Raw genomic sequence first — 126,747 nt, 5'->3', positions numbered from 1 at the left:
CCTAGAAGATGAAGAAGACTAGTAGTGTAATACAAGTCTGTTTTGGAACCATTACTGCTGTTTAATTCATATGTTAATGATATGGGGACAGATTCAGCTGTTTCACTGCCAGCCTGGTTGAGTAGCATATCAGTTCTACCAACCAACAGGTTGTGGATTCAAATTCCTCCAAAGCCATGAATGTTTATGAAAGTCTTTAGGTGGTAGAAATTCCATTTCCAGGGTTGAGACCACTGTCCTGTTTATTGAAGGCAGAAGTGACTTGAAAATTTTCCCATATTTGGTCTCTAGAAAACTTATAGATTATCGAATCCTTAGCAGAAACGATGATACTAATACTGACAGTCTTTTGTGAGGAGATTCCTTTAATAATAATAATAATAAAAGCCTAAGAATGTGAGCTTTCATATGATGCAAAGTTGGGGAGAACTTGAGAAGTAGATCAAATTGTGGCCTTACAGAAGAATCTGAATAGGCTGTGTGAGTGAAGATATTAATTTGATGTTGAGAAGCATAAGATTTGAAATTTGCAGGAGTGAGGATGGGATTGTGCAATACAATATAGTTGGTTGGGAAATTTTGAAAGAGGCAGTGGAGTTGCAAATTTGGGAGTGGTGGACAGAGACCAAGGTTAAATTATTAGAACTTCCTATTAATAAATTTCTTCCAAATTGTTTTCTTATGTGTCAGGTCTACAGTACAGTCAACTGTCACTACCCCACCACCACAAGTTTAGAAAGCTTGTTTACAACCATAAGTACACCTTGACACTCTTGGATTCCCAGCACTCAGACTCAGGACTTACGGATCACCCTGAAATTTCTGAATATATCACACTGGATTATGACAGTGATGAAAAGAATTTTGCCATATAGAGATAAAAAGGCTATGGTTCCATAGTATGAGTGGAGCTATTAGCTTGATGTTGAGAAAAATAAGGTTTGAAATTTGGTCGGAGCAAGGATGGTGTGTACATTATAATACAGTTGGTTGGGAAGTTTTGAAAAAGATAAAGGCGTGCAGATCTGGGAGTGGTGGACAGGGATGTGAAGTTCATCATCATCAAATTCCTGCCATGTATCCTCAAGGGGTGTACAGGATATGATAGTACTACATGAAAAATTTACATCATTACTAACTTCCTGTCTACAATTTCCCTCCAAATCAGTCTGTTACTTGTCAAGACTCCAACATTACCAGATCTTATATTTCTATCGTCTAAGCGCACTTTGTACCGTATCAATCTACCTATATCTTGGTCTTCCTCTGGATCGTTTTCCTGCCAACTTGGCAGAGAACACTTGTTTTGCTAATCTTTCCTTGCCCATTATGTTTAAGTGACCATACCACCTGAGATTAGCTCTGCTAACGCATTCCTGGATGTTGACAATGTCAAGTTCTTTCCTAATATCCTCGTTTTTAATATGATATTGCCATTGATGCCATCTGTTCACGCCTCTAATCTTTCACAGGACTCTCATATCTGCGGTCTCTAGTCTTTGGTCAAGTGTTTTACTTCTGACCCAGCTCTCAGATCCATAAGCTAAAACTGGTTTGAACACTGTCTTATATACAGCTAATTTAGTGTTCCGATTAATTTCTCTTTTATTCCATATGAATTTATTCAATTGACTTCCTACCATACCAGCTTTGTTGATTCTGTTGTCTATTTCCATATTTAATTTACCATCTTCAGTAAAAATCGTGTCTAAGTAGCTGAAATGTTTTACTTGTTCCACAGGTTCTCCATTCACAACACAGTTGACATTTTCAGTGATTCTGCCTATTTTCATTATCTTTGTCTTTTTATTGCTGACCTTCATACCATATCTCTTACAACAGTTATTCAATTTAGTCAAAGAATCTTGCAGACTTGTAGCGGATTTATTTAGAAGTATAACATCATCCGCATAAAGCAAAGAGCTGACATTAACATCTCAAATTTTGATATCATGTTTAATACCACTTTCCTTCATAATGTGATCCATATAGATAATGAATAACAGAGGGGATAATGTACACCCTTGTCTCATACCATATTTAACATTAAACCATCTTCCTGTACTTCCTTCAATTCTAACTGCTGACTTACAACTCAAATAAATACTAAGTATTGCTTGATATAATGCCCCATTGACACCATATAACTGTAGCATATTGAATAGCTTTCTCTTGGCACCTTGTCATATGCCTTTTCCAAATCGACAAAACTTAAATACAGATCTTTGTTATATTCCCATGCTTTCTCAACTATTTGTCGTAAAGTGAAGATCTGATCCTGACAGCCTCTATTGCCTCTATTTGGCCCGAATCCAGCTTGTTCTTCACCAAGCTTTTCTTCCACAATTCTTCTCAACTGTTTCTCAAGTATACTTGCATATATCTTGCCAGGAACACTCAATAAGGATATACCTCTGTAATTCTCACATTCAGTTTTATTTCCTTTTTTATATATAGGTACTATGAGAGCTCTACTCCAATCATTGGGAATTTGTCCCTTTGTCCAGGCCTTCTGAACTATGCAGTGCAGCCACTGTAAGACTTTTATACCACCATACTTCAGCATTTCTGTTCGAATATCATCTACTCCTGCTGCCTTTCCACATTTCAAGCTTGTGATGGCTTTTTCTACTTCAAGTATGGATATGTATTCCTGACTGCATGCCTGGTCAGTGTTTTTTATCACTGTGCTGTCATCACTGTTTGTTTCATTTAGCAAATTTTCAAAGTAATTACTCCATACTTCAAGGATATCTTTTTTTCTTCCGTTTTCATGTCCCCTTTATCATCTCTAACTCCTTTTACAGCACTCTTTTCTCCATTCCTAAGCTTCTTCAATAACCTCCAGAATATTTTGCCACCTTCTTGGTATTTATTTTCCATGTTCTTGCCACAGTCATCCCATGACTTGTTTAGCTAGTTTTACACGGTGTTTTGCTTTCTTACATTTGTCTCTCTGTATTCTCTAAGAGCACAAGCTGACTTATTTGCCAAGAACTTTTCATATGCTTTCTTCTTTTCCTTCACTGCGTCTTTAACTTCCTGTATCCACCATGGAGTTCTGATTTTTCTATCCTTGCAGACAACCTCACCACATGCCTCTCTGGCTGAATCAATCAGTGTTTTCTTTAAGGCTTGCCACTGAATCTCCAAGGTTTGGTTCCTGTTCTCAAACTGTTTCATTTTTTTTTTTTTTCAATAATCTTTGTGTATGTTGGTCTACAGTTCACATCTGCGAGCTGCTTATACATGTGAAGTTAGGAGTCGCAATTTGTGAATACACCACAATGGATTATGGCAGTGATGAAAGGAACTTTGACATGTAGAAGTAAAATGGTTGTGGTTCCATTGTATAAGTCTTATCAGGACTGCATACCAATTGTTCTATGCAGATTTGTTCACCTGGTTTTCATGAGAATGAAGATATAATGGAGAGGGTTTAGTGAAAATTGCCTAAGTCAGTTGCATATCTGGAATGTTGAACATGTAGACATTGAAAAGATGTCATTTGCTGCAGCCCTATAAATAAGAGGAGGGGGTTTATGATTAAGATATATATAAGTTGGTAAGGGATTGTTACCATTTAAATATGGAAGACATTTTTCACATAATGGAGACAGACAGGTAGAACAAGATGCTATCCTTAAAAAAAGCATAAGAAGGATGAGATTAATAGAGTGAAGAGCAATCTTTGTGTAGAGAGAGAGGGGAGGGAGTGAAATGTATTACCTGAGAGAGTAGTGAGTGAAGAAACAGTGAATGAGTTTAAGCACAGTTTGATGAAATTTGCTTGTGATGCACCTAAACTCTTCCTCTGGGTCTTTTCCTGCAATTCTGGGAAAAAGCTCTTACTTTGCTGACCATTCCTTTCCCATTTTGTTTAAGTGACCATACCATTTGAGGTTAGCTCTGCTCACAAACTCCTAAATACTAACAATATCAGGTTCCTTCCTAATATCCTCATTTTTAATGTAAAATTGTGATTGATGCTTTCCTCATTTTTTCTCAGTCACAATTTTATATCTCTGGAGTCCAGTTTTGATCAGGTGTTTTATTTCTAACCCAGCTCTCAGATCTGTAAGTTAAATTGGTTTGAACATTATCTTGTATACAGGTAGTTTAGTGTTTTCACTAATACATCTCTTATTCCATATAAATTTATTTGCTCGAGTTCCTACCATACCAAGCTTGTCATTTCTGTTGTATATTTCCATGTTTAATTTGCCAACTTCATTAAAAATTGTGCCTAAATAGCTGAAATGCTATATTTGTTCTATAGGTTTCCATTCAAGATGCAGTTGATGTTTTCAGTGTCCTTGCCTATTTTCATAGTATTTATCTTTTTTATTACTGATTTTCATACCTGGAGAGATATCAGAGAGTAGTTTATTCAGGAGTAGAGTCCAGAAGATGGCCTGTGACTAGTGGTGTGCCGCAGGGTTCTGTTCTTGGACCACTGCTGTTTAATTTGTTCATTAACGATATAGGGAAGGATCTGAGAACAACAGTTCATTTGTTCACTGATGATGCAAAGTTGGGTAGGGCGATAGTGAATGCAGAAGATGTCAAAATCTTGCAGGACAACTTGGATAGATTGGAGTTCTGGGCTAAGGAGAATGGATGTCAATTTAATGTGACAAAATGTAAGGTTATGCATTTTGGGGTGAAAAGATTAGCAGCAGTATACCACATTGGTGGAACTGTACTCCAGGAGATTGATGAGGCCAGGGACTTGGGAGTGTTGGTGGATAGGGAGATGAAGTTTAAGGGGCACATTGCAAAAGTAGCTAAATCAGCTCATCAACTCACTTGGTTGTTGAAAAATACCTTGATGAGCAGAGACAAGCAAGTTATTGTACCCCTGTACCGAGCCTTGATAAGACCTCATCTCGACTACTGTACCCAGATTTGGTCACCTCGGTTCCTTCTTGATGGGGAGGAGGTGGAGAGGATCCAGAGGCGAGTGACTAAGATGATAGCGGGTCTATGGAATGAACCATATGAGAACAGGTTGAAGATATGTGGGTTGCAGAAATTAGTTGATAGGCAGAAAAGGGGAGATATGATTGATACATTCAAATTGCTAAAGGGTTTCTATAGGATTAATTCAGAGGATATTTTTGAGATCAGGACTGGTGGTGGTGGGAGAACTAGGGGACACCTATGGAAGCTGGGCAAGAGTGTGGTTAGCAAGGATGTTAGAGCTGGGTTCTTTACTTTTAGAGTGGTAAATGAGTGGAATAAGCTGCCAGAGTCTGTTGTGGGTACTATGACGGTGAGTGAGTCCAAGGCAAGGTATGATAGATACTGTGAGAATGTCATATAGTTGTGTGGAAATGATGTTTAGGGCCTCCCTCGATGAGTCTAAGGACTCCCTGGAGTCACCCGTAATAATCATAATAAAGTAAAGAGCTGAGATTAGCATCTCCAATTTTGATATCAAGCATAATGCCATTTTCTTTCATAATGTGATCAATATAAATAATGAATAATAGTGGGGGTAATATGTACCCTTTGTCTCACACATAATTTTACATCAAACCTTCATTCTTGAATTCTGTCTGCTGACTTACAACTCATTATGCAGTGTAGTCACTGTAAAACTTATATCTCTATATTTGAGTATTGCTTGTCAAATATCATCTACCCCAGCTGCCTTCCATATTTCAGGTGTTTGCTGACTTTTTGTAGCTGAGGTATATTGATAGGTACTCCTGATTGTATTCCTCTTCTACGTCTTCCAACACTGTGATGTTACTGCATTGTTTATTTAGCAGTCTTTCAAAGTAATTACTCCGAGCATCTTGGATATGTCTTCAGTTTTTATGTCACATTTAACATCTTTGATTTCTTTTACAGTACTCTTTCCTCCATTTCTAAGCTTTTTCACTAGACAGTAAACAGGTAGTTTAGTGTTAAAGAAGTGAAATATTCTGGAGAATATTTCGCTTCTTTCCTAATAATTATTTTCTATGTTCTTAAAGTCTGTCTTTTGTTAAGCTAGTTTTACACAGTGCTTTGCTGGACTTACTTGCATGGAACCTTTGATGTGTCTTCTTCTTTTCCATGACTGCATCTTTAGCTTCCTTAGTCCATCATGAAAATCTGATTTTTCTATCCTTGCAAAAAACTCCATCACATGTCTCTGTGGCTGAATCAGTCAACATATTCTTCAGGGTCTGCCACTGAATCTCTAAGGTTTGATTCTTGTTTTCACTCTTTCATTTTTTCTTGGATGATATCTATGTATTTAAGTCTACTGTTCACCTCTGAAAGGTGATGAACTTTTATTATTTTTAAAACTTTCTTACACTTTTCTTTTCAATACAATATTATTATCATCAGAAACCTCCAGGGAGTTAAGGACTCATTGCTGGATGCCACAGATCTCCTACACCAGACGTCATGCCTTCTCTTCAATTTATTCACATCTAACTCTCACCCCTTTCATAGATCCACCAATTCCATATAATGAAAAATTTCATCATTTGATACAGTTGATAACCTGATTTAATTCTGACATTCTTTCAGAAGCTTATACACCTCTATTATATACCCCTCTTTCTCCTGTTCACCAGTGTCCACATCTACCTCAATCTGTCTTCATAATCTACATTCCATAAACTTCATATCATTTGGTCCCAGGGGATGGCCAGATATCTGCACATAGTAGTCCAGCTGTGATCATATTGAAGTCTTATAAAGAGGGACTTTCTTATCATTATATGTGAATGCTTCTTTCAACATGAACATCCTCTGAGCTGTATCTGCAATTTTTGCAATGTGACCTTTAAACTTCAGTTTCCTGTCCACCCAAGATCCCTAGCATAATCCCACCAATATAATATTCAATTGGAAATCTTGTCAATGCCAAAGTGCATAACTTTACACTTACTGACATTGAATTGACAGCCATAAATTAAACCATCCTTGGGGGTACACCAACTGCTCACCTTAAATAAAGCAGATTCATCCCTTATATACCACTTCATCCATCGGCCACCCATTTATTCAAGCCAATGTCCTTATATTCTTCTTCTCTTCAAGGATTAGGCATTTGCCTGTTCCAGCTTTACTGGTCTTTCTCTCTCTCTCTCTCTCTCTTTCTTTCTTTCCTTTTTGTCTATACTATCTACCTCTTTTGGTAGCCAATATCTTTCTATCCTAGGATGTTCTTTCATTTCTCTCTATATTCCTTGATCTTTTCATTTATGTTATAAATATCTAGTTCTTTTTTGATGTCTTAATTTCTTATATGGTCCAGTTTTGTGCATCCTTTCATTGTTCTTAAAAATCTCATCTCTGCAGCTTGTATTTTACTTTCATCTTCCTTTTTAATCATCCATGTTTCTGAACCATATAACAAAGTGGGAGTGACCATTACTTTATAAAATTTTAGCTGAGTTTCTCATCTTGTTTTTTTATTCAGTGTCCTTTTTATTGTTCTACAGATTTTCTAAAATTTCTTTATTTTTTAGATATGCTATTATGCAGCTTATATAATTAAACTGTGTCATCTGTTCTATTATTGATCTAACATGATCCCGACATTTAAATGCCATGACTTTTGTTTTCTTTTGTGACATTTTTAAATTGTATTGTTGGCTTATTTTGTTTCATTTGTAAACTGATTTTTGAAGCTCATCTTCATTGCCTTGTAATATCATCTGTTCATCTGCATACAGCATTGTATTGATAACAGTTCTTCTGGTTAACTAGATACATTGTTTTATTGTTGTTTATCATATTTTAATAATGTGATCAATATATATATATATATGTGTTACCAGCAAAGTGTGAAAAACAGGCATTCTATAGAATGCCTAGGCGTTTTTTGGCAAAGTATGAAATGTCTGTTTTTTTTTAATATTTTACATAATTTCCCTAGGCATTGTATAGAATACCTAGGCATTATATAGAATGACAAATACTATTTTGGCTATATTTTCATTTTGTTTTCAATTTTGCTGCCATGGGGAGGTTAGGTTAGGTACTGGTGGTTGTTATGAGTGTGACAGATGATGGTTTTTATCGACTTGGAACTGCTGAAGGAATTTTAAACCAATTCTATGCCATATCATAATTCACTTTATGTCTCAAGGACTTACTGAGAGTTGGAGACATTCTGGAATGGCATTTTGAATTGCACCTAACAGCCTTTTTCATACAAAAGCACTTCAAATTTTGGCACTTGGTCTTGCAAGTACACCTCACGAACCCTTGGCCACTACCCATGGACTGAGCTGAAGCGGCTGATGGGTAAAAACCATCATCTGTCACACTCATAACAACCGCCAGCACCTAACCTAACCTAACCTCCCCATGGCAGCAAAATTTAAAACTTCAAAATGAAAATATAGCCGAAATAGTATGTAAAATATTAAAAAAAAAAAAAAAAGAAAAGAAAACGACATTTCATACTTTGCATCTGGCATAGAATTGGTTTAAAATTCCTTGAGCAGTTCCAAGTCGGTAAAAACCATCGTCTGTCACACTCATAACAACCGCCAGCACCTAACCTAACCTCCCCATGGCAGCAAAATTGAAAACTTCAAAATGAAAATATAGCTGAAATAGTATTTGTCATTCTATACAATGTCTAGGGAAAATATGTAAAATATTAAAAAAAAAAAAAAAACAGACATTTCATACTTTGCCAAAAAATGCCTGCTTTTCACACTCTGACTGTAACATATATATATATATATATTGTATACAGTTGGAGCTACATCCCTGACACCCTGATTTATTTCAATCTCTGATGTTAATTTATAACTTAACTGTAACTGTATTTTGTATCTTTATATAAACTGTGTATAGCTTGTACCAAATGTAATGGATATCCTTGTGTTTTCATTATATTCCATAGTTTTTCTGTGTGTGTGTTTTATCAAGCTTTCTTGTAATATATAAAGGCCATGTGAGTCTCTAAATTAGATTCTTGTCTTTTTTCAATAATTTGTTTTACCACATAAATATTGTCTTTACATGATCTTCCATGTTTGAAACCATTTTGTTCTTCTGAGAGTAGATTGTTTGCAATATTTCTAAGTCTTTTATTCAGGATTTTACTGTAAATTTTGTAACCTGTATTTAATAAACTTATTTCTGTGGAATTTCCACAATCATCCATCTCCTTTCTTAAATATAGATATAACCTTAGCTTTTAACCAGTCTGATAGAACCCCACATTTCCTTCAACAGTTATTTATTAATTTTAAGAATCTGTGATGTAAATATTCTTCACCATATTTCCAAAGATCTGTATTTATGCCATTTAATCCAGTTGATTTTCTAATTTTTGATACTTTTAGTTCTTCCAATTTTATTGGTTCTATATCAGTGTTTATTTCTTCATTATTATTTGCTGTTATTAAATTTGGATCGTACCATAAATTCTTATAACATTCTACTTATTGTTTCTCTTGTGTTATGTTGATTTGTGCTATATCTCTTTGTTTGTTGTTGAATTTCCTTAATATTTTGTAGTCTATATCTTGTTTTCCATGCATGTCTTTTTCTATTTTATTAATAAATCTGTCCCAAGAATCTTGGTGAGCTTTTTGTACTATGGTTTTAACTATTATTTTGTTTTTGTGTATTTCTTCTGTTTCCTTTATATGTTTTTGAAGGAGTGTTTTGTATGCCATTTGTTTTTCTTTTATTGCAGTTTCTGAAATAAAAAAAAAATAAAAAAAATCTGTGTTCCAGATTTTTAATGTTTGTCTTTTTAATATTTTTTTTTTCTTTCCAAGCACTTCAGAGGCTGCTTTATGGATTATCTTTATTAAAGTTTTCCATGCGTCTTCTGTATCTTCACTGATTTGGATTTGGGCTTATTTTAGGTAATCTCTTAATCATGATTGATATAGCATTGTAATGCTTTCTTTTTGTAACAGATATACTTTGTATATTTGTTCTATTTCTTATTTACTTCCTTTCTCCATTTTGCTAGTATTTCTATTTCAGAGACTACTAAATAATGATATGAAAAAATTTCACTTCCTCTATAAACACATGGAGCTGGTTTCTTATTAGTAATGATATAATCAATTATAAATCTTGTTCCAATGCCATTGCCATTCCATGTATATTTATTTACATTCTTTTCTTGAAAAAAGTATTGGTTATTTTAAAATTATTGAAAGTACAGAAGTCTAATAGTTCTTGATCGTTATTCATTCAAATTTCTCCATATTCTCCTAAGACATCTGGGATTGGATTATTTCAAACTCTAGCATTAAGATCTCCTGCTATTAATATATAGTCATTTCTATTACATTTATTTAACTGTTTTTGTAGTTCCTCATAAAATTGTATGGAACTCTTTCCTACTTTCTTCAGGGGCATATACACCTATGAGCTTTGATATACTCCTATGATTATGACCATATACTCCTATGAGTCTTATATTCCAATCTGATAGGATACTGCATTAAAGCCTTTAATGCAGTATCCTATCAGATGACTTAGCCAAGTCCAACAGTGTCATAGTGTATGCATTCTCATTATCCAACTCAGCCATAACATTAATATAAAATAAGAGTAAATTGCTCAGACATGACCTCCCTTTAGAAAACCCATGCTGTTCCTTGCAGAATATAGCTTGTCTAAAAATCCATTTCTATATGCGAGTTCTTACCAACTGACCACCACCCTTGTGCAGTGGAACTATCATACATTCTTTCCATTCCTGTGGAATCTTTCCTGATCTGAGATTTAATTTATACAAACATGTCAAGTGCCAAGCCATTTCTGTTTAACATTCCTTGAACAAATGTGTGCTGATATCCCATCTGGCTCTGTTGCTGAATTAATATCTAGGTTATCAATAACCTAAATATTGTTATGCAACAGTTGTTGAACCTCATTGTTATGCACCTCTGTCTCTTTGTTCAGTGTAGTGGTAGTACAGCACACCATGTTACATACACCTGGTTGATAGATCCTAACAAAGTGAGCATTCATTGTTTGAACTATCTCATCTGCTTGTAGCATAACAACAAAATTCTTTTGGATTGCCTTTAGCCTGCACAGTCCATTTCTTTTCATACTCCTATTTAGCTTTCTGTACAATACTCATAACTGTTATAGTCTGCAGTTTATTATATATTTCATAACTCCTCACAATCTTATTCTAAAAATATTCCTTCTACATCATCTGTTTATAAGGTTGCACATCCATTTCACTCCCATCCTATTTGTTCTTTGAACTCTATGAATGCATTCAGATACTACCTCACTTCAGCACCTTTACAAAGCTCCCTTGATTGCCAATATCCTTCTCATTCAGTAACTGATAACATTGGACTAAAGATAGTATTCTCCTGAAGTAGTCATAATTTCCAGCTTTGTAGTTTATCATGTAACCTGTCCTAATTGGAACATTGATATAGTTAGCTACTTCCCAGCACAACACAGTACAGCATGATCACTATCACCAACTGTTGGCAAAACATCTTAACTGAGATCCCTTCTGACTCTATGATCAAATAACCCCTTATAGTCTTATTCTCACAATATTCTTTCTACATCATCTTCTTATGGATCTCTTGCTTAATAAGGTTGCACACTCATTTCACTCCTACCCCATTTCTGAAATCTCATGAGAAGAATGATCTTATCATGAGATTTCTCTTCTATGTACTCAATGTTTGGATAACACTGGCCAACAAAAAAAAAATTTTTTTTCTGCTGACTATGATCTGACACTTGTTTTTTACTAATTTGGGTGCGCTGATTTCAAATATCAAACCCATTTTTCTCTATCACATCAGGTTTTTCCTCTATGGCATTTTCTTTTTGCTAATTTGTAAGTTTTTGATAGTTTTAAGGAGGCAGTACTATTTAGAGGATCAAAAAAATCGATTTTTTAATATTATTTTCTAAAAGTATGTACTTTTAAAAATCTGTTCCTAACTTTTTATCAAGACATTCGAAAAATTCCCGAAGATATAGCCTATTATTCAAAGTGGTGCACAGATCAGAATCGGAGTGCTCACCGCTCTCGCTTGTTAGTATACGAATAAATACATAAGAACCTGCAACGACATGTACTGGCACTTTGAATGCGAGAGAGGCCGATAACTGACCTAATACATTTAGGTGATGAAAAGTAGGCGATGACAACTGCCTAAAACAAATGAATGCTATATGCGTCATAGCAGACAAAGAACAATCGAAATCAGTCAATCGTGAAAGTATGATGAGCGTTTATAACGTTTCAATAAAGTCTCTGGTTTTTTTTGTCTTGTTAATTGCATGTTAGTCGGCAGTGAAGAAAATATATCATGTCTACTACTCGAAAATGTGTCAATAGTGTAGATTCCTTCTGTACATTTGTGGCAGCTTTACTGTTCCCAGTCAAAGGACAAATATCACTGATTTCGTTAAGAAAGTGTACTTTGCATACTTTGACGTAAAACTTGCAGAGATCGGGACAATTCATGGGCTCCAAATAAAGTGTGTAAGTCATGTGTACAAAATTTACGACAGTGGAACAAGGGAAAACGCCAAAAATTAGCTTTTGGCATTCCAATGATTTGGCGTGAACCGAAAAATCACGTAGATGATTGCTATTTTATGTTTAGTTCAGACTTCTGGTTATAATAAGAAGAATAAGAAAAAAATTGTATATCCAAATCTCGACTCAGCAATTCGGCCAGTTGCTCATTCCAATGAAATAGCCGTGCCAATTTATAAAGGACTTCCTTTACTTGAGAACGAGCATGATCAGGATATGCCAGATGTTCTTGAGGAGCAAGACCTGGATGTTGATTTAGACAATGAAAATTTAATTTCTAGTTCTGGAACGCAACGTTTTACTCAAGCGGAATTGAATGACTTAGTAAGAGATCTGGGCCTATCAAAGGAATCATCGGAATTGTTAGCTTCAAGATTAAATGAAAAAACTTACTGGAGCAAGATACGAAGATAACTTTTTATCGTAGCAGGGAAAGTAATCTTGTACAATATTTTAAACACGAGTGTGGGTTTGTTTACTGTAACAATGTGTCAGGTTTACTAACTGAAATGAGTGTTGTACAATATCATCCAAATGAGTGGCGTTTATTTATCGACAGTTCAAGCAGAAGTCTCAAGTGTGTCTTACTACACAATGGGAATGTATATGGCTCAATTCCTATTGGCTATTCAGTCCACTTAAAGGAAACATATGAGGACATTAAAAAGGTTCTGAAGTTATTAAAATATACAGACCATAACTGGATCATCTGTGTGGATCTTAAAATGGTGAACTTTTTACTTGGCTTTCAAAGAGGATATACAAAGTTTCCGTGTTTTCTATGCTTCTAGGATAGTCGAGCTAGAAACCAACACTGGAGTCAGAAACATTGGCCTCTTAGAATATCCTTAAATGTTGGAGAAACAGGATATTATAAATCAACCTTTAATCAACAGAGAAGAAATCATTTTTCCACCTCTACACATCAAACTAGGTCTTATGAAGCAGTATGTTAAAGCTTTAGATTTACAGGGTGACTGTTTCTAATACATATGTGAAAAATTTCCACGACTTTGATGGACTGCAAATTAGAACTTTAATGAGAGACCCAAATTTCATCAACTCTAGGAATGAAATTGAGAAAGAGGCCTGGACTTCATTTACGATGTTTGCGAATAATTTTCTTGGAAACAAAAAAGCGTGCAATTACAAAGATCTAATGGAAACAATGCTTGAAAATTTCCAGCGCCTAGGTTGCAACATGAGCATAAAGCTTCATTTCCTATACAGTCATCTTGATAGATTTCCCGAGAATTTAGGTGCTGTAAGCGATGAACAAGGAAAAAGATTTCATCAAGACTTAAAAACTATGGAAGATCGGTACCAAGGAAGATGGGATTCTCACATGATGGCCGACTACTGCTGGAGTATTCAAAGGGATTGCCAAAACAGAACACACAGCAGAAATTGCTACAAACAAAAATTTATTCCCTGAAACTCACGTGTAAGTAAAATTGTTATTTTTTTATAAAATATTCTTGTAATTTTTAATGAATATTGTTAAGTAGTTATGTATCTAATTATTGGCCTCTCTCGCATTCAAAGCGCCAGTACGTGCTGTTACAGGTTCTTATGCATTTATTCGTTTACTAACAAGCGAGAGCGGTGAGTGCTCCGATTCTGATCTGCGCACCGCTTTGAATAATAGGCTATATCTTCGGGAATTTTTCGAATTTCTTGATAAAAAGTTAGGAACAGATTTTTAAAAGTACATACTTTTAGAAAATAATATTAAAAAATCGATTTTTTTGATCCTCTAAATAGTACTGCCTCCTTAAAACTATCAAAAACTTACAAATTAGCAAAAAGAAAATGCCATAGAGGAAAAACCTGATGTGATAGAGAAAAATGGGTTTGATATTTGAAATCAGCGCACCCAAATTAGTAAAAAATAAGTCTCATATAAAAGTCAGCAAAAATTGCGTTGGACTGTGTAATTTAATTCACTCGTAATTACTTGCTTCCTCCCCCTGTATCTGAACCATTTCTATACTCTTGTGTCCTGAACCAGCATGACGATATCACTATCAACAATAACATGAGATTCTTATTTCTTTTGTCTTCTCTCTATGTGAATTTATGTGCATCTTTATAATGGAACATGGAATTAATCACGATTAGTCCATGTTTGGAACAGAAATCCAGCAGGTAATTTCCATTCTTATTAGCTTTTCCCCTTTAAATTTTCTCAAAACATTTCTATATGTCTGGTAATCGTTTCTTCCTCTATTGTTTAGACCTCCAACAATTACTAACTTTTCCTTTTGCTTTGTATCAGTTGCCTGCTCTAATGCCTTAAAAATTTCTCCACTTCTTCCTCAATTGAACATTCTGTGAGACTTCAGACTACTTGTACCAAAATAAAAGGATGGTACAAGTAGCTCGATTTTAAAATATATTTGATTTTTTTTTAATCACAATTTTTTTTAAGGAAATTAAACCAATGAAATGTTATAAACCTATTATCCATCAAAATGCTATGGGTGTGATATGGGTTAGCTAATCCATGCCACTGATATACTGGACTACATCCAAGGATATCATAATTGATAAATCAGTAGTAGTCTTATTTATGAATTTAGGGACACAAATTCGTGTTCCTAAATTCATAAATATGAATGCTGATCACTGTGTAACCTTAAAAGAAAAAATCAGTAGTAGAGACCAAACATGGAATTACTTCAGTGAGTAGAGTATTGGTCATCTTAAATTCATTTGCCATCCATATGTGGTGGGATCTAATTTGTATAGCATCTTGTTACAGTGAAGATGATATCCACTATATCAACCATACCAGAGTAATGATTCTTTGTTACAGAGGTGGAGGAGGGCGTTGCTAATGAGTCTATACGTAGGTTGTACAGAAGGAAGGATGTAGGATTTGTGGATCTGTGTTTCACGGAAAGAAGGATTTGTACAATGCTGATGGACTACATCTGAATGATTTTGGTGTTAGGTGTCTAGAGAGAGCTGTGTTCACTGAGCACAAATTCAGAGAAACTTAGGGTGGAATTAGTGAAACAGTTGAGTGTGAAGGCACCCATGAGGCGAGTAAGTGTGAGAATGACTGAGTACAGAATCTAATCTCTCAAGCAAAAATTTGAATAGGGTAGTCTATTCAGGAAGTAAAGGGAGGGACTTAAAGGTATGCTGCAGTCTCTATATACTAATACCAAAAGTATCAGGAACAAAAGAGAGAGGAGTTTTGGGCACTGGTTAGTGTAACCTTGCCAAAAGTTATTGGCATTGGTGAGATGTGGCTAACTGCAGATGGTTTAGTTACAGGGATAAAATGTGAAGGGTTTAGTATTTTCAGGGAAGATAGAGAAGATAGGATGGGGGAAAGGGGTTTTGCTGATGATAGCAAATGAATTGCAGCCAAAAAGAATAGGAGATAGGCAGGAGGATGGCTGCTCATTTGAAGCAGTCTGGTGTGAGATTAAGACCAGTAAAACAAATATACAGTTGGTTGTTGCTATAGGACAAGGAGTTCCACAGATGGCCTGGAAGACATGCATCACCAAATTAGTACATTGAGTACAGGTTAAATGATTATTATGGGGGGACCTCAACTGGAGATATAGACTGGAAGGTAGAAAGATACATGGTTTTGGATTCATCAAAGGTGGCATTGAAGAAAGGGACAGGATAATGCTGAAAATGTTTTGTGATATCATGCATTAGATTTTCTTACCTAGAATCTATTAAAATAAATGTCGCATTTTATTATTTCTAAAAGGGAATAGATGGAACTCCTACTTAGCCATAACTTTTGGAAGTCAGTTGATGACTGAACTTCTTTGTTGTTATCAGTAGTTGACTTTATTTCTGACAGCGATCTGCGGATGAGCATGGCAAATGACGATATAAAAAGCTGCTACCATTTGCTGTTCCTAATCCTAACTAACATTATGTTTTCTGAGTTATGGCTATAACCCCATAGCTCATGAAACTAATGTTTCATGAACAGGCCAAAAACGCCTGGATAAACTTCCTCTAGTAGCTGACTGTAATCGAATGTATATTTTATATAATGATAGGTTACGGAGGTTATCTGAGTGGTTATGCGCTCCGCAACCATATGCCTGGGAAAGGAGTGTCCTGCGTTCGATTCTCATCGCCAACGTGAAGAGCTAAGGATCTTTCTCAGATATAGCCAAGTTAGCCAGTGGTGGCGTGGACTGTAGGGTTTTTCTTCCTGCAAAGCAGGCAAACCGGTCTTAAGATAACAACACTTCACAGACAATTACACATGGAGCGTGGGGGTAATGACCCCACCTCATAGTGAGTTATGAAACCCAAAAGCAGGAGGTCAAGGCCCAGGTAGGACCTTGACCATCCGTTTCTATTGGCTGTAGTGCCAATAGAAGAAGGTTAAGCAGATATCCAATAAATTATTATTAAAATTGCCAATTTTTATGAATCAGAGATGCAAAAATATTCTTGAAAAGGTCATAAAACTCAAAGCCATTACTAATCAAAAGCTCTCAGAAGATTTAAATAGGCTTCCATAGTGACTATTTCAGACATTAAAATTATTGTATTAGGTTTAGAGAGACCATGAGATGGCTGCACTTGTTAGCCATCTCTTCACTGTGGGCCACTTAAATCAGTGATAGCCTTGGGCCGTCTGTCTCTGATTGGCTACCAGTGGAGATTGAACTGCCTACTCAATCTCCAAAAGTTAGAGCTAAAATGGTTTCGCTTGATTTGATTTGATAGTGAAAGCAAAGGACTTAACTATTTCAAAAAAAAAAAAAAAACAGAGTAGAAGATGGCAGCATGTATCTAAAAATAAAAAAGAGAATTGACCATCAAGCAGCTCACAATAGGGCTGCTTGTTGATTAAACACCAAAATATTGTAGTTTTCATATTCTTGTAAGCAATCCACTGACTGAGTGAAGGAACTCTGTTCTACACTAATTGGAAGCATTCAGAAACACACATTGGTTTATGGTACATGCTTATCTGGAACTGCTACTACTACTACTAATAATAATAATAAACAAATGTGGGGCTAAGTATAACAAATATTGCATAAACAAAGATCTCTGAAATGCTTAAAAACACGGATTTCTTAAAGAATTTTACATTTGCAACAATGTAACCATCATACATCATAGATATTCTTTCTGAAACTATACTCCTGGAGCTAAATAAATGTAAAGGAAAGACAGTCACATTAGAAAGAAAAAAATAAAGCAAACACAGAATGTATAACAACACCTGAATACAGCATTTGTCATATCTTGGACATGCTCATTGCAAAGAAGAAAGAATGGTGAAATCTTATCTAAAGTAGCAATGGATGTTGATATCCAATGGACACTGATCCATTGCTACCTAATTCCATATTCCTGAAAACGAATCTGATCCATGTGTTCTTACTCAGTTCATCCCACAGCAGATGTGTGAAAGATGACAAGAGGACTTTTTTCTGTGGACTCAACGTCTATATCATAGAAACCAATTAAAATTTATCTACTCCCTTCTCTTTGTTTCAAAGGTGGCATTATGAATGTCAACGCCTTTCTTGAAAGAGCTACACCTTATCTATCTTTAACAAAATATTCGAGAAATCTCATTAATTTATTCACTAGTGTGTTTATACATGCTCTAAAAGCCCTACACCTGAAGTATCTTTGGTGTTCCTAACCATAATTCTAGTAGAATAAGGTTATTATTCTTATTGGCATAAACTGCTGGGAAAGAAGTCAAAAGACAACCTCATGAGCAAGGTGTCGTGCCATGTAATGAGTCACGTGTTTGTAGCTGGTATAAATTGGAGGAATATGATGCTGCCAAGTTAGTGCAACTGTGTCCGGCCGAAATAGCTGCAAGAAGGGAACTGACAGTGTTTGAAAGAGGCAATGTGATAGGATACCAAGGTATAAGGCCTATCTGTTCAGCAAATTGGACCATCCCAAGTCAACAATCAATGATACCAATGAGATGGAAGTGCAGGGAGTCATCTGCATGTGCTACCTGCAGATGACACCTCACCGAATGTGACCTTAAGGTGTTATGAAGGATAATATGTAAAAACCACCATTCGTCGGCCGACGAGCTAAATGCAGACTTCCGGGCATCGACTGGAATACGAATCTGCAGAAAGACATTCAGAACTGAGACAAACAGCATAGGTTTCCATGGTAGGACTGTAATATGCAAGCACCACATTACTAGGGATCCCAGACGTCCCGTAAAATACAGGATCGTCCTGTTTCATTCTTCAGAAAAGTATTGCAAGAGTGAGCGAGACTGATTGATTAATAAGAATATTGTCAGGTGAGAAGAGCATTACTGTATTAACAATCTATTTTGTATCTATAATAGTAAGCAAAAAACCACTTGAAGGCAACTTAAAGTGGCTTAATGAAAATATGCAGCCTAACACCTGGATTTACTATTTGTTTACTTATACATGGTATAGTGTGTGCATAGTAAACCTTACCACGCACATACTTGAAAAGTGAGAATCATTTTGTGAGACTGGCATATGTGATGGATGCGCATACTAAACTTTCATCCTCAGTCATAAGTGTCCCATATTTTTTTCCAATGTATCTGGGATCTCTACATATTACCGAAATCAATATGCAGTGTCATCTTCAGTGGTGCAGAGAGCATGTGCAGTTCAACATGAAAGCTTGGAAAGCTGTGTTATGGAGCAACGAATCATGCTAAACCTTCTGCTGAGAAGATGTACGGGTGTAGGTGTGACGGATGCCAGTGAACATTTTTTTACCAGAGTATGTAACCCCAACTATGAAATTCAGAGGTGGTGGCATGATTATATGGTTCTGGTTTGGATTCGGACCTCTATGTCATCACAAACATTGCACTCTAAGAGGTATCTGGGCAATGCAGTGCTTCCTATTTTGTGCCATTTCTACAGAACTGTCCATTGTCTCTTTCAGCAAGACAATCCACTGTTTCATGAGGCTGCTTGTGTTATGTGTGGTTTATGTGGACTTTAACATCACAACACTTCACTGGTCTCCACAGTGCCCTGATCTCAACCCTATTCAGCATCTGTCGGGTGAGGTCAAGGGATGTCAGCCCTGGAACAGTCCAGCACCTCATTACATGCTTACAAGAAGAATGATCCAAAATTCCCATTGATTGTTATTGTGCGCTTGTGGAAAATATGCCCTATAGGATTGTGGCAGTCATTGCAGCGAAAGGAGGTCCTACATATTATTAAAGTGGGTGCCAACCTGTTTTTTTCCCTCAGACTGATATCTGTTGACTTCTTTCCAAGAAGTGTACGTTTATGTGTAAAATGTGTTCTGGCATTTTGCCAGATTCTGAAAAGAAAACCCAAGTTTCTAAAAAAAAAAAAAAACTTGCCACCACTATATGAGACCTACTAATTCACATTCAGTTGAAAAGTCACTATAAAAATACTTAAGTCCTAGATAGGTTTCAAATCCCATCTAGGACGCAAAGTATCTTTTCAACCAAGTAGCTCAGTCGGTATAGACGAAGCTCTTTGGTCGGAAAGAGATTCCCATCCAATACTTGATAGAGACCTTTACCTGGTCTCTATCTACTAAAGATGAGTTAGCCAGTCAGAAGTTTTTTCACCCAGAAACTCATATAGTGGCAAACCGTCTCCGTGAACAAATACGGATCTACAGTCATAAAATACATACTTAATCTCTCATTTGGAGGACCCTAATGAGAGAACTGTCTTAAGGGATGGGGGAAAAGGGGGGAACCCCATACTAAATAAATAAAACCAAAAGGCATTGTCATATGGAGACTGTTTGAGGTAAATATAAATATACACCTAGAAAAAAAAAGTTCAAATTAACATCAGATTGCTATTCCATATGTCATAAGTAGGCCTGTGGAAGTGGAGCTTGCATCTAGAGTGCCCAAGAAAGCTTCCAAAAGAATAGAATCTAGACTAGAGTAGGAAAGTATAGAATCTAGTTGACTTCTAGATGAACTTTTCTATTCCTTTCTTCAACTGATCACCAACTTAGTCAGTCCCTGGCATGGGCAAACGTTTTGTTTCCAGTAAAATTCAAGAGAATCGACCGTCGAACCAACACTATTTCAGAAAATAAATATTGTGTTAGGGTCCATGGAATTGCATCACTTGTCTATCATCTCTTCACTGGATGCTGTTTATATTTAGTGATGGTCCTGGGTCTGCTATCTCTCTCTGATGGTGGAGATTGATGTCCCTCAGTCTCCAATCAAATTAGAGGTAAAAATAGGCTACTTTTATACAGGAATAAAAGGTATTAGCAGATTTATATATTTTTTTATTTTATTCATATCATAAATATATTTTAAACAATTACTAGTATCATTAAAATACAATACTAGCAATAAATATGATATAATAATAATTCAATTGTCTTGCTATGGATAAAATCTGAAGTGAGAGGTGAAGAACTCGCTGATTACATTCATTTTCAATGGCATAGAATGCTAGGATTAGATAACCTTTGCTTAACTAGTAACAAGCTTTTTAAATTGCAGAAAATCATACTTTCTCGGCAAATTTTTCATAAAGTTGCAAGAGGTTATTTAAAGAATTTTGCGAGGTCTTTTTACACAGTGACTTGAACGATTCCTTCTTGATTTAAGTGCTGTTCACATACACTTTCTACTCCCTGTGTGTGCTCACTTCCAACAGATGAGTGACAAGAAAATATCCACCTTTATTATCCCAAATGTTCTGTGTACATACACTAATTTCCATAAATTAAAGAACAAAGAAAATAATGTGATAACTCGCAGAGGAGGGGGGGGGGGCACATATGACAATCAAGTACATTATGTAAAACATGATGCTGTCTAGTTATCGTACACAAGTGAGTAGCAGGGTCAGTGGTACATGAAATGCGTCGCATAAAAGCATGCATTTTTGAGTGGTTTTCCACTGATGAATTCAGGTGGTGAGCCATTGTAAGACTAGAGACCGACAAGTCAAGTGGAGGGAGCCACATGGTTGCATGTGAGTCGTTCTGTGGTTCATAGACTGGAAATGATTCCAGCAGCCACAAACATCGTCTCAGAGGTAAGTTACAGTGTAGGAAGGCCATGGGGGTACAATGGCAGTGAGTGACCGTAATCTCCGATTCTGCTCACCGAAACAGAAGTGCTACCTCGAAACAGCTGCAATCTGACTTTTTTTTTTTTCGGTTACAGAAGCATTGCTCATACACGGCATTTATTTATTTACTATAAACTCTTTTGCCTTTCTTGTGTAGAGTAATATAAAAATAAAGTTTCATCAAGGTGGTCTGTATGCTGGACGACCAGTCTCCTCTATCTCCATGTGACAGGAGAGAATGTTTGAAATGGGCCAGGCTTCATGTCAGCTGAACCTAAGATTAATGGCGGGGGGGGACAGTATTGTTTGATTTGCTCTACAGAGCAATACTAAGCGTGCTCTGATCTGGAGAACCATGGACACTTGGTTCTCCAGAACCGTGAAAAGGACACTTATGGTGGGGAGTGTGATGAATTGGGGAGGCATCTTGTTGGGTGGATGCACAGACCTGCATGTGCTTCCTAGCAGAACCTCAAATGCTGCGACTTATAAAAACGAGGTCCTGAATCCCTATGTTCGTCCGAATGTGGGTATGATAGGGGAGACATTTTACCTACAAGATAATTCTCTTCCTCATCAAGCAAAGCCAGTGAGCTCTATGGTCGTTTTTAACTATTGTGTTTACATACCCATTTATTACACGAAGTAAACAATTCGTTTTTACGTACCAATTTATTAAGCGAATTAAATAATTTATTTGCAATTTTTGTGGATGTTTCATTGTTTTCTCTTTGTTCCTTAATTTATGGAAACCAGTCTTTTTATATGTGTAATTTTATGAATCATATTCATTAAAAAAGAATCATGCACAGATAATTGTGAATACACTGTATATGACAGCAAATAATAACAATCAATACTCATTGGATAATGCAAAAGTAATTTTAGATATAAAAAGAATGGAATGAATATGCTGCAGAAATAAGCGATACTCGAATGATAACAGTTCTTTAGGATGATAAACTGTATTTCAGATGCTAAATACAAAAGAAGAAATGCACCTTACGATATAACTCTAGAGAATCAAATTGATCTCTACTTAGACTGATGTAAAACAAAACTTGGCCTTTGATTAATGACTCGCGCTGATTAAAATTCTCGATATATTTGGTCTGGGTAATTAGTAGTTTTCATATGCTCGATAAAGTATATAATCACTAAGTTAAAGGGAGATGGTAAATCCCGTTTTATTTTATAATCGGATACAAAACTCTGATCGAAATTCATCGAATCCATAGAGTTTCATGCTGAAAAAACTATCGGCGAGTCCAAGTGTAAGTGATCACTTGGGTAGTACAACACCAGGGCAACTCCAAGCAAAGGTGGAGCAAGATCCGTCACACAGCTCCTAAGAGATGTATATATACTGTTTTACATTATGAGAAGAGGTAACTACCCAGACCGGTTTCAACCTTTTTTTGAAGTCTCATCAGTGAGTAGGTAGACCTGGAATATCCAAGTTTTAAGTGAACCAAACTTAATATACCTCTACTATAGAATTGCTGAACTGGTGTACTCCTATATTGTTATTACTACTATAATAAGCCAAAAGGCTATTTTACCAGTGACATAAGTTAAGTTAAAGGGAGATGGTAAATCCCATTTTATTTTATAGCTGGGTACGAAACTCGGATCGAAATCCATCAAATCCATAGAGTTTCATGCCGAAAAAACTATCGGCGAGCCCAAGTGTAAGTGATCATTTGGGTAGTACAACACCAGGGCAACTCCAAGCAAAGGTGGAGCAAGCTCCGTCACTAACCTTAATATTCTCTCATAATGTAAAACACAGCAGCTCCTAAGAGTAGAGGTACATGTAAGTTCAGTTCACTTAAAACTTTGATATTCCAGGTCTACCTACTCACTGATGACACCTCAAAAAAGGTTGAAACCGGCCTGGGTAGTGACCTCTTCTCAGTATATATACATCTCTTAGGAGCTGTGTTTTACATTATGAGAGAATATTAAGGTTAGTGACGAAGCTTGCTCCACCTTTGCTTGGTGTTGTACTACCCAAGTGATCACTTACACTTGGGCTCGCCGATAGTTTTTTCGGCATGAAACTCTATGGATTCGATGGATTTCGATCCAAGTTTCGTACCCGGCTATAAAATAAAACAGGATTTACCATCTCCCTTTAACTTAACTTATGTCGCTGGTAAAATAGCCTTTTGGCTTATTATATAATCATTATGTTTGGATGCAGAAAATCAAACGGTAATATAGCTGTATATGAAGAGTCCTTAAATCCAATGAATCCTGTCGCTTCCCTGTTCAAAAAGTTAATAATAATAAATAATCAGGTAACGCCTTTTATTCCCTTATAGGGAATAGGCAAGGCCGTTTATCCCTGTCTAGCTTTGGGAGACTGAGTGGGACAGTTCAATTTCCACCGGTAGCCAATCAGAGATAGCTGGCCCATGGCCATCACTAATTATAAGCGGCAACTGATGAAGAGACAGGCAAACAAGCTGCCATCTCTTAGTACCTAACCACCCTAACATGATGTGTTACTGTCTGAAATAATGCGAGTTCTATGGTCAATTTTCTTGAGTTTACAGCACAAAAAAATCTGAGTTTCTGGGAGAAAAAACATCCACTTGCTTGTGCCAGAGATCAAAGGCCTATAAAAAGTTCCTCTAGTCGGCATCTAGAATTGAACTTGTCTATCTTCGGGCAGCCTAGCACAGAGGATGCAAGCACCACTTTCACTGAGCTACACAGACCTGTTGAAAAAGTTGGATTTAGATTACATGTCATTAAAAACTGATATTCACTCAGAAAACACGGTGAGTCATCGTCATAGTGAAAATAATTAAATAAAATCGCTTCTCCAACTCCTGTTATTTCCTGTTATAGATGGGGGTACCTTCAGCCTTGACTAACCTTTGATGATTGGTCAGCTGCTGACCTCCACCTCTCATCCAACACTGACCACTAGCCCAAAGCTATCAAATTTTCGGGTATATGGCAGACAGCACCATAATTTTGTGGTTCTAAACCCAAAGAGGTATATGTTATGTCTGAAACAGTGAGTTCTATGGTCGAGTGAAGAAAAATCTACTTTATGCCAAAGATCCACTAACTGAGGAAGTAGCTAAAGAACGGCTTTAAAAAGTTCCTTAAAATATGGTAACTATAATCGATACGAACCCATAATGGTCTCTCTTCTGGCAGCCTAATGCTAGGGAATAAATATTATTTCAGTATGAAAGTCTATGGAGATGATAAGAAGTAGTGTTGTTCCAAAGCACAACTTTTGAGTACATTTGGATGTATTGCATAAGAAATAGATGTTTTAGTCTCTAAGTTATTGGGAATTTTTCTTCTGATGACTCTAATGGAAAATTACAGGAGCCAGTGCAATGTTTCCACTATAGTAAGAGGTTTTTTCTTTTTCTTCCTTTTTTTCAGGACTCGCATTCACAAATGGTTGGGAACCTATACTATATTAGTACAGTGGGTGGGTTAAGGATTTTTTTCTTATGTATTTATTTACAGTTTTTATTTATTGATTTTTACATAGTCAAAACTTTGCTTTAGAGACCAAACAAAACATTTTTAAAGTCCATTTTAGGACTTCACTAAATGGGGTGAATTACACTGGGTGATGCAATTTATTTTCCACTTAAAGACAATCACAAACATTCATATGGATGATGGGATTCAGACTCACAACCTGTTTGTTAGACTGTAGGTCCATTAACTGCTCAAGACAGCAATTAAACTTTGGTCATCTTTTCAGAAGGTGGAGAGAAAAGAAAGATTTTAACAAATTTTGTACCTCGATCAATTTTTATATTTTAGTAACAAATGGTAAATAAAAACCTTGTTATCAGCTAGCTGAGTCCCAACCTGGGCAAAGGCCATTCCCAATTTTCACCAATCTTCCCTCTCTCACAGACCATCCATAATCCAGTTTTTATCCTGCTATTTTTATGATCTCGTTGCTTCATGTCATTCCCTAGATTTCTTGCTCTCTAGAAATCCAAATTACATTTTTCCTTATGGCTACATAGCTAGCCCATTTCCATCAGCTTCCTTTTAAGATAGACATCCACTGGCCCAGTCTTACAGAAAAAAAACATTTGCTTTATAATTATTACTTTAAATGTTCTTCATATATTCCTATATTAATTTTTATTTTACTGATTCTCACCATTAATCTCCTGTTAATATTACATTATCATTTTAATGTTTTGTAATTGTTCAGAATCATACTATTGTCTTATTTTTCTTCTTCTGGAACATATACTCCCATTATGTTAATAATTAAGTAGCCTCTATTTTAAATCTAACTTATTCTTTCATTTCAGTATTATAGTAATTTATTGGCTTTGAAATAGGTTTCTGAATCCTAATCATAATGCTTGCATGTACTCTCACTCTCGTCTCCACTGGCTCCATTGTGTGTGTGTGTGTGTATCAGTGGTATTGTGTGCCCATTTAGGTTGGGTGGCTTAAACCCGCACTACAAAATTCACGTCCATTATGATTCCATTTTTATTGAAGTATGCAAGTTTTAAGAGTGCGTAGAGCATCAGCCCTCATCTTAATTGGTCCAATACAATTAATTGTAGGATAACTTTGAATATTTTATGAATTAATAAAATTAATAAATATGAAAAGCGTAAAGGTCAAATAAACAATGGCTATGCTTCAACGTGCACTGTTTATGTGAGAAGCACAAAGGGCTTACGCTTCATGGTGAGATTAGATTATCATTGTCAAATACTAGAGTGAGATATGGATAATTTGAATTTTGACAGGATTTTTAAATACAGCCATATAATACACACAGAAATCGGAAAAAGTAATCGTTTGGGAAATTATTATTTTTCCGAATTAAACCAAAGAAAGGCTGAAATAACTCATTTTACTTATGCAGAAGTTCCAACCTCCTTTGACTAAAATCAATTATACAATCGGCAAAAGGGCTGGCAGAAAATGGGAGATTCAGTAGTTCATCAATACTGTTTCCCATTGTAAATATAGGCAAAAGAGTTACAAATTATTTATAGAAAATTCTTGTCTATATCGGCATCTATATACATCAGTTCACATGCAAAACAGATGAAACTCAGAAAACAAAAACAGCAACTTGCGACAACGTTCAATTAGATTGGTTGACACAATAACCAGTCACAGACACTGATTTATGGGCTATTGTCTCGGTGCACACCCTGCCTCTTCTGGGTTGTTTAAAACCACTGGATGCTAAGAATTTGACCAGCTGCATCATCTGTATGTTTTAAAGGGGCTCAAAAGTGTCTGTATTTGTAAGGGCATACATGGGCTATAACGCAAATATGATGCAAAGTTTATGCATTGAAAAGTGTCCTCTTCATGAAACATTAGTGTATTGTATACTGTTGTTCTGTGAGTGTGCACCACACCCTGAATATAAGCCCTATATATATATATATATATCACAGCTCTCTGTTTCCATTACTCGTTTTAATTTTCTTCATTTCTGTATTACAACTTTAAATCATGATGAATATAATATTACATCAAATTAATTTGTTAATAAACTATTCCTTTTATGTTTCAGATTGCAATATTCATCATTTTTTTTTTCACCTGATATGTAACTATCAAGCTGAATGATGTTTACTTATTCTTCTTTCATTTCAGTCTTTATAGTAATTTATTGGCTTTGAAATGGACTTCTGAATCCTAATCATAATGCCTGCCTGTACTCTTCTTTCTATTTTGGTTCCATTTTGTGCATGTGTGTGTATCACAGCTCTCTGTTTCCATGATTCCTTTTAATTTTCTGCATTACAAATTTAAAGCATGATGTACAGTATTTGATAAGCTATTCCTTTTGTTTCAGATTGCAATATTCATCTTTTTTTTTTCATCTGATAAGTAACTATCAAACTGAATAATGTTTTTTTTTTTTTACTCTGCTTTACCATCTTTGAAAATGCCTGAAAAAAAAAAAAAAAAAAAAAAAAGAGGAAACTACAGCACTAATAAAAAATTGAAAAGACTGAAAATAATCATCCCCATTGCATCATAGAGATTTATTTCATTACGAATCTCACTTCACATATTCAAGTATATGCACTAGTGCAGGAAGCATTCATAATGAGTTGATATCATATCATGATATTAACTTATTATGGGAAAAAGGTAATTAAAAAAATACATAACTTGCATAGTTTGTGTATGTGTGTGTATGCAATAAATTATTCTGACGTTAATAAATCTTGTCAAAAATTAAAAGAATGAGAAAAAAAATTGCCAAATAAATGAAATCTTTGCTAGTAATTTTTTTAATCAGGCAACTGAAATATGTCACGCACTTAAACATATTTTACTAAACTTTGTACAGATAAATTCATAACCTTTGGATTAAGTTATCTTTAAAAACAGGCAACACTAAAAATAAACAGATATTGTATCACATGGTCATACACAACACATATTGCATTATCTGTTAGTAATGCTTCAAGAGGAATAGTGATATTCAGATAAATATATAGGGGGAGGAAAGATTATGTTTGTTCTGATTATTGTGTCAGTTTACTCAGCTTTCAGAGCATTTGATAATTTATATGGTAGACCTTCAAAAAAACTAAAATAAACAGAATGAAATAAATTATAAGATGCACAAAATACTTCAACAAAATTAAGTGACTGTAAATGCTTTTATTACAGTTAACAGAAAAAGCACTGTATCTCATTTAACAAACATTTTTGACCTTTTTATATTTTGATGTAAATTATAAACATTTCTTGCAAATATCAACGTATTTAAAACAACTCCAAAATTGCTATCACAAATAGAAAGCTCATATGAAACTTGACTACAGAATAATGAGCATATTCTATTGTATATAATATACTAACTAATGAATAAACTACAATATAGGAATGATATTAGGAAATAAGTTAATAAATATCTGCTGATTTTGAAATAAACAATTTATACTTGGCAAAAATGCACACATTTCTAATAAAACACTGTAATAAAACATCTATCTTTAGTTGTTGTTTTTTTTCTGTCTCTCTTCAAATTGTGCAATTTGATTACAGCTGATTATAATATAACAACTAACCAATATCACAGGAAAATAATGAAAAATAATTTTATCAGTTTAATGACTAGTTTTGTCATGGAATTATCACACTAACATAAAATGTTGTAGTGATATTGTGCTATATCACTATTTGCTATATCTTTAACTAGTTTGTAATATTTAAAGAGAATGATCAATCACCACTCATTCATTTTATAATGGTTGCAATTACTAAAGTGTTTTTTTTTGTAAATCCCATCCCTGAAGAGTGATAAATTTAGAGTGCATTAGTATCAGTACTATTTGTTAACCAAGACATCACTTAAAAGCCCTGCTCTAAAAACTTTTTTCAGGCCTCAATAAGTAGGGTGGTGGTCTTATTCACCTACCACTTCAACATATTCACAAACATCCATCTATTGTTTGGATAGCAGACATGGTATCCACTCAGCTAACCAAACTGGCTAATTTAAATAACTATAAGAACCTATTTTGATGTTTAATTTCTGCTAGATTTAAACAAAAATGTTTGCAGAAAATGGACACATATGATGTGACATATTTTGTACCTGTAAGCACAAGCTCCCTCTGGTGCAATTGGATAAAAAATTTCTAAGTTAGTGACTATTATGTCTTGTTGATAGGTCTTCCTCTCTCTCCTCTTACATTCATCCACTCCCATATACAAACTATCTATGGAATTTACTTGACATGTGGAATCTGACCTAAAAAAATTTCTATAGCTTCTGTGAGAAAATCTTCTTCTTTCACCACCTCACTCATTGCCTGAGAATTTACTGCTTCTGATTTTAGAGTGGATGCAAGGTCCAAAACGCCCAGCTTAATACCAACATCTAAAACAGTGGCAGGATCACTTTTTGTTGAACTAAGAGAAAAGCATAAATTATTCAGTGCAGCATCACAAAGTGGTTTTGGTACTTTCCCTGTTGCTTCTTCACATAGGGAACTATACAACTCTTTAACTTCTTTGACAAACTCTTTCAAAAGTGTGCAAGTCAGCACACCAGCTCTAAACACTGAAAAGGAGATATATTCTGTGCTGTGGCATTGCAGCTTTTGTATTACCTTATCTTTTTGATGAGCTGGTAAGCAACTAATTAACTGGGACAATAAATCTGTGTAAATGTCACCAGTAAGGCCATGAACTTCTTGCTGAACTTTATATTGACTGATTGTACTATATGCTTTCAGTAATCTTTCTTCCATTGCGGGATGCTGAATGGTCATATTTTCAAGCAAATAAGCTGCCTGAGCTACCCGATTACTTTTTTCACATTCCCGTTGAAAATAGGTGGCTAAAAAATGTATTGGATCCGGAGGCTTGATATCTAGCAATGCCAAAAGCGCTTGTTGCAAAACAGTGTCAATTTGATCTTCTTCCATTAGATCGCATCTACAAATTACAGATCACAATAAATAATACCTATTTGCGAGATATATTTCCACTTAATATTATTCTGTACACAAAATTTTCATTTTTTTAGTAAAAAGAGACTGTACGTATTTCTTTTTTTGAAATCAATAACATCTTGGTTCTTTCAACATGAAAAAGAAAAATAAATATATATAAAAATACACACTTCTTTTTCTTCACATAACCAACTACTTTCTACTAGCGTTCGTTCAGCACGAACGTCGCCTACAAGATAGAATTAACATAACATTTTTTTAAACAATGAACACATTTTTCTTTTTCTCCCAGTCCCATCTGCCGTCTCAACGAGATGAGAGTGAATGGGTGATGTTGACCAGCGCTTCACAAACTGTGGGCCGCAGCCCCCTTGGGGACTGTGAAATAATGAAAACAAATTTGAAATGTTTTAAGACTAAATAGATTTTTTTATCTTAAAAGAAACATTTAATTTTTATTTAATATTTCTTTTTATTTTTTTTTTAATGGAAAAAAAATCACATTGATGCGGGTTCACAAATTTTGCTTCCTGCATTTTTGGGCGCATAATAAATATTAGTGATTTTTGATGAATATTAATAAATATATGCTTATTGATATAAGTTTCATTTCAAAGCAGAAATCTAACAATTGCAGTTTCAACTATTTCACCTGATATTGACTTTTTGTGTAGCAGTATTGGAACACATCCATCCCATTAAATTGTTATTAAACTTCTTTTATGTTTTTAATTCTTTCTTTATTACTAATCGTTTTATGTTTCATGTGCATGTACTGCAAATGTACAATAACAATAAAAAATAAATAAAAAAATCAGCTAACGCCTTTTTATTCCCGTATACGGGGAGTAGGCGAGGCCATTTAGCCCTATCTAACTTTTGGAGACTGAGTGGGCAGTTCAATCTCCACTGGTACCAATCAGAGATAGATGGCCCAAGGCTATCACTAATTAAGCGGTACTCAGTGAAGAGAGACGGTTCAAATGTGCCGCCATCTCGTGGTCCCTAACCCTAACAATATATTTAATGTCTGAAATAATGTGGGTTCTACGGTCGATTTTCTTCAGTTTACAGGACGAAAAACCCGAGTTTCCGGGAGGAAAACCTGCTTGCCCGTGCCAGAGATCGACTAACTCGGGAACCGGTCGAAAAAAGCCTTAGAAAAATTTCCTCTAGTCGCCGACTAGACTCGAAACCAAGTCTTCCTTCGTGCGGCAAGCGCCGTGGTTGGCAAACGCCACATCCACTGAGCTACACAGGCTCACAATAACAATATATCTATCTATATAAAAATATGAGATGGTGCCATGTCAAACGTGTATGTAAGATGCTAAAAATTTAATATTTGCATTCGGTTTTTGCAATATTCGCTGAGTATTTTTTGTACTGAACATAAATATATTATTATTATATGTCTCTATTACGATTTTTTTTTCGAGGGGCCGTGAAATATTTACATTTTTCCAAAGGGGCCCTGGCATCCAGAAGTTTGGGAAGTACTGATGTTGACGATGTATGCCATTAGTGTAAACTACTAGAAGGGTGACCCTAGGTATTAAAGCCATAACCCGCTCATATTAAAATTAATGCTTAAAAAAATACAGGACTTGAAGTATCCAGATTCCAGTGCCTTGGTCGAAAGGCACTGGAAAAGGAAATATATTCAGGATTAAAAATAGAGAATTTCTTTTCTTAAGGCAAAAAGAACTAACTGGATTTAAGAATATTAAGAATTTAAGAACATTGTAAGTTCAAAGACCTATTCCCAAAGTTCATTGGTTTTAAAGGCGCCATAAAGCTGAAAGCACAAAGAGTATTTATTATAAAGCTAAACGAGAGCTTCTCCAAGAACGAATTCTTGACACTCAAGGTTTATAATACAACCAAATTCCCATAAGACATATTTATCCGCCTCTTTAGAACAAATTGTAGAAAATAACATGGCTACGTAGGCATGGAGAATGCTTTGAAAGTGGAACAAGAAAATGTATATAAACCAAAGGATCACCTTCCTCAACAAGATCATAATCAGTGAAGCTGGTTCCCATCTTTCAAACAAAAACAGATATCCTCAGCAAGCGTTTTAACTTTGCAATTTCCCCTCATAGTACCTAAAGAACTTTTACTACCTAAAACTGAAAAGGCTGGGCCGCATCTTTCCTTCCACCTGAGAAAGTAAATTAATGCGAATTAGAATCTATTTTCCCTGCTAACCAAGCAAAACCACCAAAAAGTAATGTTACGAAAGCAGAACTCCAAGCATTGCAAAACTTAAAAGGAAATGATAATGTTATAATCCTTCCTACTGACAACGGAAATGCTACAGTTATATTAGATACCGAAGAATATTACAAAATGGCAGAGATGCCACATACAGATACTTACTCCATTCTTGTTATTGATCCAACGAATGTATTAAATAACCGGACTAATAACCTCCTCAATACTACTTTGCAGAATTAAGATTAATAATTGAATTTAATTAAACTTATCTCTAAGTTTAATTAAGAATTAAGATTATCTATCTGGTCCCTGCATACCCTCATTCCTCGCATGTATGTGGTTACAAAAATACACAAAGAAAATATCAGGCAAAATTATTAAAAGCGTTTAGGAGTTCTAATTCTTACAATAAGAATTCCGAACACTTTATTTCCATGAATAAAGATACAATCTACAAAATGATGAAATCTTAAACAGCATTGATTTCACTTCTTTATTTACTAATGTAACCCTACAGAAATATTAGTTCTTTTACAAGATAAATTATATAAAAATTCATGACACACTTAAGTCATTGTATAAATTCAGGCTACTAAATTTTTGAAAATACGTACTAGAAGCAAAATGTCGGCTTAGCCGTGGGAAAACCTCTGTCATCAGCCATTGTCAGTCCACTGCTGAATGAAGGCCTTTCCAAGATTAATCTTGGAAAGGCATCTGAGGGTTTCAGCCTTTTTTGAGGCTTCATCAGTGAGTAGCTAGATCAAATTAATACCAAATCAATTAAGGCGATATTAAATCCCACATTGTTTTAAAACTGAATAAGAAACTCAGAGATTGGAATCAGAGTTTCATGACGTATATAGTAAACTATAAAAATATCGGCGATTAATTTGGTCTAGCTACTCACTGATGAAGCCTCAAAAAAGGCTGAAACCGGTCTGGGTAGTGACCTCCTACCATAATGTAATAACAGCATACATTTCCTAGGAAGTGTGTTTTTACATTATGGAAAATACCAAACAATAGCGATCAGAACTTTACTCACCTTTGCAACGATTACCCGGTATTGTACTATGTACTAGGACTACTTGCATTAGCTCACGCTAGTCTGCGCCGATATTTTTATCGTTTACTATATTCGGCATGAAACTCTCTGATTCCAATCTCTGAGTTTCTTATTCGGTTTTAAAACAATGTGGGATTTAATATCCCCTTAATTGAAATAAATTATTTTCTGTTTTATCATTCGGTTATATAGTCATACCAGGGGGGGAGAGGTCTAAAAAGTCTGATAAACACCTAGAACAAACTGATAATTAACAACTGATATAACCACAAGAAAGAACATACTATTAGCAGAGTTATCAAGGTAACTTCATAACTATATATATACAGAGTGTAGTCCTAAAAGAATTAGTGCCAGGCTCTACCTTGGAAACAAAAATGAAGCGCATCAAGTGAGGCGTTATTATTATTATTTATTATTATTATTGCGACGGATATGGCAGAGAGAGAGAGATCGCCTTGTTTTCTGAAGCGAAAATCAGAAGCTGCAAGCTGCTATTTTTTGACCAAAATCTGGAAATGCATTATAACTCTCATTATTATAATTTATCATAATGAATTTAAAAAATTTGATAGTTTTAAAAAAGTACGATGGTTGTCTGGTACTTTTTTAAAACTATCAAATTTTTTAAATTCATTATGATAAAAAGTATCATGGTCGCCAGGAAGCCTGTGTAGCTCAGTGGATGTGGCGTTTGCCAACCACGGCGCTTGGTCGCACGAAGGAAGACTTGGTTTCGAGTCTAGTCGGCGACTAGAGGAAATTTTTTTCGGTTCCCGAGTTAGTCGATCTCTGGCACGGGCAAGCAGGTTTTTCCTCCCGGAAACTCGGGTTTTTCGTCCTGTAAACTCAAGAAAATCGACCGTAGAACCCACATTATTTCAGACATTAAATATATTGTGTTAGAGTTAGGGACCACGAGATGGCGGCATATTTGAGCCGTCTCTCTTCACTGAGTACCGCTTAATTAGTGATAGCCTTGGACCATCTATCTCTGATTGGTACCAGTGGAGATTGAACTTCCCACTCAGTCTCCAAAAGTTAGATAGGGCTAAATGGCCTCGCCTACTCCCCGTATACGGGAATAAAAAGGCGTTAGCTGATTTTTTTTTTTTTTATATATATATATATAGCAACAATTGTTTAAATTGAAAACACTAAGTTTCATCCTAATTACATAGAATCTCTTCAGGTGTAAACGCACAAACTAGTAGACAAGCAGTAAAGCCTAACAAAAGTAAAAACCACTATGCAGGTATAAAAGAGACTATTTATTTATTATTTAAATTTATGCGTCACATAAACAAAAACTAAAGTCCTATTTTAGGACTTTAGTTTTATAGACATACAAATAATGACACTATGTCAGAAAATAATATATACTTTAGGGACCATGAGATAGCAGAAATTGTCTACAGTATTCTCTTTTCCAAATATTAATGATAAATCATTCATATTCCAGTGTCTGCTGTCTGTAATTGACCAATGGTGGATTGAGCCGCCTTCCAGTTTTTAAAAGTTATTTTGAGCTAAATGGTTCCATTTATTCTCTTTGGAGAGTGAAAGGCATTATCCGATTTTTTTTAATTGCCAGCTTACTACACGCTGCATTTTTAAAGATTATTTAGGTAGTTTTCGGGAGTCTGAATGCTAATCTAGACTCGATTAGCACAGCATCTTCTGCAAAAACAAAAATGTTTATGTGACTTTGGCTTGCCTAATGTTTTACCTGTGTGGCCATTTGGGTGGTTAACCTTTAGAGACACTCCAATATGATAATTTCTAGCAAATATGTATCAATAAACATCTGTCGATTTGGAACTCTGCAAATCATCATCATGTGTATGAAGATGGATTATATATATTGCAATGCGGTTGGAGAACTGGAGACTGAGCAGGTATATGTATGGTAAGCGGTGATAAAGGTGATTTGGTAAGTGTACTGGGGAAATCACAACCAACATATGGATATGGATTAGATAGGACTGGCTATGGACCTAAAAATGAATTGTTGCGTTTTTTTTACAAATGCCAGAAGTATTCAGAAATAAAGGGGATGAAATAGTTTCAGTGATTGAGTTTATTCGTTCCCAAACCATTGGAATAAGTGAAACATGGTTGAATGAAGATGATATCGTAAGGGGAATAGAAATGGAAGAGTATAGTATTTTTCCTGAGGATAGAAAGGCAGGAAGGGAGGGAGAATACTGCTGATGATAGCAGGGGAATTAAGTCCACATAAGGTAGACGTGAAAGGGGAAAATAGTGTCTATGGTTATGAGGTAGTGTGGTGTAACGTGATGGTTGAGAGGAAGAAATATATAGTTAGTTGTTGCTATAGCCTTGGGATATGGTGATGAAGAAATGCATAAACAACTTGGATTAGTGAACAAAGGAACGGTAATTATTATGGGTGATTTTAATTATGGCGGTATAGATTGAAATGAAGAGATAGTATTTGTGAATAAGGAAAGTGAATTTCTAGAGTTCTTGAGAGATATCTCAGGCAACACGTAAAGGAAGGCATGCGAAGATCAAGAGTTCTAGATCTGATCATCAGAGGATGTAATTGTTAGAGGGTTTTCACATTTTCCTCCAGTTGGTGAAAGTGATAATGAAATAATCACCTGTGTTGTGATTAGTCATATGCAGGCTTTTGTGAGGAAAGGATATTTGTGGAATTATAAGGCCGGTGATTATGACAAGCTTAGAAGACAACTCTGAGCTATAACATGGAACGAGGAGTTGAGAGGTAAGGAAATAAATGTTGAATGGGAACTTACAAAGAAATACATAATAGCAATAATGTTCGAATCTATCCCAAAGGCCAAAAGACTGAATAAGGTAGATGTAAAATGGATATGAATTTGGAGCTTAAGCATGAAATCTGGAAAAAGAAAGTACTTTAGAGGAAGTACAAGATGAATAATGGTAATCAGTCACATGAAGAATATAAAGAACAAGCCAGGAGAGTGCCTCAGTTAGTAAAGAAAACAATAGTAGAGTATGAGAAGAAATTGGAAAATCAGGCTAAGAAAACCTAGGAGTATTTTTAGATATGTGGCAAGTAGAAGGAAGAATGATCACGGAAAGATGAAGTTAAGGGATGAAAGTAGAATGTTACTTGCTGCAGAAGACATTGTTGTGGTATTCAGTGATAAATTTATAAGTGTGCTTCATCCTGATCAGTGTGGAATCATGAGGAACTTAAGTGTAGAGGGATAGCTTAATACATAGGAGGAGTAGCTTAACTGTGAGTGAGCAGGAGGTATTTGAGGAAATAAATCTTAAGGGAATGTTCCAGAGAACTGGCTGTAGCATTGGAATGCCTGTATAATAAGAGTTTTGCAATAGCACAGGTTCCAAGGAAGCAGAAGGAGGGTAAAACTTTTTCACTGCATAAAGGCAGTGATAAGGCATTCCAATGCTACAGCCAGTTCTCTATCCTACTAGAAGTAGGATACATTTCGGTATCCTACTTCTCATCAATCTCTGCCGGACCTTCACCACATCTGTATATCTGTATATCTGCATTAATCCCGGCAGAGATTAATGAGAAATAGGATACAGAAATGGGTTGATAACAGCAGTATTCTCTGTGGTTATCAGCATGGGTTTCTTAAGGGGAGATCACGTTTCACTAACTTACTTATGTATTATAACAAGGTGACAAATACCCAGGACAGAGGAGATGCAATACAGTGGTGTACTTGGATTTTGCAAAGGCTTTTGATAGACTGCCACGCCACATGACAAGCTCTTAAATAAATTGAAACAGATGGGATTGGATAACAGAATTCTGTGTTGGATTAGTGACTGGCTGTCAGATAGGTATCAGAAAGTTGTATATGGGGGTGCAGTATCTCGAAAGAGAAAGGTCACCATTGGTGTGCTGCAGGGGTTAGTTTTAGGACCATTGTTGTCCAATTTGTATGTTAATGATATTGGGTCGGGTTTACCTAGTGATATCCAGCTATTTGCGGATGATGCAAAACTGATGAGAGAGCAATGCAAAATCAGGCTGATGCTAATGCCTTACTAGAGGACTTGAATTGGTTCAATGAAAGGGCAGTTAAGGGGAACTGTCAGTTCAATGTTGCGAAGTGTAAGGTTTTGAGATTTGCTAGGGAACGATGGGATACAAAGTATACACTAGGTTGGGAAACTTGAACAGAAGTAGAAGAGATGAGTGATCCAGGAGTAATAGTGGACAAGTAGAGAAATTCCGGGGCCACATTGCACAAGTTATGAAGACATCACATCGAATAATGGCAACGATGCAGAGAATCCTGACATGCAGAAATAGAGAGGTTATCATTCCATTATATAAGGCTTTGATCAGGCCTCATATTGTGTGCAGATTTGGTCGTCGGGCTTTCATGGTTACGAGGATGTGTTCGAAAGGGTACAGAGAAGATTCACAAAAGTAGTCTGCGGTCTTTGGAATGTGGAGTATGAAGACAGATTGAGAGAATGTAAGTTGCAGAGCCTCATGAATAGGAGGGATATGATTGAGGTATATAAGCTGGTCAGGGGTTTTTATCAGGTAGATATGGAAGGGATTTTTCATAGAATGGGAGAGGGGAGTAGAACAAGAGGCCATTGCTGGAAACTGTATAAGGAAGGTGTGAGCAAAGGAGTGAGAAGCATGTTCTTTGCATGGAGGGCGGTTGGTTAGTGGAATGCATTGCGTTAGTTGTGTTATGGATCTGGACACTTCGAATCAATTTAAGACGCGGCTGTATGAGCATTGTATGCAATATTCTGTACTCCCCCACGATGAGTGTCTGACTCCATGAAGGTCAAATGTTGATAATAATAATAATAATAATAATCATTCCTCAAGAGTAGCTCCTGCATTTTAAAGAATCCGTGAATAACATGGATGTGAGGCTATTCCTGTTTTGAAAAATTAATCAGCACTCCTGTATTAAAACATAATTGAAAACTTGGAATAGAATAACTAAAAAGGAAACATTGTTTACAAAAAAAATCAGCTAACGCCTTTTGTTCCCCTATAGGGAGTATGTAAGACGGTTTTAGCTCTGTCTTTGGAGACTGAATGGGCAGTTCATTCTGCAATGGTAGGGTAGCCAATCAGAGATAGGTGGCCCAAGACTATCACTAATTTAAACAGCCAGCAGTAAAGAGACGGCTCACAGGAGGGTGATCTGATTCTCTTGACAGTAGCTTTCTGTAGACAGCATAAGATTAGGTATTAGAATCAGGAGGGAGATTTTTTAGCTCAATTGAAGTGCTAGAGGAGGGAAAATTCGATTCGGAAGCTAGCAGAATTGAAGAAAGATTAGAGGGATAAGGTTAAGTGAGAGTTATTTGAGAACATTTTATTAATATAACAATAAGAAATATATATTGCAGATGCCAAAATTTCAGGTAAGTAGGTAAGGTAAGGTAAAGGTAAAGATTGAGACAGGTGATCACAAAGTATAGTGATTCTGAATATTGTACAGCAAACTGCAAACTAGTCTTAATCATCATGAACAGTCCGTACGATGAACTAGACTTTAAGCAGCTGCTTGCAATTTTCCGACATGTAGGAGACCTACTACATACAAAATGGCCGGGTAAAGTAGAGATTCATCAAATCGCAGAAGTCGAATCTGAGGGCTATCAACCTTCAGAACCTCTCCCCACCACTTCTCAAGATGACACAAGAGACTACAACCCAGCCCGAAGGGACATCAGACTATCGTCGGCTAACAAAGTTAATGGACGAGCTAAAGACCCGGTACCACACTTTCAAACTGAAAAGCGAAAAAAACCTAAAAGTTGTCATCAGAGGACTGATAAAAGAAATCACGTCCGAAGAAATACCCATCGACCTTAGATCTCAAGGACTGGAGCCCATAAAAATATCAAGAATATACCGGGCAGACAAACGTCCCATGCCGCTGGTTCTCGTGGAAATTAATAAGGAGGAACAAAGAGAGATTTACGATCTCAAAACAGTTTGCAATCTCAGGATTAAAACAGAACCACTCAGAAAGAAAGCAACAGCAGGACAATTCCATCGCTGCCAGAGATATGGGCACGCACAGAAACTGTGCAAAGCGCAGTACAAATGTGTGAAGTGCGGGACAGTCACCCTACTCACACATGCTCCAAACCACACACAACTCCAGCCACATGTGCAAACTGCGGCAGCCCACACCCAGCCAACTATAGAGGCTGCACGCTCCACCCAGAAAACCTGGTAAGAAACAGAAAAGCAGGCACTCCACCGGCTCAAAAACGTGTAACACCCCTTGAAGAAGGAATCTATCAGCGAACATCACACAGCTCATATGCTGCAGCAGTCACCTCAAAGGCTAAATCAGCAGAACCTATGCCCAACAGTCAGAACACAGCTGCTATCCTAGCTGACACCCTAGGGGAGATGCTAACGGCTTTCAGCAAGACAAACCCCAATCAGTGTGATACAAACAAGTTCTTAAAAAACACTCAAGTCATCTTCACAATGATAAACAATGAATAATACACTTGGTTCGAACAACTTCATACATATTACATTTTGGAATGCCAACGGCCTAAACAACAAACTCCTGGAACTACAAGAATTTACAGCAAGACATAGAATAGACATCCTCTTAATCAACGAGACGCACCTTCGGCCCTGCGACAACCCCAAACTAAGGAACCACGCACTACTTAGGAATGACAGACTTAATGCCAGAGGAGGTGGAACGGCTATCTTTGTCAAAAAAGACATAAGATACAACGAGATCAAGAAGACAATGACTACACACCTGGAAGAAACTGGAAATGAGATACACACTAACAATGCAAATAACCTAAAGCTATATTTAGTCTACAACCCTCCAGGCAAACCACTACTAGCCTCGGATGTCTCCCAGCTCCTCGACACAAACGAAGAAACAATTGTGGCGAGAGACCTAAACGCAAAACATCGTGCATGGAACAGTAGGAACTCCAACAACAACGGGAAGAGCCTACACACGTTCGCTCTGACAAGAAACATCATCATAGCAGGTCCCGCCGAACCAACACACTACGGACCGCTGGGAAGACCTAATGTCCGGATATAGCCATTTTTAGGAACACCTCCCACCAATTCCAGTTACAGGTAGTCAATGATCTTAGCTCCGACCACAATCTGGTACTACTAAGCCTAGGCGGGAAATAGAAATCATCCCAGGCAGTCCTCTACAAATTTCAAAAAGCTGAACGCCTCTCTCTGCAACCTCACAGGACCCGTCCCAACCATCTCCTCACCTAAAGAAATAGATACAGCGATCAGAAAACTGGAAAGCACAATCCAAGCTGGACTAGCAGCAGCTTCAACCATTACCACTCCAGCTCAAGCCAACCTGCTCCCAGAAGAGATTCTAAAGCTCATCCGCAGCAAAAACAGGATCAGACGCCGATACAATACAACACTATCCCCTCAGGATAGACAAGAACTAAACAGGGCAACAAACCTAGTCCGATATGCGATCAAAGATCACAAGAACCAGCTGTGGGAGAAGAAGCCAAGCTCCTTAAACACCAAAGACAACTCATTGTGGAAAATGACTAAAGCCTTTCGCAGCGACCTCCCCAACATTCAGCCAATCCAGGGAGAAAGGGGCATGGCCTACCGAGACGACGAGAAAGCAGAAGCCTTCGCAGACGCCTTGGAACTGCAATTCAGCCCAAACTATGTGCATGCGGACTTGCACTTTATTGAAAAAATATACAGGCATGTTCGCAGTGCACCCCATCAAACCAGCAGCCAAGAAAACACAAGCTACGCTACACCAAAGGAAGTACACAAAATCATCAAGAGCATCAACAACAGAAAGGCCCCAGGTCCTGACGAGATTTCAAACCAAACCATAAAAGCACTCCCCCATAAAACAGTTATGCATCTTGTGGCGATCATCAACGCGATGCTAAGACTCAACTACTTCCCCACTCGCTGGAAACGGGCAGATGTAATCCTCATCCACGGTTTCCGACTATCTTGGAAACCGGTCCCTTAGTCGGCAACTATTTTCCACGGTGGAGGCCGGTGAAAATTTTAAGTGGGGATGTGCATATTTAAAAAAAAAAAAATTCTAATCAGTAACGAATTTATTAATAAATAAATTTATATATTAAAAATTGCTTCATTAAAAATATTTCATCTTCACCACGAACAAACACTAACGAACAAAAGTTTCGTATCAATAAAAACGAAATAAAAGTTTCGTATCAATAGCAATGACAAGTGCAAACGAATATCGGCGTTAGATAGCAGTGCATTTGTTTCGTGTAACGATAATTGGAAAAATATAATTCTTTTCATGTTTTCAACAGTGACACTTGTCATAATTCAGCTTTGTATCTATAATAACTAAATAATTATATTTATTTATTATAGATACTTATGTTATTTTAACAAAATAAAATAACATTTACAAAAAATAGTTCACCACGCACACGCACCAATAATAAACGTTTCATATCTTACAGAAATAACGTGCGTAAGGATACTAAAATACACTTCCGTTTGGGCAGTGTCTGAATGACGTAATGCAATGACAAGCGCAAACGAATATCGGCGTTAGATCGCAGTGTATCTGTTTCGTAATCTAAACCGTTAATCGAACAATTCCAATTATTAACTATTCAATCAATGTCAAAAACATAAGCTGTAACCTTTAACATGTTGTATTGCATTTATATAATGTTGTAAGCATTCTTATTATTTATAAACACAAACAAGATTTAAATTTATTTTAAATATAAAGAGCTAATAAGCTTCATTTCGGCGATATAAACAATATCCCCTTAATTTAAAATTATAATTTTTTCCTTGCGGGTGCTGCAGTGTGCAGTGCTTAGGTACTGGCCGCCACTGATCTTCCAGTAGTTTAGCACTGAGGAGTGCAAACACCATGTCCACTGAGCTACACTGGCTCCTACACATGCAAACTGCAAGAATATTTTGAAACATTTGAAATATTTTGAAACAAAAAAAAATCCAAACCCATATATCACAGTTCAGTGCTGTAGTTGCAGCGCTTAAATATACTAAAAAAAATCAAAATTTTAAATATATATAACTCATTGTTAAATTACTAAATGATGTATTATTATTATTATTATTATTATTATTATTATCATCATTATTATTAATACATTATACATTATACAGGGGAAAAAAATAAAAGAAAGAAAAAAAAATCTGTACGAATTTCATTGTAACAACAACAAAAAAAAAACAGAACCTGTTGTAAATAGGTAATCTTATGTGTTGTAAATGTGTAATCACAATATTAATCATAATTTTAATAATAAAAAAGGATTGAATTTTTTTTAAAAAAAATATGTAATCAAGTATGTATCATATGTAATGAAATGCATGTAATGTATGTATCATATGTAAACAAATGTATGTAATGTATATATCATATGTAAACAAATGTACTTAATGTTGTATCATATGTAATCAAATGTATGCAATGTATGTATCTTATGTAATAAAATAAAAATAATAATAATTAATATTATTATTATCATTATTATTGATTGTAAAGATGGTGACGTCCTTGATATCGCCATCTTGACAATTACACTACAGTTGCTCAAAGGAAGAAACGTGAGTCATGAAGTACATCAAAAGCCTGAAGAATTTATCATCTAAAGGAAATCATATAACCTGTAGGAAATGCAATAGGAGGTTACACTTTACATGTGCTGGCCTTGCAGAAACAACCTGGCAATGTAAATCCAATGCAACACGCGGGGAATGGAAGTGCCTACTCTTCAGGAAGAACAAAGAAACGCAACTACGGTGCAGCCGATTATACTGGAAGCAATATCAGATGACGAACTGAACAGACAAAAAAAATACAGCTGAGTCCTATAATTTGAACTCCTTAAATATACTAATAGAAAACGGTATAGAGACTATAAAAGCCAGCTTAGTAAATCTTGTGCAAGAACTCTTTGATAAACAGAACAAACAAACAAATCTAGCAAATACGAGGATTTGGTCTAACATAATAATTTAGCAGTGAAAGAAGACTTGCAAACAGTAAAAGACATTAAAATCGGCATTAACGCACTAACTGACAGGCAACACAATTGGTTAAAGAGATATCCGAACTCTGTCAAGAACTTAAATCCCTAAAACTACAATACGAACGTTTAAATCAGCAACAATATAAAGATCTCATTATAAACAGTCTTCCTGAAACTGCACCTACACAAAATCTCAGAGACTTAATTTTAAAATTAGACCATGCGGTCGACATCCCTCTACATAATAACGACATTCAGACTGTAAATAGGATTCCCTGGAAGAGCAAAAAAGGCTTGACACGAGCCACACCAGTCATAGTTCGTCTTACAAGCCAGTCCACAAGAGACAATCTCATAAAAGCCAGCAGACAGAAATAACCAGCTGCCAAGGACTTGATCTTGCTATCCGAATATTTAACACCATTCAAGCAGAATCTGTTGTACCAAGCAAGGAAAGCAAAAACAGAAAAAAAATTACCAATTTTTGTTGATCAGAGATGTCAAGATATTCTTGAGGAACTCACTAACTTCAAAGCTGACACAAACCAAAAGCTCAGAAGGCTGTGAAAAAAAGGCTCCTAATTAGTTCAAAAACGAGACCACAAGAAAAATGAATGTGAAGCATCAAGACAGATGCAATAACACCAGGATATATCGGCAATTTCACTTTGATCAGACCTTTCAGATAATTCATTTGACCTCTCAAACATCAGTCTACTTCCAACACAGCAATCAAATTAATAAAAGATATCTATTTAACCGGTGTCATCCTCAGATAAGTTGCCAAAAAGGTTCTACGATGCAAGCTGAGACATTACATCTCAACCGAGATCAACAGAAAGAAAAAAAAATCCATTTATTACATTGAAGTGCTACAGCGTTTAAATAAATTAAAAGTAAAAATTGTAAAAGATATATAACTTATTGTTATACTATAAATACTGTTTAAAAATGTAATCTTATTCAACCGTAACGATAAATTACCATCAGCAGTAACTATTATTAAAATATTATTCAAAAAAAAATAAAATTTTCTATGAAATTCATTGTTACAAAAAAAAAAAAAAAAAACTAGAACATGTTTTGTAAATGTATAATATAGTAATAAAAAATATCATTGAATTTTTAAAAAAATACTATTATTATTACTATATGTATGTACTTTTTATAATTTTGTAATTTCTACAATTTTATAATGTAATTATTATATGTATGCAAGACATAATGAAGTGTTAAAAAATTATTATTTAAAAAAATTATATGACACACCTGCAGGGAGTCCGAAGACTCATCGAGGAGGAATGTGCCAACAGCATCGAACGATTAATCCCCTTTTTTATACTATCCCTTTTATTATCCCCGTTATTAACAGCCGAATTAGCAAATAACTGCATTTACACACCAAGCCAGAATCGGACCCATGTAAATATAAATTTAATTGCCAAGAAACTATATTCTTCTTTAATTCTTTACCCAAGCATAAGCAAATTTTGCACATAAAAGCATCTTCACGACTTGGTCTCACTATCCTATAATGCAAATCTACCAGCCTGGTTGGCCCAGTAGGTTAGCGTATCCGCTCTCCAACCTAAACGCTCCAGGTTCGAATTCTGCCGTGGGCAAGTATGTCTGTGATTGTCTGTGAAACTACTAGTGGTGGTGATCGGCAGTAGATGGCGTTGTTCATGATTGATGATGATGGTAGTGGTGTTTTGGTGCAGTTATTATTATTATTATTATTATTATTATTATTACGGGCAACTCCAAAGAGTCCTTAGACTCCTCGAGGGAGGCCCTAAACATCATATCAAGAACAACTATTCGGCATTCGCACAGAATCTATCATACTTTGCTTTGAATTCATTTACAGTCATGACCACAACAATCTCTGGCAGCTTATTTCACTCATTCACCACTCTCCAAGTAAAAACCTAGTTCTAACACCCTTGCTAACTACACTCTTGCTCAGTTTCCATGGATGGCTCCTGGTTCTCCAGTCACCAGACCTGTGCTGAAAAATTTCCTCTGAATTAATCTTGTAAAAACCCTTCAGTAATTTGAATACTTCAATCATATTACCCCTTTTCCACCTATCAATCAATTTCTGTAACCTACAGATCTTACTGTTCTCGTAAGGTTCATTCCATAGACCAGCTATTATCTTGGTCACTGGCTTCTGGATCCTCTATACCTCCTCCCCATCAAAGAAACTCAGGTGCCCAGATCTGGGGTATTATCAAGGCTCTATAAAAAGGAACAATAACTTGCTTATCTCTGCTCTTCAAAGTATTCTTTAGTACCCAAGTGATCTGATGAGCTGATTTAGCCACTTTTGCTATGTTCCCCCTAAACTTCAACTCCCTATCCATTAACACACCCAAATCTCTGGTTTTGTCAACCTCCTGAAGTACAGTTCCGCCAATGTGATATACTGTTGCTAATTTTTTCACCTCAAAATGCATAACCATACACTTTGCTACATTAAACTGGCATCCATTTTCATTAGCCCAGACTGCCAATCTATCCAATTCATCCTGCAAAATTTTGACATCATGTGCATTCACTATTGCTCTATCCAACTTTGTATCATCAGCAAATAAATGAACAGTTCCGCTCAGATCCTTTCCTTATATCATTAATGAACAAATTAAATAGCAGTGGTCCAAGAACAGAGCCCTGGGCCACACCACTAGTAACAGGCCTCTTTTTGGACTAAGCTCCTAAATTCACTACTCTCTGATATCTCTCCATCAACCACCCTCCTATCCATTCCCATGTGCTGCAGTTTACTGATTAGAATTCAATGTGGTATTCTTGTCAAAGGCCTTATCAAAGTCCAGCAGTATCACCGTAAATCCATTACCCTTATCCAGTTCAGCTGACACGGTATTATAAAAAGTGAGCAAGTTACTCAGGCATGTTCTACCCTTCACAAAATCATGCTGTCCTACATACGGCATCCCATTTTCATCTATCTATTCCTGTATTATGCTCTTGACTAATATCTCGAAAACCTTGACAACAATTCCTGATATGCTGATCGGTTGGTAATTTGCAACAGCAGTCTTGGAACCTCCTTTATGCAATGGAACTATTTTCCCCACTTTCCATCCCCTCTTGGGACTAACCCAGAGCTGAGACTTAAATTAAACAATATGGTCAAGGGAACTGACAATCAGTGCCGTAATGAGGGTGTGGTGAAAGAGGTGCCCTCCACGGGCGCAACTAGTTTGGGGGCACAATACGTAAAAATTTAAAACTTTAGACACACGAATTCAGCAACACACTGCTACTCATTTTGATGGGGTTAATAGTAAGTATTTAACATATTGCATGTAATAAAATTTAACTTGTTATATTTAAATATTTCATAGTTTTTGTCATTTTTTGTTGGGGGGTACAAGTTAGACTCTTTTGGGTTAGGGGAGCAGGTTAGACACTTGCCACATTCGCTTCATGCCCTTGTTACTGTACTGCTGACAATTCCTTTGCCGCTTCACGTAAGACTCGATCTAGTATACCTTCCAATCCCACAGATGTATTTACGTTAAGGTTCTGTAAGATACTATTCACCTCCATTTCATTCACTTCAATTTCTGTATCAGCCATTCGTTCTCTCATTCCTGCAATATCACAGCCCTAGATGATATACTCTTGCAAGTGTTTGCTTAGTAATTCTACTATTTCAGCTGATTCAGTTACCTCCCTGCCATCGGCATTCCTTAGAATCATTTTGCCATATACATTTTTTCTTTTACTTGCAGCATATCGAAAGAACTGTTTGGAATTCACTTTAGCTTGAATTGCTAATTTTCTTTCATAATCTGCTTTTGCTTTTCTTATCACACTAGTTACCCTTCTTGCCTGCGCTTTGAACTGTTCGTGTGCCTGCAGGTCACGTTTCACCTTAAATTTCATCTACAATTGTTTCTTTTTTTGCAGCTCAATGATAATGGTGTTATTATTCACCATTTAACTCCCACTTGAGTTACTCTCCAGACTCTAGGTATGCAGTCAGCCATTACCTCCCTCAAACGCTTCTCCACTTCCCATGTACTATCAACATCCAGCGCTTGCAGTTTAACATACCATGGCACTGATCCAAGCAATCTTCTAAGCTTGTCATACTTACCATATCCCCTGTCTTAATTGAAAATTCCACACATTTAGCCACTTAACTCTCACCAATTGGTTGCAATATGGTCATATTCATAATAGTCAATTTCTTTGATGCAATTACTAGCTCAAGCAGTCTCTCGAACCCCTAGTATATTCCATTACATGCTGTCTCAGGTAGTTACACCTTAGTAACTGCATAAAATTTATTTTCTTCCTCCCATTTGTCCTCTCCTCCCTCCAATCAATGTTATCATAGTTGAAATTCCCCATAATAATTACCTATCTTCCACTCATTGAGTCTATTTGTCTATGCATACTGTCTCCATCATCTATTCCATCGCCTGGTCTATAGCAGCACCTAACTGTAAATTTTGTTCTGCTGACCTCTATCTCACACCAGATAGCTTCAAATATGCTATTTTCACTATGCTGAAGTTGAACTTCTATTCTCTTTGGTTGCAGTTCATCAGCTATCATCAATAACACTCCTCACCTCCAATTGTTTTCTCTTTGTCTTCCCTGAACACACTATACCCCTCACATTGTATCCCACTAACTATATCATCGTCTGTTAGTCATGTCTCACTAATGCCAATAACCTGTGGCCAGGAAGAACTAAAAATTCCTCCTTCTTATTCCGAATACTCCTGGCATTAGTGTACATAAAGTGCAGAAGTCCCCTAGCCCCACCCCTATTTTCACACCTTATACTAACTAACTTATACTCCTATTTTGGTCTGTTATCCTTTGTCCTAACTCAGGCATATTATACACATTTTTACACTCAACTGCCTCACTGATGTCTGCATGTCAACTTAACAGCATTCCCACCCTCCCTGAAAGCTCTAGTTTCCCCTGATTCTGCACATCCACTTTCACTCCATTCAGCAACAATTTTTCCAATCTCCACACACCAAATCCATTCAGAAGCAAACCATCCTTCTTGTATAAGTCCTTTCGCCTGTCACACTCCACACATCCACAAACTCCACACCACTTCTCCTGCATAACCTACCCACAGAGTCATTCGTAATTATGGCCCTCATTCTCAACTCTACTCTGTCATACCGCGGCAACAGACTATCTTAACTCTCTCACTCTTTCCTTTTGCTACCGCTAGTTTGCAAGCGCTGGATGTTGATAGTGCATGGGAAGTGGTTATGGAGCGTTTGAGGGAGGTATGGCTGACTGCATACCTGGAGTCCGGAGAGTAAATCAAGTGGGAGTTAAATGGATGAATAGCACCATTAATAACACTATAGTTGGTTGATTAAGTGGTGAGACGGAGAGTTGTAGAGTAGTGTCCTCCCTCATTGAGTCATTTGACTCCTTGGAGGTGTCACGTAATAATAATAATAATAATAATAATAATAATAATAATAATAATAATAATAATAATAATAATAATAATAATAATAATAATAAAATCTCACTTTCTTTCGGTCGTGTGTATTATTATGGGAAGGGCATGTACAGTTTAATTAATGCATAATATATATTTTCCATATGGAGGTAAATAAAAGGTATATATTAAAATATTTCGGATCAGATGAAGTTTTAAAAAGAGTCCTGATTTGGTTTCTTCATATAATTTACTTTGTTTGAATAGGCTGTTGTTATAACGGTTGTTCTTGTGTTAACTGTATACAGGTTTATCCCACCAAAGTGCATCGTCTCTACGACTGAGCTTACTAATTCACGCTTTGTTTTTGTATTATTTTATTTCGGTTAAAAGAAATCGATTGAAAAATTGTGTTGTATTTGTACATGTATACGTTTTTATACAGTATTGCTAAATTTTACCTACAATTCATCTTTTTATGGTAGATGGCGCTTCTTGGCATCCTTCCAGTTATATTATGTATTTAGGATAGATGTTATTCAGTGGTGTGTTACGAGACTGTTGTAACTTACTTTGATTGCGGTAGTGTGGTGCAACGTTTATTTTTGTTGCGTTTGTGTTATGCAACTGGGCTCTTGGCTTACAAAAGGGGCTGCAATTGTTGTTAGATCTCTTATTAGTTTTTTTACGCGTACCTCTGCATATGAGCACAGTTCCTCTTAACTGCCCACAAGAAGCGTGTAGTGTTGACGAAAAGTTCATTTTCCCAGACCACCCAGTTCCTATAGAAATAGCAACCACGTCATCAAGAGAAGCAACAAAGATACATCAAGATGGAAGCTTAAGTAAAAAGCGTTTAGATTTATCCACCAGAGAAGTAGAGTCGGAAGAAATTGCGAATACGTTAACAGTTGGTAGAAAAAACTTCAAAGATGAAAAATTAAGTGAATCGCCTTCATCGTCCAACAAATTAGAAATTCAGTCAAATTTGAAAGATTGTGAGCATCAAGATGATATCGTTCCTGTAAGAAATATCTACTGCCCTCATACCAGTGATTTTAAATATAATCAAGAATTTCTTGAAAATAACAGAAATGAAACAATAATTGTATCTGGATCGGAACGAAAATTTAAAAATGAAACATTGATATTGAAAGGGAACAGTAAAGAACCACCTGAACTTTGTAAGTTTTATATAAAACATGGTTTTTGTCGTTTTGGGCTGTCATGCAAATTTCGACATATAAACGGAAAAGTAACCAAGAGAGAAAAATCGTGCGAAGGCTCAGTACATATTTCAGATGATTCCAACAGTGATTCGACCGTAAGTCTCGCAAGAGAACATACAGCTGAGTTGGTGCAAGATGCCGTTTGCAGAGATTTCGCAAGTGGTCGATTTTTGCAAACATACAGAAGGCGTGATAATGAAAACAGATGGAAACATAGACGGTATGTGGAGCCGTCATTTAATCAAAGAGTATACTGGAGAAGTCAGCAACATTATATTAAAGCAAAAACTAAACATGCACCTGAACAAGATGTGTTGTCGGGTTTGTGTGAAGATGTTGACAAAACCGCCGTAAACGTCAATGAAGAAAGTAATGAAAATCAAGATGTAAAGGCTGATTCAAATGCCTATATTTGCAATATCAGTAGCCATAAACAGAGTAGGCCAAAAGCCAGTTCACGACGCATATGCAGATATTTTAAAGAAGGTTATTGCTCCTGGGGAGATAGATGCAAATTTTTTCATGCGGTCGATTTTAGGGATAGAAACATTGAGGAAATAAAGTCCTTAGAATGTGCACATCAGACCAGTTCAACAGTTGTAGAAAGAAGTTTTCAGACTAGAGCACAACAGAAAGAAAGCTTTAAAGGTGCACCAAGATCTCGAGAAATATGTATGCCACATGCAATGCGACAGATTTCTTTGTGTAACTTAAACGAAGATGTTGTGAAGAATTTAAGGTAAGATAAAAATTTTGCTCTTCATTAGTTTTTATTATCATTATGTGACACCTCCACGGAGTCCAAAGATTCATAGGGAGGGCATCTACTCTATAACTCTGTCTCCACCACTCAATCCACCAACTACAGCGAGCCACATCATCTACTGGCCACTGGCATTTTCACAGACAGGCGCAAACATCCATGCCCACAGTGGGATTTGAACCTGCAGCCTTTTGACTGGAGAGCAGATATGCTAACCACTTCACCAACCAGGCCAGGTGATTAGTGTATATGGGGGGGGGGGGGTAGTTTCCAGTAATTGCAGGTTTTCTGCAAAAGTAAATTTGAACTTTCATATACTTCAGATCTCTTGGCTTGCATTCTTTATTTAGTTGGGGTAAGTTTTAATTTAATTTTAAGCATATGGAATTAAAGCATACTCTCTGATTATGCATGCCATTTAAAAACATTAGTATTTTGTGTAATGCTATTTCATAATTTTCTAATTCTTTAAAACATGTACGATTTATGACTTTGAAATTCCATGACTATTGTTATGTGAAGCCTCTAAAGATTCATTGTGGCAGAGCACACTACTCCACTACACAACTCACTGTCACCTTTATTTAATTCTCTATCTGCACAGTTGCACTACTGCCTCAACACACAATGCTATCTACTGCCCACCATCATCACCAGTACTTTTTGTCTGTAAATTGCTTGTGCTCTCACAGTTGATTTGACTATGCAGCATGAAAAACCCAAGTTCCTAGGAGAAAAAAACCCTGCTACCTCTTTGAGATCGGGTAACTCTCTTTCAATTGAAAAAGCCCATAAAAGGTTCCTTTATCATGACTAGAATCATACTTGGGTCTTTTCCAATCAAATGGCACAATATTCCACCATTCTTCCAATTGCACTACTGAGGAGCTTAAACTATAAAACTGAAAATTGTCTGTGGATCTTAATAATAACCTAGCAGATTTCTCATATCATATCTCTCATCTCATATCAGTATTTCATATCTTAACAGACTAGAACAGATGCACTGCTATACATACATACATATTGATATACAGTGCTACACAGTTGACACACACAAGCCCATCTAAGCTTTTTGCTCAGGGTGGCCAAACCCTTAATTGCAACATTTTAAAATTCCAAATTAATTTACCTTAATTTTGATGACTATTGGTTGCAACTTTTACTTCTCTTCCCAATACTTGCTACATGTTCTTAAGAATCATGTAGCTCATGTCATTTAACAATTAACAGATTAACAGTCAAACCCACAGCCTGTTGATTGGAGAGTAGAAGTACTACCGACTCAGCTGATAGATAGAAGCCTTAGAAGTTTACTGGTCAGTTTGTCGTCACTTCGATTCTCAATTACCTAGAGGTCCATCAGTTAATGAACAGCCAACAGTATGGATTAGGCCATTCAAGGTCCATGGTTGACCTCTTAGCCATAGAAAGGTTTGGAGATGTGTGCTCTCTAGACATTTCCAGAGCTTTTGATTGCTTTTGGCATTTGTCTACCTGCCACCCATGTAGCCAGCTGTATCTGTGGTTGTTCACTGCATGTCATGGTGGATGCCTTTTTTTCTTGCAAAAGGGATCTTCAAGCTTCACCCACCAATGCACAGGGCTCTATCACTAACCTATTTTTCTATTACACATAAACTACCTACTTGCAATCATCACTAATCCTGCTCCTTTGCTGATGATAGCACTCTGCTCATAATCTTTAATGCACTGTAATCATTGACCTCCATACTATCATTCAATGGGGTGAGGCAGTTTAATCACCTTTAGTGCCAACAAAAAATTTTGCCCTTTTTTCTTGCAAAAGGGATCTTAACTCAACTACCATAACTCTCAGTAATACACAAAGCATCAGAAAGGATCAGATCTCTCTTCTTAGACTAACATTTACCTCCATCTCCAGGCATAAACACATCACATCAGTAGCTTCCTCAGCATATAAAAAATAGGCATTCGCTTCTACTCAAGATGCAAGTTTCAACCCACCCAACTGCTAAATCTAGATAAATCCAATGATCCTTGGAATACTACTTACATATTTGGGGTGGTGTATCTAAAAAAAAATCCTTGATGCTGTCCAGAGCAGTGCTCAAGCACTGCTCTGGACAGCATCAAGGATTTTTTGTTCTGTTCTACAGGTACTTCCACGGTCACTCCTTAACTGAACTGGCAATTGTCATGACTCCACTTTCTGTTGGCAGCTGTTTAAAGGAAGAGCAGCAGCTGCCTAGCATCCTTTTTCAGTGCAACTGCAAACACACTGAATTTGTTTTTCCTTGTAATCTTTTATTCCATCTACCTTTTTTTTTGTCCTCTGGAACAGCCTTACTCATGAAGTATTTCTAAACTACAACTTGCAGTTCTTCAAGAGAAATATCAATAAACTTCTTTTTCAATCCACATCTGCACTCCACACATTACACTGATGTGCTTATAGGTTCTTTGCCCTCTCTTATATGGGATCAGTATAAAAAGAAGGGGGGGAAGCCACTCCGATTGAGTAAAATAAATGTCTACATTTTCAGCACATGCAAAGGAAAATGTTTTCAGCAGGAGCTTTATACCATTATGATGTAATATTATAATTTACTCTTTCACTAAGACTGTTCCTTTATTAAAAATGCCATTTCCTAATAAAATGTTTTGTATTAATATTAATAGTAAGTTCTTTTAGTTAGAGGTTGTTATGACGGGCTGACTACCTGCCTGTAAAAAAAAATGGAATATAAAAGCTTTATTTAAACCTGGATCTCTTCAATGTGTTATTGATATTATCCCAAGACCTCCATGGAGACTCATCACATTATTGTGTGCATTAAATACATTCAAATTCTCTACAGACACTACACTCTCAGGCAATGCATTCCAATCATTCACGACTTTCCATGCAAAAAAACGCTGCTTTTAACTCCCTTACTCACATCATCCTTATACAGCCTCCCCATCTCTCACCATTTTATGAAAAACCTCTCGAACGTTAATCCTATAATAACTCCTTATCAACTTGTATGTCTATCATATCATCCCCTCTTCCTCCTATCCATTACTCTGCAACTTGCATCTTCTCAACCTTTCTTCTTGCTCAACATTCCAGAGACCAGAAACCACCTTAGTCATTCATCTCTGGATACTTTCCAGTATCTCTTCATCCTTTTGAAAGCTTCATCCTTTGGTCCAGGTGACCAAATCTGTGCACAGTGGTCTATATGTGGCCTAATCAATGAAACCAGAACCTCCTTACTTCTACATGTCAGTGTCCTCTGCATCATTGCCAGAATTTGTTGTGTTGTTCTCGCAATTTTGGCAATGTGTCCTCTAAATTTTAGATCCTTATCCACCATCACCCTAAGATCTCTTATTTCCTCCACCTCCAACAATATATCCCCACCAAGAGTGAATTCTACATCCTATCTTTGTTTTTCAAAATTTAAAACATTGAACTGGCATCCCCTCCCATGCCCATTCACTCAGTCTGTTCAAGTCTTCTTGTAAGGCCACAACATCTGCTCTACTCCTCATAGCTCTTCCCAACTTTTCATCATCTGCAAAGAACTGACGATCCCAATTCAAATCTTCCCAGATATCGTTAACATACAGGTTAACAGCAGTATCCCTAAAACAGATCTCTGAAGCACACCATTAGTGATGTTCCTCTTCTGGAATGTTGCTCCCCCATACACAGCTTGCTGATACCTACCAGCTAGTCTAATATCCAATCCTATCTGCTTTAGTTTGATTATCAACTTATGTTGTAATCTCTCAAAAGCCTTTGCAAAATCTAAGTATACCACTGTGTATTTATCTTCCTCATCCAATGCAAGTGTCACCTTTTTGTAATAGATTACAAAAATAGATTACAAAACACGACCTCCTTTTTGCTTATCCATGTTGTCCATCAAAGATAATACAACTATGGTCAATCCAATTATGGATCCTTGTTCTCACTAGCTTCACCAACACTTTAACCGCAACCATGACACACACACACACACACACACACACACAAATTGGCCTATAATTTGATGCTTAAGTTCTGTTACCTCTCTTTATGAAGCAGTACAATCTTGACTTCCTTCCACTCCTTTGGAACTTGATCCAATGTAAGGCTCATATTAAACAAATATGCCAAGGCAGATGTCATCTCTCTGCACATTCCTTCAAAATATGTGGTGATATATCAAGTCCCATAGACTTACTAACATCAAGTTTGCTCAATTTCTTATCTCTTACTCACTCAATCAGTTTTTCCTCCTCATCCACTGTTCTCAATCTCTCCACTCTCCATGATGTTTTTCATAAAGGTCTTTCACAAGATGAAAGACCTTTATGAACTGCTCATTAAATATCTCGACTATATCCTCTGCAGCAGTTGTCCATATCCCATCTTCTCCAATCAGTGTCATTCTACTATAATCATTCTTTTGTTTGCTGGCTACATATCAAAAGATCTTCTTAGGGGTGTTTTTGGCTTCATTAGCTAACTGTTGCTCATACTGCACTTTCGTTAACTCTCCTTTGTCTCTTCTTTACTCATAGAATTGAAGATTATCATCATCTTATATTACCTCCTTAATGACTTTTTTCTCTGTATTGCATGCTTAATCTCTTCATTCATCCATTTCACATGTACCGTATTTAATCTTCTGATCAGTGGTGGACGGAAAATTTTAAGTGGGGATGCTGCATATACAAAATAAGAAAAATAATTCATTTTTTCCTAATCAGTAACCAATTTATTAATAAGTAAATTTACATATGAAAAAAATTTGCTTTATTAAAAATATTATTTGAAAATTCATTCTTCCATTTTTGCCTTCGCAAAATCTTTCAATAATCTTTTCATTAAAATTTGTAATTTGCAAAATCATGTTTTTTTTTTCAATTGAAAAAAAATGTGTTCATATAAATAATTATATGAACAAATAATTATGTTATTTTAACAGAATAAAATAAGATTTACCAAAAATATTTCACCCTCACCACAAACGCACACCAATAATAAAAGTTTTGTATCTCATAGAAATAACATGTGCAAGCATACAATTTATCTGTAGCGACACTACTCAACGAGCAGTGTCAGATTCACTTGTTACATGCAGTGACAAGTGCCAACGAATATTGGTGAGTCTAGCTGCAACTGACAGAACGTGATAATTTTGACACTGGGTTAGATTGCAGCGCATTTGTTTTTGTAATTAAAGTGTTAATCGAACAATTCCAGTTATTAACTATTCAATCAATGTCGAAACATAAGCTGTAACGTTTAACATTTTATATTGCATTTATATAATCTTGTAAGCATTGTTATTATTCATAAACACAAACAAAATTTAATTTTTTCCTTTTTTCCCTTGGGGGTGCTGCAGTGTCACAGTGCTTAGGTACAAGCTACCACCACTTCTGAACCTTGGAATACATTTAGCATTGCTTACTAGATAGTTCTGAAATAGCATTCATGTAGCATTGATCTCCTTTCCACCCAACCCCTCTAGCCATGCAGACTGGTGACATCTGGAACGAAAAGGACCCAATCCTGCATAACAATAAACAGTCCACTCCTACAGACAATGTACATTATCATTAAGATTATTAATTTTAGAATTAAGATGTAATTAAAAACATTCAAAGTAACATGCTGTATATGACTTGCTTGATACACATCAGATGGTATATGGTGGAGTGGAATCAAGGCGAATGAGGGCGACTAGTGGAGTACTTAAGGTCTCTGTACTAGAACTACTACTCTTTAATTTGTACATTAATGATATAGTGGAAGATTTGAAGGGGGGGGGATATTCAATTGTTTACCGATTATGCAAAACTAGGGAAGGCAATAGTTGATAAAGATGATGTAGATATCTTGCAGGATTTTAAATAAATTGACAGTAGCAAAGGACAATGGTTGTCAATTCAATGTTGTAAAATGTAAGGTAACGTACTTTAGGATCAAATGATTACATACTTCATATCATATTGATGGTACTAATTTACCGAAAATTGATCGGTCTAAGGATCTGGAGATGATGGTGGATAAAGATTTGAAATTCATAGGACATATTGCAGAGTTTGCAAAAAAGCTCAGAGGATTACTTGGATGCTGAAGAACACATATACATTGACAAATAAAGATACATAGGTTATTATCCCTCTTTTATAAGGCTATGATTTGGCCTTATTATTATTATCTGAGACCTCCAGGGAGTCAAGGATTCATCGAGGGAGGCTATAAATCTCCCAAATCAGCTATCGTACCTTCCCTTAAATTCATTCATGCTAGATGCACTCACTACCCCTAAGGATAAATTATTCCACTTGCTCACTGCTCTCTGGGAGAAAAACCTAGCTCTTATCCCTTTCTTGACTGCAAATAAATTTAACTTCCATGGATGCCCCTGTGTTCTCTCCCCACTTTCCATGTAACGAAAAATTTCATCAGTTGATAACCTATAATACCCATTTAAACGTTTATAGACCCATATCATATCACCCCCTCTTTCTCCTGTTAACCAAAGTCTGCAATCCACATACTTGCAATCTGTCGTCATAATCTAAACCAGATATAATCTTTGAAACTCTTCTTTGCACCCTTTCCACAGCCTCTTTATCCCTTGGAACTTGAGAGACCAAATCTGCACACAATAATCCAGGTGTGGTCTTATCAAAGCCTTATAAAAAGGCAAAATGACTTCCTTATCCTTACATGTCAAGGTTGGCTTCAACATCGCAATTATCCTCTGAGTTGTATTTGCAACTTTTGCTATGGAACTTTAAATTCCTATCAACTAATACACCAAGATCCCTTGTCTCTTCAGTTTCTTGTAGTATAACTTTACTAATATAGTATGCTGCTGGAACTTTAATCATGCCAAAGTGCATAACTTTACACTTACTAACATTAAATTGACAGGCATTTTCGTTTGCCCAAATTTCTAGTCTATTCAAATCATTTTGTAATTACAGAATATCAGTAGCATCCCTGATTGTCCTGCCTATCTTTGCATCATCAGCAACACAATTGCACAACTGATGTTAGATCCTTCCTAATGTCATTAATGGATAGATTGAACAATAAAGGCCCAAGGATTTAATCCTGAGGTACACCACTGGTCATCACCTTAAATCTGGCAGATTCACACCCACTGTATACCACTTTTTGATATGTTTGTCACCCATCCCCTGATCCATGTCAAGAGTTTATATTCCAATCCCATATTCTCCAGTTTATGCAACAGCCTTTCATGTGGTATCCAATCAAATGCCTTAGAAAAAATCCAACATTATCATAGTACAGTATATCCATTCGCTTTATCCAACTCTGCCATAAGATTGTTATAAAATATGAGCAAATTGCTAAAACATGACCTTCCTTTACTGTACTGTAAAAGGAATCGGAGATCATTCCTTTTACAGTACTCTTTCCTCTGTTTCTAAGCTTTTTCAACAGTATCTATAATATTTTGCCACCTTCTTGATATTTATTTTCTATGTTCTTATGAAAGTCATCCCATGACTTTTGTTTAGCTAGTTTTATATACTGCTTTGCTTTCTTACATTTGTCTCTGTATTCTCTATGAGTAAAGCTCACTTCTTTGCCAGGAACTTTCAATATGCTTTCTTCTTCTTTTTTTCCTTGACTGTCTCCTTAACTTCCAGAATCTACCATGGAGTTCTGATTTTTCTATCCTTTCAGACAACCTCACCACATGCCTCTTCTAGCTGAGTCAGTCAATGTTTTTTTTTTTTTTTTTTTTTTTTTTTTTTTTTTTTTGACTCCTGCTTTCAAACGTAAATTTTTTTTTCTTAAATAATATTTGTATATAGTCTACAGTTCACAACTTTGTTCAAAATTAAATGGTGATCACTTCCAATTTCAGTATTTATATATATGTGTGTGTGTGTGTATTTTTATACAGAGTTTCAAAATATGTTATTTTCCACAATGTTTATATATATATATATATGTGTGTGTGTGTGTGTGTATATGTATGTATGTATGTATGTATGTATATATATATATATATTGTGGAAATTTTGAAACTATTAAAATATTTGGAGTGTGGAAGAGTTGAATAATTGTGAAGTTTTTAGAGATGGTCTTGATTGGGAGGATGAATGGCAAGTAAGAGTAACTAACTTGCAGGGAGAGAGATGAGTTGAAAGAGGAGGTGGAATGTCTTGGGAATGAGAAGTATGAAAGATGAGAGTAGGCGAATGGAAGAGATGAATGCAAGGCAAATCAGAGGAGGAGTGAGAGAGTTATGGGAATGATAGAAGAGGAGAGAATGGAAACAGTAGAAGAGAGGGAATGAGAGAGTTATGGGAACAATAGAAGAGGAGAGAATGGAAATAGTCAGAGAGAGGAATTGAGAAGGATGCGAGGGAGTGCTGGAACCAGGGATAGTGATAGCAGGTAAGTAGGGGAACACTGGGAGAAAGGGTTAGAGGAGAGAGAGTGGGGGATGCAAATGAGCAGTCAAGGAACAGAGTGGTAAGAGGTGTGATATATGGAGACTTGATGATTCATGGTGTGCAAGATAGGATGCTAAAAGAGTGTTTGCCTAGAAGAATGATAGAAAGTGTGGCTATGGCAATTAAGTGGGGTGAAAAGGTGGATGAAATGATTGTGAGTGGGCACAAATGGCTTGAGAGGCAGTGTAAATCAAGTGGCAAGAGATCTGAGATTCATGCTTGAGGTTGTACAAAAGAAGACTCGGAGAGGAAAGATTGTGTGTGTGCATGCGTTACCCAGGTATGATAATGTGGAGCTTAGCAGAAGAGCAGTAATAATGAATAGCAGGAATGTGTCAGAAAAGAGGAATGGAATATGTGGATGCTTATAGGGCATTTGAGGACAGAAAGGAACTGTATGAGAGAGACCACTTTCATTTGAATGAGGAAGGACATAAACATCTGGAGAGATTGCTGTTTTCTGAACGAGTCGATGTGTCGATGTAGGGAAACTAGAATTCTCAGGGTGGATGGTAGCAGGGGTAGCCTCTTGTGGGAATGGGTGCTTGGAGGAATGGGGACGACATCGGGTAACACAGAGTCCAGTGGGGTCTGGAGGGGATAATAAGTATAGAAGCAGTGACATTCTTATGTTTTATAGTAATGCCAGTAATATCCAGAATAAAGGAGATAAATTGGTGGCGCTGATGGCATCAGCCTGGCCAAAGATTATTGGGATCACTTGCCACTTCTGTTCCTGTAATATAATTACAGGAATAGAAGTAGCAAGTTACAGCATTTTTTGGCAGGATAGGAAGGGAAAATGTGGTGGTGGAGTACTGCTTATGATAAGTAATGACTTATGTCCTCTAAGAGTGGAGGCTTTGGAAGGTAGTGACACTAATGGTTTTGAAAGCATATGGTGTGAGGTAGAGGTGGGCAAGACAGGATATTTAATGGGGTATTGCTACAAGCCAAGGAGTTCAGATGGTGGGAAGCAGGAGATGTTTAGGCAGTTGAGCTAGGCAAGTTCAAGAAGAATGATTGTTATGGAAGATTTTAACTATGACAGTTTAAGCTGGGAAGAGGAAAATGCACGTGATTATAAGGGAATGGAATTTCTAGAATTGAGGGACAAATGTCTTAGGCAACATGTAATAGAGGGGACAAGAGGTTCAAGAGTTTTGGATTTGGTCATAGCATCAGAAGAGCTGATAATAACCGAGATGACATCTCTCTCTCTCTCTCCCCAGTTGGAGAGAGATTGATCATGTGGTTTTGACTTGGAAGATGAATAGACATGCAGGAGTATCTATGAAAAAGAAACATGTGGAATTATAAGGCAGGTGATTATAATAGTCTTAGATATCAACTTGGGGCAGTTCCATGGAGCGTGGAAGGCAAGGATATCATTAATACTTGGGAAATTTTGAAGGAATATTTGTTAGCAGTAATAGTAAGCTGTATTCCACGAGTGAAGGAGTGGACACAATTTGGTGTAAAATGAATGACAAACAATATCAAAAGGGATTATGGAAGAGATATAAGGAGTGGGGTGGAGAGAAGATGCATGAATAATATAAGACTCAGGCTAGGAGAGTGACTAGTATGGTGAGGAAGGCAAAACTGGAATATGAAAAGAGATTAGCACTAAGATCCAAAGAAAATCCTAGGGAATTTTTTAGCTATGTAGCTAGTAGGAGGAGAAATAACTGTGGAAGAGTGACATTGTGGGATAAAAAGGGGAATAGAGTGACTGATGCAGAGGACATAGTGGAGTTGTTCAATGAGCACGTTATTGCAGTATTTCATCCTGAAGGTTTTAATACTAGATGGATAGGGCAGTTTAGAGGTGCAAGAGGAGAGTGTGTTCCAAATACTAAGTACTCTGGATGTCAGTAAAGCACATTCTTTAGTACATTGAGAGAATGTGCTGAAGAACTGACAGCTCCTTTGACCTGGCTTTTCAATGAAAGTCTGGCTATGGGAAAGGTACCCAGGGAATGAAAGGAAAGTAAGATAGTACCATTGCATAAGGGTGGTAGCAGACTGGAAGTGTCTAATTATAGGCCAGTTTGTGTCATCAGTAGTTGTTAAAGTCTTGGAGAAATTAGTGAGGGACTATATACAGTGTTGGGCAGATGAGGGTAATGTTATCTGTGAGAATCAACATGTGTTAAGGGGTGCTCTTGCTTAAATAATATGATTGCCTTTTATAATAAAGTGACAAGAGCAGTTGATGAGGGAAAGGCATACACTGCCATTTTTTTGGATTTTGCAAAGGCATTTGACAGGATGCCACATGATAAGCTGATATTTAAGTTACAGCACATGGGTTTAGAGGTCGGGTTAGTTCAACTGGATTCAGGATTGGCTGTCTGATAGGCAGAGAGTTATGTATGGTGCAGCAATATCAAGGAAGCAGAAGGTTACAAGTGGGGTTCCACAGGGCTCAGTACTGGGACCTGTATTGTTTAACCTTTATATCAATGACATTGTCAATGGATTGCAAGGCGATATTCAGTTGTTTGCAGATGATGTGAAGCTGGGAAGGGTTATTAGTAATAGTGCAGATGTGGCTGCTCTGCAAGAGGATTTGAATAAACTAGACAAATGGGCAAATGAATGGGGATGTCCGTTTAATGCAGCAAAATGTAAAGTCTTGAAGTTTGGGATACGTCGATGGGAAGCTGCATACTCGATTGGAGGAGCTGTAGTGGAGGAAGTATGGGAGACGAGATCTGGGGGTGATAATTGATAGAAAACTGAAATTCAGGGGCATGATGCAAAGGTGGTGAAGGTAGTAACCTAAGGGATTGCTGCAATACTGAGAAGGATGCTGACCTGCAGAGATAAGAGTTATCGTTCCATTGTATAAGACCCTGATCAGACTACACTTAGACTATTGTTCTCACATTTGGTCCCCAGGATTTGAAGAGGATAAATTAACTGTGGAACGGGTGCAGAGGCGGATAACAAAGATGGTTTCAGGACTGTACAATGTTAATTACGAGGGTCGGCTGAGTGAATGTGGACTGTAGGTTTGGTGAATAGGAGAGATGATATGATCGAGACTTTTAAAATGTTGAGAGGCAGTTACATGGTGGACACTGGGGAGTTCTTTCACTTGGTGGAGGAGCGGGAAGGAGCGATGACAGGGCCATCTCTGGAAGTTACAAAAGGAAGCTGTGAGCAAGAGGGTGAGGAGTGGTTTCTTTGAGTGGAGGGTGGCAGAACTGTGGAATGCATTGCCTGATAGAGTGGTGAGAACAAGAATGGTCAATGAGTTCAAGGAGTGGTATGATAGTAGTATGTGTCTCCTAGGAAGGACCTCTCACGATGAGTCTTAACTCCATGGAGGCCTGAATAATAATAATATTGTGCATTCAGTTTCCCTGTCTGTATGTATATGTAACATTAAAAGAATGGATGACCAGTGCTCGTTTATACAATGCTGCCATCAATCAACTAATACGTGGTTTTCATGAACTCCGTTTAGGATGCCATCTGTTGCTTGCTGTAATTTCTTTTGTTTTGGTGTTTCACTGTGGGTTAAGTTATTTATAACTTAATTTATTTGCTTTTAGTGAGTATATTACATATACCAAGATTAAAACCATTAAATTTAGTGATGATGGTGTATTGAACTTTGAGATAGGCTGCAGCCTATGCTTTTACAGTTGTTTAAAAACAAAGATAAACTTCTTAATGAAGTGAAAAACAGCAATTAATACTACACTAGTTATCCTTAACTTTTCACACTGCAGTTATCAGTTTACAAACTTTTTCGTTTGCATCTTTTTCCTGTCATGGATTTTAGGCTAAGTGGCTTCTAGTCTCATGCCATTGCTTTCTTGGTCATCCAGTTCTTGTTTTTCCATTTATTTTATATCAGTATAGTATTTTTCACATAACTGAACTCTTTGTCATTTATGCAGATACTGTGTACGGTTGCTTCAGAATGTTATTAAACCATTACATGCCTCTACAAGCAGGAGGAAAGCAATGATGCTACATGATGGTGGTCTGGAACCTAACATGCATGACTGGGGTAAAACGATCTTTTGTACCATGACCACGTTTTAAGATAAATAGTTTTATAAAATATAACCCTACATGTTTCATAAGTCATCAGGGGTGACATGACCAAGTTTTTGGTTATGTTATATTGATAATATTTTCATTATTTGGTCAGAAACAATGGATGAATTAATTTCAAAGATTATCTGAACAGCTTGCATCCCAATATAAAATTCACTTTTGAACTGGAAGATCACAAAAAATTGCCATTCCATTGTCGAATTAAATGAAGAAGAAAAAAGGTTATCCTTTTCAGTATATAGAAAACGTACTACAACTGGAAGATTTTTGCATAATTTCAAAGATTATCTGAACAGCTTGCATCCCAATATAAAATTCACTCTTGAACTGGAAGATCACAAAAAATTGCCATTCCATTGTCGAATTAAATGAAGAAGAAAAAAGGTTATCCTTTTCAGTATATAGAAAACGTACTACAACTGGAAGATTTTTGCATAATTTCAAAGATTATCTGAACAGCTTGCATCCCAATATAAAATTCACTCTTGAACTGGAAGATCACAAAAAATTGCCATTCCATTGTCGAATTAAATGAAGAAGAAAAAAGGTTATCCTTTTCAGTATATAGAAAACGTACTACAACTGGAAGATTTTTGCATATTGCTTCACACCAACATCCATTACAAATGATAGGCATGATTAAAACATTATCAGATGGAGCATACAAGATGTCCAGTATATCAATTAATAAAACTACTCTACCTGAGGCATAACCTCTCTCCCTCCAAGTGGCTAAGAACCCAAGATGATCAACAAAATTCTTAATACACCTACAACTCTTGTACTTAAACAAGATTTTAAGAATGCAACCACACTACCTTACATCAAGAATGTTGCAGACAACATGGAAAGTTGCTCCATGAGTACAATATCAATATTAAAGTGGCTTTTTTACCATTGCATAAAATCTCAATTCTTACATCTGCCGAAATCTCCACATCATCCCATGAAAAAAACAGGCATTTATAAGATTTATTGCTCTTATGGCATTTACTGTGGGAAGGCTGAGAGAGATCCACATGTCTGAACATGTAAGAGACATTGAAAAAAAGAAGACAATATAAATCAGGTTTGGCATCCCATACAACTACCACAAGACATCAAGTAGTTTGGCAACAAACTGTAAGATGCTTATATTGATCATAATTCTTTTACAAGAAAGTTCAAAGAAACCTCTGAAATGGATAACAGTGTAACAAAATTCAAGGCTTTACCCTACATCATGTTTGGTCTACCTTCATTAAAAGTCTAACTGCTGCCAACCTAGGATACGATATGTGATGCTACAGAACGTGACGACAGCAACCTAGCATTGTTCCAACACATATACGGTAATTACCGTATTTTCCGGTGTATAAGATGCGCCCAAGAAATTTAATACAATTTTCTGGAAAAAACCTAAACTTTAAAGTATGATTCTGATAAACATCAGTAACTGATTACTCGAATAAGATATTATGAAACTTGAATAGGGACTCCCCGTTCTTAGTCAATGACGCGCTAGAAGGCACATGTGAAGGTCATGCATCAATTTGATTGCACCATTAACCACCTACAAAGATCTTGGAACATAAATGGGAGTGCATATGACTTTGAAAAGAGGAAACAATCTTTACCTTCATTATATAAGACGCACCCCATTTTTAAGATGAATTTTTAAGGTAAAAAAGTGTGTCTTATACACTGGAAAATACGGTAATTAAGCATTTTTGTTCTGGTTATTTATTTATATGTACGAATTGTGAAGTTCTGTAACATCTAATATGTGTAATTGTTTCCAGTCTCTTTTCTGTACAACTTTTGCCAATATCCCTGACATGTGAATCTGGCTTTTTATCTTCAAACATGTGGTTTCATTACTGGAAGCTATCTACAAAAGATAAATGAATGTAGATTCATTTATCTTTTGTACCTTTCCCCTTGTTTTATTTATTTTTTTTTTGTTTATATTTACCAGGAAAAACAGTATATAAAAATCTTATGAAAATCATTTGTTTTATGTACATCTGACTATAACATATTTGTAAAATATATTTCAAGCACTTTCAAACAAAATTTATTATCTTGGATTTTGTTTCCATACTGTAGGGCTGAATGTTGGTGTATTATAAAAACTTTTTGAATTGCTATAACTTGGCAATAAATTACAAAGGGATCCAGAATTGGTATTTTCTTTATTTACTGTAACACTACATCTTATTGTTTTCAGTCAGTAAGAGTTAACTGACAAACTGTATAAATTGAATTGCTTGACTAGTCTATTTTGTAACTTATTATATTGCTATTTTTTTTGGTTTTGACAGAGAAAGAGAAATTCTGCAGTTAAAGAAAAGATTTCCTCATTATGAAGTTATACAGACAGATGAGAATAATGGTGATATATACCATGTACAGTTTGCTCCATCAGATCCTGAGTGGGTAAGTATATCATACTCTAGTAGTAATATATAATGGCATAGTGTTACCATAACATTACATAATAACACTAAAGCACCTGTGATCACAAAATAGGAATCTAATTAAAACCATAATTCTTAATTTGTAATTATTCTGTATATGTACACCATGACATATAGTTGATGCTCAGAGAGGAAGAAAAAAAAAAAAAGACTGGTAATCCACTCGCTAGGGATGGATGGTAAACTATAGGATAAGTAATTTGGTAGGTAAGCCTTTGTTCAAAAACAAAATGCTTGGAAATATGGGTAGAGCTTTCCATAGCTTATGTCCATAGATGTGTGATGTTGGCAAGGAGATATGCTATGGATTGAAAGTGGTAAAATCATGTTTCTCATCAATGAACTTGTAGATTGCAGGTGGTGAAGGAGTTGACTTTTTTTCATACTTTTTGATAGAACATAAGTATAGTGAAAAATGTGATGGCTGGCTTTTATCTCCTCTTATCCTGGGATAGGCTTGTTTCCATGTAACAAATGGATGTTAATTCTGGAGTAAAAGTTTTAAGCACAGCTGGAAAAGAACACCATCAGCACCAGAATTCTGTTGGTATCCAAGTTATTCAGGATTCTTCTGATATCTTTTTTTTTGTGAAAGACATATGGGAATAAAAAGGCATTAGTGGATTATTATTATTATTATTTTTTTTTAGGCATTCAGTTAAGAATTTTTGATAATCAGTGCCGCATGAATTAGAGAAGAGGAATGACAGGTCAGCTCTGTTTTTCAGTTATGGTACGGTAGTATCATTTGGATGGGAAAGAAGTAGAAATATATAAATATGAAATCAGCTAACACCTTTTATCCCCTTTATAGGGAGTAGATGAAGCCATTTTAGCCCTATCTATCTTTTGGAAACCAAAGGGAGAAGGTCAGTCTTCATCAGTAAGCAATCGGAGATAGCTGGCACAAGACTATCTGATGAAGCGACAACTGACAAGTGTTGCCATCTCTTGTTCCCCTAACACAATATGTTATTGTCTGAAATAGTGAGTTCTGCAGTTGTTGAATTTCAAAATCACACTAGGGGGGAATGCATATGTGCATCCCCTCCCTAGTGTGTGTGTGGGTATATAATCTAAAAAAAATTAACAGCTCTGCAATTACTATTTTTAAATTTCCTGCAGCCAGTAATAGATTGTTCTCCTGACAATTGTTCTTAATCTGCAGTTTAATTTTTCTTGCTAACGTGGTCAAAGAATAAATAATTATCATCTCATTCAAATAAGTAACTTTTACACAGATAATAGTTAGAGAAAAATTTTTACTTCCAAAGAAGAGCAGGGGGAGTGGCTTTCATAAGTAAGGCTTCTTTCATATATAACAGAATACTGATAATATATATTACGATGATTTTCAAATAATGTTCAAGGAGTAAACTATGTTACTTGATGTATTCAGCAAGTAACAAGGAATGACAACTTTTTTTTTTTTTTTAAATAACTCAGTTTTGTTGAAGTTCATTAAATAAAAATTTAGTTTCTAGAGACTGGTAGCTGAAAATTGTTTCATAAAGAGACATTTGGCCAATGTTCTTATTCAGTGTTGTTAATCTTCAATATTGAAATTCTTTTTCAGATAACACTTTTAGGAAGAAAGGCTTTTATCTCTTTAATGTTTGCAAATGTTATATCAGCAAGTCTTATTAAAAGTTCATCTTTAAAATGAATAGGTTTTCTACTTATGTTCCATTTTTGAATGTTTCTTTCATCTACTTCCCCAGCTGTTACCTTTTTTATATCATAGTTATGCATCCCTCTCAGCATGATGTCACATAATACAATTAGATTGCTGTCACATCAACAACTCTCTGATAAAATGGCTGAACCATAGTCCACATCTTTCATTGTATTATATGAAACCTTTGCTTCATATATATAATACATTAAGTGAGATCATAATTTTATAGTTTCATTGTTATTCATGGTATTGGTGTATTCACCCATTACTACATTTGCTTTTTAACATTCATGAATAATGTAGCCATGTGCAAATATATAGTTTCTTAATGTCATATTTGAAAACATTCATTGAAATTTTTTATTCATTTATATTCCAAATTTTTCATAATGGTTAAGAAATATATGGAATATTTATTTATTTATTTAGTCTTCTTTTCTGAAAGAATAAAATTTACAAATTTTTATAATTTAAAATTGTAACTTAATGCTGTAAATATACTGAATGAATTAGATAATTTTCTTATGTAATGAAATATAAAATTTGAATATTTTTGTTTAAATTTTAATTTAATGGAATATCTACATTTTACAAAGATTCTAAAATATTTAACTCCATTTCAGCCATTTGAAGTATGTTTGATAACTCTTCAAGTTCTCTTTCCAAATGAATATCCAAAAGATGTAAGTATTTTCACTTTTGTCATAATAATTATCATTTTGAGCTTTGAATGTTTATTTTATTTTATTTTCAGCATTTATAACATTTTTGGGAACAACAAAAATGTTTCCATGCAAATGGAATTTATACAGTAGACATATACTGTAATGAACATCACTATGATGAAATGATGCAATATAACAAACTTAGAAAAGTCACAGCTGTTATGAGTAGCATATTATATAGTATCCAATTTATCTTTAGGTTATCTATATAAAATCATATATATAGATAACTCTTACTTTTAAATACTGCAGACATTCGTTTGAGAAAGGGTTGCACAAGACTCTAAGAATTACAGAGGAATAAAGTTGATGTCCCATACAATGAAAATCTTTGAGAGGGTTCTTGATGGATAGAACCAATGCTATTTTAAGCTTACTATTGCAAACATTGAAAGCTCAGAACTTTCACAATAGCAAACAAAAAAAACCTAGTGAATAACATCACAATCAACTCAGAAATATTCTTTCTCTGAAGATGTAAGTATGTATAGAAATGTATGCATCTCTCTTCAGAGAGATGCATACATTTTTATTTACTTAGAACAACAGCATGTGATATCTGTATTGGCATGGCAATAAACATAAAGGAGATGATCATGTCATAGAGGGGAGAATAACTGTGTTTTGTTTATACTGAATGGCTACAGAAAACCATTTGTTCAAAATGCAGCCATTAGGAGTAATGCTATAGGAAATATTACATAAAATTTATTAGCATTTTGTGTTTAAGATTCAAAAATTAAAGGATGAAACTGGATTTTGTTTTATTTTTTTACATAATATATTTTCATAAAATGTTTGTAATTTCATATTACAAACATTTTCATATTTGTGTTGCAGTAATTCATTAAAAACCAATCAAAATTTATGTTTTATGAGTCTTGTATTGACAAAATTTAAATGAAGTTCTTGTTGAATTGGCTGTAAAGATATGGATGTTAACAGCAAAAATTTTGTGTTAGCTATAGCAAAACAAAGGAAAAAAATTAGGTGATGGGAAGGATAAGTCTAGATTTGGACCACTAATTTTACAATGCATGCTTCTGTGGGGAAAAATAAATAAGACTAATGAATATCAAATATTTTTTATAGTTAAGAAAGCATGATCTTCTGTTGAGTAATAAATTTAAGAAATTAACTGAGATTACTAAACAAATGGGATGGCAGAAACCATACATACAGCACACAAAATGACAGCAGGATACTTATGAGAAAGAACTGAAACCAGAAGACTATAAAATTATAAAAATGATTCTCGTGGAAAGGTTTAGACGTTGGTTATACATTCTTACTAAATAGCTTAAGGAAATTACAACATACAATAGAATATACATTAAAATAAATTTTAATACATTTCCAATATTTCGGCAACGTCACCTTGTCATTATCACAGGAACTTAAATACAAGACACGTGCACGCAAGCACAACACACAATAGATGAGGAACGAAACAGGAAGCTATTCTTTCTCCTAAAAGTCTTGATGGTGCCCCCTAGCTAGCAATGTTGGTATTCTTGGCCGACTGGGCTGCAGATCTTCTGATATAGGTTTCCCAAATTTGGAGCAGTCTCATGCAACCAAATTTGTTTAGGTTTGGATTGTTTCTTAGGGCTGAGGCCGATTCCATGAATAGCCTTTTGTGTTTGAATTTACTATGGTGTATTATCGTGGCTTTCTTCCACGTATTCTATGGTGGGTATCCAGCGCATGGTCTGCAAGACCAGAGTGGCTGTATTGGTGAAACTGGATGTAGTCCTTGTGTTCTGAAATTCTGATATTAGCTGTCCTGCCTTTTTGGCCAAAGTAGGATAGCTTACAGCTGCAAGGGACTTGGTATACACCAGATAGGTCTGGGGGTGGGGGGGGGGGGTCTTTAGTGGAGCAGATAAGGGATGCCAATTTTTTATAAGGTCTGTAACAAGAAGTTAAGTCATGTTTTTTTAGGATTTTTGAAATTTTTGCTGAGGTGCCTCGGATATAGGGAATGGTGATAGATTTAGAGTAATCCTTGTTACGAAGGAGAGGAGGGGGTTGTGGTTTATTGGTTTCAATATTTTTTGGATTTTTTCACTGGGGTAGCCATTGGCTAAGTAAGTGTTGAGAATGTGGTTAGGGCATTGTCATTTGTGTAGTGTCTTAATGACTCCATATTGTTGAGGGGGGGGGGATTGTTGGTGAATGTATCTGCCTGTATGGGTGGGTTTTCTATAAACTGAGAAAACCAAGGTTCCATCAGACTGGCAGGTGACTAGTATGTCTAAGAAAGGAAAGCAGTTGTTTTTTTCTTCTTCCAGGGTGAACTTGATTCTGGGGTGTTGGTTGTTTAAGTGTGTTAGGAAGGAGAGGAGTGCATTGGAGCCATGTGGCCAAATAGCAAACATCATCAACATAGCAAAGCCATATGGTTGGTTTTTGTGGGGCAGAGTTTAAGGCTTTCTCTTCAAAAGTCTCCATATAAAAGTTGGTCAAGAGTGGGGAGAGTGGAGAACCCATGGCTGTCCCTTCTATTTGTTTGTAGAATTTTCCTTGCCAAACAAAATAGCCGGAGTTCATTGTGAACTGAAATAGGGCTGTGATATCAGGAGGAAATTTAGCTTGGATTAACTCTAAGGATTCTTTGAGTGGGACATTTGTGAATAGGGAGGAGACATCAAAACTGACCACTACGTCAGTGTGTTTGAGTGTAAGGTTTTCTATGCTGACTTTGAAGTGGGCTGAGTTTTTTATGTGTGACGGTGTGTTGCCAGTATAGTGTGTGAGGGCTTTGGCCAAATGTTTAGCTAGTTTGTATGTGGGGGAATCAATGCCATCCACTATGGGATGTAATGGCACATTTTCTTTTTGTATTTTTGGGAGTCCATATATATGGGGGGGGGGGGTATGGAGTTAAACAGTTTTAATTTGTTAGTGACTACAGGCCAAGAAGTGACCTTCTTAAGGAGCCTGTGGAGTTTTCTAATTTGTGAGTTGGTGGGATTGTACTTGATGGGAAGGTAAGTAGCCCGATCTAACAATAGAGCATTCAGTTTACCTGTGTATTACCTAATTTTAATGTATATTCTATTGTACATTGTAATTTCCTTAAGCTATTTAGTAAGAAATTATTAAAATGAAGATCCATAATTAACATTTAAATTTCAAAGTGGCACAATAGCTGAACACCATTTACCCAAAATATTCATAATGAACTAAATGTGTTGTTTGTACCATAAGAATAACCAGAAAAACTTTGGGATATCATTCAACTTTATAATTAGTTGTCTCTCTAATTATAAAGAGTGCAGGAACATGATGAGCATGTAGCCTGCATTAGTCATCCTTGGGAGGTCAGGGATTTGCACCACTACTTATGAACAAGTCAACCTCCTAATTAGACAGAGATCTAGTGATGAACAGCTGGCATAAGTTGCTCTTAAAACTAAATTAAATATGCTACGATTATACAGCTTCTTTAATTTGAAGTTTAATAGTTTAATTAAGTTATGTAGTTTGTGTGGATAACAGCTTATATTATTTTTGAAAAGTTAATTCTTTTATCCATAAGGTAAAAAATAAAATGTAATGCAGTTTGTTTGATAACTGCATTGACTTTGATTCCTTTCCTAATGAAAATTAAAATATTTTATATGCATATGAGTACTCAAATAATTGGACTCTTGATATGTATACAAATAAAAGCAAACGAAGAAATTTCTTCCATGAACATAATTTTCCAGTTTCTGTTATCAAGGAAACCGAAAGTAAGTAACAAATACAGTGTAAAGCTGTATTCATCAGCTAGCTGCTTGATACAGTAGTAACATGACAGCTTCAGTATGAAAATTATTCACATTGAACAAAGACTTAAAAGAATATGCCTTTTTTAAGATCATGCTTGTCTAGCAATCAATCAAGCACTCCTCTCCTTCCTAACACACTTAAACAACCAACACCCCAGAATCAAGTTCACCCTGGAAGAAGAAAAAAACAATTGCTTTCCTTTCTTAGACATACTAGTCACCTGCCAGTCTGATGGAACCTTGGTTTTCTCAGTTTATAGAAAACCCACCCATACAGGCAGATACATTCACCATCAATCCCCCCCCCCTTCAACAATATGGAGTCATTAAGACACTACACAAATGACAATGCCCTAACCACATTCTCAACACTTACTTAGCCAATGGCTACCCCAGTGAAAAAATCCAAAAAATATTGAAACCAATAAACCACAACCCCCTCCTCTCCTTCGTAACAAGGATTACTCTAAATCTATCACCATTCCCTATATCCGAGGCACCTCAGCAAAAATTTCAAAAATCCTAAAAAAACATGACTTAACTTCTTGTTACAGACCTTATAAAAAATTGGCATCCCTTATCTGCTCCACTAAAGACCCCCCCCCCCACCCCCAGACCTATCTGGTGTATACCAAGTCCCTTGCAGCTGTAAGCTATCCTACTTTGGCCAAAAAGGCAGGACAGCTAATATCAGAATTTCAGAACACAAGGACTACATCCAGTTTCACCAATACAGCCACTCTGGTCTTGCAGACCATGCGCTGGATACCCACCATAGAATACGTGGAAGAAAGCCACGATAATACACCATAGTAAATTCAAACACAAAAGGCTATTCATGGAATCGGCCTCAGCCCTAAGAAACAATCCAAACCTAAACAAATTTGGTTGCATGAGACTGCTCCAAATTTGGGAAACCTATATCAGAAGATCTGCAGCCCAGTCGGCCAAGAATACCAACATTGCTAGCTAGGGGGCACCATCAAGACTTTTAGGAGAAAGAATAGCTTCCTGTTTCGTTCCTCATCTATTGTGTGTTGTGCTTGCGTGCACGTGTCTTGTATTTAAGTTCCTGTGATAATGACAAGGTGACGTTGCCGAAATATTGGAAATGTATTAAAATTTATTTTAATGTATATTCTATTGTATGTTGTAATTTCCTTAAGCTATTTAGTAAGAATGTATAACCAACGTCTAAACCTTTCCACGAGAATCATTTTTATAATTTTATAGTCTTCTGGTTTCAGTTCTTTCTCATAAGTATCCTGCTGTCATTTTGTGTGCTGTATGTATGGTTTCTGCCATCCCATTTGTTTAGTAATCTCAGTTAATTTCTTAAATTTATTACTCAACAGAAGATCATGCTTTCTTAACTATAAAAAATATTTGATATTCATTAGTCTTATTTATTTTTCCCCACAGAAGCATGCATTGTAAAATTAGTGGTCCAAATCTAGACTTATCCTTCCCATCACCTAATTTTTTTCCTTTGTTTTGCTATAGCTAACACAAAATTTTTGCTGTTAACATCCATATCTTTACAGCCAATTCAACAAGAACTTCATTTAAATTTTGTCAATACAAGACTCATAAAACATAAATTTTGATTGGTTTTTAATGAATTACTGCAATACAAATATGAAAATGTTTGTAATATGAAATTACAAACATTTTATGAAAATATATTATGTAAAAAAATAAAACAAAATCCAGTTTCATCCTTTAATTTTTGAATCTTAAACACAAAATGCTAATAAATTTTATGTAATATTTCCTATAGCATTACTCCTAATGGCTGCATTTTGAACAAATGGTTTTCTGTAGCCATTCAGTATAAACAAAACACACAGTTATTCTCCCCTCTATGACATGATCATCTCCTTTATGTTTATTGCCATGCCAATACAGATATCACATGCTGTTGTTCTAAGTAAATAAAAATGTATGCATCTCTCTGATATTTAGAATAATTCAGAATTCAAGAATATAAAATATAAAACAAATGCCAAATTTCTAAATGTATAGAACTAATATATATAAATTGTATACAAATATATTAAAAGTAGATTTACTAAAATCATTCTGCAGATAACAATGTGTTTCTTGTATTGTTAGCCATACTAGACTAATCAGTTTAAATTAGTCTAGTGTGGTTGTCTGGAAGATTTAGAAGTCATGCTTTCTGTCAGGAACTTACAGAAAACTATGAGCTTTTAAATAAAAAAATAAAAAATAAAAAAACAATTTCTTGGAAATAGTTATTCAACAATTATACATAAATTGCTTCTTAGTTCTTTACAGTAGAAAGGAGTCTGGAGTGGTTCTTTGAGCATAGCCAGTGGAGAGATACAAAGGGGGGGGGGGAGTAAAGTATTCATTTCCAACCAAAGCACCATTTAAAGGATGAGCAACCTTATTACTAGTGTTCTATCCTTGCAACAGTTTTATTATCCAAGTTTTCAATCACTAATAACTTGCTTAATTTAAAAAAAAAATAATGAATGAAATTTCTATGATGTAGATAGCTATGTTTGCTGATGATTTGGTCCTATTCTCAGCTCACAACAACCTAGAAACAGCAGAAGGTCACTTAAACAAAGCCATTGAAAGTTTAGCTACATACTTTGAAAACCAAAAAATCAAAATTAATCCTACTAAATTAGAAATCTGTGTTTTTACTATTAATAACCACCTCAGAAAGTGGAGACCAAAGATTAAGCTAAACAGTCAACTAATTACATTTAATGAAAACCCCAAATATCTTGGAGTTACTCTGGATCCATCGCTAAGCTTCAATAAACATATCAACAATGTTGCAGTCAGAGCAAAAAAGAAGACTAAATATCATGAAAAGTATCTCGGGTAAAGAGTGGGTAGCCGATGTTTAAAAGTCATATGTACCGCTGCTATCCATCCCATAATGGAATATGCTTCACCTATCTGGATGCAAACATCACAAACCAGTTTAGACAAGCTTATAAAAATTCAGAAAAATGCAGCTAAAATGATATGTGGACTAAGGAATACAACTCCTGGAAAAATAGCAGAATTCAAATCCAACCTTGTTCCTTTAAAAATTAAGTGGCAAGAAAAAATTACCAAATTTGTAGAAAAAAGAGCCAACCTTGCACATCATAGAACAAGTGAACTTTTTAAAAACTGGAAATCAACAAACAGAATAAAGAAAAAATCAAAAATGCATGAAATCATAGAAAATAAAATTCCCTTGGATTGTCCAAATAAAATAGCCGACTACCCAGCATTTCCTCCAAATCAAGACATGATAAATATAGTTATCAATTCTGAAATAGGGAAACATGAGAAAAAAAGCTTAGAAAACCCTGAAATCTTGGGATCATTAGCCTGTTCAAAAATAATGGAATATGGACCTGACTTAATAAAGATCTACACAGATGGCTCCAAAAATCCAAATGGCAATTCTGGGAGTGGCGTACTCATCTATGGCTATATAATATAGAACTAAAAACAACTAACAGTATTGGATGCAACTCATGCCATACAGAATTAATAGCCATGAACATAGCACTGCAATATTTGGACAAACAAAACCCGAAGGAGTTTATATTTTTCACAGCAGACCTTCAAGCTATTAAAAACTGCTACACTAGCCATCAAGAAATACTTGGAGACATAGCAAAAAACATAAACAAACTACATACGGATTCCGAAATAATCTTCCAATGGATCCCATCCCATGTGGGATTAAAGGGAAACAAAACTGCAGATGAAGTAGCAAAAATGGCCGCAACATCAAGTGATACCACAGATTTCGATCTTTTTAAAACCACCCAAAAAGAAACATAAAAAGAACAGTTCTTCACGACATGACTCACCATTGGTACTCGGCAGAAAATCCAGGCGCTACCATCAACTCCAAGTTTAATCGCAGTGCCACTACCATGATCTCTCGCCTCAAGACCAATCAAGTTTAGCAATGGCATAAAAGTCTTCTCCACCTGCAAAATCTGTAACATTGTGGAAGCATCACCAATGCATTTGCTAAACTGTATGAATATTTCCAAATGTGAACTCTATAACAACCCAGAAAAGGTGCTGTATAAAATACATGAACTTGACCTCTATGATCTGGTGTAATAATACCATGGGATAATAAAAAAAAAAAAAAAAAAAAAAAAAAAAAACTGTGATGTATAAATGCACTGGCTTGTTTTGCTAAAGTGAAATGACAGTAATAAGCAAGCCAGAAAAATGCATTTATTTTAGAATTTTTTTACCTTAATAAAAGAAAAAATAATAATATAACAAAAACATAAATGAAGATTTTAAAAAATGTGAAAAATCACATTGTGCTTTGTAAGATTTCATTACAAAATGAATGTCAAACAATTTGCATGAAAACCAAAACAAACTTGGGTTTTTGAGTGAGGAAAAAGATATAATTTTTTGGCATAACTTCACAAATGTCAGCATCAGTAATTTTGTCATTCAAGTTGCTGAATATTTTTTCTCCAGTCAGAATTCTCTATTATTGCATACTGTTTTATATTAAATTGTCCTTTCCTTCAAAATTATGTATCTAAAATTTTTCATTAGGGAAATGGAAAAGAATTATAGTCTGTGTGATTGTCCAATAATTTAGAATTTTTTTTTTTTTTTACCTTATGAATAAAGAATTTTTGAATACAAAATCAGCTGTTGCCACATATGACTTTAAATTTAAAATTAAAACTTTAATTAATTTAATTAATTAAAAACTTTTAATTTAATTTTAATTAATTAAAGAAATACATTATATTATACTTTCATTTATAGTTTAAAATAACTATATCATCTTATGCCAGCTATTCATCTTTAGGTCTGTATCCAGTTAGGAAGTTGACTCATTCTAGCTGTTCATCACATTTGTCTTTTCTCTCTGTAAAAATTGGAGGTGACTAATTAAAAACTTCACTAACTGCTGAAGTTTTCCAGTTATTTTTGATTTTGTTGATACAGGCTGCACATTTAGTTCATTTTGAAGATTTCAAATAAGACATTAATGTAATCTGACATAACATTTTGAAATTTAAACACATTGAGTCTGGATCTTCTTAATTTCTTTCCTTCCCTTTTTTTATTTTTTACTGACTTTAGCTACAGTTTTCTTCTTAAATTCATCCCTCTTCACTGAAAGGTCGTGTTGACTTGGCTATAAAATATTGGGTATTTATTATTTTTTTTCCCAAGTAGCATTTTAAAATTGCAGTCATTATTCCATATGCTTCATATGGAAGTTTGACCACCATAATTTACAACTTTTTTTTTTTGCTGTAGTTAATACAATTTAGATATTTTCATCTCTGATACATTCTAAAACGATTTTATTTAAATATGAATATGAAAATATGAAATTATAAGGTGACAAAAGAACTAGTTTAGTCCTTAGCTATTCAGTGATTAAAATACTTTATAATTGCCAGCTGCAAATACTGAAAACTGCAGTATATGGGAAGACAAGTGCTTTGAATGAGTGTTGATAATCTTGACAAACATGTTAAAACTTGGTGTGGAAGTTCAAGATGACATCAGTGTTTTTCCCAAATAGCATTGTAAACTTGCAGTCAGTTTGACTGCAATTTTACAGTGTAACAGGAACTCTGTTACACAAATTAGAACAAATGAGGAATTATAAGGTGACAAAATAATCTAGTCTAGTCCTCAGCTAAATTGCCAGCTACAAATACTCGAAACTGCAGTATATGGGAAAATAAGTGAATGCATAACATAAAGTTATGTATTTTGGCATTATAGATTACAAGCCATGTATCACATTGATGGCACTGTACTTCAGGAAATATGAAGCTAGAGATTTAATGGTGGTTGTAGACAGAGGTAAAGTTTAAAGCAGCGCTTCCCAAACTATGGGCCACGGCCCCCTTGGGAGCTGTTAGTTTAGTTGAGGGGGGGTGAAATAATGAAAACAAATATAAAAAGTTTTAAGACTAATGAGATAGATATTATCTGTCTACTAGTATATAAAAATATAAGATAATGTGCCATGTAAAATGCTAAAAATGTAATATTTGCATTTGATTTTTGCAATATTCACTGTATGTTTGTATTGAATATAAATATTATAATAACATGTCTGTATTATGATTTTTTTTTTTTGATGGGGGCTGTGAAATATTTTAATTTTTTCAAAGGTGCCTTTACATCCATAAGTTTGGGAAGCACTGGTTTAGAGGACATATTGCTAAGGTAGTCCATATGATCACTTGGCTATTAAAGAACACATTAACAAGTTAGAGATAAAGAAGTTGCTATTCCTCTTTGAGGACTTGATATGCCCACATCTGGATTACTGTGCCAAAGTCTGGTGCCCTGGGTTTCTTGAAGAAGAGGAAGCAGTGAAGAGGATTTGAGGCAAGTGACCAAGATAGTGAGTGGCCTATGGAACGCACTCAATGAGGCTAGATTGAAGGTGTGTGTGTGTGTGTGGATTGCAGAAGTTGGTTGATAGGACAACTTCTGGAGAAAGGGGGGGTGGGTATTGATTTGAAACATTTAAGTTGCTTAAAGGATTTTATAGGATAGATACGGGAGAAATGTTTCAGCACTTGGCTAGAGGAACCAGAACAAGGGGTCATCTTTGGAAGTTGAATAAAGGTGTTGGTTAGTAGGGGTGTGAGAACTAGATTTTTTGCTTGGAGAGTTGTGAATGAGTTGAATGGGTTGCCAGAGTCAGTTGTGAGTGCTTTGTCTGTTAATGCATTCAAGGAGAAATATGAAAGATTGGGTTTCCCACAATGAGTCTTCAGACTCCATGGAGGTGCCCATTTAATAATAATAATATTAAACATTAAAGGATTTAACATTAAACCATCTTCCTGTACTTCCTTCAATTCTAATTGCTGACCTGACTTACAACTCAAATAAAGACTAAGTATTGCTTGATATATGCCCCATTGACACCATACAACTGTAGTGTTTTGAATAGCTTTTCTCTTGGCATCTTGTCATATGCCTTTTCCAGATCTACGAAACTTAAATACAGATCCTTGTTATGTTTCCATTTTTCTCAAGTATTTGTCTTAAAGTGAAAATCTGATCCTGACCCCAGCTCATTCCTCTCCAAGCATCTGCAATTTTTCCTAACCTTTTCTTAGGTATACCTGCATAGTTCTCTTTTTATCGATAAGTACTATGATAGCTCACTCCAGTCAACTAGAATTCGATCCACTGACCAGACCTCCTGTATTATGCAGCACAGCCACTGTATGCTTACATATTTTTAGTTGAATATCATCTACTCCAGCTACCTATTCACATTTCAGGTGGCTGAAATATGGATTGGTAATTTTTGATGGCTGTTTCTACTTCCTGGCTGCATTCCTGTTGAGTGTTTGTTTTCTGCCATCTTGTTTCACTGCTTGTTTCATTTAGCAGTCTTTCAAATTAATTACTCCAGACAACTGGACTGGAATAGTTTATCTTCAGTTTTCATGTCACTCTGATTCCTTCTACGGTACTCTTTCCTCGATTTCTAAACTTTTTCAATAGCATCTGGAATATTTTGCAACTGTCCTGATATTTATTTTCTATGTTCTTACCAAAGTCTTCCCATGACTTTTGTTAGCTAGTTTTACACACTACTTCACTCTTTATATTTGTCTCTGTATTCTCTAGGAGCACAAGCTGACTTATTTGCCAGGAACTTTCAATATGCTTTCTTCTTTTTCTTGACCCTTTCTTGAAGTTCCTGAGTCCACCATTGAGTTCTGATTTCAGGGTATGACGATGAATCTCTAACATTTTGCTCTAGTTTTCAAACTCTTTCATTTTTCTTGAATAATATCTGTAGTTTGAGTCTTCAATTCTTAGCTTTGAAAGCTGCTTGACTTTGATTCATCTTAAAACTTTTTTTTTACACTTCTCTGTATAATATTTATCCTGCTGAAAAAACTAAACAGTGATCATTTCTGATTTCAGATCCTCTGTGTATTCTCCAGTTCTGAACAAGAATGAAGATATTGCTATCAACAATAACATAGTTAATGAGATTTGTATTTGTTAGTTTTCTCTTCACATGAATTTGTGCAAATCTTTGTCAGAACATAGTATTGTAATGACTAGTCAGTGTCTGTGAACAGAAATAGAGTATTATTACATCCAGAATAATAATAGTACTTACTATTATTATTAGCTTTGCTCTTTTCTCCATATTTTCCCAAAGCATTTCTGTTTGGTAATCATTTCCTGTATCAGTTGCCTTCTCTAATCCTCTAAAATTTTCTTGACCTCTTTAGTAGAACTCTTCTGGAGCACAAGTAAGTCTAAATGTCCAGTTCCCTATTCTGATGTTTTCCCACATCACTCTGCTTGATATTGCCTACATTCAAGATTATATTATCGTGGTATATAGCTACTCCTTTTCCCTGAAAAGATGAAGTAGTGGAAATTTGTATTTTAGTATGTTGAATTTTAATTTTAAATTTATGATTCATTTGCTGAATGTATATCTGAAAGTTGTTACAGATTTTGATTGTGATGCTTTTATTTATATTTAAGTTGTGCAAAGTTATAGTAATTGATGAAGAAAGAAACATGCCTTCTCTACTTGTTAGGTAAGTTTTATATTTAAGTTTGTAAGTCTTTTGGTTATATACTAACAGAAATACTTTTTCTTTCTCCTTGAAAATTAAAGGGGGGAAATAGGACAGTAAATAAATAACTACTTTAAAAACTTGCAGTAGCAGTATGAAAATCTTTTATCTATTCTGTCAGTGATTCTCTTACCTGAACTGAGGAGTGCAGGTAAGAGAATCAGTTATTGCTGATGTCTAAATGTTAAGATTAATGTGTGATTGTCAGATGTTGGAAGTTTTTCCATTTCGGCGGCATAAAATCCTTTATGCCGCCGTAAAAAAATAGGCTCTTTATCGTAGTGATAACATATGGGTACACCATTCTGGCAATTTGTATAATAGGGGTATGCAAGTTCATTTCACTTAAACCTTGGTATTATCCAGGTCTACCTACTCACTAATGAGAACACAATAAAGGTCGAAACCAGTCTGGGTAGTGACCTCTCCTCATAATGTAAAACAGTAATACATCTCCTGGGAGCTGTGTTTTACATTATGAGAAAATATTAAGGATAGTGATGGAGCTTGCTCCACCTTTGCTCTGAGTTGCCCTAGTGTTGTACTACCCAGGTGTGGCTTATGCTTGGACTCGCCGATAGTTCTTCGGCATGAAACTCTTAGATCTCGATCTCCAAGTTTCGTATCCGGCTTTAAAATAATGAGGGATTTATTATTCCCTTAACTTAATTTACACCACCAGAAAAAAATAGCCTCTTGGCTCTTTATCGTTAAAAAGATGTCATTGATATATCTTTTCCGCAATTTTGGTTTCAAAGGAAAGCAGGAGATAGCTTTTTTTCTTCAAAAGATTCCAAATACAGTAGGACCCGCCGTATCTCTGGTCAACCCTGGTCTGAAGATATTAACATACGAAAGGTCAACTTGAGAAACTTTCATAGTCTCGACAAACATTCGCCTTTGAAATAATGTTGGATCTAATATCCACTTTGCTTATGTAATTTTACATCGCCAAAATGAAGCCGTATGGCTCTTTCTTTTAGTGATAGACAGTTTGGCTGATCGCAGATATTGTCCAACACCAGGGCAATTTGTTGCAAAGGTGGAGAAAGCCACACACATCTGAGGTTACTAAGATTCCATTCACATTCAGATAACTTTATAAGAGTATGTTGTTACAATTGTTCTGTTTTATTATTAGTTATTGTTGTTAATCTCTTACTGTGTGTATTTTATAAATTAAACTTTGTCATAGGTATTTATGTATAGGAAAAAACATAGTATATATAGGGTTCGCTACTATCTGCAGTTTCAAGTATCTGCGGAAGACGATGGAACCAAACCCCGTGGATACGGGGGCCAACTGTATATGTTTGCCAGTATGGGAGATAATGGGTTACCCATTGCTAAACCAGATTTTTGTTTGTAGACAATGTCTTTAAACTGGAATAGCCAGAATTAATACAGAATTAATTAATTCATGGGGTGCTTAAGGGTCAAAGCCATATAACTGAGAGGAGACCTCCACATAGCTTTTAAAGGAATGCGGAGAACCGACTAGGGCTTCTGACCTAATGTCCAATCCTCACCTTCACGTGGTGCACCCTGTTGGGTATCTACTTGGATACTGAACGAACGAGGATGGGCTAGCAATTTGGGATTTAGCCGACCAAATTGTATTCTTATTGGTTGAACCAAAATAAAAAATGATGGTACAACATGACAAAATTTCATGCCGGCTGGGGCGTCGCCCAGTTAAACAAGGCCCCCGTTGTTTTTGCCAGGGAACCAGGGCAAACAGCGAAAAGTCAGCTACTGGAACAAATCTGAAAACACACCCCAACTCAACATCACCAGAGTTAAAGATCGGTACTATCAACATAAGGAGCCTGAATGGCAAAGAAATGGAGCTAGCTGAGGAATTAGATAAGTACCAGATCGACATAATAGAGTTGACTGAAACAAAAAAGACAAACTGGTGAGATCTTTCTGAGCAATAAATACAAAATGTTATATTCAGGCAATGACAATCAAGGAAAGGAAGGAGTAGCCATAGTATTCAACACAAAATACGAGGCTAATCTTCTTGAATGGCAGTCAGTCTCAAGTAGAGTAATGTGGGCAAATATGAGAATGGAGAAACTGGACAATGAGACGTATTTGTGCCTATGGTCCCACAGAAGGTTCTAATAAGGTAGAAGTGGAGGAATATTTTGAGGCTTTAGAAAAAGCAACTGACACAATGAAGAAGGAAAAGTTGGTCCTTGTTGGGGATCTAAATAGCAGAGTAGGAAATGATTGTCAGACATACAAAAATATTTTGGGAAAATTTGGAGAAAAGAGCAAAGCTAATAATAATGGCAAATATCTGTTGGATTTCTGCTCAGGACATGGACCGGTTATTACTAACACCATTTTTCAACATAAAAATGTGCAAAAATTCAGATGGAGAGAAGAAGCAAGGAATAAGAAAAGTCTCATTGACTATGTTATTGTTGATAATGATGTTTTCCCCCTGGTGCAGGACACCAAAGTGTACAGAGGATTTGAAATTGGAAGTGATCACTATTTAGTCTTGAGCAGGATAAAATTGAATTTCATATTGAAAAGAATAAACATTTAAGAAAGTTTTAAAGCGAATAAAAGTTGAGCAGCTCTCAGATGTGAACTGTAGACTAAAATACACAAAGATTATTGAAGAAAAAATGAAAGAGTTTGAGAACAGGAATCAAACCTTGGAGATTCAGTGGCAAACTCTGAAGAAAACATTGATTGATTCTGCCCGAGAGGCATGTGGTGAGGTTGTCTGCAAGGATAAAAAAAAATCAGAACTCCCGGTGGACACAGGAAGTTGAAGAGGCAGTGAAGGAAAAGAAGAAAGCATATCAAAAGTTTCTGTCAAATAAGTCAGCTTGTGCTCTTAGAGAATACAGAGACAAATGTAAGAAAGCTAAACAGTGTGTAAAACTAGCTAAACAAAGGTCATGGGAGGACTTTGGCAAGAATATAGAAAATAAATATCAAGAAGGTGGCAAAATATTCTGGAGGTTGTTGAAGAAGCTTAGGAATGGAGGAAAGAGTGCTGTAAAAGGAGTTAGAGATGATAAAGGTGACATGAAAATGGGAGAGAAAGATATCCTTGAAGCATGGAGTAATTACTTTGAAAAACTGCTAAATGAAACAAGCAGTGATGACAGTACAGTGGTAAGAAACACTGACCAGGCATGCAGTCAGGAATACATATCCATACTTGAAGTAGAAAAAGCCATCAAAGGCTTGAAATGTGGCAAGGCAGCAGGGGTAGATGATATTCGACCAGAAATGCTGAAGTATGGTGGTATAAGAGTCTTACAGTAGCTGCACTGCATAGTTCAGAAAGCCTGGACAGAAGGGCGAATTCCCGATGATTGGAGTAGAGCTCTCATAGTACCCATATATAAAAAGGGAAATAAAACTGAATGTGAGAATTACAGAGGTATTTCCCTACAGTGTTCCTGGCAAGATCTATGCAAGTATACTTGAGAAACGATTGAGAAGAATTGTGGAAGAAAAGCTTGGTGAAGAACAAGCTGGATTCAGGCCAAATAGAGGCTGTCAGGATCAGATCTTCACTTTATGACAAATAGTCGAGAAAGCATGGGAATATAACAACGATCTGTATTTAAGTTTTGTCGATTTGGAAAAGGCATATGACAAGGTGCCAAGAAAGAAGCTATTCAATACGCTACAGTTATATGGTGTCAATGGGGCATTATCTCAAGCAATACTTAGTCTTTATTTGAGTTGTAAGTCAGCAGTTAGAATTGAAGGAAGTACAGGAAGATGGTTTAATGTTAAATCTGGTGTGAGACAAGGATGTACATTATCCCCTCTGTTATTCATTATCTATATGGATCACATTATGAAGGAAAGCGGTATTAAACATGATATCAAAATTGGAAATGTTAATGTCAGCTCTTTGCTTTATGTGGATGATGTTATACTTCTAAATAAATCTACAAGTCTACAAGATTCCCTGACTAAATTGAATAACTGTTGTAATAGATATGGTATGAAGGTCAGCAATAAAAAGACAAAGACAATGAAAATAGGCAGAATCATTGAAAATGTTAACTGTGTTGTGAATGTTGACCTGTGGAACAAGTAAAACATTTCATCTACTTAGGCACGATTTTTAGTGAAGATGATAAATTAAATATAGAAATAGATAACAGAATCAGCAAAGCTGGTAAGGTGGGAAGTCAATTGAATAAATTGATATGGAATAAGAGAGAAATTAGTCTGAACACTAAATTAGCTGTATACAAGTCAGTGTTCAAACCAGTTTTAACTTATGGATCTGAGAGCTGGGTCAGAAGTAAAACACTTGACCAAAGACAAGAGACCGCAGATATGAGAGTCCTGAGAAAGATTAGAGGTGTGAACAGATGGCATCAATGGTAATATCATATTAAAAACGAGGATATTTAGGAAAGAACTTGACATTATCAGTATCCAGGAATGCATTAGCAGAGCTAATCTCAGGTGGTATGGTCATTTAAACAGAATGGGCGAAGAAAGATTAGCAAAACAAGTGTTCTCTGCCAGGTTGGCAGGAAAACGACCCAGAGGAAGACCAAGATATAGGTGGATTGATACAGTACTAAGTGCCTTAGACGATAGAAATATAAGATCTGATAATGTTGGAGTCTTGACAAGTAACAGACTGAGGAGGAAAATTGTAGATAGGAAGTTAGTAATGATGTAAATTTTTTTTTCATGTAGTACTATCATATCCTGTACATCCCTTGAGGGTACATGGCAGGAATTTGATGATGATGATCAATTAATTCACTTCATCCTTTAATCCCTTGATTATATGGATTACCAAAAATCCATAAAGAAAACTCTCCACTAAGACCAATTGTAGACGCATTGATTCACCCACTTATAAACTCTTCAAGTATTTAGCAAAATCACTAAAATGTTTTTTCAGCTCGTCCTCTTTTATCAAAAATTCTGTTGATTTTGTTTCAGGTGTAAAAAAACATAAATATTAAAAAAGAAATTATGGCTAGTTTTGATATCGTCTCCCTGTTCATCAATATGCCTACAGAGGAAGTTCTTATGCTGCTGAAATATAAATTATCAAAAAAGGTTGTCTTTATTAACTCACTGTACTAATTCTGGTTATTTTCAGTTCCAATATTGACAGTGTGTGGGAAGCATTTATACAATACTTAAGTGATGCGATATCAGAATGTGTCCCAAGAGTTTGACGAATAAATAGGGTAGGAGTCAAATAGATGTGTAATCTTCTTAAGCAAATGATTCGTAAGAAAAGGATGATATTGAAGGAATACTGTGTGCATAAGGGTGATGTCTGTTATAATAACTGTAAGCAGCAGGTTAGAATAGTCACAACTCTTGTATGTGAAATATCAGAACAGGGAAGATTCTGCAGGAATGGAAAGAATGTATGGTAATTCCATTGCACAAGGGTGGGGCAAAGACTGATGTGTCCAACTATAGACCAATTAGTATCTCAACTTTGCAATGAGCAACATGGATTTATTTAAGGGAGGGTCATGTTTTAGCAACTTGCTCACATTCTATGCAATGTTACTATTGAACTAGACAAGGGGAACGGATACAATAGTACTTTTAGATTTTGGTAAGGTTTTTGACAGAATACAGCATGGCAGACTGTTGGAGAATATGGGTTTGGGTTATAGAATATTAACGTGGATAAGAGGATGGCTGACTGACAGATATCAAAGTGGTGTACGGGGGGATGTGAGCATGCAAGATTTCAGGTAACTAGTGGTAACTAGTTACCTGAAATTAGTGGTAACTGATCCCAGGTAACTAGTTACCTGGGATCAGTGCTTAGTCCACTCTTATTCAATCTGTACATTAATGATATTGGGAAGTATTTGACAAGCAACATACAGCTATTTGCTGATGATGCGACCATAGGTAGGGTAATCAGGAGTGCTGCTGCTGATATGCAGTACTTGCCGAATGATTTGATTAGGAATTGTGGCATTTGAAAATGGATCTCAGTAAATGTAAAGTCATTCATTTTGACATGATATCCAATGTCATTTTATATTGTTGTGATTATGCTAGGAGAAACTGATGAGGTTAGGGATCTTTGAGTGTTACTAGATAGGAAGTTGAAGTTCAGGGGGCCCATGTAGCAAAGATTGCAAATACAACTCAAAAGATAATTGCAGTGCTGAAATGAATGTTCACATCTAAAGATAAGGAAGTCATTTTGCCTCTTTACAAAGCCTTGATAAGACCTCACTTGGACTGTTGTGCACAGGTCTGATCTCCTGTTTCTGTTGTGATTCTGACAACAGAGAGGGGGGGGTACAAAGGAGAGTGTTAAAAATGATATCAGGATTGTGGAATGTTTATCATAAAGATAGATTGAGAATTTGTAGACCGCATACAGGAGAAAGGGGTGATATGATTGAGACTTACAAACTTCTGAAAGGGTTCATACAGGATTTCAATTGATGGAATTTTTCAATTTATGGAGAGTGGGGATAGGACAATAGGACATCCTTGGAAGCTTAGAATGAATGCCACTAAGAAAAGGGCGAGGGCTATATTTTTCTTTCATAGGGTGGTGCGTGAATGGAATGGATTGGATTGCCATTGGATGTTGTGAGTACAAGCAGTGAATGAATTCAAGAATAAGTATGATAGCTGGTGTGGGTAGTGTGTGGCCTCCCTCGATTAGTCCTTGACTCCCTGGAGGTCTCTTATTAATAATAATAATTACAGTTAAAGGTGATCCTACATTTTATTAAGGTGAGTGCCATGGCTGTTTGTTCCTCACACTATATTGTTTGTTGACTTCTTTCCAAACAGTGTATATGGACATGAAATCTTGTTATATGAATTTGGTGTTGATTCAAAAAATGTTTTGAAGTGTTGACTGGGTATTTATAATTTGTATTGAAATTATAAACTGAGCTTTTTTTCTTTTTTTTTTCCCCAATTAGACATCTGAACAAGAAGATCAGTGTTTGGTTTGCTGAGAAATATGAAGCCAATGTGATTAAAGAAACAGTTGAATTACTTTTTCGGCCTTTTCTTCTTTGGTTGGATCAAAATTTACAAGAACTATTTACTAATGGATTAAGAATGGTAAGCTAAAAATCTGTGTTTGCACATCATGAATATGCAACTGTAATAAACATTTTAATTTTCTGATAGTATTCATATACATAGTATACATATATTTTATGTACACATAGTATTTTTATAATACTTAATACTATGTGTTTTATTTTTATAATACTGTGTTTGTGGGGGGGGGGGGTTTGCTTAAGATTCAAAGTCAGATAACTGGGAGGAGACCTCCACATCTTCTTTAAGGAATGCAGAGAAACAACTGGAGCTTCTAATCTAGTGTTCAATCCTCACCTATGGTGCACCCCCATTAGCAGGTATTCACTGAGTACTGAATTAACAAGGATGGACTGGCTATTTGGGACTGAGCTGACTAAATTGTACTCTCTGTTGGCTTAAACCAGAAATACATATGATGGTACAATATGATGATTTTTATGCTTCCTGGGGCATTGTCCAGTTAAACAAGACTCCTGCTGTTATCATCAGGGAACCAGGGCATACAGTGAAAAGCCAGCTACTGGAACAAGCTCAATGTTGGAGGAACTGAAGATAACAACAATGATCAATGGAAGGAAATTGAACTTGCAGAAGAACTGGAAAGTACTATGAACATAATTAGCATTACTGAAACAAAGAAGACAAAAACAGGTGAGTTGATAAATAATATGTATAGGATATTACATTCAGGCAATAATAATCAAGGAAAGGAAGGCATGGCAATAGCATTCAATGCCCTACATGAAAATAAACTTCTAGATTGAAAGGTAGTTTCAAGTAACCACTTGGCCAACCAGTTGCCGATTGGTTAGCATACTCTTCAGGGTTCAAATCCTGCCATGAGCATGGATGTTTGTGATTTCCTTTAGATGGGAGATGAATTTCATCATCCGGTATGAGACCACTGCCTCCACTTATTGGAGGCCTGAAGTGATCAAACATCCTCTAGAGCATGTTTGGTCTCTAGAACTGGTGGAGAAATGGACAGTGAAACTTATTTGTGCCTATGGTCCCACTTGGTTCTAAGGAAGAAGTGGGGGAATTAGTTGTTACAGCAGGCAGCTGACATAAAGAAAATGGAAAAAGTGGTCCTTGTTGGAGATCTAAGCAGAGTAGGAAATGAATCCCACCAAATATATAGAAATGTTTTGGGAAAATTTGCAGAAAAGGACAAGTAGCTCAGTGGAAGTGGTGTTTGCACTCTTCAGTGCTAAACTGCCTGAAGAAAGAGTGTTATAAGTTTGATTCTATTCGCTGACTAGAAGAACTTTTTCTAAGCTTTTTTCCGACCAGTTCCCAAGTTTGTCAATTTCTGGCATGGGCAGGCTGTTTTTTTTGTCTTGTCAACTCAAGAAAATCGACTGTAGAACCCACACTATTTCAGACATTAAAATATTGTGTTAGGGACCACGAGATTGCAGCACTTGTTAGCCATCTCTTCACTGTGAGGTGCTTAAATTAGTGACCTTGGGCCAGCTGTCTCTGATTGGCTGCCAGTGGAGATTGAACTGTAACCTCATTAAAAATAATAAAATAAACTTCTTGGGGATAGGGCTAAAACAGCCTCACCCTACTCCCTATGAGAGAATAAAAGGTGTTCAGGATACAGACCGGTTATTATTAACACCATGTTCCAACATAAAGATGTGTACAAGTTCACAAGAAATAAGAATAGTCTCATTGTTGATAGTGATATCTTCGTGCCAGTTCAGGATACAAAAGTGTACGACCAATTTGAAATTGGTCACTTAGTTTTAGTACGATAAAGTTGAATATCACATTGAAAAGAAAACAGTATGTAAGAAAGTCTTAAAAAGAATTAAAGTTGAGCAGCTTTTACAGGTAAAGTGCAGAACTCTACTATACAAACATTATTGGAAAAAAAAGAATTGGTTCAAAAATAAGAACCAAACCTTGAAGTCTCAATGGCAAATGCTGAAGAAAATGTGAATTTGTCTGCAAAGATAGAAAAATAAGAATGCTGTAGTGGCCATAAGAAGTTAAAGAAGCGGTTGTGGAAAAGAAGAAAGCATGCTGAAAGTTCCTAGCAAATAAGTTGGCAGATGCCCTAAAAGAAAAGAGAGAAAGATGAAAGAAAGCTATGCTGTGTGTGTGTGTGTAAGTGGCTAAACAAAAGTCTTTAGTAAGAATATAGAAAGTAAATAAATATCAGGAAAGTGGGAAATGTTCTGGAAGCTATTGAAAAGGAAATGGAGGAAAGAATACTGTAAAAGGAATCAAAGATGATAAATGCTTAAATATGGAGGTATAAAAATTTTAAAACAGTGGCTACACTGTAAAATTCAGAGGGCCTGGTCAGAAAGAAGGTCAAATCTAGATGATTGGAATAGCACTCTCATAGTTCCCATCTATAAAAAGGGAATTAAAACTGAATGTCAGAATTACAGAAGAATTTCTCTACTAAGTGTTCTGGCTAAGATTTGTGTGTGCATACTTAAAAAGTGGTTGAGAAAAATCATGAAAGAGAAACTTGGAGAAGAGCAATCTTGGTTCAAGCCAAATAGAGGTTGTCAAGATCAGATTTTACTTCAACAAATAGTTGAGAAATCATCCTTATAGTCCTTATAAGGACTGGCTTAAAGGGCGAAGCAAGAATGCTTTTTATCTTCCCCGTTATCTGTAGAGGACAGTGTAGGGATAAGGTGTTATTGAGCTATTAAAGCTCTGATCATGGCAGAGGGGTAACAGCAATAGCCGAGCCTCAGTTAGAACTTCATTGGCTACAGCATTGCCATCCATTACCCTCCAAGGGTATTACTCACCGTCACCTCCTTGAGAAATCATGGAAACATAACAGAAATCTATACTTAAGTTTTGTGGATCTGGAAAAGGTGTACAAACAAGGTGCCCAGAAAAAAGTGTTTTCACAACACTAGTTTTATGGAGTGAATGGAACATTATACAGAATAATATATAGTCCATATTTAAGTAGTAGGTCAGCAGTTACAATTAAAAGAAATATTGAAAGAATATAAGAAATAAAAAAAATATTGAAATGTTGCATCCACGTCTTACACCTGATTTTACATCAGGTGTAAGACATGGATGCACATTTTCTCCGTTCTTATTCATCATGCATGGGGATTGCATTATGAAAGAAAGTGATATTAAACCTGATATTAGAATCAGAAATATCAACTTTATCTCCTTGCTTTATGCAGATGATGATGAACTTCTGAACACATCCAGTGTGAATCTCTGGGATTCTCTAACTAAACTGAATAATAGTTATAAAACATTTGCATGAAAATCAGCAATAAAAAACCAAAACTATGAAAGTAAAATATTTCAACTATTTAAGCATACTTTTAATGAAGATAGCATATTAAATTTGGAAATAAACAACAGAATAAGCAAAACTGGTATATTAGAGAGCCAGTTTAATAAATTTATATGGAATAAAAGAGAAATTTAGCCAAAACACTAAATTAGTAGTATACAAGATGGTGTTCAAACCAATTTTAAGTTATAGATGTGAGAGTTAGGTTAGAAATAAAGCACTTGATCAAAGAGTAGACCACAACTAGTTTTATGGTGATATATGAGAGTTCTGAGAAAAATCAGAACCTGAATAGATGGCATCAGGGGCAGAATCATATCAAAAATGACAATATTAGGAAGGAATTTGACATTGTTTGCATTCAAGAACATGTGAGCAGGTGGTGTCACTTAAATAGAATGGGGAGGAAAGGTTAGCAAAGCAGGTGTTTTATGCCAAGACGTCAGGAAAAAGACCCAAAGGAAGATCAACGTCTAGATGGATTGATACAATCAGAAGTGCCTTAGAAAAACAAAATGTTAGATAGGGCAGTATTGGGGTGCTAACAAGTAATACTAATTTAGAGGAAGGTTGTTGACAGGAGATTGAAAATAATGTAAGCTTAATCATGTAGTGCTGTCCTAGTGGTACTGAACATCCCTTGAAGATACATATCAGGAAATTGATGTTGATGATGTATTGTTGGGTCTTGGGAATGATGTGAAAATTTGAATATATCTGTGAGTTGGTTTTCTGTAAACTGCAGAAGGAAGTATCATTAAGAAGATAAGTGATTAAAGTGGCAACAAAGGCCCAACTATAAACACATTCTGATTCTGGGGCATTGGCTGTTAGAGATGAAGGAGAAATGAAACCATATCTGAGCCAGTGACCGATTAGCGAAGACATCAATGTATCTTAGCCAGATAGTTGAAGAATAGTCGTTACATAATTTTTTTTTCCCCCATTCTCTGTAAAAATTGGCCAGAGGGAGGCAAGAATGTACATTTGTACTGTTCCGTCTATCTGTTTTATATGTAAGTGAAAGTGATTGAAGTCTTTTGAAAGAATCATCATCTGTTAAGCAGACCTCTCTCTTCTGGATGTTATTAAACATTCGTTTTTGGTATCTTGCCCAAAAGGTACAAATAGTATTCTAAAAGTGAGTAGTCTAAAAGTGAGTAGATTTGAGATTCATATAGTAGGATGTGCATGCCCCTAGTGTGTTGAAGAGTAGTATTTTCCCGGTGTGAGAAAGATCTGTCTTAAGAGAAATAAGATGGGACCATTTTGAAAACTATATTTTAAAATTCGCTAGATTATCTTCATCTCACTGGAGAGTCGCAAGCATTTAGAAGATTGGTTATGGAAGTTCTTGAAATTTAAGTAATTTGAGCTCTACAAAATGATCTATGAAGAAGCAGAATGAAACACACTGCCATAATTAAAACTGGATAAGATTGCTCTGCTGTGAAACAAGTGACAGAATTCATATCGATGATCACTAATTGGTGGGACTCTAGGTAGTGAAGAAGTTGACCATTGAAGAATTGAAGTAAGGAAACTGGAATGATAGTGTAATGGCTTACTTTATTCTCCCTTTTAGGGATGGCCTGTGTGTATGTAGACTTGCTTCTATGCTATTTGAATAGATGCCATTTGATTGTGATAGTTGGAATGGGATATAGAGTAGGTAGTGCAAATTTTGATCGCAATTGGAAAGGTATACCACCAGGAAACTTGTTATTGAGAATAATGAGGACTTTTCTGATCTATTTCTCACAAAAAGACAGAGGTGGCATGTAGTGAGCTGTGTTTAGTATGGTAGATGATGTTTTCATTAGTTCAATGCTCTGTACAAGCATTGTAGAGAAGTTTTCTGCATTTAGCTTTCTGTCATTTGGATTTGTCCTTTTTTTGACAAATATTGTAGTATAGGCTGGCTGAGAAATTGAGGTTTTTGAATTTGAGACATGCAGAATTTTATTTTGGACTGCTTTAGTACACTCTTTGGAGAACCAGTGCTAGGTTAGGTTGGTAGTCTTGTATGGATTTGGGTATGGAGGCCCTCATTCTTCCAAGGATCATTTCAGATTTTCAATCGCAAATGAAATGCTGTCATTTTCCCACCTTCCTATTATTTTAACTTCTGGTTTCAGATCTCATCATTATCAAATTCCTGATATGTATCCTCAGATGATCTCTTGTAACCATTTTAATTTTTGTTATGAGGCACTGCTTTTCCATTCTGTTTTTATTATAGATTTCATTATGTTAATTTGCACTGGATGACATTAGTCTTTATTTTATCAGTCTAGCTTTGTTAATATTTTTATTATAAGATGTTCATTTATTTGCACTTAGAAGTCAAAACCAGATAATTTAGAAGAGATCTCCATGCATGGCCTCCAAGGAATGTTGAGAACAAGCTAAGGCTTCTGATCCAGAACCAAATCCTCAGCTTCTCATAGTGCACATTGTTAAGTCATTTAGATTTCAATAAGGATGGGGTAGCAATTTGGGACTTAGTCATTTAAATTGTATTCTGTAATGGATTGAATCACAGCAAAATATGGTACAGTGTGATAAAAATAGCTGCTAGAGTATTGCCCAATAAACAGGATCCTTCTGTATTCATTGGAGAACCATGGCGAACATATGAAAGTCAGCTACCAAAGCAAACTTGACATCAGCAGAATTGAATAGACACCATCAACAGAAGATTCACTGGAGAAGTGGTGATCATATATCTGATCTTAATACTGTAATGGGTTATAATCTTGCACATGAAAAGATAACTATTATTCAAATACAACAGTGCATATGCTATGAATTTCCTTCATTCATTCATTCTCTTACATTGGTGGTTTGTGAGATGCCAACCAGAATATCTGTATTTACACTATAGTATGTTAAGCAAACTTTTTTTTAACTGTGGATATGTGTGTTTATTACATTTTCAAGAAATTAGTTTTTTGTACTATCAAACCAATTGAGCTGTTTTCACAGGGTGATAATAGTACTATACCTATTCTCTACATCTGAAAAACATGTGCAGTAGCTATGTAATATTCCTTCACACTTCATTTCCAACTGAACAAATTTTTCTCCTTCATTCTCTCCTGCTGCTGCTGTGTTTAGGAACAGTGTATCTTTATTTCCTAAGGAATAAAATCTATGGGTCTTCAAGTGCATTGGTGACATGTTTCTTTGTTCTCAAGTTTCTGCATCCACAGAGCCAGTGTACTATAAGTTGGTCAATATCTTTTCTCTAAGAGAAATTAACCAAATATGCTATCATACTGAAAGCTTTACATCCAATTTTTTGTAGTACAGTAAACCCTTGTTGAACGCAGATTTGCAGAACGTGATTTTGCACATACGCGTTATCTTAATCGTTTCCATTTAATTTGTCCAACGCTAGAATTTCATTCATACGTGGTACTCTGCAGAACATCAGCTGGCAACCCTGCTTGGCGCTGCCTACTAGCTGAATGACCCAGGCTGAGTTGCGATCATTTCACTCACATTAGCAGAGCTGTAATCATGTATTTATCAGTGTTTATCCTCTTCTCCTTTTGCATTTGTATTTCTTTTAATTTCAAAAATTCAATATGACATCTAACAGGAAGAATGAAGATGATAAAGATGCAAAATTTTGACATTATCTTAGAAAATTAAAATTTTAGATAAGTTGAAAAATGGTACACGTGTTTCATCGCTTGCAAGAGAACTAGCTATAAACGAATCAAGCATAAGAACAATACAGGAGAATGAAGAAAAGATTCGGTCTAGTGTCAAAGCTTCAGGCGATACTTCGACAAAGGTTGCTCAAGTTTCAAGAAGAATTCCACAATTGGAAAAGATGGAAAAAATATTAATAGCTTGGATTGACAATCAAGTAATGAAAAAGGCTCAGTTGTGGATGGTGTTGCTATTCGAAACAAAGCTTTAGATTTGTTTTCTTTCGTTTTAAATAAAAATGGCCAATCTTAAGAGAAAATTGACTTTCAAGCAAGCAAAGGTTGACTTGAAAACTTTAAGCGTCGTTTTAATTTGCACAATGTAAAGCTTCAGGAAGAAGCTGGCTCTGCGGATAAAGAAGCAGCAGAGAAATTCAAATCCTAATTTTTGAAATTCATTGAAGAGAGGGGTTACGTTCTGCAACAAGTTTTCAATGGGGATGAGACGGGCCTATTTTATAAGCAAATGGGACAACGAACCTACATCACAAAGACACAAAAGGTTGTCCCAGGTTTTAAAGCTTTTAAGGATAGACTCACTTTGCTTTTTTGTGGAAATGCATCAGGCGACTTTAAGTGCAAGCCTCTGCTCATTTATCAATCTAAAACGCCTCGTGCATTGCAGGGAAAAAACTTTGAGCAATTGCCTGTTGTGTGGAAGTGGAATAGAAAAGCTTGGGTAACAAAAGCCCTCTTTAATAACTTGTTTGAAAATTCATTCGTTAAAGAAGTCAAACATTACTTAGAACAGCAAAACCTCTGCTTTAAAGTTCTCCTAATTCTCGATAATGCTAAAGGACACGATGCTGAAGCCCTCACAACATTGCATCCAAATGTAGAGGTTTTATTCCTCCCATCTAACACCGCTTCCTTAATCCAACCAATGGATCAAGGGAACATGAAAACATTCAAAGCCTATTATGTGAGGCATGTTTACACCTCTGCAAATAAAGCATTAGACGAAGGAAAGCACGACACGCTAATGGCATTTTGGAAGTGATTCGACATAAGCCACTGCATAGAAATGTGATTAAACTTGCATGGGAACAAGTGAATTCATCAACATTGAATGCTTGCTGGCATCAGCTCTTGCCAGAAGTTGTCAACAATTTTAAAGGATTTCCATCGATTGAAAATGAAGCCAAAGAAATCGTACAAATTGCAAAAGCAATTGGCGGTGAAGGATTTTCAGATATGGAAGAAGGCGAAGTCAAAGAATTAATCGAGAATGACGAATGAAGAATTGGATGATCTTGTAACACCAGCCGACAGTGAAAGCAGCGATAGTGAAGAAGAAGATAAAGTGCCTTTAACTTACAAGAAGTTAAACGAATTATTAAAAACGGCACAGAACTGTCTGATTTTGCAATGGAGATTGACCCAAATGGAAAGAAGAGGACACTTTATGAAAGGCATTGAAAAACTCTGCGCTCCTTACTGCGAAACTTTTAAAGAGTTGCGTCAGTCATTGTCCCAAGCAAAAATCACTAGCTTTTTAAAAAAAAAAATAATTGTATCATGTACCTACTTATTAAGCAGTAATAAAAATCCTTTCAACTAACATTTGTTTTATTTTTCCCTTTTAATTACAACAATATTTAGGTTAGTTTAAATTATACATACATACTTTCTTAATCTGAACTATATCTAACACATTTTTTTTCATAGAAAGTTAACTTTGCGGAACGCGATTTTGCCATGTGCGCAATGTATTAATGATGGAACCCCCGCGTTCGGCAAGGGTTTACTGTAATTCCTTACTTGGCATACCAGAATATTACATCATCCTTGGAACTGATGGCTAATTGTTCTATGCATCTGGCTACTTAACTTGTTTCAGTTGATGTACTTCACCTTGAATGTAAGACTAAAAATTTAAATATGTAAATGCTCTTTATCTTACAAGACAGCATTCTGTCCCTTCCTTTTTTTAAGTTCCTTCACTAAATGCACTCCATTTATGCAAGAGTGTTAATTTAACTGATCTTTGCTAAACTTTTTTTTTCATAAACAAACTTCAGAGCACAAAAGGATGAGCAGATGAGATTAAAGATCTCCCATGACACACCTCCTTTAATCATGACATTATATTTATACAATGGTATTTGTATGGATGCTTTTCAATTATGCTTTATAAATCTTGCTCTGATGCTAGATGTAGTGCAGCATTTAGTAACCATTTTATAAATTGAGATCTCATCTGATTTTTCCAACAGTCATTTGGAGCTCTAACTACTTTTATTTTAAATATGGTTTCTGAAAATCAACTGAAGCTCTGTTCTCAAATAGTTAGTTATTTTTATTTATGCATTGTGCACTTTGGAAGAAAATTATTCCAGTTTGTTGTTAATAATAATAATAAAAAAAAAAGAGCTTTCTTTTTCCCTCTTAGGTGAGAAAAGAATTGGAAGCTAGGGATGCTGGTATTGAATTTGTTCCATTTGAAGAATTAACAGGTGCTGCTCAACATGATGATTTACAGCAAACCAATGAGAATTCTGTATCTAATTCTGGCGTTTTTAAAGATAATGAAACAGTTCTTCTGCATTTACCAGATGTTATTGGTAAGGACAATCAAAGTTGTGTTTCCGAATATTCTGATTATACATCCAGAGAACAAGAAACTGAAGTGAAAACTAATCTGATGTCTATTCCCAAACGAGGAACTGAAGTAAAGTTGCTTGAGTTTCAGCTTGGCTTTCATGCTGCTACTCTTGAATGCCAGAAGATTGCTTTAACTGTTCAGTGTGCCAGATGTAAAACTAGGCATGATATATCAATTCCTCCACATCGCAGTAATAGCGTACAGTGCACTAAATGTCATCATACTCAAGAAATCCTTTTCCAACCCACAATGCTTCATCAGTATTCTGCAGTACTGGGATATTTACATTTGAATGGTTGTCAGGCTGTTGATGTACCTATTATGAATTGTGACTTTTCTGTAACCTGTTTCAATTGCTCAAGACATATGAATGCCAATGTAAGTATCTAAGTATTAATTTAAAAGCTTATTTAATGCCTTTATAACATTTTTTGAAAGTTAATAACTATTATTAATTCTCACTTTAATAAAATAGTAGCAGTGCTTCCCAAACTTATGGATACCAAGACCCCCTTTGCAAAAATTAAAATATTTAACGGCCCCCATCGGAAAAAAAAATCGTAATACAGACATATTATAATATTTATTGTATTTATATTCAAGATTTTGCGTTTGTAATTTTTTTGTGCTTCTTATCAATACCTTTTGAAATGAAACTTATATGAATAAGCATATATTTATTAATATTCATTAAGCACCGAAATATGCAAGAAACAAAATTTGTGAACCAACACCAATGTGCGATTTTTTCCATTAAAATAAAAGAACAAAAAAGAAATAATAAAAATTAAATGTTTCTTTTAAGATAAAAAAAAATCTTAAAACATTTTAAATTTGTTTTCATTATTTACCTCCCCCCCTCAACAAAACGTATGGCCCCTAAGGCAGCTGCGACCCCCAGTTTGGGAAGCGCTGGTTTATAGAACAAACTATTGAAAAGTACCAGACAGTCTCTAAGCAGCAGTGCTGTTTTAAAAGAAATTTAATGGTTGCTAAACTTTTTGCAACAAACTATTTCTTGTAAAAATAAATAAAATAAAATAGTGAGAAGTCATTGTAAAATATAGTTAACTGTAAACGTAATGACTAACAATAATATTTCAAGTTTAGTGGTTTTAATTTCAGCTAATGAATCATGTTTTCTAATGCTGAATAATCCATTTTTAGGTATCCTCTGTGCTTAAGTAAGAGTGTTTTTTACAAAATATTATCGTAAAACAAGTTTCTTTTTTGAAATGTTGCATTTCCTTAATTTTGCAGGGAATTCACTATGGACAACCACATATTACTTGGTGCCTGTTTTGTAATAGCAAAATGTCCATATTTGCAAAATCTGTCAAATTTCATCAGTTGCAACCTGCTGAACAACTTTCTTGTAAGTTGTATATATAATTTTTTTTTGACCAAAGTGAAATTAATAGTATGTATTTAGAAAATGTTATATAATTAATGAGAATTTTTTAATAATTTTCCTTCTTTTTTGTTTATTTTTTATTTAATTCATTCTAAATGACATCAACCTGTGATTAAAGAGAATGATTTGAGCTTAGTGACTTAAGACATAATCGAAAAGATATTTGAATTATTAGTTTTGAGTTAATACAACCTTAATCTAGAACTGTTTTTATTGTCAAAAATTTAACACTTAATGAAAAGTGAAATTCTGATGTAATGTTGAGATTCCACAGAATATCTTCTTGACTAAATATTGCTACCAAACTACAATTATTTTAACTCTTGCCTTAAAATTTAGTGCTGTTCACAGTAAAGAGTTACTTGAACAAGTCCTACACAACTTATCTTGCATGTATAAACTTCTTTTAATATGATTGGATTCTTTTTCTGTCTTCTGGCTTTTCAAAATTGCTTCCAAAGCATCTTCATTTGAAATTACATTCAGCCCTTCACATATAATCTGAAATAGATGTACATTTGTACCTGTACTTCATATTGTTTATCAAGGATTGAAGTAAACACCATAATATTAATAATAAAATGACTACTTGGCCTTTTTCATTACATTAATCTCTTTCCATAGCACTAATGATATTTTTAGCTCAGTATTGCCATCAATTGAAAACGTAGTTAACTGCTAATTATACGAAGAGCCAAAGGCTTCAATTCGGCCACATATAAACTTATTTAAGTTAAGGGATATTACATCCCATATTGTTTCATAACCAAATAAGAAACTCAAAGAGTTTCATGCTGAATATAGTAAATATATAAAGTTCGGCAAGTTCAAGCGTAAGCAAATACCTGGATAGTGTTACAACTATCCAGGTATTTGCTTACGCTTGGACTCGCCAAACTTTATATATTTGCTATATTTGGCTATGAAACAATATGGGATGTAATATCCCTTAACTTAAATAAGTTTATATGTCGCCGAATTGAAGCCTTTGGCTCTTCGTATAATTAATAATTTATTAGGACACCTTCTTGGCAATTCTCCTAGTAGGGTATATGTAAGTTCTGTTTGCTACAAACTTGGTATTTCTAGGTCTACTTACTCACTGATGAGACCTCAATAAAGGTTGAAACCGGTCTGGGTAGTGACCTTCTCTCACTCATAATGTAGAACAGTAATACAGCTCCTAGGAGCTGGGTTTCACATTATGGGGAAATATCAAGAATAGTGATCGGAGCTTGCTCCACCCTTACCATGAGTTGCCTCAGTGTTTCACTCCCTAAAAGGGTCAGTTGTAACACTATCCAGGTATTTGCTTATGCTTGGACTCGCCGAACTTTATATATTTACTATATTCGGCATGAAACTCTTTTAGTTTCTTATTCAGCTATGAAACAATATGGGATGTAATATCCCTTAACTTTAAAAAGCAGTTAACTGCATTTACTAGCAGCATCATGCTTAGTGTTCCAAAGTTGTTCATTCACTCGTGGATATGTTTCTTTTAAACTTAAACAGCACAACAGCCATGTTGAAGTGGACCACTATATGCCACGGTGTTGATGACTTTAGACCGCATATCTAAAAATAAATATCGCACAAGAGTTGAACTATTACCATCTTGGTAAAATCTAAAAGAATTTGGTGGCGAATCCAACCTAATCCTTTTGCCGCTCTATTATAAAAGGAAGCAGTGTATCAAATTAGATTATAGTACTTATGTGCGAGTTTGATTGGGATTTCCAGGTGTAGAAAGAGCTAATCAAAATTTGATGGTTTATTGCCATTTAGGTGAAATTTGTAAAATGGATTACAGTCAAATTTAGGCTAGTTATGATTAGGTCTTCTATTGTTGCTTAAGTCTTCATTCAGTTTTTTTAATAGTTTTTTCAAGTCTGATGGTTTCTTATTTCATTTCTAATAGCATTTTGAAAAGGACAAAAAATGCTACCATGTGGTAAGTACTTCTTTTCCAGCTACTATCCTTTTGTAGACTGAAAAAACTAACGAAGGAGGGTGATAGAATTATATATGTAGAAAGTTTTTTACCTTGGGCATAATATATGTTAAAGATACCAAGCTATTTTAAATATATAAACCTGGTTTTTTACTCCATTTCCCAAGTAACCAAACAGACAAGTCAGTCACGTTTGCACCTGCAAGTGTTGCAAGTCTAGCTGACCCTACACGTAGTGCAAGTTTACCATGAGTTGCCTTGACTTGCACTACGTGTAGGATCAGCTAGACTTGCAACACTTGCAGGCGCAAACTTGACTGACTTGTCTGTTTGGTTACTTGGGAAATGGAGTAAAAAAACCAGGTTTATATATTTAAAATAGCTTGGTATCTTTAACATTATATATATATATATATATATATATATATATATATATATATATATATATATAAACAAACAGCTCTTGTAACATAAGCCAAACTTTTTGGAGTGTTATTTAAATTGTTCTGGAATCAAAAATTTGGGTCCAGCATAGTCTGTGGCAAGATTGAATGAAGTGAGCTCTCTCTTGTAACTAACTGGTTGGCCAAAAGCCAAGAACAGTTAATGTCAGAGCAGTAAACTTAAATGTTTCCTCTTTACTAAGTGAATGATTAATTTTTAATAATTTAATTTTAAAATTTAATAATTTTTTAAATCTAAGAAACAGAAATACAAAGGTTCTTAATTTTCTTATCTTTGCTATTTTTTTTTTTTTTTAATATAAGATGCTAAAAAGTTTTTTGTTTTTGCCAATAAGTTAATTTAGCTGAACAGCCAGTTATCATTTGTATATCACCTTTCAGTAAACAAATTGGTTCTGACTTAACAGCAGATGGGCTTATTATTTACTATTTGTGTGCTCTAGCACTTTGCCACACTATCCTTTTGAAAATTGTTAGTTTTATGATCCAAGAAAGATGAGCTGAATAGTTCTTTATTGACAGAATGGCTAACTGTAGCAGTTAACTTTTGATATTTGGTCTTTCTTATTTTTAAATTGCTTCTGCAAAACATTTTATTTATTTGAATAAATTTCTAATGAATTAATTTTGTATTGGGATTATAAATTTTAGCTTTGTTTTGGTTTTTTTATGCATTTTGTGTTTTTTTTTTTTTTTTTTTTTAATTTTTATAGTGTATACTATACATTAGCAGTTTAACATTTTTTCACCTGGTGTTTGCTTTTCACTTTTCAATGGGAATAATGAATTATCTGAATGCCTTTTGCTAGCAAGTATTTTAAGTGAAGTTGGTTTTCTTTTATTATAAACTGTACAATAAATTTAAGTAAAACAGAAAACTTAGCTTTATGTATTTTGAAAGTTTTTCCACTTGATTATACTATAAATTAAAGATGCCAAGAAGTTATATTCTTGGTTTCATCCTTCATCCAAGTGTAATCAAACAAAGTTTACATGTGAAGTGACTTCACGCACAAACTTTGTTTGCTTATACTTGAATAAAGGATGAAACCAAGAACATAACTTCTTGGCATCTTTAATTTTTAGTTCTATGTAGGCATTTAGTACAACAAAATTTTATGAATGAATTAACCAAGTGGAGACCAGCATGTGCAGTTCATGTACTATAGGATTTTTGTACCTTGCTTTAAATCCTTTTCTTTCTTAACTGGTGTTATATACAATATACTTGACATTTTATATACAGGGTGACCCAGAAGTAATAGGACAGAGCATCCACATCAAAGCAAAAAAAATTATTGGCAGAACATAATGCAATGTATATGAGGAATATAATATTTAGACAAACAATGAAACACAGGCTTGTTACAAAAATTGTTTCAAAAATTATAGAATAATCATGAAATTTAATTACTGTTGTTGTTATACTGGCAACTACTGTATTATTTCTAGGCCACCTCTTACATTGCCCCCACACACATGAAGTCACAAAATCTTTACTAAAGGTTCTGTGTAAGGGCAAATGGTCGCGGAGGAATGTGCTTTCAAACAGCTGTAGGTTTTTTGATCCTTGGAAAATGATGAGGAAAGGTTATTCTAAAGAACAAAGCATTCTTATGGAGGTTTATTTATTTTTGTGCACTACTACAAATGTGAGAATGGTATTTTAACATTTGACAAATTCATGAATTATATAATGCTAGGAGTTGCACTGGTAAGAATTATTATCTGGAATTGAAGATGCTATCAAGCTTCTTTTGAGGATGCCATAGATATGTAATGAGTTTATATTCTAAAAGGCTAGAGGTGAAGTTAGTTCAAGAACAGATCATGATCCTGACTAGAGATCTGATATTATCAAAAGTAACTGGGAGTAAAGTGATCTTCTTATTATAAAAAAGTAACTGGGAGTAAAGTGATCTTCTTATTATAAAAAAGTAACTGGGAGTAAAGTGATCTTCTTATTATAAGAGAAATAAGATAGGACTATTTTTTGGTAGTGTTGAAGCTCACTAGTTTATTCTCATGTAGAATGGCAAAATCAGTATTTAAGATATGCTTCTGGATGATCTTGAAGCTTGTCATTTGTTTAGCATGGGTTTTCAGATATTGAAGGAAAGGTCATCAGAAAAATATAGATAGGAATTGTGATCAGTTAGAGAAGGTCATTGACATAGGAGGAAGAGTCTGTGTGAAAGCACAGATCTCAACATTCCTAGAGAAATCTGTGTTCAGAATTCTATAAAGATTTCTGAATGGCAGTATGAACAGAAAAGAAACTGATGATCCAATCAAAAAAAAAAAAAGGAATGAAGACTGACCATAAGCTGGTAGGTTGGTAATGAGGCTTCAGTGCCAGAACTTGAATATCCTGAAAATTGTCAAGAACAACCACATGTGTTTATAGACTTTCTGCATCTTGTGTCTAAAGGTGAATTTCAAACACAAAGAAAGTGATCAAGATGATTCATTTGGATGACTGGCTTTTTTCCCTTCTAGGAGATGAGCTGGATATAAACTTGCTTCCTTGTTATTGAATACCAAATATAACAGCTTGAATAGGTGATAGAAGATGAGTGCTAATTCTGTAGTTCAGATTTTGAGCACATTTGGGGAAGGGGGTATTATCTGAACCAGAAGCATTATTGGTAATAGAGGAACATATGAACTTTTTTTGAAATCATTGTTGGAATAGCTTTATTTCTGAAACAATCTTCTATACTTAATTTCTGATTAATTATAAATGGTTTAGGAATCTAATTGCAATAAGATCACATTTAATGAGGTTGTGGTGGTTGTTATTGTAGTTTATACCCCCCCCCCCCGTACACATTCAAGGTCACAACCTATAATACAACAGTGCCGTGTGTGTGTGTGTGTGTGTGTGTGTGTGTGTGTGTGTGTGTGTGTGTGTGTGTGTGTGTGTGTGACCAAATGGTTAGGAAGAAAGAAGAAATCTCTTAATGTGTTTCTTGAAGAATTGGGTATTGTATTTATGGGGGAAAATGGTATAGGAATGTTCTGTTCCAAGGAACAGAGGTAGATGGAACAAAACTATGGATAGGATTTGAGGGTAGAAAAGTCATTGATGTATAAGAGAAAGAACATGGGGAAAACACAAGGTTTTGAGATACCTGTATTGATAAATCTGATGAGAGGAAACTGTTCGCCGTGACACAGCGAATGACCGAAGAGGAAGCTGACAATCCAGTCACAGAGGGTAGGAGGGAGACCATAAGATTATAGCTTTGGTAAGAAAACCTCAGTGTCAGACATGAACAGATGCCTTAGAAATATCAAGAACAACCACATCAGTTTCTTCGACCTTTTCCATAGCTTGTTGGCAAGGTTAGGAAATCTACTGTGGAATGAGTAGTGGAGTCCATGTTACCAATCACTAATTAATTGGTGGGGGAGGGGTCGATTGAAACCTCAATGCTGTAATCAGGTTCAACACACTGACCTCAAGATCCCCTCCTGTCACATGCTGCTTAAGGAAGTTGCCTTGCAATAGTTCAATAAACTACATCTTTCTTCTTGTAGATTTCATGGCTATACAATCAGTGTTTGGATAATTAGTTTCCCCACAGTAATTATTAGTTTGGAAATGCATTTCATTGTCACTAGCAATTGATCCACTACGTCTGATACAACACCCATCATATTTCATCTTGGCCTTCACCTTACACTAAATAGTTTCAAACTTGCCGCTTCATGGAATGTTGTTACTAAAATTACATTCATCCCCTCTTTTTTTGTATCCTTCCTAAAAATGCTGTACATCTTATACACAACTCCAGTTAGTATATCTGTCTCTGGAAGCCAGGTTTTGCTAATGTAAAACAACAGACTTCCAAGGCAATAGAACCAGCCTTTTTTGTTCCTGATATGCTTTGGATTTGTGTACAAACATAAGTTACATCCATTCTTCTTTATCTTTATATATTCACCTTTGTAGTTTGCTTCATTGAGTTGGGTAACTTTCAAGTCTTGATTCATATATAATGTGTCTCATTAGATATGAATTATATTTCAGATTAATTGCATGAGGTAACCTGTAGAGATGTCTGTGGAGTAGGAAAAGAATTAAGAAAATGACACATTTTGATTGTTTTTAACTAGTTTCAAAGTGTTTGTAGTAGTTTTTCTTAATTGGATTTATCACTTCCAATTTCACATGCTGTTCCTCTTGAATATCTCTACTAGAAAAAAACTGGTGCATTGATTATATTCAACATAGAACTGAAATTGCAGTGGGTTACATTTTAGCCCTAATAATCCTTGTAATAGGAATGATTCTACAGCACTTGGTTTAAGAGTCGCTCTTGTGATTTGATTCTTACATTATGCTAATAAATTTGTATATTTGTAGTTTATTAGTACAGAAGTAATAATTTGCTGGTAATGAGATGTTTTTGAGTACTTAGGATTCAACAAAAATTGACACATGAAGTAACTTTATGACTAGACTGCTTGTACAAGGAGATGACTCACGTCGAATTGCCATAATATTCTCATAATGCCTGGCAGTATACATGTCTGAAAAGAAATGTGCTGTGCATTACAGGACACTAGAGCAAGATGATCTAAACTCATCTGTCTCCATACACAAGTAGACTAGACTTGAAGTTGTCACTTCACTTGAGACTTTATTATACTTTGTTAGAAGATGAAACCGATAGTGTAATTTCTTGATATTTTATGGATACTTGTGACATAAAGATTGTATAATATAAGCATGTACACACAAGAAAGATATTTAATTAGCCAAATATTTTGGTCTGAAAATTGCAGACCATCTTCAGTGGCAATACAAGAACAGTTTTAAAATACAAGATGGAATACTAACAATAGATCATTTATAAATAGAATAAGCTGAGTGATGTTATATCACTATTAAAGAGAAATATTTTTAAGCAGAGACATGATTGAATTAAAAATATTAATAATTTCAATAATTTTAAATAACATAAAATTAATATGAATTAATGAGTTATCCTGATTAGACTTTCCCAGATTTTTGATACAGATATACAGTCATTCCGATGGAGTAAGGCCTCTATGCTTTCTTTGAATAAATGGTCAAATTTATAGCAGGATCTATGTAAAAGGAGAGTTTTTGACCAAAGGATGTTGTGGTTAGTTTCTATCCTGTGCTGAGCCAATCCAGATTTTTCGGGTTTGTTGTGATGAATGGAGGATTGATGTTCTTGGATTCTTTTTTTCTAGAGTGTGTCCAGTTTGTCCAACTATGATCTCTCCTATTTTGGACAAACTCGATGCTCTCTAGAAAAAAGAATCCAAGAACGTCAATCCTCCATTCATCACAACAAACCTGAAAGACTCATGTTTAATATGAGTCTCAAACAGGGAAGATTCCGCAGGAATGGAAGGAATGTATGGTAATTCCATTGCACAAGGGTAGTGCAAAGGATGTATCCAACTATCGACCAATTAGTATCTCAGGAGTGGTGGTGAAGATTTTGGAATAATTGATTAGGGCCTCATTCAGAAATGGGTCAACAGTGAATCTCTACTTTGCAATGAGCAATATGGATTTACTTAAGGTAAGTAAATCATGCTAAAACACTAAAATCATGTTTTAGCAACTTGCTCACGTTCTCTAACAATGTTACCATTGAACTAGACAAGGGGAATGGATACACCATGATACTTTTGGATTTTGCTAAGGCTTTTGACAGAATACAACATGTCAGACAGCTGCATAAATTGAAGAAAATGGGTTTGGGTTATACAATATTAGCATGGATAAGAGGATGACTGACTGACAGATATCAAAAAGTGGTACACGGGGGATCTGAGTCTGCAGTGTTTAAGGTAACAAATGGTGTACCACAAGGATCAGTGATTGATCCACTGTTATTCAATCTGTACATTAATGATATCGGGAAGGATTTGACAAGTGACATACAGTTATTTGCTAATGATGCAAAGATAGGTAGTGTAATCAGGAATTCTGCTGATATGTAGTCTTTACAGAATGGTTTGAATAGGCTGGAATTGTGGGCATGAGAAAATGGGTGTCAGTTCAATGTCAGTAAATGTAAAGTCATTCACTTCGGCATGATTAAATATCCAATGTCATATTATGTTGGTGGGATGAGGCTAGGGATCTTGGAGGGTTAATAGATAGGAAGTTGAAGTTTAGGGCCATGTGGCAAAGATTGCAAATACAACTCAAAAGATAATTGATGCTGAAATGAATGTTTACATGTAAAAATAAGGATGTTATTTTGCCTCTTTACAAGGCCTTGATAAGACCTCACTATTGTGCACAGGTCTGGTCTCCTGGTTTCTGTTGTGATTCTGATATATTGGGGAGAGTACAAAGGAGAGTGTTAAAAATCAGGATTGTGGAATACTGATGATGAAGACAGATTGAGAATTTGTAGACTGCAAACAGGAGAAAGAGGGGTGATGTGATTGAGACTACAAACTTCTGAAAGGGTCATACAGGATTTCAATTTATGGAGGGTGGGGAAAGGACGAGAGGGCATCCTTGGAAGCTGAGAATAAAGGCCGCCAAGAAGGGTGTGAAGGCTAGATTTTTCTCTCAGAGGGTGGTGCATGATTAAAATGGATTGCCATTGGATGTTGTGAGTGCAAGCAGTGTGAATGAATTCAAGATAGCTGGTGTGTGTAGTATGTGGCCTCCCTCGATGAGTCTGACTCCCTGGAGGTCTCTCTCTTAATAATAAATTATATATATATATATATATATATATATTTTTTTTTTTTTTTTTTTTTTTTTTTTTTAATACACAGTTCAAAAGTTAATGAATTAGAATTGGTAAAGTTAATAGAATTATAAATTTAGGAGCTGGAAGTCTGGAATCATTTGAAAAAAAAAAAAAAAAATTGGTACCACTAACTTTGTAATAACTTTCATTATGCTAGATCAGAAGCAAAGACATTATGGGTTAACTTTTATTATTGACTGAAGGAACTTCTGGGTGTGTTTTTTAGCTGGTTTCTGGATTAGTCTATTTTAGCACAGGAAGTGTTTTCCCATATTCTTTTTGCTCATAAGTCTACAAATCATGGTTAGATATGAATTAGACTACCAATGATGACAGGTGGAAACAGACTGCTTAGTAAATTCCAAAAGTTAATGCTAAAAGAATTTTTCTACTCCTTTTGGAAAATAAAAGTTTGAGAATTTATTTTATTTTTAAAAAAATATATATTAAGAAAAAATTTTCTCTCTCATCCTGTGTGTGTATGTATTTATTTTTTTTTTCCCTTTCTCCAAACAAGTTGGAAGACATATTCATCAAATTAAGCTGGAAAACAAGAACAAGAAAGTCAAAGATCCTGCTGTTCAAGAAGGGAAACCTCTCCCAGAAAATGGAATTTGTAAACATTACAAGAAAAGTTTTCGTTGGCTTCGGTAAGCTATGTTGCATTTCATGATTATTTTGACATGTCAATATATGTATGTCCATGTCAACTTCTGTTTCTGTTGTTGAAATGGAAGTTGACATACTTTGTAGTGTTTTAGAATTATGAATGCTGTAAAAACCAAGCAAATGGTTTGAATAACATATGGTACTAGATGTTGAAAGTTTATTTTTCACTAGGTTAGACTATAATAAATTTAATTTAATCCTTTATCCCAGTGAGAGCAAACAAAGTTTGCACCTGAAAATATCTTCAGGACTGAACATAGTGTTGTATATTTTACCTGGGTAAGTAGTACAACACCAGGCAACTTGGAGCAAAGGTGGAGCAAGCTACCAACACTCCTATCCCAGTATCTCCCATAATGCAAAACACATCTCCTTGTGGATATGCATACTGTTATGCATTAAGGGATTGGCCACTACCCAGACTAGTTTGACCTTTATTGAGGTCTCTTCAATGGGAGCCAGGCCCAGAGTTGGAGATACCAGGCAGAAGCAGTAGCAAGGTCATCTTTACCTATAGGAGTTGCCAAAAGGTTTGCCACCTTTTTTTTTATTAAATTACTCTGGATTTAGAGAAAGATGTTGAAAGTTTATTTTTCACTAGGTTAGACTATAATAAATTTAGTTTAATCCTTTATCCCAGTGAGAGCAAACAAAGTTTGCACCTGAAAATATCTTCAGGACTGAATATAGTGTTGTACTATCTTACCTGGGTAAGTAGTATAACACCAGGCAACTTGGAGCAAAGGGGAGATACTCAGGAGTGTTGGTAACTTGCTCCACCTTTGCTCCGAGTTGCCTGGTGTTGTACTACTTACCCAGGTAAGATAGTACAACACTATATTCAGTCCTGAAGATATTTTCAGGCGCAAACTTTGTTTGCTCTCACTGGGATAAAGGATTAAACTAAATTTATTATAACATGGTACTAGAGTCAGTTACATTATAGCTTCTGAACATATACCTAACTTCTAGGCAGTGTGTAATGTAACTCATATGCATGACCAGGGCTTGACAAATATTTGTCCATGGGGAGTAGATTTTGCCAGCTGCTGGTGAATAGCTACAGACTGAACAAAATATAATATTTTGTTGTCTCTCAAAACAATTTTTTTTTTTTTTTTTTTTTTTTTTTTTTTTTTTTAACTTGAAGAAAACATGGAAGAATATACATAATATGAAGGCCGATTCTGGTAACAAATTACAGGTATCCCTTGATTAACGCGTATATCAAAATCACGTTAATCAATTATAATAATCAGTGGTAAAATTACTGTTCGTCCATGATCGATTACTATATTAATAATTCGTTTTATATGGTACTCTTTTAGGAAAGATAAAAAATTAATGCAAAATAAATGTTTAATAAATGCTTGTACATACATTAGTTACTACAATTTTTTTTATCAAAAAAGTTATCAAGAGGCGTTTGAACAGTTAGTTATTTTTCTTATCAGCATAAATTCTACGGTGACAAGCAAAATGACTCTCTAGACCTCGGCAAACAAGCATTCTTCGATTATCATCTGGATCCATATCCATTACTTGCTGCTTAAGGGATTCTAAACTCTGAAATATTCCATCCAGTTCTTTGATTGTTATCTCCTTTGGAACCTTATCTTCGCATTCCATTTGTTCGTTGTTCTTCAATTTCGAGAAGATCGTTGTCCCTTAAATCTTTTGAATTTGAATCTAATAATTCTTTAACATCTTCTGCATCAACACCATCAAAACCAAGGTCTTCACCAATTGCAACGTTTTCTTCAACCACATTGTTCAGGAATTTTGAAAACCACCTAAGTCATTACTGCATTCTACAAAAGGTTTTCCTTTTCCAAACAGCTCTCATACAGCTAGAAGACACTTGCTCTCACAAGTCATGAATGTTTTCAATTGCATGTTTAATGTTACATTTTTTTCCAAAATTCTTGGAGCGTAATTGCATTTTCTCCCGTTGTTGTTTCTACTGCCTTTTGAAAGTTGCAGTGATGCCCATGTCCAATGATGTCGTATTTGGTAGAAAGAATAAAACTTTCACGTTCTCACACAGTCATTAAGAGAGTTTGGATGACCAAGTGCGTTATCATCAACGTCATCATGCTTAAGACTTTCTTTCTCTCGGCCAGGAAACATTCCTCAAGGCTTACATATTTTTGCATGCTAAATTTAAAGGTGTGTTTAATTAAAACTCTTGCCACGTATATAAAGGGATTGTTGCAATTAATTTCACTGCGTTAAGCAAGGGATACCTGTATTTTTTCCAAAAAAAGATCGTGTTGGTTTACTGTTTTTCCTGTTCTTATTATTTATTGACTTCTCCTTCTTGAAATGATTCTCATACAAAAAAGATTGTTCTTTCTTGTTACAGCACCACTAATCACATTATGGAATTCATGTTTGATTTATTGGGACATATCATGAACAAAATAGTGGTGGTGGTGGGGGGGATCTCTGGTGAGTTTTTTAGCAAGTAGGAATTTTGCATAATTTGTTGAGCCCTATGCATAGCTAATTGTTGCCTTAAACCATCATCACTTAATTGGTGTAATCCCATGAAAATATGGCATTGAAACTAAAACATTTAAGGCAATGGAAAACTATAATTGCATTAAAAAAAAACCTCTCTGGCCCAGTTAGAACTGTGTTCTTTTGTTGGAAAGACAGGTTTGCATCTTGTCTAGTATATGAGAAATATTTATAAGAGCATTTCAACTGAAGATGAGTTAGAAATATCTTAGAAATGCTAGTTTTTTTTTGTCTGAAAATTTGGGGTGGGGGGGTTCAAACAGACAGCCTTGTTAGAGAATACATGTAGTTAGCAAATAGCAGACCATGATGATATGATTTGAATAGTGGAGATTTTTTATTTTTTTCCCTTCATGCTATTAGATCTGGAACAAATTAAATTCACTTGAAATTCTATTTTAAGATTAAAACAATAACTTCAGAAAATTATTTCCTATATTCAACTCTGTATTATTTTTTGTTCTCATTGTAGGTTTCCATGTTGTGGGAAAGCTTATCCATGCGATTTATGTCATGATGATAAAGAAGACCATGAGATGAAATATGCCACACATATGATATGTGGATTTTGTGCAAAAGAGCAGGTGATTGCTTATTAATCAGTTTTATTGCAGATATAAGATTTATTTCAAACCTGTTATATATGCTTCATGTTTACAAATGGCAGAATAGCTTAATATTTATTAATTTCTTGAGAAAGTCTGCAGATGTCTAGGATGAAACTTTCTGCAAAAATTAGCCCATCTTAGGAATAAGGACAATTTCTGAAATTGTAATTATCACAGTAAAAATGTATGAACATTCTTTCATACAATTTTTATTGTTATAATCATTCTCATCTTACTCTAAAACAGGTATTGATCACTTGCCTGAAAATTCTCTTACATACTGTATCTGTTTGAAGATATTGCTGTTCACAATGATCCCATCTTCCATTATATTGGGCCCAGTTTTCTGTTATGGCCAGGTAACTTTGATTTTCATGAACCTGCTTTATGAGAGGATAATAAAGTTATTCCCCAAAGTCTTCTTAATTTAAAAAAAAAAATTGGGCAGGGGAATACTTACTAATAGTGTCCTTCCGTAATATGTGGAAGTTGTTGTGATTTTTTTTTTTTTTTCATTATTTTTTCTGTTGCACAATTTCAATAGAAATAAAGTTAAGCTAGCTTTTAAGATAACCATAAGATGATTAGATTATTTGTTACGACTAAGGAAAGAAAGAACATTATTATTGTTATTTTGTGGTACATATTCTCATTGATTGTACGAGATATACTGTGCTGTGAAAGTAGCACAGTATTTCATGCTTGGTTTCTAATCAACTTTTTCCTAGATTTACCTATTATCAGATTTCTGATTTAATCACTTCTTGCATTTTGATCTTCTAAAGCACTCTATCAACCCGTATATCCTGGACTTCCTGTAGGTATTTTCTTTCTATTTTTGATTCAAACACTTCTTTTTTTTCCCTCTGTTCCCATTCTGTTTGCCTTATTTATGTTAACATTATGTTAATAATGCAAGTTTATTTGCTAATATCTTCATTTTTAATATGGATCTGCTATTGATGCCATCTGTTCACTCCTAATTTCCTTCAAAACCTAATGTCTTTAGTGTCTAATCTTTGATCAACTGTTTTATTTCTAACCTAACGCTCAGATTTCAACATTTGAACACAGTCTTATATAATGTTGGCATGGTCTTTAGGGTGATTTTTTTCTCTAATTTCATATAAATCCCAGGATGTCTGCAGAAAAGGTTGTGGTCTTTAGGCGAACGTGAATTCAAAATGGGCTTGAAGGCCACTTATGTCACTTATGGCAATCTTGCATTTTGCCATATAACCACTTATTTATTCTGTTATCACATGTTTAACTTTCAATCTTTACTAAAATTATGCCTAAATAGATCAATGCATAATCCCTGCTATAAATATATTGCTGAGAATATTTTTTTTTCTTCATGATAATTTTAGTCTTTATATTGCTGATTTCATACAAAATTATTCAGAACTTCTTTGGAACTTCTTCTGTTTACAGAAGAACTTATGTATTTCAGAATTTCTGTTTCCATCCATTACATTGATGGACTTGAGTCTACCAATGTAAGGGATGGAACTTGAATGCCACATAAGTGACCTTCAAGTCCATTTTGACTATACAAGGTTTACTTTGTTTGCCTAAAGACAACCTTTTTCTGCAGGCATCCTGGGGTTTATATGTTCCATGTTCTTGCAGCCTTTCTTATGTAGGGCAGACATTTCTAGAAGTTTGGAAGTTAGACAGAAACAGCATACTGGTGACATTAATAACAACAGAAGACAGCTTGGGCCTAACTTTTCATTTCTCACACACACACACACACACACATCAATAATGAATGGGATAAGAGCTCCATGCCTTACATAGAAGACAACTTCATTCATAGCATAAAAAGAATCTACTATGATCATCCATTCACAAGGCACACTGAATAGGAATCGAGGATTGATCCTGTCTGATTTGGAAATCGCTCATTAGATCTTTTCGGCCAATTATCTTGCACACATCACTGAACAATAGCTAAACCATGCAAGCTCCCACACTCCACATGGTTGCTATTCTTAGATCACAAAATATGATCTAAAAATAGCAACTGAAAGGATGATTTGTAAAAATTTTTTTTTAAGATGGTTTATGTCAACAGTAGAGAGATCTTCAGAGTAAGAACTTCACGAAGCGCTCCTATCTGTTGATACATATCAGCTCACAGCTTTGACCCTTGAATGTAGCCCAGCATTCTATCATCACAAAAATGAAGTGCCATATTGAAACAGGGTTTCATGATAGCTGAAATAGAACACAAATAAATATCAAAAGAATTTTGGGAGAGTTATAATATTAGATGCTCTAAATTCCCAACCTTTACCAATAAATAACATTGGTAAAGTTTGGGCAAATGTGAGCCAAAAATTATTAACTGCATGGAAAATTTTATGGTCCTAAATTGTGTCTGATTTTAAAGCATTTGAATTCACTAAATGACAACAAAACTGAAGTAGCACAGTTTGCAGCAAATCTCACTGAAGTGATATTTGAAGATCTGGCGGAACGTGTCCAGTCTTATTTCAGACACATTTGAAGAAGAAATCATCAACATTTATGAGGTTGTCATAACTTCTAATACAGACACTACAAAAAAATTCATGATACAAAATCAGATAAATTGTGGATGAAGCACAAAACTGACGTCATCATTTTCTTCATGTGACCCTGAGCATGGCAGTGTTTATGTATTGTTTCTCATATTAAGCTATATGTGTTTATCCTGAATGCGATGTTAAAACCAAAACAGCCAAAAATTCTTTGAGAAGAATGTAACTTGTTCCTCTCCTCTTTCAGAAAAATATCAGGAATCTATCCACTTCACATCAGGCATCCATTTTTTTTTAAAAAACTGTTTGTCACATACCAACAGCAACATCAGGAGAGCAGGTAAAGGTGAGTTGCCTGGATTCTCTCTCAAAAAAAGAAACAGGGAAACTGATCCCTAACCATAAATATTACCACAGAACTGCATCCAGTAAAACTGACTTTCTCTTATAGAGAGTTTCTCTCACCAAATGTGGTACTGTTAGAAGTAATGAATTGTGATTCCATAGAAGAAGTTAATTTGCTTTAGAAAAATTTTCATTCTTAGGGAACATTAGTGACTAGACACAATATCCAAGCTGATTAAGAGATTACTTTGGAAAAGATGAATCCCAATATTTTTTCCTTTGGAGTGAGATCTGTTCTTGATGAAAAAAGATGATTTTCCAGTGAACGTTGCACAAGTAATTCACAAAGTGTTTTTCAAATTTTTTAGTAAGGTGAACAATTTCACTCAATGACAGGACATAATGGAATATTTGTTTTGTGGACTTCAGGAAGTCCATATAACCCAGGAAGATGCATGTGATAAGATTTATTGACCTAATATCTGATTATGCTTTACTGTTATAATGTATAAGTAATTTCACCTAATACAGAATGCATTTTGATTATGCAAAGTGCAGATTATTGGTCTAGAATAGCAGTGTGTCTTCAACACTAAAGTGGTTATCTTGTAACAGGATTCAGTGCAGGAAGATTGAGGAGTAGACATTAAAGATTAGTTTTCAGAAGTCCTTTTCAGTTTCCTGCATTCCTTATAGACTGTGTGGAAGTTTTCTGCTAGTTATCTAGGTTTAGCCTTCAAGCTACATGAAGTAATTCTGTTGTTTCCTGCCACCCATGCTGATGAACTTCTTGAATCAATACAGTGATTTGTGCACATTTCCAAATGGACTTATGGTTCCTTGAAGTAATTCTCTGTGATTTCAAGGATTTCATTTAGAAAGGATTAATCAACTTAAAATGAAAAACTGACTTAAGACCTGAACCAGAGGAATAGCATCATTTATTTAAAATGATGCATCTGTTTATATATTGTTATAGAAGAGTATGTATTGGTTGTTGACTTAATTTTTTTTTAAATGTTGATAATTAAATCCATAAAATGTGTTACATTGATAAGAAACTTCATGAATAGATTCTTTCCTACCAAAAAAGAACAAAAATCCATCTGTTTCAAATATCATGAGTGTAGATATGCTATTACAAAGTCCTGTAAGATTGGTGTTTTTATTTATTTATTTATTGAATGTTTTCTTAAATTAATTGGTGTATCTTTAGTATACTATTATAGTTTTTTAGTGGATTTATTGTATTTAGTGCATTTAGTAATATAATTGTAGAAATATTGTTAGTTTAAGATTGTCTTATAAATAGTGCCAAAAACTCGTCAAAACAAGGCAGTATGAAAAACACAAGTTAACATAGGTGCTGGTAAGAGAAAACTTTGTACCACTGAGCAGAAATGTTAGTGCATTGATGTTGATAATATAATGGGGGATAACTTGATATTTGATATATCCCAATTGAAAGATGGAGAAATATTTAAGGAAACTTACAGGATGAGAAAAATAAGAAGAGGCAGGAAAGTACTGAAGTTGGTAAGAATAATAATAGTAACAACAAGGTAAGTCAATTAGAATATAAGAAAAAGAAGTATTATGACATTTCACTCATGGAATTTGCACTTGCTGATGGAGTCACTACTTTGAGCTTGCCAGGGGAAAAAATTTTTAAATGTGAGAAATGTTCCAGAGAAACAGAAAATAGATATTAGTTCCAACAAGAACTACTATGTATGAGAGTGGATATGAAAAGACTGTTAGAAGAAGTGAGAAAGTAAAAATTGTTGGTTTGCTACTGAAATACGACAGTACAGAGCGAAGGAGGGCTATGATAGTAAATGATTCAATGGTAGGCTGTTTGGAAGAAATCTGTGTTAATTTTTGGATGTGTGGAATGAATTGGATGGTAGAAAGCACTTCTATGAAAGGAATAGCCTGCAGGTGAATGAATTTAGCATCAGGAGCCTGGTAAAGTTACTTAATAGAGTAAGACCTAATGTAAAGAGTCAGTGGAAGCTAGATCATTATGAGAGGATTAGAATGCATGTGCAAGTTTAGCTATCATGTGCAAATGCAATAATATATCATGTTATTTTATATATATGGCAAATGGGTGGAAATGCATGCTTTGGGTACCAACACTTTTGGATGTATCTTGGAAGGGAAAAAGAAAGTTGCCCAATTGGGCCAAGCAGATTTAAGTATAACAAAACGCCAAGTGGCAATTTGTTATGTCTATACACAAATGCCATGAACAAAAAGGCTGAGTTTGTTGCTTTGGTGAATGCATTGTGGACCCCTAAGATTGTTGGCATTAGTGAAACCTGGCTATCAGTCAGATGTAACTATAATAGAGTGTTAAGGGTATGGCATTTTTAGGAAGGACAGAACAGATAGGAGAAGAGGGACTATTACTAATGATATCTGATTTGGGTCCAGTTAGGATAGAATTGCTGGTTAGCCAAACCAAAAGTTACAGCAGTACTCAAAGTAATAGGTAGAAACACCTGAAAGTAGTAATAATGTCCCATGTAGCAGTGAATTTAAAGCCATCTGATGTTGAAGTGGAGGCTAACAGGATGAAATATATGGCGTGGTGTTGTTACAGACCTGGTAGTTCATCTGCTGGAGATGATGAAATGCATCACGAAATTACCTTCATTGGGCACTAAATGAGTAATCATGATTGGGTGACTTCAAGCATTGATTGGGCAAAAGAGAATTCTCATAAAAATGGAGTAGAATTTATTGAGCTGTTACAAGACAACTTACAAGACAGCCTGTGAAAGAAAAGGAACTTGAGGTCAAAGATTGTTAGATTTGATCATTGTCAAAGAGTGTCTGGGCAGAGTTATTACTTTGTATAGTTTTGAATTTCTCTCTCTCATTCAAGTTCTGGCTGGTACAGATTCATTGGAATTCAGTATTTGGAATCCTTATAAAAATCTTTCATGCTATGTCAATTTTTGTTTCACTCTAACCATTTGCATTGGAAAACCATAATAGTTGCTTACAAAATGCATAAGTTTATATATGAAGTGAATGTAAAATATAGTTTTATAATCTTTTGTCCCACTGAACAAAAGGGAAAAAAAATGTTGGGAAATTGTCAGAAGGATTTGTTTGCTTAGAATAAGATGACTTTTCTGTTTTACCAAAAGAAATTGCTGACTATTAAATAGTTTTCACAAACATTTTCATAACTCACTCAGTAGCAATGACTGAAAAAAAAAATCTGGATTCATATCCCCAGCATACTAAATATGTTTATATAGGTATGGAGGTACGTGCATTGACAGACATTATATACATAGACTGGAAATAGTATCAACTACTCTATCATTACCAAAGTTAGGTAAACTTTGGCAATAAAAAGCCAATTGTTTTGTGATAAGAGGTCATTGGACATAATAAAGGAAGACGGAATATTTTCACAAGAATGCATTCACTCGTGATGTGGACTGCTGCAAGCATCCTACATAAAAGTGGAAGCACAACATGCTTTCTGATACTGTGGTCACATATGAAATGAGAAATTATAATTAGTTGTTGGATTTTTTTATATTTAATCTTTTGTGTACTTTTAATGCAGTGTATAGGAAATGAATTAAGATTTTTTTTAACACTACACAAAACTGGCAAACTTATATCACATAAGCACTTGTCCACAGAGACAAGTGCTTATGTCAAGTAATCAAGGAGAAAGAAGAATTCTTTCTTTAACAACTGGAGGTTGTAATTATTGAGAAACACTTAAGGAGGCTGCCCTAGAATACAGAGGTAGATGGAATGAAAGAGGTGGATATTAAGTTAGTTCAAAAGATTTACGGTCAAACAATGATCTTGATGTTAGGATATAGAATAACCAATATACTAAAGACAAATTTCTCAGCAGATTTATTATTTCTAGCTCTCTGATTTGTATGTGATCATATATACAGGGTGGCCCATAAGTCACAATTGGGTTTAAACATTTGAGTTTTTTTATTTATTAATTATTTCTATTCTCTTGTTGTTATAATGAAATACAGAACCTTGAGATTTTTTTTTTTTTTTTTTAGTTATGAGTTATTCACATTTTAAACCCCTTCGTAGCTTATGGGCCACTCTGTATAACTACAACACAATTTAACGATTAAAGAAAATTAAAATTTAATTTTCTTATTAGACTTATTCTAGAGATAAGGAGTGCATTGCCTGTAAATCCAATTTGACCAAAAAATCAGGTGCTCATTGGGAAGGTGGTAAAGGCTGTAGAGACAAACTGAAAATGAATAGGTAGGTTTATGCTATAATCCTCTGTTTTCTGTAGATTTTATTTTGCATATTAATGAAAAAATGTGATATAATATCTAAATTAGTGTTGCCTTAGGAATAACTCTATGGTTCAAAGCCAGATAATGAGAAAGAAACTTCCATACAACCTGTAAGAATGTTGAAGACTGACTGGTGCACTTAACCCCGATGTCTGATCCTCACCTTTCTTCATAAATCCTATTACTCATTATCCAGTTGACACTGAGAAAATAAGGATAGGTTAGCAATTTAGGAGCTAGCTGACCAAATTATTTCTTTAGTAGTCCACATATAAATAAGTATAACATAAATATCCATAAATATCACTTCCCTCTTGGGATGTTCAGTTAAATGAGTCTTATTCATGTTTTGTCATGTAACAAAGGTGAACAGTGAAAAGTTGGCATAAGAAGTATCAGTTGAAAATAAGTGGAGCTGGCAGAAATACCATGTCAACTTTGTTACAAAAGCAAATAAAACAAATGGGGCAGATACTTCTGAATAGTTACTGAGATATTATATTTGTACAATAGCAATCAGCACTAAATACACTTCTTGAATGGCAGGCAGTTTTATATAGTGTGAGAAATATTAAAATAAAAAATTGAACAAACTTATGTGTGCTTGTGGTCTCACAAGAAGAAGAATTCGAGTCATTAGAAAGGTCAACTGACATTAAAAAAAATGCTGCTGCTGCTTGTTGTAGACAAAACATCAGAGTATGAAAGGAATCCCAGACATATAGAAATGTTTTGGGGAAATTTAGAGGAGAGAGAGAGAGCAAAGCTAATAATGATATATGCTTGTATAAAGATCTCTATAAATTTTCACATGGAGAGGATCTGCAAGGAAGGTCTTATTGATTGTTATTGTTGTTACTGATATCTTTACATTGGTTCAGGATACAAATTTTTTACAGGATATTTGTATTAAAAAGTGTATGTCATTTAGTTATGAACAAGATAAAAATGTGTATCATTGCAAAGAAAAAATGTAGCAGTTAAAAAAACCAGTCCAGCAATTCTTGGTTATGAACTGTAAATTAAAAAGTAAAGGAGTTTCAAAACAAGACCCTGACCTTGAAGTATTATAGTAAAATCTGAAGAAACACATTTTTTTACTGAGATGAAATTTTTACTGAGAAGTATGTGGTGAAGTTAATGCAAAAAGAAAAATAATGCCATGGTGCACAGGGAAGGTTAAAGACGCTCAGTGAAAAAGAGGATTGAATTATGTAAGTCCTTGGATAATAATTAGACATGTCTTGAAAAATTTAGCTGTAAAAGTAGCTAAACTCATCAAGGAAAGATTTAGGAAAGAAAATAATTTAAAAATATATTGTATATGTTTAGTCTAATATCTCTATATTTGAAGTTACAGCTATGCTGTATGTACTGTAAGGAATTGCATGTTAGGTAGAATTGTGTCTAATTAGTACTGACTGTAAGGCAGAGCTTTGAATGCAAATTAATCAAATAAAATTCGATGGCCTCCCTAGTATGAGTATGAAGGTTTATCACGTCTCTTAATGGAGATAATTCATGGTATCACTTCATATCATATTTCTTCAATTCTAGCAGATGCATCGTTGCTGGTAGGAAGGTTAAACATGAAATCAAGACTGACTTGAATAACTACTGAAACAAATTTAGTATGGAAATCAGTAATAAAAAGAACAAGCTGCAAAAATAGGATGCACGTGGAAAGTATCAACTGCATTGGCAAACCAGTAGAAAGAGTAATAAATATATTTATTATTTGTTAAATATATATTTATTTGTTTATAATAGAATAAACAAAACTGGGATGGTGGAAAGCCAGTTGAATACATTTTTTTTGTGAATTAAGAAAGGAAGAAAGTAATCATTAATATACAAGATAACGTTCATTAAAATAAAGAGCCAAAAGGCTTAATTTCAGCGATGCAAAATTATATAAATCAAGTTGATATTAAATCCAGCATTAATTCAAAGCCGAATACAGAAACTATAAAAGTTTCGTACGAAATTTGACCAAAGTGCTTACAGAAATACACTTACTGGCATTTACAAGTTGCCCTAGCCAGACCTTATAGTGTTCAAACCAATTTTAACTTATCTGAGTGTTTGGGTAAAAATAAAATACTTGATTAAAGACTATGCCACAGATAGAGTTCTGAGATAAATTAGAGGGGATGTCATCAATGAGAGTGTCATATCAAAAATGAAGATATTAGAAAGAAACTTGACATAGTTAGTATTCAAGAATGTGTAAGCAGAGCTAATCTAAAATGGCAGTCACATAAACAGAATGGGGAAAGGTCAGAAAAACAGGTATTTGATGTCTGTATAGTAGAAAAAGACCCAAAAGAAGACCAAAATCTAGTTGAATTGAGGCAGTTCATGTGAGATCTCAAAAGACTCAAATGTAAGATCAGGATCAGAGACTGAATTAGAGAGGACAAATAATAACTTTCAAGAAAAAATTTTTGATAGGTTTTATGTGCTGATATTTATTCTGCCATCAAATTTCTTTTTTTATTTTCATTATCAGTTGCTAATGAACAATGAAATTTAATAGTGTTGAAATTTGATCACCTATAGCAGAATACTTATCAATTCCCAGTGTACAAGATACTGTGCATAGTACTACACAATTAAGTTTAGCTTATTACTAGCTGCTGGTATTATATTATGTTACTGGTAATATATCATGAACATGCTGGTTGGTAACTGAAGTCGACCAAATACCAGCTTGATTGGGTAAGTGTTAGCGTATCTGCTGTTGAACAGGCTGTGGGTTCGAATTCCACCATGGACATTGTTTGTGATTGTCATTAGGTGAGAGTTGAATTTCATCACCTGGTGTGAAATAAGGTTCCATGTTTGGTCTCTAGATCAAAGTTTCTGGATTATGTGTAAATAGATATATCTTCTTCTTAATCCTTCCTCTTTTACCTTTTACAGTGTCAAGGATTTTTTTTTTTAATTCTTGCAACTGTAACGAGGATAAGGTGGGTAGCCCTATTCTGGGATGAAAAACCAGAGTTTCTGTTTGAAAAAAACAAACTCTGGTTTTTTCAAACAGAAACTCTGTATGAGACTGGCTAACTCACCTTTCATCGAAAGAGACCAGATAAAGGTTCTTCACATCACTGATGGCACTCAAACCCAGATCTTTCTGACCAAAGGGCTTCATCTATAACGACTAAGCTATGGAAGTGCGTAAATATGTATATAAAATTAATAAATTTTAAAAAAATTAGCTCGCCCACAGTACTAATGCACTACTATAGGTTTTTAATTTTTTGCATATTAAAAAAAAAAAAAACTGCCATAATTAACCATGCACAACTTCCTGTTATGTACAAATATAGTACATGGTGACAGGATTCTGTCTTTTGGGAATAGTCAGGATGCCCCGTTTCCTATAAAAAAAAATTCCTGTAGTCAGTGGCCAGAGTTGAACCCATAGCGGTCTAATTGAAATAGCTGGACTTTCTGATACTAAATACTTGTAGGCTGATTTGAACAGGCTGTTTCTATAGTTATTTGTTTCAGTGTTTAATGTTACTAAGTGCAGTATTATCCATTTTAGACTGAAGACATTTCAGGCTATTTTATTAATGGGAATTTGCAAGTGGTTGAAGCTAAAGATCTAGGGATAATGGTGGACAGGAAGTTAGTTTAGAGGCCACTTTGCAGTTATGTGATATGATATCTTAGCAATGTTTAAAAGAACTCTATTGTGTAGGAATAAGAAAGTTATTCTCCTGCTTTACAAGGCCTTGATAAGACCATGTATGGCCTTAGTAGTACCACTCAAAAGAATCTGAGTATAACGTCAGGACTATGTAGCCAGCAGGTTGATCTTTATTGAATGGGATTACATAAAGGATAAAATGGACATATCGGAAATGATTTCACCACAAGAGTTAAGACAAAATTATGCATACTATGGTTTATTATAAAAATGTTGGAGCACATTTTTACACTAATGTGGCTCTTACAAAGCAAGAACTACATTAGTTTGGGTCCCTCTCAAGCTGTTACGTGGCGGTCACAGTAAACTTGCTTACCCGAAATTTAAAAACAAACTCAAAACTCTCATTTACAATATTTTTTATTACCATGTTTTTTTTTTAATTAATTAACAGCAGTAGTCTGTTCAGAGAAATATGTGTTTCCAAAATGAAGTCATTTATTTTTCTATCTGCAAAGAAAAAAAAAATCTTTCAGATTCTTAAAAAACGACCGTGCTTTTTTATGTACACATTCACTTTGGGAGGATTTTTTTCCCCTATTCAGAAGGTATGCAAGTGAATGAGTGACCACTTCCTCTTTGAAAGATGCTTAAGAGGGTTGTTTGAAAAGTTTGGTAAATTTCCAATAGACGGTGACAAAATTCGTTCTTTCATACCAGTGTTGGCACACATCTTTTTCATGATCCCTGGAAAAATTTTAGCCACATGCAACGCGTAGTTTTGGCAAGCATTTAAAATTACTGTGTTCGCATTTTCATAAAAATGGAGAAAAACGAGTTTCATGCAGTGATAAAACATTTTAATTCGAAGAAGTGGACAGCCGTGTAGATCAAAACTGAGTTAGATTCAGTTTATGGGGACTCTGCACCGGCATTAAAGACTATTTATTTTTGGACAGATGAGTTTAAACGTGGTTGTAAGTCCATTGAAGATGAAGCGTAGCTCTGGATGCCTGACTGAGGTCACTACAAAGGAAATGATTGACGAAATTCATGGTATCATTATGGAAAATCACCAAGTAAAAGTGTGTGAGATTGTAGGTATCTCAACTGAACAGGTGTATAATATCCTGCATGAAAAATTGCACATGAAAAAGCTGTGTGCGCGATTATTGGCTCAATCAAAAACGCACATGGAAAGACATTTCAGCACAGTGTTTGGCAATGTTTAATCACAATTTGCAGGATTTTTTGCATTGATTCGTGACTGTAGACGAACCTTGGATCCACCACTACACACCTGAGTCCAAGCAGCAGTCAAAACAGTGGACAATAAATGCCCAGTGAAAGACCACCGGAAAAAAGCAAAGACCGTTTTGTCAGCTGGGAAGGTAATGGCCACTGTGTTTTGGGATTCTCAAGGAATTATCTTGATACTCTATTTGGGAAAGGGTAAGACAATAACAGGAGTCTATTATGCATCATTGTTGGACTGTTTAAAAGAAGAACTGAATAAAAAATGGCCAAGAATGGCACACAAAAAAGTGCTGTTTCATCAAGACAATGCACTATCCCGCATCAGCTGTCGCAGTGGCAAAATTGCACAAATTGAGGTTCAAATTGGTTCCACATCCAACGTATTCTCCAGGCTTGACCCCATGCGACTTCTTGTTCCTAAACTTAAAAATTTGGCTTGGTGGGAAAAAAATTTTCTTTGAACAAGGATGTCATCAAGGTTGTCAATGACTGTTTTGCACAATTTGAAACTAATCCTATTTTTTAGATCGGATGAAAAAATTGAAACTTGCTGGACCAAATGTGTAGACCTCGATGGAGACTATGTTGAGAAATAAAGATGATTTTTTCCAGCAAATGTGTTTTATATTTTTACCAAACTTTTCAAACAACCCTCATAATTTATCCTATTGCATGATTGTCAAATAGGCAGTGCAGTGCTTTGAAATTGTACAGTTCTTTATTTTAAAAAATATATGTGTATAGTTTCATATTGATTTTTTTATTATTTTTTTAAATTAAATTTGTTTTGGCAGAGGTGACCGGCAGAAGTATGTAGGAATAAATAAAACTTTATCAAGAAAGTTGCAAGAAGTGAAACCTGTCAAGAATTAACATTTCTTTGCTATAATTTTTGGAAATTAAAAAATATTTTATATTATCCTTTTTATTTTTCAATTTAGTTTCTTTTATGTTATATATTTTTATGTTTTGACTATACAGATGTTATAAGAACTGAATGATTTGTGTGGTATAAGAATGCTGTTGTTATATACTGTATCTTGCAAGTTTTAAAAAGAATTGTGTACTTTTTTTTTTCTAAATCTTTAAAATAGGAAATAAATTAGTTTTTCATGAAACTTGCAGTGATTTTGGAGATTATCACATTTGTTTTGGTTACACACATTTAAATATTTCAAATAGAAATAGCTTGCTTATTCCTCTTCACTCCATTGGGAGCATAGAACCTCAACTACGGATCGCCATCTGATTTTATTTGATCTCTCTCTGTGTCTGGTTCTTTCCAATTTTCTGAGCTCTTCTACTCTTCTCTGCCTGCTCATCTTTGGCCTTCCTCTTTCTTGCAGATTCCACTTTAATGCTCTAATTTTCTCTGATTTGATGCCATACATTATTGGTTTTTGTTTAGTTTTTTGCCATAATTCTTTATTGGATATTTTTTTCTGGCCATTTTATTTGTAGAATTCTTAATTTATTTACAAAGCTTTGCAGTTTTTATCCTAATTGCTTTTGTTGTTGTCCATGTTTCTGATGCAGAAAGTAGAACTTGTTTAATATTTGTATGAAATAATCTGATTTTATTTTTTAAACTTATTTCCTTTGATCTCCATATTTTCCCTAACATGTTAAAAAAATTCTCTATCTTAGATTTTATATCTTCCTTTGCTTTTCCCTGTTTGTTATTGATCCTAGATAATTAAAGTTCCATGCTGTTTCTAAGATTTGACCATCCAGTACTATGTCTTCTTTTTGTTTATTTTCATTGTTTTAATTTTCATTTGGGGTGCTTAAGGGTCAAAGCTGTATAACTGAGAGGAGACCTCCACATAGCCTTTAAAGGAATGCGGAGAACCGACCAGGGCTTCTGACCTAATGTCCAATCCTCACCTTCTCGTGGTGCACCCTGTTGGGTATCTACTTTGATACTGAACGAACGAGGATGGGCTGGCAATTTGGGATTTAGCCGACCAAATTGTATTCTTATTGGTTAAACCAAAATAAAAAATGATGGTACAACATGACAAAATTTCATGCCGGCTGGGGCGTCGCCCGGTTAAACAAGGCCCCCGTTGTTTTCGCCAGGGAACCAGGGCGAACAGCGAAAAGTCAGCTACTGGAACAAATCTGAAAACAAACCCCAACTCAACATCACCAGAGTTAAAGATCGGTACTATCAACGTAAGAAGCCTGAATGGCAAAGAAATGGAGCTAGCTGAGGAATTAGATAAGTACCAGATCGACATAATAGGGGTGACTGAAACAAAAAAGACCAAAACTGGTGAGATCTTTCTGAGCAATAAATACAAAATGTTATATTCAGGCAATAACAATCAAGGAAAAGAAGGAGTAGCCATAGTATTCAACACAAAATACGAGGCTAATCTTCTTGAATGGCAGTCAGTCTCAAGTAGAGTAATGTGGGCAAATATGAGAATGGGGAACTGGACAATGAGACTTATTTGTGCCTATGGTCCCACAGAAGGTTCTACTAAGGTAGAAGTGGAGGAATTTTTTGAGGCTTTAGAAAAAGCAACTGACACAATGAAAAATGAAAAGTTGGTCCTTGTTGGGGATCTAAATAGTAGAGTAGGAAATGATTGTGAGACATACAAAAATATTTTGGGAAAATTTGGAGAAAAGAGCAAAGCTAATAATAATGGCAAATATCTGTTGGATTTCTGCTCAGGACATGGACTGGTTATTACTAACACCATGTTCCAACATAAAAATGTGCACAAATTCACATGGAGAGAAGAGGCTAGGAATAAGAAAAGTCTCATTGACTATGTTATTGTTGATAGTGATGTTTTCTCCCTGGTGCAGGACACCAGAGTGTACAGAGGATTTGAAATTGGAAGTGATCACTATTTAGTCTTGAGCAGGATAAAATTGAAT

General features: G+C 35.1%; 2 protein-coding genes across 2 annotated transcripts; one reads left to right on the top strand and one right to left on the bottom strand.

Moving 5' to 3' along the window:
• Positions 1 to 29,333: 29,333 nt before the first annotated feature.
• LOC150092981 (tubulin polyglutamylase complex subunit 1-like) lies at positions 29,334 to 30,035 on the bottom strand. The gene has a single exon (XM_090414122.1). It carries the CDS (start codon positions 30,033 to 30,035, stop codon positions 29,334 to 29,336), a length of 702 nt encoding a protein of 233 aa, XP_090270248.1.
• A 19,365-nt stretch (positions 30,036 to 49,400) lies between these two features.
• Positions 49,401 to 124,970, top strand: Rchy1 (Ring finger and CHY zinc finger domain containing 1). The gene is made up of 11 exons (XM_090413585.1): positions 49,401 to 50,812; positions 65,692 to 65,806; positions 68,149 to 68,208; positions 80,562 to 80,617; positions 87,595 to 87,739; positions 97,140 to 97,730; positions 98,613 to 98,727; positions 108,463 to 108,595; positions 111,610 to 111,721; positions 118,787 to 118,896; positions 124,647 to 124,970. Exons 1-11 carry the CDS (start codon positions 49,548 to 49,550, stop codon positions 124,723 to 124,725), a joined length of 2,781 nt encoding a protein of 926 aa, XP_090269711.1. The 5' UTR covers positions 49,401 to 49,547; the 3' UTR covers positions 124,726 to 124,970.
• Positions 124,971 to 126,747: the final 1,777 nt, after the last annotated feature.

The sequence above is a fragment of the Typopeltis vanoorti genome, chromosome 24 (assembly GCF_054136105.1).
Source record: "Typopeltis vanoorti isolate ZY-2024b chromosome 24, IOZ_Tvanoo_1.0, whole genome shotgun sequence".
NCBI classification, from domain to species: Eukaryota; Metazoa; Arthropoda; class Arachnida; order Uropygi; family Thelyphonidae; genus Typopeltis; species Typopeltis vanoorti.
The sequence above is the reverse complement of the archived record's forward strand: the minus strand, read 5'-3'. Positions and strand labels throughout refer to the sequence as shown.

Coding starts and splice junctions, on each gene's coding strand:
- Rchy1 (XM_090413585.1), top strand. CDS start 49,548: ATGAGCACAGTTCCTCTTAACTGCCCACAAGAAGCGTGTAGTGTTGAC. Junction 87,740..97,139: donor TTACTAATGGATTAAGAATG/GTAAGCTAAAAA, acceptor TTTCCCTCTTAG/GTGAGAAAAGAATTGGAAGC. Junction 97,731..98,612: donor CAAGACATATGAATGCCAAT/GTAAGTATCTAA, acceptor TTAATTTTGCAG/GGAATTCACTATGGACAACC.
- LOC150092981 (XM_090414122.1), bottom strand. CDS start 30,035: ATGGAAGAAGATCAAATTGACACTGTTTTGCAACAAGCGCTTTTGGCA.